The sequence below is a fragment of the Phaenicophaeus curvirostris genome, chromosome 2 (assembly GCF_032191515.1).
Source record: "Phaenicophaeus curvirostris isolate KB17595 chromosome 2, BPBGC_Pcur_1.0, whole genome shotgun sequence".
In the NCBI taxonomy this organism is placed as follows: domain Eukaryota; kingdom Metazoa; phylum Chordata; class Aves; order Cuculiformes; family Cuculidae; genus Phaenicophaeus; species Phaenicophaeus curvirostris.
Window position 1 is genome coordinate 14,818,310 of NC_091393.1, and position 144,179 is coordinate 14,962,488.

Sequence of the window (144,179 nt, forward strand, 5' to 3'; positions counted from 1 at the left end):
CAAATTTGATTCCTGCTTTGTATTTCAGGGAGGAAAGAAAGAAGGCAGTGTTATTTTTCAAAAACATCTGCAGATTTAAAAAAAAAAAAGTAGAGTAGAGTCATCCAGCAGCATAATACTTTTTTTAAAAGGTTGATTGACAACCTAGGCAAGTCTTCAAAACTGAGTGACAAAGACTAACTGTTATGTGATGTTGTTTCTTCCCTGTGTGGAGCTGCAGCAGCAGTTGTCTCTGATCCCCTGCCACATCACAGCTTTAAGTGGCAGCTTTCCACACCAACAGCACTGACATTTTGCTGGCTGCACATCTATCCCAAGCCTTTGCCCTTACAGTACCTGGCACCAGTCCCTATTTCTCCTTCTCTGGATTTTGTCCAGTAGTGCTTTTCCTGGTCATATTAGAGCTCTCTGTCAGATCCCCACTTAGGAATACTTTTTTTTTTACTTCCAGGATATTTTTTTTTTACTTGTACATTTACTGCCTCCTGTCTTGTCATTGGACTAACTGCAGACAAGACACTTTCTTTGAAGCAAAAGCACATAAAAATTAAATCCGGAATAAATAAGGTTAAAGGTTGTGGTGCAAAAAAAGACAAATAGTGTTTAATAAAAAATAAATCTTTATAAAAATTCATTAAAGAATGGTTTATTAAAAAATAATTAAAGCTTTAAACACACCATTAGACAGTTTTAGCAAGGATGAAATTTTAATGGGTAGTTCCAAGAAAAGAACAAATTTTTTTCCTAATAAACTCCCTATAACTTTCCTCTAAGTATTTTCTTAGGCACTCCTAACACAAAGCACAGATACATAGAATAGGTTCCAGACTTTCAATACCCACTGGGTTTAGGGTTCAATGGCTTTATGAAACCAATAGAAGACTGGTTCAGTATACTTGCACCACAGAAAGTTTTGTTTAATTTCCAGGTCCTGGGAATTATTGACAATTAGGTCTTTTAGCGTATTTAGAGCTATTTCCATGCCAGTATTGTATTACTGTTCTCATTTTAAATCACTTAAACATGTATGTATTTTTAAGTCCATCGGCACAGGGTTTCAAAGTTCACTACTGAGTAAGAGGGTGCCTCCTGAAGCTACCTGTGCTATGTGACAGCTTGTTCCCATTGCCAGAGAAAAGCTCTCTCAAGCTGAAATCACACTTCAACCAATGACTGTACGTTGCACTTTTACCCTGTTTTCTATACAGTAGTTTGAAATCTTATATTTGTCTTTTTGCCATTATTAAAATGGGAAAAACCACAGCTCAAGCATTAATATTCCTTCATATATAATGTGTAGTCAAAAGCGAGAGTGGTAAGTGCAGAAGTACTCCATAAACATTATCCTGGCAGCTAGAGAAAAGCCTGCAGCTGCCCACTGTCCTGAGGAATAAACCACGTACACCACCCAGACGATTCAAGGTCTTGCTTGAAGACATATGGAGACTGTAGCCTGGTTTAAGATTCCTCTTACTGCAAAAGCAACAGACCTCAATTGTTTAAAAAAAAATCAATATAAAAGAGCATCCAAAAGTCAGCAGGAAGCTTTCCAAAGGATTGCAAGGGAGTTTTTGAACAGGGCCTAGGTGTGCAGTAGGATTGGAAGCATTTTTTATCTTTTCCACTATGTATTCTCCCTGTCTTTCTCCATATTGTTTGCCTGCTAAATTCTGCTTTCTTTTGTGCAGTGCTGAGAGATGTATTTCTCACTGCCTTCATTATCTCTGATTTTCCGATGCAGAAAAGTGCTACTTCTAGTGCTTCTTTTCTGGAGAAATTCCTCCAGATACATTGCTAGTCTCGCCTACTTACAATTCAGACGAATAATCTCTCTATCGACATGCAGAATCAATTAAGAACATTATAGAAACTATCAATCATGATTTGAATGTTCAAATTAGCAATGCTCTAAAAGCTGGGTTTGACAGTGTGAAGCTAATGATAATCCCTATATTCAGTAGGATGCACTGGATAAGATGAATAAATTTCTGTAAATAAATAAATAGTTTTACCACAACTGATCTAATGACACTGGAAGTCCTAATGTTCAACACTGGAAATCATAACTAGAACTGTACCACTAGAAATTCCTTGTCCCCACTACCATTGTTTTTAGTGCCTATCTAGGCACCACTTGTGTCATTAAACTGTCAACTGAGATTCTGATGTATCTTGAAAAGGTGACCAATCATTTAATTTACACAGGGTTTATTTTTGTTCTTGAATGCACATTTAACCTATTACAGCCTGATATCAAATTTACTGCCATCTCTTAAACTAAAGTGCTTTGTAAGTACTCTGCTTTTTGCAAATTTGCTTTGAGGACTTTTAAAACTGTACAAAACCTCTTCCTTTTGCTCTGAGGAATGGAACTGGAGATGTCAGAGAAAAGTATTTCTGCTGACTATGTGGCCAATATAGTCTTTGGATGCAGTAGTAGAGACTGAAAATCTTTTTTTAATTAGGCTGAAGCGTGCACTGAGGGGTCATGAGTTCAAGATGTCAATTAACCACAAAACAGACTGAGTCCAAACTGGTTTAGTTAGCTTCTATGTGAGACACAATGACATTGCAAGATGTGCCTCTTTAATTAGGCTTTTTGCCATACAACAGTCTTTATCAGTCATCTTTTTTTTTGGCATTTGTACCATGCAAGACCAGACTCCAGCCATAATTCATCTACCACTATGTTAAGATCTTTGCAAGTGTGTAAAATATCTTATTTGTTTCTCCCAGGTAGCTCCACATTAGTTGCTCCTATGCTGGAATGATTTTCTTCTGACTATATTTCTTTCTAGCTTTTTGGTTGAAGCTACTCAGAATGCAATGAAGAAACACATTTGAGAAGTGATAGGCCTAGGTATGCAAAAATGTGTCCTAATTATGATATATATCAATTTATATATGCATATATATCCTTTTTACTCCTTTGTTGGTTTTTTTATAATGAGCAAGAAAAGAGTCAACTCTTTCTAGTCTTTACTGGATTATCACAAAACTGTTAGATGTTAAGATGTTAAGTACTGAAATCCACTAGAAAGATCCACTGAGTGTGAGGGAAACGCGTATAAGAACAAAGACCTAAAGAGCTACATGTTGTATGTTGAATCCTGTATTCATAATGTGCACTCTTTATTCCTTTAATTTACTGAGTAATGAAACAACAGCTAAAATGTCCAAACATAATTTTCTGAAGTTAGACGTCCAAAATTACTTAGTTTTCAAATATGCTTATTATCTATCATTTTAATATTTGTAAATTGAAACCAAATAGCAATATAAATATTGATGTTGTTAATTGTTCGCAAGATGTCTGCTCACTCAACAGAATATGGTATATCAATTTTAAATAAAACAAAATAAAACAAAAAAGAGGGTTTTAGAATGCCAAAATTCTCTGAATTAGCTGAAGTGTTGAACAATGCGCAGTACACATAGAAATGATAGCTGTGTTTGAGCAGATTCAGCAGATTTTAGCAATATCTGAAAAAACATGTGGAATTGTTAAAGTTTGTTTCCTCCAACATATTTTAATATTTTGCCTGAGTTTTATTTACGTATTTCTTCAAATAAAGAAAAATCCTTTCAAATAAAGCAGAACTCTGTTTTTATTAAAAAGTAAGGTAAAACATGTCTGAATGATTATTGGGTTTTCCTATTCATTCAGCATTCAGTCTTAAGCCCACACTGTTTGAGCAACCAATTGTTCCATCCAAGGCAGCTGGGATTGGCTAAGTTATCTTTACTCCCTGTCCCAAATTTCCATCTGGTCTGGGTGTTCGTGGTTCTGGGTTTCCATGTGAGGAATTCCCACCCCAAAGCAGATGCACCAGACTCATTGAAGCATCACACTTCCTTTCAAAAGCTAAGGAGCCAATTCCTGCTCCCCCCTCCTTTCAAATAATCTCACACTTGTGGGTGTTTTATTATCACAAGTAGAGTGGTTTGGCCATGCACCGGTGCAATTATTCATATATATATATGTATTTATTAGGACATCTTTCTGCAGTGTTTGGTCATACCTCTGCACACACTCATGGCTTAGCTTAATGAACTATTTTATCTCAAACTAGCAAATGCTATGAGAATACAGAGATGTTTATCTTGCATTAAAACCCTGCAAGAACATTTGAATACAGAAGTACACAGCTGCATTGTTTAGGGGATCTATCTTCATGTTGCATTTTCTGTTGTAAGCCTGCACACACCATTAGGTCTGTAAGAATCAAACACGTATGCATTCAGCAGAGCAGGGGAATGTCCAAAGCAGAAATCTGTGGAAGAGACTCTTATAACTCCACCAGTGACAACTAATCCCTTCCTCTACCCCTGCTGTTGCTGCTGTCATGAAGATCTTTCCAATAAATATTTCTTTCATCCCCACAACTGGCTCCTCCCTGGAATGCTTTTCTCCCCTCACACACTGAATTTGGACACCACATGGACCCTAAAGAAGAAAGGAATGACACTATTGTCTTTTTCTTGAATAAGCAGCTGCCAAAGTTTTGTGCAAAAAGCTATGCTGTTAGCATGTAAGCATTTAAATGGTCATCGTTTTTATATAGTTTTCGTTTCCAGCTTTTTATTTTTGTGCTTAAGATTCAGCCTCATCCATCATCATATTGTTGACAAATGATATTAACATTTTTTCTGCTACAGAAGTACAAAGTGTACAGAGCGCAATTGTTATCATTTATCCTGACCTAAACGCTGTATAGATCTTTCTGCAAAAGAAACATTCCATTCATTTCTGGGCATAGGAGAAGGGAGGTTTTAACTGAAGCTGTGAACCTATCTGCTGAAGTGATGTGTGTCTCTTGTTTTCTTTGACTGGCCACTCTCTTCTCCATTTCTTAAATAGTCTTCATTTTTGTAATGTAAAAAACAGTTTAGAGAAGTAAGAAACAGGAAAATTTAAACTCATGAAGTTGGTTTTTCTTAGTTTTAGTTATCGGTGTTGTTACAAATTCAAACAGACTTTCATTTAGCATTTACTTTTTCTCTGCCGTAAGATAGACCAGTTTTCCACATTTGATTTTTTTTAAATGCTAGCTCTTTACAGCCCATGCTATTTTTTTCTTGTTATTTCAGCTTGACTATAACTTCATCTCTAAGGCAGGGTTTGCAGTGTGCAAAATGCATTATACATTGATTGTATATGTGGTATGCAAGTCTAAGACCAAAATTACACTCAACTTCAGAACTTGGAAAACCTGCAATCCTATTCTACAATCCTATCATAAAAAGACAATATAGGATTTGAAGCCCCAGAAAGAGATTCGTAGTGCTTGCTGCACTTTCTTGAACTTAGTGACAACTCCCAATAGTAGAACCAGTGATTTTGGCTGACATTAGTGAGCAGACTCGAGGAAAGATTTTACAGCGTTTGCTGTTAACTGAGCATCCAGGCTTTTAAATCTGTGCAGTATCAAATCTTCTAGGATGTGCTGGGAAAAATCTGTGCAAGCCCCTTTCTGTGTTGCATTCTGGACCTAAAGTTAAAGTTAGTTATGCAAATACAAACCATGCCAGTGGAAGGTTTTGGCAGCACTATACAAATGAGAGATGCACATGGTTACCATGCAGCGAGCATGTGTCTTTCAATAAATGTCTAGCTCTCTGCAATGTTTGGTAAAAAATTACTGCCATCTGCTGAAGAAGAAACTTCCTCAAGCACACAGGCCAGCTGTGATTCAAATCAGGTTTTGTTCAGACAAGCATGTGCATTGCAAAGTCAGTTGTGCCTAGCAGCAAAGCTTGTATCCGCAGTTGACTGCAGGTTCTTTGTTTGTGAAATTTTCTAGGGTAGTCATTGTTCAGCTCGCAGGAAGCCACAAGACTGATTTGTGATTCTTGAAACAACTGGAACCATTTCTTGCCATTGTATCCATACCATCTGTGAGGAACTTGCATTGCAGGCCAGGCAACCTGGTCCCTACGTCCAGGGAGAGAGGGAGCACCTCCACTTGGTCCTGGCCTATAGGATATGGGATTTCAGGGAAAGGGTCATTGGGCCCTGGAACAGGCTGCCCAGGGAGGTGGTTGAGTCACCTTCCCTGGAGGTGTTTAAGGCACGGGTGGACGAGGTGCTGAGGGACATGGTTTAGTATTTGATAGGAATGGTTGGACTCGATGATCCGGTGGGTCTTTTCCAATCTGGTGACTCTATATTGTCTCCATCAGGATTTATGTCCTTTTCACCCTAAACTTACAAACTGTAGCAGCACAAATAACAGCCAGTACTAACTTGGATGTTTAGTTACTGGAATGCTTTACAATTTAGCACCTCCAAAGCACATGAAAAGAATGAGTAGATATATTGCATTACAGAGTCGGAGGATGAATCAGTACTTTGGCAGTCATTAGGAAGTTCCTCAATAACACAAACAGATACTTCAACTGAAACTATAGCTTCCAGCACATAATACACAAGCAAACACTAACATATGTGCTGTGGTGCTTACCTCACGTCTAACAGCCAGGCATTATCCTTTGTTGCCTCTGTGAACTAGGACTTGAGGCCACAAGGAGGGTAAAGACCAGCCTTGACCCACCACAAGGAAATCGACATCAATCAGAGAAGAAGACAGATGGTGAATAGCACACCAACAAGAAATGGGAAATGAGTCAATAATTTGGTATCCGATGAAATCAAGGAGCAAGTACACATCCCTTCAACTGCCTTATTATAGAAGTGACAGCCAGCTCAGTTCCCCTGTTAATCATCCCAACTCTTGCCAATAATGATGGATGCTGAAATGCATGTACAAGCTGGTAACACAGATTGTCCACATGCACTCTCTTACTCCAGCCCACTGAGCACAAGGAACTGTACTTCATAAGGCCCTGATGCACACCAAAAGAACTGCATGTTCTCTCATCAAAACACATTCAAATTATAATATATAGAACACAGGCCATTGAAGGATCAACTGGTAGCATGATATCAGTGAGAAGAGAATTTATAAGAAAAAGGATCAAAGTAGAAGTAGATCTGAAAAACAGATAAGAATTCCTTGTGACGATCATTTTGTTTTTAACCTTAGCTACAAATTTTCTTTGTGACTTACAGTCTTGCAACTATACACACCTACTGTATATTTATTTCCATTGCAAAGCCATATCACAGCTTGGTATAGTTCACTTTTCTCAGTTCGAAACGAATTCAGAAGTCAAATATTGCAGATGGGCATAAAATTAAGTGGTAAAAGTAGTAAAAACATAACTTTATTTAGATAATTTTGATTGAGTGTGTGTGTGTTTCTTACTTAGTGATGCTATAAACATCTTGATTTGTAAAATTCCCTCTAGTCTAAAGAATTCCTTTAATACAGACTATTTCAGCAAGATTTTAAACTTAAAAAACGTATTTGACATTATAAATTTGAAAAAAAACATTTCTAAGAATTATTTGTGTTTAGTCAATGTTCAGATATTTTGTTCAGCTGTTTTTAATGGATGTATGCATTCTTTGAAAATTTGTCTTTAATTGTTTCTGACTCCAGAGGAGAAAAACATTAACCCCAAGTGTTCTCCAGTTGGTCAATAGGGAGCAATGGACCTGAGCCTTGTTTGCCTCTCTTTTTACCTCTCAGTGTGATCATATGGAGAATACAGTCTAATAAAATGCAGAGGAGAGATTCAGTTCACTCCCTCACTAACACCTACCCCATGGCTGGCAGAGTAAGCTAACTTTGACAAAAATAACTGTATCAAATACCTTTTTAATCAGCCACTTCCATTAGAAATGCTCAGTGTTATTACTTCCAGCATCTGAGAAATGGTGCTCTGGGAGGGAAAATATTGTATAATTAATACCAGTATGTCTCATTTTTAACAGAAACCTGACAGTCACTGCAGACAAACCTCAGACTCAAAACAATATTTTCTGATTTAGGTACCTAAATAGCACAGCCCTAATAGCACAGAGAAGCCTCTGAGCACTAAGAAGCCTCATTTGCATTGTCTTCTAGCAACAGCTGGCCATCAGTTAATTTTATCTCAGAAAGCAGTTAATGTTATGTCTTTAGTATGTTTTACTGATACATTTTAAATACCATCACTAACTGTTCATTAGCAATGCTCTGAAACATGGAATCCTGGAATAACATTTCAGCTAAATGATTATAATTCTTTGAGAAGTAACATCTTCTCTTTGGACTACTCTCACCTGTTTTATCTGGCCATAGAAGTATAATTAGTGCAAAGAATTTCCAGGCAGCTTAAAATAAGGCAATTATAAATGAAGAATTGAAGAAGATAAACTTCAGATAATTATGTTGCAGAGCCAAAAATACTAAATGTTACTTTTTTTTTCTGTATAAGATTTGAAAGATATTTTGACCTGGGAATTTAGGAGGAAATATACTGCACTACTGAGACATACCAAAAATACTCTTGATAATTATTGCTTCATAACTCTTCAGTATTCAGCAAACAATAAATTTCATTGCTGCAAATAATTTTATTCTACTTGACCTTGCAACCTGTTTATAAATCAAAGTTCATTCATATATGAGTCCTAATCTTTTTGATTTACAGTCACTGATCCTTCCTTTATTTTCTGACTCTAATCTAAGGGTTATAAAAAATGTAGACCTATTGTACCTCTTTCTGTGGAAGTAGAAATTCATAGTTTCTATTCATTCTATTGAGACCAGGGACAAATTCAAGCTGAACTAATATAATACTTTAGAGTCGGCAGATTAAATTCAAATATGAACATTCTATTCCAGAAAATATTAATAGCTATTTTCAGATACTTGTACATGACAAGTAAAAGTAGACAAAGGCTGACATGCTAAAAGAGGTTGTATATAGTTCATTTTCAGTTTTATACAAGATTTCAAATTAGGTACGGTTTCAAGACTACCTTTGAAAGAAAATTAGTTTTTTATTCTAGAAACAACTGCATAGGGAAACCTCAGGGGAAAAGGGACTTCTAACTCTGCCCTTTCAAATTCAGAAGCATCCTGAACAAGACCATTGAGTTTAGTTGCTGTTGTACAAGAGTTTGAATATGGCAGAGACGACAAACCAGGGTTTGCAACCATCAGAGTAAAGATAAATTAAACCTGTCTTCACCATTCCTCTCAATCAAGCCATGTAACCAGATTAAAAAGAGACTCTAAGCCTGTACGCTGTCCTTCCAAGTAAACATCAGACCTTAGTGCCTTGTTTAAGCTAAAAGACCCAGGATGGTTTTCCAATCCCACATTCAGTTCTGTCTGCACCCACCACCAAACTCCCTGCCATTTGTTATATCCACCCTTCTAAGATATGCAAACCAAGGTCATGGGCCACAAGGAGCTGCAGAAAACCTTGTGATGTCCATGACTTGGATGATCAGGGGATCAGTAGTATGAGGAACGCTACAGCACACAGCTGCTATGTAGTTCAGGTTTTATGTGACAGACCAAGTACATGGAGAAAAAAAGAGACAGTAAGGAAGGAAAAAAAGGTTAAATATCCTGTATTCCATAAAGAGCTTCTCACAAACAGTTGCACAAATGCACATTTAATCAAATTCAGCAACAAATCAGAACACTTAAGTTCAGTTGGCTTAAATATTTTTACATTAAGCCTATTTACCTGCAAGTATCTGGTAAGCAAGTTGGATAAACTTTCTTAAAAGTCACTTTCATAATTCAGATGTGGTCATTTCATGTTAACGATAACTCGTGTTTACACAGCAGCAGTAGCAGGTACAGGAAAATACTAGCTAATCTTTTGTGCTACTTAATTCTAGAGATAAAGCGTCTAGTGTCTTCGTAATGCTTTATCTCAAACATCCTGCCATCTCTGACTACCCAAACATCCATGTTTACCTCAAGCCACATCATAATGGTAAACCAGAAGATATCCACAAAGCAGGAGGAAAGCAATAAGTAAATTAGGAAAGATGAAGATTAGCCCAAGAGTGACATATCACAGCATTAATAACATATATTTCCCTCCCTCTCACACTTGAGAACTCATGTTATCAATCTCCAAGTCAAATATTAGTTGGAGAACAGCACAAAGAAAAGATGGACCACAACTCCAGAAAAGTCATACACCTGCCTGAAAGATAATTTTGGCTGATTTTGATCTCCCAGCATCTGTAGAGTTCCCAGAAGGAAAAGGTCTGTGGTGTGTGGTATAGATTATATACTTAAAGATACAGAACCTTTGTCATGTAAACCTTAAAAAACCCCATTTTTCTCTTTGGATCATCTTTATATATTTGCATTTACATCATCCTTTTGTGTTTGCTGCAAGTTTACTGTGGACATCAGACATCAGTTTTCATGAAGACTGATTTCTCTTTGTCCCTACTCTATACTCATAGCGTAGGCTTCACCCAGATAGGCATTAATTTTAAAACTTGGAAAAGTACAGCTGATCTCTTTTTCTGAACAGCTAATAACAGTTTCAAGTAGCTAATCCTAGGTTAAAGCATAAGGAACAACAGCTGAGACTTCTTACTTACCTGAACGATGCTACAATGTCCTTTTCAGAGACACATCATAAAGTCAGAAGTACAAAAAATGTTTTGTCATGTCCTCTTAATCCTTCTGCAATCATTGATTTGTTTTCTACATTTAGTAACTGTTTTGTTAAGTGTACTAGACTCTCTCTCCATATGGTTTCCATACACCAATTACATCTTATTCTTGAAATAATTTTTCTCCAAATAGCCTAATTTTTCTTTCCTGTTGTTCATAGCCACACATAATTGAGGAAAATGTCCTAACTTTTCAGTTAGCATGTCTGTCTCAATTGTCTGTGTTTTAATGAATTTATGTTTCATCTAGCTATTTTAAACCTTTCTCATGAATCCAATATTATTTTTTGTGATCCTTCCCAGAACTGCATCCAGATTGCTAATATGTTTCCAGTAGAGCGATGCTGGGAGCTGCGGAGCATTCCAGATGCGCCCTAGGTACAATTCTATTTCTCAGTACAATTACTTGATTTTTTTTTTAATGTCTTAGGCCTAAATATTTTTGGCCTTTTTGCTGTCACATTCCATTGACAGGTAGCCCTTACAACCAGTCATTCATGCTGCCATTTCTTTTTGGCATCTATGCAATACAAGTCTCTGGCTATGCATATTTTGCATTAGTCTCACCAAAGATCTTATCTGTATGTTTCCAAGTGGAGTGAACTGTCTTCTGCTCATGTTTTCAACCTTTTGGTCATTATGTAGTATATTGTCTGTGTACAACTGTTTAGGGTTTCTCTCCACTTATTGCTGTCTACTAAATTTAAATAGAGACAAAGGGAATGCTACACAATTAGTCTTAAAGAGCTACAAACATGTTACTACATTCCTTTTTTCTGTCTTTGCAAGCTTTATGTCATTAGGCTCTTTTGTCTTTTTCTGACTGATATTGAATGAAGCATTATTTTCCAATTAACTTATTTCTTAATCTTTATTCTATTTTTTCCTTTTTTTTATTTACCCAGAGTTGTACATTTTTTCTGTTGAGTTCTTATTTACACATTTCTAAATGTGTACCATTAAAACATAGCCTACTTATACAGCAAAACAATCAAATCACCTGTATCATTCAATTTCCTGTGGAATTTCAAAGGTATATAAATCAGGTTATGTTTTATGTCACTTTTAAGTGTTTTCCTACCGTAGGTAATTTTTTTTCCATAACTACTCTTTCAAAGGAGGCAAGAAAAAGTATTTTCTCTGAGTTTCTATATCTTTTATTCTGGAGTAATCCTACGCCTTCCATGCAATCAACATCTGTTTCTGCTACTGTCTTTTTCAGATAACTATCACATAGAACAAGGTCTTTGAGTACTCAAGATCAAATCTTCTAAAATTATTGAAGTACACTATTAGTATTATTTCAACTTAGTTTTGAATGAAGCACCAATTTCCTTCAATGCCTGGAACTTGTTTTTTTTCTTCTTACTAAAGGTTAAATTTGAAAAATAATATATTATTCCTTTATGTAAGTCAAATTGAAGAAAAAGATTTCATCTGGGCTTGTTAACTCTTATTGCCTTTCTCCATCAGGAATGATGCGCACCATCTGGACACATTCAAAATCTACCTATCTATTCCAAACGTGTTACTTCTATGCAAAGAATTAAAGCAATATACCAGCTAATTTCTGTTTCAAAAAACCAAAATATTACACAAATAAATCATATTCTCTTCTTATAAGAATATGAAATCTGCCAACAACGTTTAGGAAAGCCATATGTCTGTGAGTATCTGGATGATAAAGTTCTAATTGAAAGGAAGAGACGTGCAAGTCTTACAACTTTGAGTAGTACATCCAGAAAAGACTAGCCTTTTTTTGGCAACTTTCATGTTTGCTTCAGCTTGAGTGGACCACTGCCTATAGATGTGTCTCTGCCTCACTTCTTTCACTCCACTGGCATTCCTCCAATTACTTCTTTAAAATTAGCATTTGGTCATTTATTTCTTTACTTCCAAAAAAACTACCATCAATTCTTCTGATTTGTTTACTATGGTGGTGCACAACAGTCATTTCAGGAAGGCAGATATTTGATTTGGATATTTAAAATGCCAAAGGTTTACATCGTCCTTGAGAGTTTTGAACCCAAATGTGTAGAATTCTTATAAAATCATAAGCATCTTATAAAACTGAAATCAAAAGAAGCAAACGTTTTTTTCCATGATAATCTCGTGAAACCATGTATGACTGTGTTTATATTTCCAGGGGGCTCCCTCCCAATTGTAACTCTGTCCCAAATCAAATGAAAAGTGTGCGTTACTTTAAATGGAGATTTTAACCTCTGCACAGCTCAGTCATTCTCATAAAGGAGAGGATTTGGAATCAAACTGTCATGTTAGGCTAATTTCTAATCAAAATTTTCCTTACACCTGGTTTACATAATCTTATCTCTCGGGACTTTAATTCTGGGTAGTAAATTATCAGGACAAAAATTTTCAGAGTGAATTTCCACCTGTTTTCTCATTTGAACCACAGACTGGGTTATGTTGACTCAGTATTATTCCTGTTTGCAAACCCTAGCAAATATGGGCCAAGTCTCCTGTTCATAGGAAAGTATGCTTACATCTGATCTTCATCTATATCCACATTTATTTGGAAACACTTCATATGGGTTTTCTCAGAGTATGTAACATAAATTTAATTTATTATTTTAAATTAATCGTTTTATTCTTATTGAATTCTGCGCAACTTTTTCACTCATGAAATCTGACCACTACAATCAGATATTTCAACTTTAAATCTGGTAAGTTACAAAACAGACACCTCACAGAATTAACTTCCATATTCCTGTTTTATACAACAGTTTATCTGTGTTGCACTGTTTTTAAAAGAGAATTGAATACTTTGAGCAGATACTAATCAGGTGTAAATTCACAGGCTGGGTGGAGCTGGACCAATTTGTGCATCTTGATTTGTATATATATGTGTCTTACTGAATGCATTTATAAATGCACTCATTATATTTCATCTTGGTTATGCATAAAGAGATGCATTTAGTAACAGAATCACAGAATCTTTTAGGTTGAAAAGGCTTTTAATATCGTCGAGTCCAACTATTAATCTCGCACTGCAAAATCCACCACTAAACTATTTCTCCAAGCATCACATCAAGACATCTTTTAAATGCTTCCAAGGCTGGTGACTTAAGCACTTCCCTGGCCAGCCTGTTTCAGTGCTTGGCAACCCATTTGGTGAAGAAATATTTCCTAAATCCAGTCTGAACCTCCCCTGGTGCAACTTGAGACCACTTTGTCTTGTTCTGTTACTAGTTCCTTGGAAGACAAGATTGACACACACCTCGCTACAGCCTCCTTTCAGGTAGTTGGAGAGAAAGACCTGTCCACTATAGGTGTCATTCATTATTCCTGCAAATAACCTATGGGCAGCTCTGAGACTGTCAAAGAGTGTCCTTTAATATTGTTATTGCACTAGGAAAAAGGTCTGGGAGCTAATGAAAAAGAAGAAACCACTGGTATGGTAATGAAGACCATATATTCATTAAAAAAAAATGAAGATACTGTAAAGATTTTCTTATTATTTTTTAAGGGTCAGCACACAAATTCAAAAATCAAGTGTGTCAGAGGGTGACCTTGAATGGTTTAAGCTTTATTACTTTGCCCCAAATACAAAACATGAAAATTTTAATGTGTGATTCTTAATGTAATATTTCCCTGTCCAATTTATCTCCTCTACAAGAATTAAACCAAAATCTTCAGGCAGCTTTAAAGAAAACATAAGCTTCTTGGGAAGAAGGTATTGATTTTAATGAAACTTGCTTGGCACTGATGGGAACTGTAACATATTGCTCCATATTATCAAGCTTATTCATAAAAATAAAGAATAGCTGGTTGGATTTTGCTTTTTATATCATCATATTGTGCTTGCCACTTCTTGTAAAACTCCCTGTAATATGCATGTATGCATGTATATAGACACGTATATATGTATATATTTTAATACATGTATATAGGCACTGCAGGTGAGAAAGGTCTTGGATTAAACATTTTTTCCAGGCAGCCATTTTCCACCTAGTCTTTAAATGATATATGACATTTGGATTTACACTGGCCTTAGATCCAATAATTGCATTTGTTTTACTTTATGTTAAAACTCTGTTTTGCTAATGTAATTACAGAAACAGGTTACTAATTACTATAACAGCCAAGAAACAAATCTGCAGAAGCACTGCAAGAATAGAAATACAAGGATCTCATGGAACCTGTTATACAGACTTCTTCATGAGTTTTCTGAAAACACTTTTTTACACTCTTCTTCTTCGCTCCTTCTATCCGATCCCCCTTATTTGCTGAAAATTTTCCTAGATGGACATTATATTCACCCTCTTTCTTTCCAAATGTACTCATTTAAAATAAAACCTCTTCTGATGGTTTAGATTTCAAGTATAATAATGATGCATTCTTTTACTTTGTGAGAGTGCCAGCACTCTAACAGAACAGCAAGTACATTAATGCATAACCACGTAAATTTTTATTTCCCTACTGACTGTGAAACTACTGAGTGAGAATGCTAACGCCATAGCAAATGTAATCCCAGGAGCTTCTGAACTTTATTTGCAAAGAAGACCTTTCAATGGAATTACAAAAACAATAAATGTAATACACGTTATAAATATTAAATAAATCCTTGCACCTACATGACCTCTGGATATTATAATCATATATCTGGTTTAGTGGAAAGGAGAGAAAAACAGGGATCAACTGAACCATATCTTTTTTATAGACTTTATTCCTTGTGAGCAGAGCTGCACACAAAAGGTACTGCCAGATCTCATTACCTCATCACAAGTCTTACATTTAAATTCCAGACTCAGCAGTGCAACATTTAAATCTAGTGATTAAACTCAGCTTTCATTAAAAGGAATTACACTAATGTTTGAAAGTGGCAGCCAAATGAACAACAAAGGCTTATCAAGAGAGACATAAACAAAACACACTGTCAATAGTTCAGTGTCTTAATTTAGTGCAACCCAGAAATTAGTTTAACATGTATATGACATCTAGTTCTGTCTCTGTATGTCTGTCCAATCACCTCTCTACCCTTCCCTTTCTATTAATTTTGGAACCCATTAGCCAATTTAACCTAGATAAAAAAAAAAAAGTTGAAATTTCAACAAATAATTCCATAAGCGTCATGAAAATCAGTTTGAATTAGAAGAAAGTTCCCAAAGCACACAGAAAAGGGAAGCAAAACTCCACACTAATACTCTGAAATTTTGCAGCTTCCTGTTGGCCAAACAGCGTGTGCTTGCTGGCCTGACAGACCAGCAGGCACACAGCTCCAAACTAGGCGTAATGCGTACCCTGGGACCACAACAGGAAAAATGGTATTACTGAAATGTGTGGGACTGCAGAGAGGGGAATAAATCTTCAAGAAATCAAACATCTTTGATTTCACTGGTCAGAAAAAATTTACCTTAAATCTCATCATTTCAAGTGATGACAGACGTGTATGACAGTTTAATTGCTTTGTTTTTAGGTCACTGCATATTGTACATTCTGCTAAAGAGGCTGGGAAAAGGACAACCATGTGCTGCTTTCTGGCTGCTGCCCTCTGGATCAACATAACTTCTCAGGAGGGAGGAGGGGTTCCTTCTCTTTCAACAGTAAAATCAACATCTGCAGCTGGAGGTCTCCAACTGCAAGGCAGGACTAGTGGAGAGTCATACACAGAGCAACCAAGGAGTCAAGAGGCACCATAGAACTCTCAGAGAAGGCTTTCCTGGACACCTCAGAGGAGATCCATGTATAGTTTCTGCAGCTCAGAACAAAAGGTTACTGGACCAGTAGGAAAGCCAAAAGGAAAGGTCCTGTCTTGCCAGGATGCAAGTGAGGAGGGGAAGATCTGTTTTTAAGAGAGATTTTTAAAGGATCTCACCCAACAATCTGGAAAGAATTGCCATGTTCCAGCATACTATTTTTAGATTTTATTGAAATATACCTCTAGAGATTGGAAGCTTTCGGTGTCTTTTGGCTTGCTCAGTTTCAGAGAACTGCTCAGTTTTAGTGGTGGAGCAATTCCAACACAAGGCTCTGGCTTGGCTGGGGATCCCATCACATAAGGCTCTTTCATGTCTTGAGGTCATGACTCACCATTTTTAAAGTATAAGGTTGGCAATATTGTTGCTGTATGTTAGCTTTCATACTATGCCACATTCCTCCAAGACCTCAAAGTCAAGTTCTCTGCATGTTGCAACAGCCAGAGCCATGTGGGCATCTAGCAGTCCTAACAGTCACTTACATAGAGACAGGCCACAAAAACATTATTGCTTGTAAATATTTTGGTGTTTGGGTGTATTTCAGTACTCCACAAGTTTATTCACACAGATTTTAGAAGCAGATGCAGTCTCCTCCTGCTCACATTCCATGCAAAGATGTCTATCTTCATTTGGTAGGTATGGGGATATATTAGTGCTGGTTTAAACTTAAGCTAAAATCTCCTGTCTCTCAAAGGCAGAGATTTTTACTTGGGTTAGGGATTTTTGGGGCATAGTACTAGCATGACCAAAGAAGTGTATTTTGCCTTGTGTTCGAGTATCAGAACTGTGAAATTCTTGTGAAAGATGATGTATACTAGTAATTAGTGAAAGGTTACAATGAAATCTTTAGAGTTAAGAAAAACATCTGTGACAAAGCTGTAAAAGTACTAGCTTGATCTAAAAGAAATATGATGCAACCAAAATAAAATTATTGCAGTTCCATGTCTTGGAAGTTATAGTTCAGCTATCCTGTGTTTCTTTTGTCTTATTAAGCTTCTATGGTGCAGCAGTTTCATTATACCAAGAGAAGAGACTTTGATGCATCTTGAGAGATGTACTTGATAGGAATGGTTGGACTTGATAATCCTGGAGGTCTTTTCCAACCTAGGGATTCTGTGATTCTGTGGTTCTGTGACAGGAAAATTGCAGCTACAGCAAAGGCTAGAGAATCATAATGATTCTACGATTTTATGATTCTATGAATCAAGAAGCGACATTTCAATATTGAACTTGTTTGTTGCCCTATGTATTTCAGGTCTTGATGTTTTTGTCGGGATTAAGGCACCTTGTTTTAAGAACAACTTGGACAGGGAACAGTCTTTAGAAATTATCAATGATCAGCAACCTAGGAAACACAGTGTAGAAGAAGAGACTGAATTAAATGAGGTTGCTTAATGTAATGAGGAAAAAACAGTCTCTAATCATGTAAGCCAGTGGAAAGAAAGGTAATTGTCCATCCTATGCAATTGACAGGACAAAAAAGAATCGACATTACCTTATGAAATGATGAAATGCTCACTAAGCAGGCAGGGTGAGCTGTCAGGGGGGAAAGAATGAGCAAGAGGAAACCATCAACACAAGCAGAGGCTGAGAAGGGAGATGATACGCAGTCAAACTTTGGAAGTATTGCAAGAAGACACCTGTCCTAGGGACCCACGGAAACTGGGAGAAGTTTGCTGCAATTCAGGAAGCTGGTAACAGTTTCTGGACTGACAATAAACCTACAAGAACTCAGTGAGGAGCATAAGACCAGGGAGAAAGTTTTTTTTTTTAAAAAAAAAACAAAATCTGTCATTTCTCACTATTTCCCTATTTTAGGAAAGTTCAATATTCATAACTGAGGGATTTCTTACATTGTATTAATGAAAATACCTTCCATTAAGGGAATTCTTTCCCGAAGTTTTGGCCAAATATTTCATATGTTCCAAAGATGAAAAGTCTCTCCATGTCACAAAAATCCTGATGTTGTAAATCCTAAACTCTTGCAGGTCTCTTCCCAGGTTCTTTGTAGTCTCCCTCACACTTTCCTTCTTCCTACAATGATAATTACTAGTTAAGCTATTCAAAATGTAGGTTACAATTTTGCTCAGAAGAAGACACAGCTCACATGTTGTCACCCTCGACCCCAGCTTGGTCTGTAGTTAAATACAGGCAGTTGTGACACCAGTTCCCTCCCACAGAGAGAAAGGAAAGGGAAATGAGAGGGAGAGGGTCTTCTGGGTTGGAAGATAAAACTAAAAGAGTTTTAATGAAACAATAATGAAAAATGATAAATTGATATCAGACATAAAGAGAGCTTGACCTTCGTGATTTCTCAGCTTTATTCTGAATGTGATGTATATGGAATGGGATGCTTTGTTGATGAGTTTTAGGTCACCTGTACTGTCCATTTCTCACTGTATATGTGATCTTTTTCTCCCATTTGGCTTAAATCACTCTACCAGCTCAAGGAATGCCTTAGTTTCTATAGGAATAGAATAACAGATTTCACAGAATCACAGAATCACAGAATAACCAGGTTGGAAGAGACCCACCGGATCATCGAGTCCAACCGTTCCCATCAAACACTAAACCATATCCCTCAGCACCTCATCCACCCGTGCCTTAAACACCTCCAGGGAAGGTGACTCAACCACCTCCCTGGCCAGCCTGTTCCAGTGCCCAATGACCCTTTCTGTAAAGAATTTTTTCCTAACGTCTAGCCTAAACCTCCCCTGGCGGAGCTTGAGGCCATTCCCTCTTGTCCTGTCCCCTGCCACTTGGGAGAAGAGGCCAGCACCCTCCTCTCTACAACCTCCTTTCAGGAGATTTTATAGGATCACACAATGTCCTGAGTTGGAAGGGACCCACAAGGATCATCAAGTCCAAATCCTGTCCCTTCATAGAACAAACCCAGCATGCATACCACGTGTCTGAGGGTGTTGTCCAAATGCTTCTCGAATATTGTCAGTATTGGTGCCATAACTGCTTCCCTGGGGAGCTGTTCCAGCGCTCTACCACCCTCTGAGTAAAAAACATTTTCCTAAAATCCAACCTAAACCTGACCTGGCACATCTTCCTGCCATTCACTCCAGTCTTATCACCAGTTGCCAGAGAGAAGACATCAGTGCCTGCTCCTCCTCCTTCCCTTGTGAGGAAGCAGTAAATTGTGACAAGGTTTCCCCTCAGTCTCCTCTTCTCCAGGCTGAACAGACCAAGTGACTTCAGTCGCTCCTTATACAGATTCCCCTCTAAGCCCTTCACCAATACTGTGGCCCTCCCCTTGTCACTCTTCAGCAGCCTGATATCCTTTTTATACTGCAGTGCCCAAAACTGCACACAGTACTCAAGGTGGGGCCACATCAGTGCAGAGAAGAGTGGAACAATCACGTCCCTTGTCCAGCTACCAGTGGAGGTCTTGATGCACCCCAGGATACAGCTGACCCTCTTGGTTGCCAGGGCACATAAATATAAACAACGAACTTTCTCCATACCAGTGTCCCATTACTTTGGTGACAGCTAGAAGTATTACGCATTATCACTTCTAGAGACAGATATTGTCTAAAAAACATTTTTTAAACTTTCAGAAAATGAAGTTACTTAGGACAGGCTTAGCTGAAATGTTAGAAATTTGGTTCTGCTTTAGCTCAAAACAAAATACATGTTTAAAAGAAGAATTGTTCAGAAGTCAATGTTAAGTTTAGCAATTATAGGTTCAGTAACGTTCATTGGTTTGATAAAGGTTATAAGAACTGATTCAGGATGCTTAGCTCTACTTTTTTTCTGTGTAACACTCGTCCTGTTTAGTTGTAATACTCTTGATAAGATTTGCTTTGAACTACTAGTGCCATCAGTTTTCTGCATAGCACTCCCTGCTGTCATTTTGTGACTTTTGAAACATGGAAAAGCAATTAAAAAAAAGATCTTTACAAAAGTAATGATATCAGTTATTGAGCTACATGTATGACGTACTTGTGTGCCTTTAATTTTTTTGTGTTTATTTTATGTAATTTACTATGTATGAATCATCACCTCTAATATATTCTTGAAAAATTTCAAAGTTTTGCCATTTTTCAAAATACAGTCAAAAAATGAAACCACATAAACAAGCATGAGACTGTGCTCTGGCCTAGCTCCTGCCCTACTTAGTCATTAGGTAGATGTGGACAATGTGGCACCAATGTGGGGCCCTGCCAGCACCCTGTGCTGACTTGAGATGGTTCTTGTGAGACGTGGACCTCTTTAGTCTAATGAAAAGAGTGGCAAAACACTTAGTTCCTGCCAGAGCCAAAGGGCAAGGAGTAGGTGGAAGGCAGTAGGTGGTCAGTGTGGCCTGAGTATACCCCAAGGTTTGATAAAGAGCAATAGCAAATAATTCTTCTTCGAGGACAAGAGGAGAAATTGTGATCAGGAGTCCAATTCTACCCAGGGATTCTCCCTAAGTAGGGCAGCTGCCTCTTCCCCAGAGGGTGTTTAGCATAATTTCAGTGCAACATTCAGATACGACTCAATGTGACTAAAGATTGAGGCATGAATCCCAGCCAAAAACATTTTTAAATAACATTCCTCCAAACTGAACCGTCTGTTCATTCTTCTAAAGAACACTTAAGACTTCGTTCTTTTAAACAAATGGATCATCCAGGGCAATTCTGCAAAAGTAATTCAGACAGAGCTGAAAATATGTACCACAGACATGGCACAAGCAATTCAACCTGAGAGACTGAGAGACTGAGCTACAAATTTTCCTCCCTGATGATGTGTAGTTTCATTTTATTTTATTTTATTTCATTTCTTTTTTCACTGTCTGCCTCAATTAGTTTGGACTTTTGGCCAGAAGCTGGCAGTACTCTACTTCTTTGCATTCCATAACTTCTGTTGTGATCAAACCACAAATGCAAACTTGCCAGGTGCTGGTTCCTTAGGGGCGTCAGGACAGAATGGGTTTTGCTGTATCTCTTTATAGCTCTTACCTTTGTTCCTCTGATATGCCCTTACTTTTAAGAGAGGAACTACTTTTTCAAAACTTTATCTACCTTTATTATTCACGAAGAATTCTGTTTGAAGTGTTTTTAAAGACCTTTAATATGGACATTTAGTTATTTCTTGTTTTCATGGCACCATGACACTGATTCCAGAGGAAAAAAAAAAACAAAAAACAGTTTCACAAATTGGCCTAATTTTATTTTTAAAAAATAATGTGTTGAATGTGTTCAGAGATTAATTATCTCAAGACTTGCAAGTGCCTTTTGACGGCTTTTTTACCTAGAAATAAATGTTAATATTACCATTTGATTTTGGGAATAGAACAAGACAGAAAGTGTCTGTTTTTCTGTTTTCTGTATCACATTACAGAAAATGTACTGTTAACACTGGAGCCTTTTTTTCCTATTCGCAAATCTCATTTCTTAGTTTCTTCTCAAAATATTTAAATTTACTTGTGTTTCCCTGCAATATACTTGCTCCCAGAGCCACATAAGTCCATCTCAGGGATATTATATCACAGAATCCAGCTATTATTAAAAAGTATTTGGTTTCCAGTAGTATTTGTCTTTTAAAATTATATGTTGTATTATAGAACCATCTTTTTATTTATTTTCATATGGGGGATGCAAGCTAACCTTGGGTTTGCATCAATTTTAATAATTCTCTTTTTCCTGACTTTTCATTCCTGTTTAATTTTTAAGAATATAAAACACACCAAGCGATATTATCCATAATTCATTTGAAGAAGAACTTGTTTAGTCTCCCTTTCTTTTGTTTTAAACAATGTTATTTTTTTTGCCAACTTGTCAATTTGTCAGCAGTCCACAAATTAGCAGTGTCCTAAATCTACTATCAGATCATCTGGGCAATCACTACCTTCTCCGTGTGCGATAAATTAAATGCAGTGACATACCTGACAGTCTCCATTTAGCATTCGGTTTCTATAAAAGAAAGCTCATATTTTCTGGAGCTGTTAGGAGGGAAGAAGAAAACACATAGCACGTTAACTGAAGTCATCAGCAGTGATGGAATCCAGAGGGAACAAAAAGAACAAAGAATAAGGACTCCTCAACAACATCTAGCTTGCTTCCTTTTGTGAGAAATAAATCTGGTTTTCTCCTAATTTTAAACCAATTCTCAATATTAGTATTAAACTAAGTTAATCATGCAGGATAGAATCATCATTTTTAATATTATTTTAATACATGCAGCTAAAGAATGAAGATTCTTTTACACTTGTGATTTTACTCAGAACACAATAATTGTACCTAATTTAATCTATCCTACTGTCCTGGTTTGATTTCACCTGGGATAATAGCTAGTATGGGGCACCCAATGCACATGGAATGTGGATCACAGCCCCCTCCATCAAGTGACCTGGAATAAGAGTGATTTCAAATGGAGCTCTGACGTATTTTCAGCCTTTGAACAAATTCAAGAAGAGGTAGTTCATGTAGCAGCCTTTGGGCAAGTCCAGGAAGGGAGGCAGGGAGAATAACAAATGGATTAATATGTATTATGTTATTATATCAATTGCTCTATAACCTTGTCACTTTTCCCATTCTCCTTCTCATCCCAGTGGGGCTGTTGGATGATCAAGCAGCTGCATGGTGCTAAGTTGTTTGGCTGGGATTAAACCATGATGCTTCTTTTCCTTTTAAATCATTATAATCTTTAAGATTTCCAATCTGATACAATAGGCTGTACAAACACTGAAGAAGACCCTATAGACCTAATAGAAGCTACTACTGTTGTAGCAGACAGTTCTGCACCTGCAACAGTTAGTTCCTCTCAGAGGCACCAGAAGAATTCAGAGATATACATTTAGTGGGAGAGGGATTTGAAAAATTATGTTGCATAATATATAACAAATATTTCAACACACATTTATTTTTAATGAGGAAACCATTTTTTGCCCAACCTAAGCACCTCTGAAAAGATCTACTTCTTTATTTAAAAGCATGTTTCCACAAGTGGCATTGAGCAATAAAATAAAACCTCTAAAAAGCATATTCAATGGAAATTTCAGTAAGAAAAAGATTATAATGGTTGATACTGAAACACATCATAAATCTGTACCTCAGGAATATCACAATTAAGCTTTTAAGGCTAAAAAATAGTCTGATGACTACCATTGAAGCATGTATGTTGTCCATACTTCAGAACAACCTACTCCAAGAGGAAGAAAAGTAACATGCAAGAGTAGAAAATCTGTGATGGGTGGAGAGGAGAGGAGGTAAGAACAGAACACAAGTGTGTGTCTTCAGCTTCTGTGCAGTAACAGGTTCAGCCTCCATTATTCAGTACATCCTTGAAATGACACTGGGTAACAAACCTCTAGAGATACTGCCAAGACAAAGTCCCTGTTGCACCTGGCACAGTACAAATGTAAATGCACCCTCAGCAGATTCTGAGGTGACAAAGAGTATAAAGGAGACCTAGGACAGTGTGCTAAACTGCCAAAACTTCAGGTCATTGACAAAACCAGGTAATAACGTGCTCATGACACCCACCCAGAACAACTGGTTTGTTGAATCAGTGTGTCACTCTGCAAGTGACTTAATGAACTTCAGTGCAATTGACGAAATATTAAGAACTCATCAGCTCCAAAGAATTCTGCAGCAACAGGATTTGTCTTCCGTACCTCTATTTTTATCTTGGTTTTCCAAGGCCTGAATGGTTATTTTTGTAGACTAAATGTATCTTTACAGAAAGAACTCAAACAAAGCAACAGAAGTGGCCTATTTTTCAATTTCTTTACCATTATTCACATATGAAGCTGTACAATTCCTGTGGGGGATGACCTCTCCCTTAGCATCTTCTTCTAACTGTGTTTAGGAGCTCCCTCTCATCACCAATGGAAGAGGCTTCTTCTTCCCTTCTATCCTGATGATTAGCAGTGACTAAGAAGTGGTAACTCTTATTCCATCTAAGTACCACTTTGTGGCTGTGGATTTTAGCATCTTCAAGGAGCTGCTGAAATATTTCCCTTTGGTTTCCACACCTTCTTACTAAAATAGTCTGTCTTTGACGGATAGTCAGTGTGCTACAGATGAGCCCTTGTCTAGCTACCACATCAAAAGGTACAAACAGGCTTAGTGAAAGCATTTTCCAGCATTGTTGATGGGATTCTAATTGTCATGCAAGTATCCTGGCAAGTGTGCAAAACGAGTATATGAATGTCCAGAATACTCTGAAGCTGGATTTACGTGGCTGCTTTTCAAGAAAATATGGGGGTTTGGGGACATAGCCTTATAAATCTAAACAGGCTGGACCGCTGGGCAGAGTCCAACGGCATGAGGTTTAACAAGGCCAGATGCTGGGTCCTGCACTTGGGGCACAACAACCCTGTGCAGTGCTACAGACTAGGAGAAGTCTGTCTAGAAAGCTGCCTGGAGGAGAGGGACCCGGGGGTGTTGGTTGACAGCGACTGAACATGAGCCAGCAGTGTGCCCAGGTGGCCAAGAAGGCCAATGGCATCTTGGCTTGTATCAGAAACGGCGTGACCAGAAGGTCCAGGGAGGTTATTCTCCCTCTGTACTTGGCACTGGTGAGACCACTCCTCGAATCCTGTGTTCAGTTCTGGGCCCCTCACCACAAGAAGGATGTTGAGGCTCTGGAACGAGTCCAGAGAAGAGCAACAAAGCTGGTGAGGGGGCTGGAGAACAAGTCTTACGAGGAGAGGCTGGGAGAGCTGGGGTTGTTTAGCCTGGAGAAGAGGAGGCTGAGGGGAGACCTCATTGCTCTCTATAACTACCTGAAAGGAGGTTGTGGAGAGGAGGGAGCTGGCCTCTTCTCCCAAGTGACAGAGGACAGGACAAGAGGGAATGGCCTCAAGCTCTGCCAGGGGAGGTTCAGGGTCAACATAAGGAAAAAATTCTTCACAGAAACGGTCATTGGGCATTGGCAGAGGCTGCCCAGGGAGGTGGTTGACTCGCCTTCCCTGGAGGCATTTAAGGTGCAGCTGGTGATTCTATGATTCTATGAAATACGAAAGCAGTAATGGTTTAAACCCAGACCTTAAGTACTATCTCTTAATAATGAAATAAACAGATTTTTCTTAATTCAGGGACAGGATTCAGTTGTATTTAGCCAGATTCCTAACATCAATTTAAAGCAACAGGAGTTGAACATGCTGGTGAGGTAGAGCTTTCAAAAGCTGTACTTACACTCTTCTTTTGCTATTTTTAAAAATTCCATCCTCTTTCCACAAAGCCTTTATTTGTAAAGATGCATACAAACTAATCTGGTAAAATCTAGCTTTTTAACCTGAGTCCACAGTTTATCCTGCTCGAGTGTATCATGTCTTTAGTCCTTTCTGTTGCCTTCCTCTGTCTGCACCTCTCTACTGCACCTCTCTTTCTGGCGTGAGTTTGAACAGGACAGGCTTTACTGTTTTCTGATCCTTGGCTACTGGACACAATGGTAATTATCATCATTATCATCATCACTGTTGTCATAATCGTCGTCATAATCGTCATCATAATCATCATGACAGCTGGGGACACCTATGACTAGCTGTTATGACACTGTGAGCTTCCTAATAGGTTTAACATAAAGGAACATATTTAATGCTATTGCTGAAGATGACTTTTTTCTTGTTTATGTAGCTATATTTGTCCAGGCCAGCTACTTACAAGATCTTCCACATCTGTTCAGCTGTCCATGTCTAAACTTTACAGATGCTTATGCTGAGTATCTGCTAGTGGAAGTGGTCTGAGTTTGCTTGGATAACACTGCCCCATGGTGGTTTGTAGGGAAAAATCCTCACAGACTCAGTCTCTTACCAAAATCAAAAAAAGGATGTATCCTGTAATTTAAACTCGTACTTTTGTTTCACTTCATTTCCTTAGGGTGCTAATCATTTTCAGTTCAAAAACTTTTCACAAATATCACAAAAAATACCCCTCTTTTCTGTTCCTCAGTACAAAACAGAGAGGGGAATATGTGACTTTCTAAAATGTACTGGAAGAGAAGGCTCATTAACATGCACTAATAACAGACAGCACCCAGGACATCATCTCTCAGAGCTCATGAGAACATGATTTCCACAGTCATTATTGGGAGCTCTAAGACATGGACAGGCTGGAAGACTCTAAGAGACCATGATATCATCGTGAGTCCCACTTAGCTCAGCAGTAAGTATACTGTTCCTCTTACTATGAGTAAATCCTCATGAATGGAGAAAGGTACAGACAGGTACTACAACCATCCTTGTTGTTGGTTGTCATAACTCCTGGTACATGAAATAAAGCAGGTTCAAGTCATTGCCTTTGTCAATCCCTTTTGCCTTTGTTTTACAGCCCAGTATATGGACATCTCTGGGTTATAAACCAGATGTACCACATGAACACTTGGTATTCTTAACACTTGCCTTAGACTGGAGAAAATACAGTGCTTCCTTTCGTCCAGGGTATTCTGTATTTCGGTAGTTTTCCATTCATGTCTTAGTCAATTAAAACTTTGGGGGTTTTAGGGTTTAAGTGCTTCCTGAGATCTTAGAATTATACAATGGTTTGGGTTGGAAGGGACCTTACAGGTCATCTAGTTCCAACCCTCCTGCCATGGGCAGATCAGGTGTGCCTGTTTTGTAGAGATGTGATGTCTGCCTCAAAAAGAAAAGCCTTTCTAATTAATTCCTATGGATTTTTCATTCTCTCTGAGGTAAGCCCTTGACTGATTCCTAACTGTCCTAATCACCTGTACTCCAAAAGAGGCTTTTCAAAAATGGACAGGACAGTTACGCTTTGGTATGCTGGAACATCTGCAAGTGGGCACTCTGGATGCTACCTGTGACCATGGATGATAGCTGTGGTCCTAATTTGACTGCAGGTTTTGACTTTTTTTTCTTTGTATGGTTTTGTTTTCTTTTTCCAAGGACAGAACTGAATTATGAGCTAAATTGTAGCAGATAATTCTTGCTGCTGTTTCTGCTCACTCATGGACAGAGTAAATGCATCTAGATATTTACAGTCATAAAATGGAGCAATGGTTTACATTTTTTCCCCATCTAACAGTTGAATACAACTACATTGGCAATCTAAAATTATCATTTTAAATCAGGCCATTTAAGTGGCAAATTAAAAACTTATTTTGTTGGTTTTTTTCATGGCAGGAGAATAATTGGCTCATAAGGAGAGAGGGCCTGGCACTGCAGACCACAAGAGCTTTACCTCATAATCTCAGGAGCATCACACCATACAATGCAGGTGCTGGCTAAATACAGTAAGTAGTAGGATAACTACCATCAAAAAGGCTGATTTATCATCTATTATTCACTAGAAACTGCAAACTAATGATTGTATGTTGGGATAAAATATAAAACCTAAGACCCATTGGCAGAGATGTGAGAGAAGGAAGTAATTAAAGGGAAATATTAAAACTTGGAGAGGAATCCACAGGGAGTTGAAGAGAGGACAATAGTCTTTATCAATAGAGATTTAAAGACATGATCAGTGACAGAAGAAAGCAAGAGACATCCAGAATGAATGACCATCGTCTGAGTAGTCCTACATCTGCATTAATGGCTTTGAGATACTTACTCAACTTCATTTGTGTTAATATTTATAAAAGTTTATAGCAATAATTCCTATGTTTTAGAAAGCTACTTTATTGAGAATATTCCTGTGAATTATTCTATCATATTTACAATGAAATGCATACTGTCTGTAGAAGTAAATATTTCTGGTAATATACGTATCTGCCATTGAGATTCAGTGAAGTTAGCACTGGGTATGGGTTGTGAGGAACATCCAAATATGAAGGAACCAGCTGTCAGCTAATATGTGAATAAATACAATTTCCATGCACTGCCTGTACTAAATAAATAAATAAAAGACAAAACCAGCTGGTACCATCAAATGAGGAAGAAAGTTATAATCCAACTGGAAGTGCATAGCCCCTCAAACACTTCTGGCTAGCCATGAAGTTGAAACACATGAACCATTGTAAAATGGTCCTTATTTTATTTATTTTTACTTATTTTATTTATTTTTACAAAAAAAAGGTAGATGTTTGTTCAGATGTAGCATGATTAACTTTACACAGGTTTTGCTCCAGAATTTTATCCCTTAGTTATCTCAGCCTCTTGGATTTTCAGTAGAAACCTCGGATTTATACGCTAACTCAACATAGACCAGAAATGTGACATGATCAGCACTCAAGATTATATGATCACAGTAGGATCCTAGACCACTAACTGCTTCTGGATGTTTAACTGTTACGCATCTGAAGTTCGGTGATATTAAACACGTATGAAGCTGTCACCTTTGAGAAATACTTTTCAAGGTGATCAGGCATCCTACTTATTTTTTTATGAAAATTTCTCTAGTTTTCTGCCAATATTTTTGAACGGGGTTTGGTTTTGGGAGGCGTGGGGGGAGGATTTTTACATTATCAGATTAAAATTTAAAGCAAAATATGGTGAAGTACTACGTAGCTATAGCAGCAAAGAGCATTTCATCTCAGATATCTCCTGGGACCTCTGTCTTCATGGTCCTTTAACTTATAAGACGGTGTATGAAAACAGTATTGTGACTACAAAATGGGCTCATTGTAGCCCTTCACCTGTGGTCCTGTCAGCGAAGGGTCAGGGTAAGAACAGATCTTGTTACAGTATTTGTTTGGAAAGAAGGTTCTCTTTCCTAACCTAAACACTTCTTATAAAGCCTTTTTTCTATAATAAAGTACAGATGTCTACCCCTCCTGTCAGGACTGAGTGCTTTTGCTTACCACTGTAAGTATATCTCCTTTCTTTTTCTAAGGAAGAACAATAACCTTTTCTTCCCTTCTTTTGACAAGTGTATCAGAATCCCCATAAGAATCATGAAATGTTATGTTTATCTGTTAGAAATAATTACATGGATAATGATTACTAATGACTGCTACATAAGAACAAATTTCTTGGGGTTCTTGATTTCAATTAGTTCATGCAAAACAGTAAAACCTCAAACATATGCCTTCCGCATACAATTTTTCCTTCTCTGACATTTTATGCATAATTTCCTACCTTGAGATTTCCCTTCTTTCAATTACAGATGCTCCTATATGCTACAGGCAAGACCAGAAAATACTTTGATATAATCTGATGAATAAGAGAAAACAGAAATGATGTCTGGTCTTAAGCATGCCATATTTCTGTTCTTCCAGTAAAGATGAAAATTTGCAATAGCATTGTTAAAAAAAGTAATATTGATATTTCGTTATAAAACTTGCAATTTCTTTTCTTCTTTCATACTCTCATTCTATAAATATGACCACATTATATTTCCTTAGGTTAAGAGAGCGTCACGCAGAAAAGCATGGAAAATCTTATTAAGCTCTGAATATATTACATTATGCATGTACCTTCCCATTATCCATTTAGCCACTTAACCATCAAAGGAGAAACATAGATTTAGTCATAAAAGAAAATTATTTGATATTACCTGCCCTTGACATATCCATACTGTTGAAAAAAGAAAAAGAAAAAGAACAAGAAAAAGAAAAAGAAAAAGAAAAAGAAAAAGAAAAAGAAAAAGAAAAAGAAAAAGAAAAAGAAAAAGAAAAAGAAAAAACAGCTAAACAAGCACGTAAGTAAACAACTTTCCACCACTTTCTCGGGCTCAGCTTAAGCTAAACATTTATCATCCCCTATCCTTACCCTTAACTCCCCTTGTTGTTGCACTTGGTCAGTCCCAATCCCTTTAGTGAATCACCAAACAGCAAAATAGGATAGGATCATATGCACAATGTTTTCTTTCAGCTTCTCCATGTTTCTTACTGTTTTTTCTCCATTTCTTCATGTATCCCAGTGCCCCTGCCATAGCAGAGGTTCCTGCACAGGTCACAGTCCCTCAGTGTCCATGACCCAGTGCGGGTTTTCTACAGCCACAGTCTCTCAAGGATGTTCTCTTTTGGCATGGAGTGCGTCCTCCAACAAGCACCACTCCAGCTACATGTCTCCTTGGTAGCTTCTCTATTCATGCGTCTCCAAAAGCTTCTCCTTCACATGTCTTCCCAAAAGCCTCTGTCCACATGTCTCCATAGAGTCACAGAGCACATAGGATGGTAGGACCTCTGGAAATCACCTAGTCCAACCTCTCTGCTAAAGCAAGTTTATCTACAGCAGATTGCACAGAAACATATCCTACTGGGTTTTTAACATGTCCAGAGAAGGAGATTCCACAACCTCTCTGGGCAGCCTGCTCCAGTCCTCTGTCACCCTCATGGTAAAATTTTCCTCATGTTCAGGTGGAATTTTCTGTGTTCCAGTTTGTACCCGGTGCCCTTTCACTGGGCACCACTGAAAAGAGTTTGGCCCCGTCCTGCTGACATTCACTCTTTAGATATTTACAAGCATTTATAACATCCCCTCTCACTCTTCTCCAGGATAAAAAGACTCAGATCTCTCAGCCTTCCTTACAAAAGAGATGTTCCAGTAATCATCTTTGTGGGCCTCTGCTGAACCCAATCCAGTAGTTCCTTGTTTTTCTTGAGCTGGAGTTCTCAATCCATTTCACCGGCCAATCATCTGACCCACACTTCCAAAGCTAACCTATAAGGATGTAATGGGATACTGTGCCAAAAGCCTTGCTGAAATCAAGGTAAAAAGCATCCACTCCTCTCCCCTCATGTACCCAGCCAGTCATGCCATCATAGAAGGCTGTTAAAAGAATCGGAGTCGTCGGCTGTTCCTCAGTAGTAGAAAAACACATGGAATTTATGCACCATCTACATAAACAAAATAACTTCTCTGTATAGGAGACGTGTGTGTGTGTGCATAGAAGTATATCAAAAGAAAGTCTGTCCTTTGGCATTGTATCAACACCTGCATGGTTATCAAAATAGCTGAGTGGTCATATTAGATCCATTCTCCAGGTGTATTAATAGAATCAATACCAACATTAATAGGCTGTCATTCTGTGCTTCAGGGACCTCAGATGAGATAAAGCATTTTGCCAATGCCTTTTAAAGCTATTTACTGGTACAGTGAAGCCTTCACATCCTCAGTCTGAAAGGTCACATATCCCTGTGGGGAATATATTCTGCCCACCCCATCTTATTTTTAGGTTCATTTTACCTGTTTCAGCACCTGTGCATTGGTGTACCATGGGACTTCCTCTGGAGTGAGACTGTATAAACACCAGTGCTAATTAAATTTTTACTGCCTGTCACAATTTTCAGTCTTACAGTCCTCCTTACCCACCCCTAATACTTTGTGTGGGTACAATTGTTTGCAGGGCTGCACCACAGAAAATAAAAAGCTGGGAATGAGTGGTCAGGAGGACAATGACTGGACAGTAACTGCTAAGAAACCACAGAATCTGACTTCAAATTCATCCCCCCAACAGACAAGGTTTCCATAGATGTCTGAATTGTATGGAACAGACCAACAGGAACTTAATGGGGCAATTTCTTGGAGAAGGAACAAACTGACAAAGAAAATGGAAACACCACAGCTGGGATTTTCTGTGAACAGTGGATACCCAAGGCCACCAGCCGAAGAGAAAATACTAAGAGAAAGTCTCCTTTAAAAGAGCATAAGTGGTTGCCAAAACAAAGTTGTGACACAGAGATCCAGCAATTATTTTGCATTTCTTCACTCAGTAAACCCATTTACTCCTCCTCACCACCTTATTTTATTTCATTCATAGTTCCAATTTACACTTTCATCCTACCCACTCCCTCCCATTTAATTTTCTATATGTATATCTTTCCATAACATGTCTCCTTGACTCCGCTTCATTCTCTAAACCAAAGTTACATCTGATCCTCCTGACAGCACCTCTTCAAATCTTTTTTCCATCTTTCTTCATGGTTTTTGGTGCCCATTTTCTATTCCAACCAGTCTCTGCACCCACATCCCCCTCACCTGTGCCTCCCCTTACATTCCTTTCAGATTCCATTTTTCTGGTATCTCTCTTCATGTGTTCTATACTCTATCCAAATTGTCTAAGCTTCTGTCAAACACTAAACCCACTGTGCTTCCTAGTTTTACCCTTAGCTTCTGCTTCTGTCTTCTCCTGGATCACCATCTCCATCTCTTCGACAAGTTAGTCCAAATCTCCCAGTCTCCCACAACTCCTGGGTATGCGCCTTCTTTTTTCCCCACTCCCAACTTTTTCTTTATTATTCAAGCCAGGACAGTTTGAATTCCTTTCAGTTTAGGTTTTCAAGGATAATAGCAACAAAATATTGCAGGGGTCTAATAAAGGAAGTAAGGGACACGTACTTGGCAGCTTTGATAGTTTGCCTATGACTGAAACAGACCTACTAACACGGATATCAAACATAACACTTGCACTGAATATCAGAGAAATAGGTCTTTGGCTATGTGGCAGGCAAACATGCGCACATATCTGTTAGACTCATGTTCCAAACAAAAAATGTTACATATAAATAAAAGCATTTCATTTCCCTGAAAATTCCATCCTCCTTTTAATGAAGGAATATTCCTTTCTAGAAGGAAAAGCTCATCAAAGAGGAATGTATCACTCTTTTGTGTATTTTTAAATTATCTATTATCTTGTTCTTGGCAACAGAGAAATACACGATAGAAATTTGGCAAATAATGGGAAAGTGGAGGAGGTTCCCATGAATAAAAGAAGCAGTTGAAGATGACTGACGTTGGATCTAACATCTCACTATCTGGAAAACATTTAATTTTGCTGTGGGATCTGCAGCTGAGAAAAACCAATATGATCTTATTTTTCATGATATAGCTAAACACTTCCTAAAGTCATTGTTTCCTATGGAAAAAAAAAATCTTTCCCTTACCTCAGACAATTTCAATTATACGTTATATTCTACAATGAATAAATGTCCTACCACTCTGTGTTTGACTTGGAAAAGAGAGCATATGTTAGTATATGCAGCTGGGGTTTTCTCCTGTGAATTTACTTTCTTACAAGTAAACACACTTTTCCATAGGCAACACAAGAAAAATGTCTTAAAATCTTCAAGGGCTCTTTTCAGAAGGTGACTGCTCAGGAGAGATGAGCCATACTGACAGGGACCTCTTTGGGGACTTAACAAACAAACTGCTCAAAGATTAGTTTCTGGGTAGAAAGCTCTTTGAGCTGATCTATGACCACACACTAGAGAAATTTTAGTTTATAACCAGCTTCCCAGTGTGTTGCATGTGTTACACTATTGGGACTGGTTACTGCAGAACAGTCATATAGAAAAATTATGTGAGTGACACTACACTCAGCTGCATTTATTTTTTTTCCCAACCTACACACTACTAAAGCTCAGCAATTTGTGTCCAACATCTTCCCAGCACCACATTTTTCCACGTGCCTGGGAAACATTAGGACTACTGGTGAAGAATTGTTTCCTTTTTTCCCCAAGCAACTAAGGCTTTGAGGGCCCAAACTAATCTTCGTAGGGTGAAAAATAATCCTCTTTGAAGTAATCCTGTTTGACAACTTTGTGTCCTAGCAGCAAACTGGGCCTTCCAAGAAGAACAGGACAGTGATTTAATGTAAAGAACATAAGAGGAAACCATTAATGGCAAAACCATCTAACCTTTACCTGAAAAAAATATGAAAATTTCTGCCATATTTAGAATTCAGCCAATATTGCTTCATAATAATTGAAACTAAGCAGGGAAAGAATTTTTTTTTCTGATGGCTATTAGACTTTTCTAAGTCTAGATTTTATATATTCCGAATTTCAATATTTTATCTTTAAAATGTTTATTTCCTTTAGCGGTGATAAGCAGACAATCCCAGTGACATTAGAACACTATCTACAAAACATCCAAGGGCTGTTCTTTAATAGTTTGATTAGCATCTAGCAGGGATTTGTGCAGTAAATTGGTCAGCTAATAAAATCTAAAGCACACTCTACTTATTTATGCAGCATTCAGGTACTGGTGATTTTCCACAGCTTGAGAGAAGGCTCACAGCCTAGCGCAGCCCTACCTGCTAGTCATGCTGCCTGTGCTGCTTGCCAACTGAAGGTTTCCTTCAACACTCTCACAGCTCTACTTCTTCACCAACAAATCTAAGAATGCTCTAAAATGACTTACTGGGTTTTGAGAACGGCTTTAAACCAAGTCCACAAAAAGTAGATGACAGATTCAGGTGCATCCCACCTGGCTAAGGGAGGGCAGATGTATTATTACAGATTGCAAACTGGATAATGACTCACAATGCCAAGCTAACTTGGAGAAAAACAATCATCGTTGCGTGGATCTGAAAAGAATAATTGGAACCTGCAGAACATATGAAGGATGACTCTGTTATATCCAGCTTCTACAGAGTCCTGGCTGGAATTCTTTGCAGAGAACGTGAAACCAAGTCTGTGAACACCACACCACAATCAAGAAATGACAATGCAGAGGAAAGCAGCAGGAATACACAGAGTTATAGTAAACATGACATTCAGAAAGATTAAAAAACCAAATGTTCAGTGTTAAAAGACAGAGAGAAAAAAATGCAGTTCAATGAAAAGTTTCTGCCAAAGAAAGTGCATTGACTCTCCTAATGTCAGTCATGAGCTCAAGGATCTAATGTGCTTAAGGTTCAAAAAACGTGTTTCAGGGTAGACATTAGAAAAAAAATCTAATGTAAGGAAAGTAGCTAAGTGGCAGCTTATCCATTTCTGAAACAACAAAGAGGTAACTTGGCCATGTTTTCAGGAAAAATGCAGAGAAAGGCAAATGAGAACCTTGACCTCTGAGGATAATATTTTTGTCCTGAATTCAGAGAGCAAAAACAATAGCATCCTATTTTTTACTTACAATCTACTTCTAAAATTGTTCACAAAGACTTTATATGAGCAGCAGGTATCATTTTTCAAACTCGAGGAGCTTTCAAGAAGGCTGCCTCTAACCTTCATGAATTGGACCGTAAAGCAAAATAGCACAAGGCCCAGAATTAACAAGTGAGGTCTGCTGATGTGAGGTAACTTAGTACATAGCAGCTGCTCAGAAGCAATACAGAGCTAAGGAATTTCTAAATCAAGTTAATTTCTGATGTAATTGCAGTGAAGACAAGTGGGTTTTATCCTCAACAATTTTATCTCTTCCTCACATTACTGAAAAAAGTTCAATTTCATCTTTCAGTATGGTTTAAATTTTGTGAGCAGAAAGTTACATTTAAAGATTCAACTGCATGAATGATTGAGAAAGTCTTGTCCACACCACCTTCTTCTGGACCTTTTGGAGGAAAAGGTGCTGGACTGCCTGCGCAGTATTCTTTGGAGGCTTTCTTAAACAACTTACTTAAGTGAACTTGGAAATGTTTTACTGTGAATAAATATAAATGTGAAACATTAAACATATTGCATTAAATTAAGCATTATTCAACTTTTTACCTGTTCACATTTTAATTTGATAAAAAATTGTGGATGGAGATTCCACCAGTATCATTTTAAATCAGTCCACAATTCATTTCTACCACAGTGTGTAATGAGTCATGTAATCAAGTTTTGTCTCAATTTATTGATCTATAAAATAAATATATTAATCTGCTTATAAGATTCCATTTGGTTAACTCATTTTCTTTTTTGAAAATGATATGAAATAATACATACAATCAAGGGTACATAGAGTTCTTTATTCCACACAGAAATGTAATTTCCTTGTGGTTTGCTTCCTCTTCCTACCCCACTCTGGAACAGATTTAAGATGTCAAGGAATCTGGCACTGGAATAAGCCACCTTTATGCACAGCAGTCAGATTTGTCTATAGCCATAAAGTTTGCTTTTGCATTCACATTTCTAAGGTCAGAATTCTAATGCTGTCAGCACCTTTTTTAAAACAATGTTAACCACAGTTTTTCCCAAGACATTTTCCTGCAAGGTCTGGTATTATATCACCTATCACAGTATAAGGGCACTGTTTTGTGGCTGATGCAGGACCCTGTTATTCTTGACATTCACATACAAAACATTTTAATTCAGTAAGTATCTTGCAGAAGAAAAAGAGTTCGGTTCAGCATTCTTGCTTTCTCAAACTATTTATTATATTCTGCTAGTATTAAAAATTGCAATAATAAATGTACTTCTTGGTTGCATGTGAAAATATAGTTTACTGTGTCAGTAAATGAGCCAGGAGGTCTCCATGTAGAGAAGTATGTAAGAAGATAAATTCTTATCTTTCTTTTGAAAAAAAAAATGGAAACTATTATTATAGACTCAGCTCACATGATGAAATTCAGAAAACTCTCCTTCAGTTTTATTTGATCTGTGATATAAGGATCAGTGTTTTCAAAAAAAAATGCAGATTGCATTGGTTTTATCTAGTTCCAGCTCTCAGGAACTGTTCTACCTCAAGTATAAAAGGTACATAACTTTTCCCTAGTTATAAATGTGCTGGTAGTGATTGTCTAATAATGACCATGTGCTGAAACATATTTAGGCTGCAGTAATTCTATACCATAATTCAACCATATGCTGTGTGGCTAGATCTGACTGAACCAAACGCAGCAATGGCTTTGCCTGAGACAAGTATCTGAAATATCATCATCCCATGCAGCTCTGGGTTTTGTTATTCTTCATTTGAGGGTCTCTTGAAATGATCACCTGCCCCTATAGCCTGTGCTTATGGCTAGTTTTTAACATGCTTTGTCCAAATATTATCTTTTGTTACTGGTAGGATGAAATTTACTCTATTCCTATAAACTTAAATCCTAGAAAAATCTATAATTAAAAATAATTCAGCACAGCCCAACTTACAATTTAAAGAAACAACACTTTAAAAATAAAACTATGAGAGGATGTGGCAATTATCCAGGAAAATAGTATACGCTGCCTTGGCTAGAAGCTAACAGTAGTTACTTCAAATGCTTGAGCCAGCTAATTCTCTATTTTTCTATAAACTCATTCATAAGATGTGAAAGTATTATAGCCAGTGCTCACTTTTTCACTTTTTATATTTTCACATTTAATACCATCTTTATATGACATTTCAGAATCCTTTATGCCATACTTTGTGCCCCACTGAGTTCTACCAAACATCTGCAGTCAAGCAACCAAGATTTGTTGTAAACTTTATACCTTTTGCCTTTTAGCATGTCTTGACCAAGTTATATTGTACTGGCATTTACTGATGAGAAGCAGTCATGAAGTTATTTGATCTGACTCTGCCTCCCCTTTCCACACGATAAGGCAAATCATCAAGTGGTTTATTTCAATGTAGCTTCTCTGAAGGCAGCTCACAGCAGCTGAACACCGAATCCAGTGACCTGTGTGTGATTCAGAAATACAGGATGTACAGACCCTGCGACAAATGCTCTGAAAAGGCTAATGAATATGTCACACGCAATGTGTAGCAATTCAGGTTTTAAAATCCATGGAGTAATGTTGGAATGAAGGGTCACAGGCAATAATCTTGAAGACTGGAAACCGTATAAGCAAGCCAAAATATAAATCTGAAATTTAACAAATCATGGAATTAATTATGTTATACACCTCTCTCTAGGGAAGAAAACAAAATGTAGCAACTCCTTTTTTAGCAATGGTAAGAAAGAATATGAGAAATGTACAGAAAATCAAAATCTTTTCTTGGTCTGAGCTAGTTCTGGGAGAGTTTCTTCTTCTAGATTCTAAATTGCTTCCAAATATTAAAAATTTACACAAACTCTGAGGATGAATTTCAATCTGATTTACTGGATTGCAGTCACTAAGTCTTCTGTATGGCTGATATTTCGTGGTGTTTGATGAACACTGACATACCAGACATAACCCAACTCTAAATCCACTATTCTTTCCTAAGAATTATGCACTCAGAAACTCTGACTGTTCATGATACGAAAAGACTCATGCTCTTAGCTTATACATCCTGTCCAGGCTGATGGGTAGATCATGGAAGAAATAGTCAGGAGAGAGATGTACTAAGGGGATAGAGAGTTTTGGGCTGGGTTATTGGCCTAGCAAACAGGTATATGTGCAGACTGAGTTGGGAGATCTGTGGGTTAAGTATGGGAGCCAGAAAAGGGAAGCTGGGAGTTGAGTGTGTGTGACAAAAGACAAAAGCATTCAGATTCTCAATGGAAGCACAATGCGTGCAGGACTGAAGGTGGTCATCTCCTAAAACACTGCAATCTGTGCCCTCACTAGGGTGCAGATTGACCTCAGTGGCAGAGCCCATAGCCTGTATTGAATCCACCTCCCTTCCCACCATCTGAGGCCACCTGCCCCATTTTGTTAGTGTCCAGCACAGCTCATTTCAACTGCACGTTTAAGAGACCAGGCATGTTTTGTACTGAGCACATGAAGGCACCCATTTTGATCACTTTATATCCCAGCAGTCTATACCTCATCAGTTGTGCCACATGCGGTTCTCATAGCTGCCTATCTTCCTGCCCATCGTCCAGTCTAATATCTCTGTACTCTAGCACTTCTCGACTTTCCCATCATCCCACCCATTGCTACTCTATGCTCATACAGCACTAAAATTTATCTCCATAGCTTGCTTTCCTTTTGATCCATTCCTTACAGGAAGACCACCAGCTTTCTTACTTCAGTGGTCAGAGAGCTTTCCAGTTCATGCACATCTTCCAGACCCCTTGAGAAGTTAAGTACCTTATGGTTTAGTCTGAAAATTAAACCTGCCTGTGTAGGAAACTACCACTTGCCTGCTAAAGGCTTAGCAGTGCAACAAGATGTGTATAACATAACAAGCAAGACCACCAATCCAGAAGCTCTTATGTAATTTCTGAATAACTACAAGAGCCACAGATGCTTTAGGAAACCCAAGCCAGCACAGAATATGACTAGTCATCTGATAAAATACAGAATGGGACTGAATTATGGTGTCTGAATTCAACCTAACTGTTTGTCTGTTCAGTGATGGATTGCTCAGCAGTTGCTTAGAAACACTTGTTCTCTGTAAGGAATGTGCTAGCAGATTGTCTTCATAATTTTTATAGCTCAAGTACTCTTCAAAAGACAGGGCTTTCAATAAAGTTGCACATTAAATACAATATATTCCAGTAACACTCTACAATAAGAAACACTACCTATTTGATTTTTAGGGTTTTTCTCTTGCTCAGAACTCCCAGTGGTTTTACATTTCAAGTTGTTTCCCATGAGCAGCTTTCTACACACATTTCTTGAAGTGTTGCCATATATAAAAAATGAAAATGGTTTAATTCTCCATTACAACGAGTCAGAAGGAATGAATGTGCTTCACTGTTCCAGAGCAACATCCTGCTGCCTGCTGTGGTGCAAGCTAGGGGGAATATCTATGAAACCTTGGGCTTCTCAGGTGTCTGGAATCCGTGTTACAGGACTGCGGGAAAACTGGAAAGAAAAGAGAATTGCTCTCAGCACTTCTCTCCAAATGCTACCACTCAAGGATACTGCTAGCTACAGCTTTCATTTTGAAAGCACTGTAGCAGAAAATAAAATTTAAGGATTTAAGAAGAGAAGTTAATATTGTGACAGGAAGACAACAAATTCCCTCAGCTCCAACCAGGACAGTTATTGCAAGCGCTGTTTGGGCAAAGAACAAGATAAATTGTATGAACACAGAAGTTCACGAACAGTAAAAAGTATAAGAGCTAATATCTCACCACAACTATTCTCCCTTAGAAGTGATAAGCTTATAAGCCTTTAAGAAAAATCCTACATGAATCCTTCCACAGGGCATCAGAGTAAAGGAAGACTGGCAGTGTTGACCTACTGTTGATCACAAGGAGTTGGCAAAAGTGGCATTAGAGGTCACATTGATAAAAAGTCTTAAGGGGAAAAGCGGTATTAGAAGTTGCAGGGGTAAAAAAATCTCAAGGGCAAAAGTGATAGAGGACAAAAGTGTAAAAACAGGAGAGGTGTACATTGGCCTACTAATTTCTAATGTTATGTTACTAATGAAAGATACTAGTTTTCATGATTAGAAAAAGAATTGTTAGGGTTACACTCTCCAAAAGGTACAATTTCCATAAAAGAGGCACTATTTCCATAACGGTAGGTTTTTACCATTACACAGAGTAATGCAGACCAGTCTGTTTAGCAGTAAGCAATTACATTTTTTTTAATGAAGATGACATTACTGCCAGAAAATCATGGCATTGCAAGAATTTGAATTAAGATCCAGACATAAGTTAATGTGCAACCTTATCACTCTAGGACAATCAACCCTTCTGTGAAAAGTCTTTAGGTTTCTGAAGAGTATAGTTCAATGTTGTTGGGTTTTTTTGTTTCCAAGTTCCTCATATTGTAGCTCGTGATAGATATTAATGAAATCAATTCTGGATATACAAATAAATTAGTCATTTAATATATGTGCTCAAAAGCAGGAGATGGACAAGGATTGCTGGGAAGAAACTCTGCCTCATTAATGAGGTCCAGGTAAAAAGCGATCACTGCAGTCAGTAGGCTCCACTGATGCTTGCCAGAACTTGTTTTAGCCACCAACCATACACCTTAATAAAAGAAGTTTACATTCATACAAATATACATATGTGTGTCTATATATATATGCGCAAGACCTTATTTAGCATTGTTATCAGGTGTTCTTTAGAAAACAGGTTATGGAGAAATAAATTTTCACTATATGCGTTACAGATAGTTTTCTGGGAGAAAAACAAATCTTAATATTCCTGGTTCAGCTGTGTTTCAAGAAAGGTTAATCTCCAGCATTAAATCCTGCTCTAATTTCCAAGACACAGGCCTGATTTTACATCAGACATTAACTGATGTGTAAGAAGACAATGTGAGAAAGAATGCGTCCTGTTCTTTTGAATACAGCGGTGTAACATATTAAATGATGAGCTCTGTTTTAGGTGCTAAACTGAGTACTTAAACATTCATGTCTTACTGAACTCCAAGAAGAAATGAAAATATTAGAGTAAATGTCTTCTTAAAATACAGATTTCCAGGATTCCAAAAGTAAGAAACTCCTAAGCAGGCTATAGATCTGATACTGTCTCTTCTAGTTGAAGTCATTGAAAGAACTTCATAGAGCAGATATTAGGTCAAATTTCACTTTAAAAACAGAAAAGAAAAATTGTATCAGAAACTGACCTGTCTTTGATATAGTATGTTAACATTTGAAAGAATAAAGGATTAAAAAGCGCTCTTGCAATTATGGAGTACAATAGGCTTTGAAATCATCCTAACTGTGCTTTAAAATTAAAGAAAACATTGCAAAGTAACTTCATCATCCCAAGTCACAACCAGCACAGGATATCTTACAGTGTCTTCTTCGCTGGTAAGAGAGTTGACATGAAAAATTAGAAGGCAGTCACAAAAGTTTTTTCATTTTTGTTTTGCTTCTCTTCATGTACCTGCACTATGACTGGTGTATGTTTGTATTCTGATTAAACTGCAAGAACACTAATGTGAGGTCATCAGTGTGTGAGAACAGTTATTTGATTCAGTATCTTTATCCTAGCAGTGGTCTTGTCTCATGAGGGAAATGAGTTTCTATATCCGAGAGGGATAGCCCCATTCTCTATAGCAGTATTTCTCCAGGCACGGAGATAGACTTTGGGCTTTGACACACCGTATTTCTTTCAGCCTTCTTACTGAAATATCTGAAGTTCAAATAAGGTCTTGTGCTTAAGGCACTAGACTGAGAGCCAGAAGATTTGGACAGTCTGACCTACACTTAATCTTTGACAAATAACCCTATTACCTCACTCGTTATCTGCAAGATCAGGATAATCTTTGCTTCACTATACTTTACTTGTCTTCTTTTGAAAATTAATTCAGAGAATCTAAGTTAATAAAACATATTCACTGGTAATATTCTAATATTCTCATCTGCAAAAGTGAGGTCATTTACTAAGGGAACTCAGAATTATACCATGTCGTCAGCTGTGTTAAAATATCTGGACAACCGTTTCAAAAAGAAATTGAGGGATTATTTAAATTTTTGTTTCTGAGACCACAAAATATCAGCTCATGAGGTCAAGATACCTTCCACACTCATGACAGGTAGGAGCATTTTGTGAGTAGAAGCTGATTTTTTCCACATAGTGGTTTATTTCTGTAACAGAGGTTCTTACAAAAACAAATATTTCAAGACTTTAGATAAAACCATGACCACTGAAAGTGTGAAATATGAATAAATTACTTGCATCCAAATACATGGGGTTATTTTCTTATAACCTAGAGCCTTAAAAGTGGCCATAAGAATCATAAGATAATTAATGTGTTAATTTCTGTGTGCATTGGGAAGTTGTTTTTTTTCCTAGCGAACCTATAGCATTCCAATCCTTTTTACAGGGAAAAATAGGAGAACTCAGGAATAATATTCACATTTGGGAAGAGCAATATTAAATCAAAAATACCATCAACTGGTCAGTGAGAGTAGAAAAGTGAAGAATTTAACTAACAACTTCACATGTCTACATGCAAGAAAATGGAGAAATGGAGAATCACTTTTATTTTTATATTAAGGTGTAACTATTTGGATTGAAATAAATTCTTTCCTCTGAGAACCTGCTTCTCTATACTTATAATTATATTTCGATATATGAATTTATATTCACACTAATGTCGGTTTACATAACACACAATCCTAATGACCTCTACTTTGGCACTAATTGTACTTTTCCACATCTGAATGAAAACAAATTAAATGCTGGAAATATGCAATCTAATTTCTACCCAGAACATCTACTTACACAGATGCATATAAGGGTTTTGCCACTGGAACTTCACATAATTATGGTACTACTCTAATCTCCTTAATCTGTAATTAATAACTTTGCCATTTTCTTCCGTTTGCTTCAGTTCTTGGACCTTTTTTTCATAATGAGACATTTCTTTGATGTATGGACAGAACTCAACAGCTGAGATCCTGTCCCAGTCTCTTTACTACACAAAAGGAATGTTTCCATTGACTTCACTGGATTTTGGATCAACTACATTTTCTGTTTCAAACAAAACCTGGGGTGTGATGTGTCATATATAATAACCAAGCTGGTGTCTTAGTCCCATTACAGCTAATTTTCCAACCAATTTGTTACTTCCTTTAGTACTGCTTTTGCTGCTTTTTCTTGAGCAGTTTTGTTAATATTTTAGTTTGTTATTTCCATTCCCTTCACCTCGCTCAGTCTGCATTGGATTCATTCATTATTTTCTAAGTTAGTTTTTTTCAAATTAGGTTTTGACTTGTGGCACTAAATCCAGTTATTACTCTATTGCTCCCACCTCCCTCTCTTGGTCAAATCCTTTTTCTTCAATTCCTTTTTATTCTGTGGTATAATAATTGCAGTTCTTGGTATCATCAATCCATTTAATGCTATACCATTTTTTCCAGCTATGAAGTAATTTAGAAAAACTTTTAGTAAACCTCACACCGAGTCCACCCTCTCACCACTTAATTCCAGGCCAGGTTTGTTTGGTTCTTTTTCATTGCCATCCCTTGGCACCACCACTTTCTAACCATGTTATTATGCAGAGAAATAGTCTAAAATACAGATTTGTCAGTTCGGATATCAGCTTTGTTGAGCTGAGTAAAAAGCCTATCTAAAAGGTAGATTAATTCGACGATTAACTAGTTTTTGTTAAACGTCTTCATCAACCTCTGAAAGATTTCTTCCACACTTGCACCTATTAGCAGTTTAGGTTTTTATTAACCACAAAGTTTTTACTCTGACATACCTTGACTAATTTTTTGTCACCTTCTGAAAAGAAAATTCTGTGCAAGCTTCCACTTTGCATATGAGAACAAGGAGACTCCTGAAGCATATCCTCCAATCCAAGAATAATTTTGAAGAAAGATAAGTTTTTTAAGTGTTTTTTGTAGACTGTCTTAATATTTGGCCATGTCTATCAATAGCCTTACAAGACGTACCAAACAACGAGCCAGGAGCAGGATCTGTCCAAATGGACCCATCAAACACAAAAGAAGCTGGAGCCGGAGGCAGAGCTGGACACCAATTACAGCATACACTGGAGTGGGGCAGAGTGTCCATCCAGGAGATCAACTACCAACAGGAATGGGGATGAAACTGGAGACAGACATTGCTGTGATGTTACTGAGACAGGTGCTGACAGCTCTGGGCTGGACTGAAAGAGGGTCCTGGGCCATGGGCAGGGATGGAGCTTAGCCCTAGTGGAGACCTTCTGGTGCCCTTAGGACCCTGATAGTCTATTTGTCTGCCTTTATGCTACCTTTTTGCCCTTGATTCGGCAGTTGTAATCAACCAGTACTCTAAGGTCTCTATTTTCTGTTAGTCCTTAAGGAGGACTCAAATATATTCTTGAACAATAACTTGAGCAAATTCTTTATGTGAAAGACCAATAATGAAATTGCTTCAGATTTTGATGTGGCAGCACCTGGCATTCAGTGCAACTCCCCAAGGCAAGGCTCTTCTATTGGAAGATAAATTAAGTTGTTGATGCATTATCTGATTTCCTGTGCAAATATTTTGCTCCTGGCTCTGGAAGTAGACAAGTCCTCACAGTCAGCTCTTAACTCCTTGAGGAATCTTGGCAGTGAATCACAGGGGCTTTTCTGTGCATTTCTCTTGTACAGAGCATTTCTAGGTCATAAGTAAATGTTTTATGAGGATTTGAGGACTAGAGAGTTGGCTAGACTGTCAGAAAGGGTCAAAGAAGAGCACATCCCAATTCTACAGCCTGAAAGTTGGAGCAAATCTTCAACAGACGAGAGTTTGCAGTTAGGCTCCTTCTGCCCACAGCATGGTGAATGTTGCTTATTTCTGAACTGCACTGGGTAATTCACCAGGACACCGATAAATAACACAACATTTATGTTATTTAGTGGCAATTCTGGAGCGGTGCTTATAAAAGCGTTGGTATTATTTGGGCAAAAATATTATCCTGCTTGGCAAAACTGTCTGAAGTAGTAATGATGGATTCTCTACCGTTCCAAAGAATATTCTTCTTGCCTTTAGACTAACACACTTCTAAAAAACATTCCTGTTTCTATTTGAGTGAATGGGCCATATGTTTGCAAGTTGCTACACTTCATGAATCGGACTTTGTGCAGAAGATATGACAGTGTCAAAAAAAAACCCCCAAAACAAACAAAAAAAACCACAAAAGAAAATATGTCACATAACTTGGTTTCATTTCCTGACTGCATAAGGTATGTTTTGTGCAACAAATTCTAACCAAAGTGTTTTCTGTTATACAGCTGATCCAGGAACTGTGTAGATATCTTTCCGTATGTTAAGAGTTTCTTAAGCAAATCTCACTCACAAAATTGGTGAAATTGTTCCTTCTTATCATTTCACAGTCTTATTTAAAACCCGGCCCCAAAATTATTATGATATTTCTGGTATTCTGTTTAACATATTATTTGAGGGGGATTTTAATTCAGGCAAATTGGGCAACTCTGACTTTAAACTCACCACAGAGTAACTAAATAACTTCCTTCTAACTGGCAACTATTCTACAGACAAACCTTGCAAATACTTTTACTGGATAAGAAGTTTTAAATGTAATTCTTATTTCACTGCAGTGTCTTTAACACCCTGTTTGATATTACTCTTTTAAAGTGAAGTAGTTTTTTGAAATTACTCTGCAGTTTAGACTGAGTATTACATTTCCATATCCAGACACTCTGTAGGTGTGATCCAATTCAAGACACTTAAACCCCCGACATTATATGAAGACAGACAAGAGAAATATGAACAACTACAGACACAGAAAAAGAGCAGTAGAACATAAGAAAGTTTATTCAACGCCACTAGGAAGTCATGTCAAAGTCAAGCCTGAAAAGTAAAACTTCGGTGTTCCCAGTCTAAAACAGAATATAGTTCCCTCTTTTTTTAGGATCCCTTCTTCTTCCATCCCTTCTTATTGAAAAACAACAATTAAGGCAAGGTGAAGCACATCTTTTGCTATTTCTGATTTGTCCTTTTTCAGATTTTAAGCTGACACAAAAGCCTCTGTCACCTCATTGGACCACAAGTGGACCACAAAGTATTTGACTTTTGGAATAATGAAATCTAGGCACTAAGAAGCAACAAAAACTGGATACACATCAGAGGAAAATTCCTAACAGTATGCCACTTGCAGTCTAGTTTGTTGTAGTTCATCTAGATATAACTTTCTCTCTGCATTGTTTGGCCTCTGTTTCACAAAGAAAAGTAAATTGTAGTCTAGAGTTTCAGATTCCACTGGTAAGAACAAGAGCTGCCAACTTTACTAAGGTGACAAGAGAGAAAATTTAATGCATGGTACCACTAAAATATCCTCTTCTCAGTGTTTGGCTTTTTAACAATAAGATTATTAGCATTTGAGCAACACTGTAGGAACTATAAAACTGCAATACTTTCCTAATATGGAAAATAAAATTGTGCATCTGGTTTCTTTAATTCTCTTCTTTGTTTATATTTTATTAACTTAGGAACCACTGACTCATACTCCTCTTGCTTTTTTTTTTATGTCATTGCTATGACTCAGATAGGATTCCTGAATGCTAGTTTGTTGAGTTTGAAGTTTGGTTTTGAATTTATTTTTATTCTGTCATCTTAATAATGTGTGTGCTGTTTTAATACATGATGCCATCAGTTAAAAAAAAACATTCTTGAAATATGTGTAGCATCTTGCAAGAGTACTTAAGGATTCATACTTCTCTTGTTCAAACGATATATAAAAAAGGGGGAAAATGAGCTTAGGAAAGGGAACTTCAGGCAGACACTGTAAAATTTTCAAATGCATCTGAGAAACCTAGGTGAAGGTGGCCACACTGATCAGTGACAAAGAGCTGTGCAACCAGACTTGTGGAATGTTTTAACAAGAGACATCATGCTGCCTACATCATTACATGACTTTTGTTAAATCATCTCTACCTGTGTGTGATTCAGCTTGAAACTCATATCTGAATTTCAAAAAATTGTTTGGTAAATTTGTAGTCAAAACATGAGCTAGAGATGTTATCTAATGCAAGTGGCAGTCTGTGGGAACTTCCGTGTATTTTTACTGACAGGCAATTATGGTTGTGGTTTTGCATGTTCTACATATAGTATGTCATAATTATTTTATTTTTATACTTCCTAACTATTACATTTTTATAAAATATTTCCTGATTCCCAAATATTATATTATTGTAATATATAAAAATTATATCCTTTCCATTGTCCAAAGTTTGCTTGATCTAAATCAAAAAGGAAATCACTGTGTGGCATATAAGGTGAAGATGCTCCTGCAGCATCTGTGGCAGGACAACTCACTAACCACAGAAAACAAATATTCTGTGCTCAGTAATTTCTGTTAACAAGCCTCATGACATCAGAATCTTCAAATCTGGCTTCTCAAAACTCAAAGGACCCTACGATCTTTATTTTTTTTTTATTTGCAATTCCTGGGTATATATTTATCTAAACCAAAGATGGCAGTCTAGTAGCTTATCACAATACTGAAAAAAAAAATCCCAAAACAAACCGAAATTCATGAAATCAAGTCTATAACAAATATAATGGGGTGTTTTGTCAGGCAACTTTAAGTCAAGTTATCTAAGTGTTATCTTTTGTTCCACAATGTATCGTTATTACATTTTTTTTAAAGGTTTATCCAATGCCAGAAAATGTTGTGGCTTTTCTTTTCAAAGTAACATTTCTTAAAACAGAAGTCTCATGGTCTAAGACAGATTCAGCAAAATAGGAAGCACATTTTTAACTTCGAAAAGTTGGGAGTGGAGGCAATAATGAAACTCTATTGGGTAGCAAATATCTGCGTCAGTTTATTGCTGTTTGTAGTCCCAAAGGTTGGATGCAAAATTCAGTGACACAATGGAAGTCTCTCTTTCACTCCTGAATATCTGTAAAAGATTTTTTTTTGTTTTCAAACTATTTTAACTTCAGAAGTTTAGCACATGTAGAAGAATACTGTACAATGCCTACTTTTAAGGCAGAAGAGGTTGATTTATGTTTCATAAGCTGGCCAAGTTTCTTGGAAAGGACATTCAGGAAACTGAGTAAAATCCAACAGGTGTGTTTTATGCATAAAAATTAAAAATAATTAAAAATATCCCTATTGCAGGTAGCTCCTCTCAAAGAGGGCTGTAAATATACATTGTATGATTCCTATCATCACCTTTCCCATGCCAGTAACTGATATTTTTATCAAATAAAATCAAAATAAAAAAAGCCATATCAGCCCCATACTGACAATACTTAGGAATTCTGGATCCATTAATACACTATCTATTTTGTTCTTCATTCTTCTGAAGCAGGTAAACATAGTCTTTGCTGAACAGCATTGTTCGGCAAAGACAGAAATCCCGGTCCTTATTTGTAGCTGAGAACTAAGCCAGCACATTTCTGGAAAGCCTTGAGTTTCTTTGGGCATAAACACTGGTTGTGTGGCTGTCCTGCAGACACAGGTGGATGTGGCTCAGTAATGGTTGTGTTTGGTTTTGTGCACAAAAATATGCAAATATAATACATAATTTAAAGCAAAGGACACTATACAAGATAGAGTGCACTGGTTATGGCAAAATGTTTTCATAATGAGGCACAAGAAAAACTACAAGATATGCAGGTCTGAAACATTCATCAACTAGCCTAAATAATGAGTTCATAAAATCCAGCAGTAAAGGGAATTCTTTAACACAAGGGTATTACCTTATTTAATCCTTGAGCTGAAAGCAATATTCTTCCAAAATTTATACTAAACTTCAGTACATTTGCATTTGCACTTTTTTGCATGTATGGTGTAGCAGTAAAATGTCATCCTAAAGCAATTGTAGAGTAGCATATGAAAATAATTCAAAATAATTTCTGACCAATCATATCTACTTGCACTGTATTTTACTACTGTTTTCATGTCCTGCAAGGAGATGATGTAACTTTGTGATGATCTAAATTTAAGTATCCGTAGAAGTAGAACTGAAAAAAACATTAAAGAAATGACAGTAGGACTGAAATGTCTCCTGGGAGTCTGGTTCTCAAGGCTGAGATCTGAATGCAGACTGTATGATCTCAACAACATCATTGTCCCTGTGTGAGCAGTTACCATAAATTAGCCTGATACAGAGTGAATTGCGCTTGCAAAGTGGCACATCAATGCTTAATTGCCCAGTGATCAGGAACTAGAGAAAAGTGAAAGAAATTTAAAAAGAAAGTAAAAGATTTCTGGAAAAGTATGTTAACAGGTATTAATGTTAGAGCTTGAGTTTGCTCTAATTAATGACAAAAATACTAAAATTTCTAAAATAGAGGATTTCTCAGATTGTTTTAAAGGTCATTTGATTATTTTCTCAGATTAATAGGACGTTCTCACTAAAGAATTCCCAGACTAGAGAATCTTAGATTTCAAAATTATATATTCTTCTTGTAAAGCCTCTCCCATTCTCTCTTTTTTTATGTTACAAGAGTTCCAGGCACAGACATATTAACTGGCATAGCAATCTGATGCAAACACTTACACTGATTAATAAATTCTATGTTTTCTCACAACCTGTGCCCATTTGTTTTATCTTCTTCAGTTGTTTTTAATGAGGCAGCTTGAAATCTGTTTCTTTTCGGAAAGTCACCTTATAAAGAAAATTATTAATGTACGCACATAAGAATGTAAACTGGTGACTTCATTAGCAGGAAAAACATGCATCATTCATCTGACAGTACTTGTCTGCAGTTTGCAAGGAAAAGACATAGAGCCAATGTGTTTAAAACCTCAAACTTACAAATTCATATTATTTTGCATTGAATTCTGTTTTCCAGTTTGGATGTCTCCTACTTTCCTGTATAGAAAATTATGTGTTCTGCAATGAGTGCAATTACAAATATTTTATATTTAGCTGGGTTGCATTTTATTATCCTCCAAAATGACAATAGGCTGTATTCTATATTCATTCTATATTTGCAGCTTTTGCTGATATCAATAGAACAGTTGAGCAAAATTAGAGAGGAGAATCTAAGGTCTAGGTAAGTAATTAGGGTTTTTTCAGTTGAAAGAGCATCAAGCCGACTTTATTTTTTCTGTCCTGATTCCCTTTATCCTGTCCCTAACTCTGCATGTATACGCACACTGCACTATCTGACTAGCATGAAATTACAACTATTATAATAAGTGGGGGAAAAAAATCCATAACAAATAGGGTGCCTCTCTGTAGCAGATTATCCTTAGGAAATGAACTACTCAGAATCTCTGAGAACTCATTGGATGACTGATATTTGTAAATTATGATATTGTTTACACCTAATATTCTCTTTCAGAGTCTTTAAATCCCCATAATCAACATATTACATCAGACATATAAAAAAAATTATATGCAATAAAGTAAATAGAGTAAAGCACAATGCTTATCCTTGGCACTCTTAGTTAAATTCCAAATTAACAGTCTATTTATAACTCAGCAGCTATCTGGAGAAAAAAAAATATGTTGTTTTTTACACTTTTTTCCCTCTCACACTACAGCTTTTTCCTGCTTTTACTATAAAACTTCTTGGAAGATTAATGCTTTAAAAAAAATCATGACCTTTTTGGTTCTTTTTTTTTTTATTTTATGGGCAGAGGGAGACTGATCCTCAGAATAGTCTCATTTCTGTTGTTAATTTTATCATTTTTAGGGCTAGAAAAATGTGTAAATTCATTGGGATTTACAATGTCATAACAACTTAACAACTTACTCCAAAAAGTGTGTTCAGAATTATAAAATTTATCTCCTAGTTTGGTGGTGGGTGTTGCCATGGACACACTGAGCTGCGTAAGAAAAACAATACTTGCCTTTTTGGCCATTGTTTTCCTTCAGATGTTTCATACCTCAATTCAACTGAGCATGTTCCCCCAACTGTATTTTCTCTGCTGTCGATCCCATCTTATGTTGCTGTTTTCTCACTTGATCATTTGTGCCGGTTTATGCCTCATGGTTTCCTCTTCTTTCTTACTGAGCACCCTCACACACTGCAAGTATTATTATTACTCCTTTTTATCTCTTCTCCACCATGCTTACTTTCGTGGTTTCTTTCCTTCTCTCTTTCTTGTCTTCATTCTAGTTGAGATCTGAAATGGCACCACAGTTCTGGAAAGCCTGGGCATGACTTTGGGCGTAGGCATTTTCAGTCATGCAAGTGCATCCTTAAAACAGAGGTGGATGTGATTCTGCAAAATTGTTTATGTGTGTTTTCTATACAGAAATGCTCATATGAAATACATAATTTAAAGCAAAGGTCACCATACACAGTATAGGTGTGTGTGAGCTTTGGAGCCCTAATGAGCTCTTCAAAAGTGTTCTAATGTCTTTAAACCAAGTAATGTTTGCAATAACATTTGGAGGTGATGACAGCTCATTCTGGCCAGTGGTAAGGTACAACTTCTTGTACAGCAAGTTTTGCATTTTGGTTCTTGAAGTTGCACCTTTGGCATCATGTTCATCCTTATCTTCTTTGCATAAATCAAAAAGGAGATAGCAAAATATCCCCGATTCACTGAAAAGCATCTGCATAGTCTTTACTGTAGGCACAGTCATCCTGTTTAGAGAAGGTTTATGATATATCTTTTTTAGGGTGTTTTGGACATCTCACAAGGAAATTTTTTGTTGAGGCAGGAAAGGAATTACATTAACAAATCTATTCATAAAAGTGCTTTCTTGTCAGTCTGGAGGACAGCTCCAAGACAAACATAAGTCTTGTTCTTCAGTAAATTGAGGATAACCAAGGGAAAAAGTATTGATGTAGCTTTAGTTGAGCAGCCCTATAGCTCGTTTGCCAACTGAGAACTAGTGCATGATCATGATATTATTTATGATCATGATACTATTTACATCATTTATACTCGGGAACACAAACAAAGGAAATCACAATCGAAATGAGATAATACCTTAGTGTGGGACTTAGCATAGTGATAGCATTTCCAAATATTTTTGTTATTTTAGATGCTCAAGGGTACAAAGAAATAGTTTTTGTCATTCTTTATGTTTGCAAAATTCCTGTATAGTTTATGCATTGAGTTATAATTAAAAAACAATGAAGAAAAAAAGAAAATTGACCACAGGGATTTTTATTTGTTCCTGAATGATAAATAGCTTTCATAAAAATGATGAAAGCATTCTGTGCCAAGGCTCTGAAGAGCATAATGACAATGAAAACAGTGTCTGCATGTTAGCATTTACCTTGGTGTGCATTTGCTTTAACAAACTCATTTTACATCTGCAGTTACACATATCTCTTGATTCTTCAGTGCAATAGTGCAAAGCATTCTTGTGGTACTCACAGCTCTTTTTCTACCTGGAATAGGAAGATAATACACTTGATATATAACAACGCTATTTAGCAGAACAAAGCCAATGAAAATGACAAAATTTTCACTGACCTCCACCAAATTTTGGTTCGCTCACAGGTGGTCTGTCCAAGCTGATGAAAAGAGATGTAGTCACCCACATGATCTGCTACATATCTGGCTAAAGAGAACATAATATTTTTTTTCTCTTCCTTCTATTTGCTCTTTCTTTGCATAACTGAAATTGTTTCAAGAGGACATCTCAAACCTTCCATGGGAGAACTAGGAAATTTCTGATCAGTTTTAGGAAAGTTCCCATCAATTCTTTGTTGTTACTGTCTTCATTTCTTTATTCCTCTTCCTTCTTTCTTTTTGCTGTCCCAATTGTATTATTATTTATGCATGTGGTCCTGACTAGTGAACAAACTATTGAACTCCTAAATTAGTAGGGCTTGCATAATGCATTAGATTTATATCAATGGGTTTGCTTGCAGATAGCAATCTTCAAAGCTTCCACAGGTGACTTGACTTACCTTTGCTGACAGTGTGATTTTCACACTGACATGAAAAAGTGAAACTTACAGCTGAACGTTCTTTTGATCCATGTGAAAGAGAAAAATAGAATTGCTTTTTCAGATAACTGGTTCATCATCCTTCTCAACCATGACTGGAGTTCCCTGTTGATTCACTAACTAGAAACTTAAATGGAAAAAAAACATTTGGGTGGAGGAATCAGAATTATTTTAGTAAGCTGCAAGACCTTGTTCAAATGTTGACAAAAGGAGTGCATGGAACTCCAGTGCACTACAAAGCAACAAATTCATTACAGAGCTTCTTTGAATTGCCTGGAGTCAGATTAATTCAGCCATTTCACACTGAATTCAATACAGCTCCTAAAATGAATAGTTCTTTTGAACCTGAAATATGCCTATATCTAGACCTATTTACCTGTCTTTTTAGCTGTTGTAATCCCTTGAATTCCTTCCCAGTTGGACCATAAAATGCTTAAGTCTAGAGAAAACAATAAGATGAACAGATTTTTGGTGGTATATCCTCCTTTCCTCTTCAGATGTATTCGTCTACAATATCAGTAACCCTTGCATATGAAAGCTGGCTTTGATTCCCAGCTGCAGTTCTCTGTTTTGCTAGCTCAGCTGATCTTAGGCAGCAGCAGAATAAGAAGGTGTTATAAACCTCATGACTATTTCCCTCAAAAGCTGTTCTCATCAGCACATTCTTTAGCTTTTTTTATTGCATTACTCTCAAACTGAATCGGTACAGTAGGTCAGCTGCGGTTCACAGGAGGGATTGCTTTTACTGGATCATGTACAGAAGAACGAAATAAGTATGAGTTAAAGAGGAGATTTACAGAGTTCCCTAGGACAAGCCTTAGTTAGTTATGTAGGGAGATTCCACCTAAATATTTAGAAAGCCATTTCTGGTTTTACGGTGGGTTTTTTTCCAGAGACTATATTCAAGGGGCAGAATTTTGGAGGTTCTACCTAACCACTTTTTAAAATTATTCTGCCTGAAGTGGATCTAGGAATTGCACCTCTGTATCAGACATATATAGAGTCATAATCTCGTCTTTATTAGGAATGAAAGCTGCACAAATTGCAAGCTGCTTCAGTTCTGCTCTGAGGACTAGTTGCTGACCTCAGAAGGACTAGCTGCTTACTTCAGAAGGACTAGCAAAGCATGCTTAGTTGTCCAATTTTGCACTGTATTTGCATTAACATGTCAGCTGCTCTGCTTCCACGACAGAAAATTCTGAAACTTGCTTCCTTCCTAGATTAGTATCCAGGCCTACTTCTCACATGGCCGGTATGACTAGAAAAGTGGAGAAAGAACACTAAAATACTGACATACTTCACTAAATAGGAATGGACTTAGAAGTCTGGGTAAATACTCTGATGAATTAAAGCCTTTAAATATTTCTTTGATTTTATCAACTGTTTCTAGTGGTAGTGAATAATAGGAATTTTTCAGCAAACTCAGAAAGTATTTTCCATCACTAAATTTAGCCACTATGCCTCTTAACATCCTCTGTTCAAAAGAAAGCCACGACTGAACTCAGTTAGCTGTGCCTGATCAGTCTGGTCCATCATATAGATCCTCCAGGGTGCAATCCTCACTTATTCCCTAACATCGTGCTTTGCAGTAAGCAACAGTACCACATTTCTGGCATGATTCCTGTTTTCTCATGCTTTGCAGAAGGAACAGTGTTCTAGTAGAATTTAAGCTTTGGGATTACAAAAACTATTATGTGTTTATGTTAGAGAAGGCAAAGTGCAAGAGGAGCTGAGAAAGTGAAATTAGTCATGTTCTTTTGTCCCTGCAGGAATTCCAGGACTCAGTTTGAACCATAAGAAAGCTCTGAGAGATAAGCTTTACCCATTTACAATGCACTGTCCATAGCAAAAGAGCAGATCCCCTAATCACAATCTTCAGCAGAGAGTTAGAATCTGGATCTTTGCTAGTAGAAATGGAATTTGAACCTGAGCTGAAATAGGAAATCTCTGTAGGGAGGCTTGGTAGACTGATGGTAGCCAGTGTGCCTGCAGAGATGTGTTCCAGCCTTCTTTATTAGCTGGAGTTTCCTAAGAGCTGTAGGCATCATGCCAAGGTTCATGACAGAACTGTACTTTAGCCAAGAGGTGATGATGACATGAATAATACAGGCTGGGTCATCACCCACCAGAATGGGATACGTTCTCTTGGCCAAATGGAGATGGTGTGAAACATTGCTCATAAATGCTGTAATGTGAAAATTTAGCAAGGAATCCAAGAGTATGAAGCAGATCAGATCAGTCTAACCAATATGAAGAGTTTCACTGTCCTTCTCCTCTGAGCTCCCCATAGATCCAGCGACTCAGGTGCAGTGATAAGTATAGGAAACATTCACAGAGAGTTTAAAATAGACGTAATGTCAGAGACCACTGGAGCGAAAATTCAAATTCAGCAGTTTCCAAAAGTAGTTTCTAATTGAACTTAGATAACTTGCCCACAGTTTTGATTCACATCCCAGTGTCTGTTTATTACAAGTCATTTAAATGGTGACCCTTATTTGCACAACTTAAAGAATTTCTTCTGTTCCTACCCCAAATATTTTTGGGGTTTTTTGAGGTTTTTTCATGGTGAATGTAAGTATTTAAGTCTTATCTCCTAATAAGTAAACATATTCAGCTTTCATCAAACAAGGTGCAAGATATTATGTCTTTGGGAAGATGCTCCTATCTAATTTTCAGAGTTATTACTTCGTGGGCAAGTAATTAGAAACCATAGCAGATCTAACAATAACTTGAATATCTTTATGATTCATAAAAGATCTGACTGCCAAAAAATACATTGCTATACCAACAGTTACATTTTAAAAGGTCACTAATTTTTACCAGTTTTGTCCAATGTGCTAATTCAAAACCTAAATAAGTATTTTGATTATTCACACAATATTTAATAAACTGTCATAATGTCATGCTTGGAAATTTTCAACACATGATTGGTCGTGGCACCCTGCTCTGAGTTTGAGATAATCATGCTATGACCAAAGGCTGGCATTGAATTACTTCCATCCCATCATCATTTTTTTCTCCCCTTCTTTACCTGAAAGGATTTCCCCTTCCTGCAGTTTTTGGCCTCTGACTGTTATCTCTCCACTGTGCATGTCTGGAGACAATCTGGTCCTGTCTTCCCTATGACCTCCTCTAGGCAGTGGAGGCTTTCAGGCCCATTAACCTTCTTTCCTACAGGCTGAACGAGTTGGTAGTCCTCTCATACAATGTTTACTAGCACCCTAACCATTTAGGTTTCCCTCTTGAGTTTGTTCCAGCTTCCCAATGGCTCTCTTGTACCGGGGGAACAACTATGGCTGCAGTTGTCATTTTTTTAAAACATCCCAAGAATATTTCTTCTGCCTTTCAAGATTATATTGCAACCTCTTCGCCTGTGATATTTTGTACCATGTTTCAGGAATGAAAGGGAAGGAAAAAAGCTTAAATGCTTTAAAAAAAAAACATATATATGTGGTTGTTTTTTTTCCAAAGGACAAGTTTTAATGAGTTTAGTTAAAAAGTATAATTCACTAATTATCCTGTCAGTACATAGACATGCATATCACCACAGTTGTTACAGTTTGCTTTATTTTGCCTTTGGTATGTCTAATGTTAATAATGAACCTAATGAAATAGTAGGAAAATCAGCACGCGTTGACAGAGCTGGTTCTGAAGACCCATAGAATTTATTACAGAATAGTTGGTCTTCTTAAAGAAATGTGAATTTCACAGAAGTCAATAGAATTTAAATGTTCTCAGTGTACAGTGAAATCAAGTGGTTAAAATTTCACCCAAACCTGGATTTCCCATGGTCTACCACAGCTAAGATAACATTTCTGTAATGTTTCTCCTCATGACTGTTTTTTTTTTTACAATCCATTTGTAATAACAAATGCACCAGGAACTCATCAATGCATTCAGGGTCAAGATGAATCTTATTTCCACAGGGCTGAAACAATCTAAGCCAGCTGGAAAAGCAAGTTAAAAAAATATTTTTAACAGCAATTTGAGATGATCCACTGATTACATTGTTGTACTGTGAAATTATTAGACCTACTTCTAACCATGCCTTTTCTCTGAGAATATCTCTAATCCATCACCTGGAGACACAAGTGTCCTACATTTTCTGTTTGCATGCAGGGGGGACTAACAGGAAGAACAAGAATCTTGTAGTGAAATTGCCATGTGGCCATAAAGAAGAAATGCTGTGACATCACAGATAGCATTAAGATAAGTATTAAGATAGCATTAAGGGTAGATTCTGCGGTTTTTAGGATTCTTTCTGGAAGTTTTGTAGTAAGTTTACCTTCACAGGAACCAGCCCTGACCAAATAACTAAAAGAGAAGATATTTGGAGGTTAGTTTTTAATTTCAACCTGGAAGATTTATTAGGAATTCCAAAAGAGAAAGGGAATACCCATGGCAAGATTATTTTAGAGATGTACAAAACAATTTTTTTTCCATTTTCTTCATATCATTTTTCTGTACAGGCCTTTTAAAGGGTAGAAAGAGTCTAACATATATTTTTTGCCTTCCTTTCAGTTCTAGAAAGATCTTCTAAGGAAAGTTACAATACAGGTGATTTATGTATATCCACCAATATATACATCAACAATTGCTCATCTGTTAGTGGGTGTTTTAATATCTGCATAGAATGATGCACCTGGTGGAAATTTTACTATAAAATTACACTGTGAATCTTTTGCTCTGAGAGAGAAAAAATATTTGTATCATTATGAAACTTCTTTTCCTCTAACCTCATCCACATCAAGGCCTGGTCTCTGTATATCAAATGTATCAGAACTGCATCTAGATGAACCTTGAAACATTTGGTCTTCTTTTTCAGGAGATAGCACAAAAGGAAGGAACTTAAGACATGAAGAATGAGAGCTTCATTCCATTCAGCAGTAAGTTTTAAACACCTTACAAAACAATTTTCATCCCTCAGAGAAAAAAAGCCCACTAGTTCTCCTTGCAAGCAAGCATGTCTTGTCTTGTGTCTTCTGCACACAAAGCCTGCACTTCTTCCTTAACTCTCTGGAAGCTTTATGGTAGCTGGAGAAAATTAGCTGTTCTCCTACTGCAATCACTCTACCACTTCGGTCACTTCCTTACTGCTGATATCTTTACATCAACAGTTTTCCAGCAGCATGCTCAAATGGAAGAACATTTTGTTTTCACTGACAAAGTGTCTTCATTCTCTGCTGTACATCTTGTACTCACTCATTCTGTAAGATTTCTATTGGCATTCGTGCCACTGGTAAATTAACTTCATATTTCTGTAGATATAGTTAAGTATCAGTAAGTCTGGCTCTTTCAGCTGTGAGGAAAATTATGTCCAAAATAAAGTTCATATGATATGTTCCTGTTTATAGTTCTAGAACTGCAGATGGGCCATGTGCTTCAGCGTATCTGTTCAGGGTGATATAAATAGCTGGTTTCACAAATATACTCATCTCTGATAGAGAGGTACTAGCTTTACTGGAAGAAAGCAGCTTATTTTACCCAACTAATCAAGTCAACTTCAGCTGAATTAATTGAAGCAGCACCAGATACAGAACTGAAACTAGATTGAAATCACCAATAGATGTCACACAGGTTACCAGTTGATATCAAATAGAAATATACTGCCAACACAGAAAGGATGAAATGCCAAATTTATGACAAGTAATTCCCGATAAAATCTCATCTCTCCTGATCAGCCTTGTTGAGAAATATATTGATAATTCATATAGTATCTATTGTTGTTCTTTTTTCACTATACAATGGTAACATCACAAACCTCTGGAGCACTGAGTTATTAAATGTCTGGTTTTGTCTATCAATAAAAAAATACTTGATGGAAAAGAAACATACGAACAGGAGAATACCAACACAACACTATTATTTCAGCTGCTGCTGGAGACCCTGAGATATTCTTCATCAGGCTCATTATGAAACCTTAAAAATGGACTCACAAAATTTTTTGGTATCCAGAATACTTACAAATGCCCCTATATAATCTGCCACAGAACACATTAAAAAAATGAAAAATTATGAGATCTTAGCAACTCCCATAGTTCAACAATTATGAATTAGTTCTGTAAAGTCCTGAAATTGGATCCAAAGGCTGTTTTTTTCCCCAGCTGGAGAACGTCACTTGATTTTTTACATCCTCAGAAAAATTCTTTTTTTTAATTTCCAGAGTGATAGAAGAGTTTTACCATACAGTGATGTCAATGATAAAATAGTCATAAAATACTCATTTCATAGTGCCTTCCATTGTGGAGGCATCCCCTAAATGGTCATTTGTAATTAAATGAAAGTTAGCTCTGTGAAGACTAAGCTCCGGATTCACCTTATTCAAGTGAAGTGTTCATCAGGGAAATGAACACTTACGTCTCTTTGTTAGAGGTTTCTCCTGGAATCATCTCCTCTATCCTCTTGCAGCAACCCAAGGCTTTACAGATCCCTCCAGAGTCCCTTTCCAAAGTCATAAATATGAAATGGCAGTAGATTCAGCCCTCAGAGTAAGATCAATGCTGCTGAATTTCCACCTTAATTTATAAGCTGGTTTCTCAATTCTCTATATAGTTAATAGCAAGAGCTGATTCTTCTTATTCTGAGTCAACTGTTTAAAGTATTATATTTCAGAGGACTTAAATCTTCAAAGGGGCTTTTTCTATTCATTGACTACAAAGGATACATAGAGTGAGTATCTACATTCTACATATGAACGGATTAGTTCATTAATATTCCACAGAATCACAAGGTTGGAAAAGACCCACAGGATCATCGAGTCCAACCATTCCCACCATCCACTAAACCATGCCCCTCAGCACCTCTTCCACCCTTCTTTTAAATACCTCCAGGGAATGTGACTCAATCACCTCCCTGGGCAGCTTCTGCCAGTGCCCAACAACCCTTTCTGTGCATTTTTTTTTTCTGATGTCCAGCCTGAACCTTCCCTGGCAGAGCTTGAGGCCATTCCCTCTTGTCCTGTCCCCTGTCACTTGGTAGAAGAGCCCAGCTCCCTCATCTCTACAACCTCCTTTCAGGTAGTTGTAGAGAGCAATGAGGTCTCCCCTCAGCCTCCTGTTCTCCAGGCTGAACAACCCTAGTTCCCTCAGTCGCTCCTTGCTAAGACTTGTTCTCCAGCTTCGTCACTCTTCTCTGGACTCGCTCCAGAGCCTTCTTGTGGTGGGGGGCCCAGAACTGAACAACAGTATTTGAGGCTGTGATGCTAAGCAAAATGAATTCTGTTATACCACCTTCATTTAGACAACTTGAAATGCAGCAATAATGTATAGGCATATTTCTGCTAAAACAGCAATGTAGTGAAGTCCAAAATCTAGCATCTGAAAGGCCAAAACAACAGGCCTTGCTCATTTCTGAGAACTGACCATTATCCTCTACTTTATTAGTGATTATAACCTTCCATCATGCACAGATGACAGTCATTCTCTACAGGTTGTTTAAACCTGTTTAGAGTTGTGCTGATGAGAGAGAGTAAGACCACATTCTGCTTTCTTTCACTAAGTAGTAGAAACAATTAGGACCACTACTTTTCTGTTTTACAAAGCTGCTGGGGTTTTCATGTATGAAGAGCTGTTGTATTGATGAGTAACTTAAGTGAGTTTTTTCTTGTTGTCTGAAGGTTTGAATCACTAGTTATAAATATTCTTAAAAAATAATAACTCACTGTATCTTCTAATTTGATCAATTCCACTGACATATGTATTTATGAGACATCTACTGCTGCCACACCTAAGCAGTAAACTTTAAAAGATTTATGATACAGTTTTTAATGATGTCAGAGAGACATGGAAGCTGACATCACATTTTCAATATATAGTCAAGAATCAGGCATTTAACTCTACCAAGTGCCACTTACACATTGAAGCTTCTGTTCATTTCCTAATTGGACTTAAGGCACCCTCATTCTCATGGCATCTCAGTTGGTTAAAAATGTACTGTTTGCCGAGATATATCTGACTCATACATTTAAACTGCATTTTTCATAAGAAAAATGTTGGAAAAATTGTCCTTTTTAATGAAACTATTATTCTAGAACAATGCTTATTAGATTAAGAAGATGGCTAAAATAATTACACAAGATGGGCCTTGTGAAATCTCTAGTTTTCATATCATAAAAAATACCAGCCTACAGCTTTATTTTCATTTGGGTTAATGTAAAATGGTTAGCAGCAATTTAATAAGTCTGACATTAGAGCAGAATGTTTGGAGAGAACTAGTTTCACAAGTATGGAAAAGGATCAGCATGCATTTAGGAACAACAGGTGTGCAGAAGAACACACAGATGCATCATATTTGAACTTTTTTCTCTTTTGGAGTTATCTGATTATTATCTGCTAACTCAAGGGAAAGACAAAGTAAATAATTCCATTTTCTTTTCCCTTCAGTTTTCTGATTTTTTTTTCTTAGCCTCTACATTTTCATGGGTTTGTCTCATATGGAGAAAAGGTGGCTGAGGGGCAACCTCATTGTTTGCTGCAGCTTCCTGAGGAGGGGAAGTATAGAGGGAGATGCTGATCTCTTCTCACTGGTATCCAGTGACAGAATGTGTGGAAAGCATTCAAAGCTGCATCAAGGAAGATTTAGATGGATATTAGGAAGCACTTCTTTAGCAAGAGGGTGTTCAAGTACTGGAGTGGGCTTTCTAGAGAGGTGGTTGATGCCCCAGGTCTTTCAATGTTTAAGAGGCATTTGGACAATGCCCTTAATAACATGATTTGACTTGATCAACCCTGAATTGGTCAGGCAGTTGGACTAGATGATCACTGTAGCTACCTTCCAAATGAAACTAAACTATTCCACTCTGATCTTTTCTATCCCATTCTATTCTATATTCCATTCTACCATCTGCGCATAAAGACATTTCACAGCAAATGGTCACTAGCAGTATACTAGAACACTGACATCCAGTTCGTACTGCTTAATAAATATTAATGAAATAAAGAGATAACTGCTTTCTTTTCTTTTCAAAAAAATGACAGGTTTTCCCCGTTTATTACTCCTCTTATAACCAATCAAGCACTTTTCTCATATGTCACCTTCATTATCATGCAAGACTGCAATAACTTTATAAAAATCTAATTGAAAATTAATTTTGAAGAATGTTTTCTCAAATGTAAGCATTGAGTTAACAGTAGAAAGCATCTCTTACCAGTGTTAATCTTTTATGTACCATTAAATGTCATGCATTTACAAGTAACTGTGGATATTATGCTTGTACAGACTTTTTAAAAAAATAATTTTAAAAATGCCTTGAATTTCAGAATTATCTTTTTTCTAGACCAAAATATTAATTTAAACTGTTCCTTTCTGAGAAACAATCTGTTTTCAATTAAATGATATTTTCTGACCAAAAACTTTTCATTTTTAATACTTCTGGGTTGTTGTAACTGAGAAATCTCTTACTTCAAGACACTCAGATGCATATCAACAAAGTATTTATGACAGAAGAGATCTCAATGTTTTCAGGATGTTTCAGGCAAAAGTGAGTATTTATCATGGGAAGAATAGAACTGTTTGGTTTTCATCTAATTGAATTCTTTGTTTTGGGTAGGGAAGTCTGAGACACTGTTCAGAGGATGAGCTGTTTCAGATCAAACTTCAAACACAGTTTTGGAAATAATAGTGAAAGATTAAGCTGAGGTGTTTTTTAGCTGGCAGAGTAGGCAGACAGCCTAACTGTTTACATGTGTGCACCACGTTCTCAATGGTAAGAGATGTTGTTTTATCACTGTAATCTTATTTTCTTTAGAATTTATTATAACAAAATCACAGCAAGAATTAGGCTTGAGTCATGAATTAAAGTAAATGTATTTACTGAAATGTATTAATCTGATTTTTTTTACTATGTTTCTCAGCTATGTTACAACATTCTTGTTTGTATTCTTCTCTATAAATAAATAAATCCCATATTAATATAAAAGTTATGAGGTAACTTAATAACATAATCTGTTTGTATTTAAGGAAACAAGCGATACCTAAGTCACCATCTTTTTCAAGACTTGAGGGGTAAAATCCTCACATTGAGGTCAAAGAGAGTTGGGCCAGGTTCTCATCCAGTACTTAAATAACTCATTAAATAATTTCTTACCTCATAGCAGTCTGGTTGATGTAGATCGTTCAGAAACAGGTTAAGGGTCATGAAAAGTGACTGTGGCATGGAAATCGTAAGATAATTATGACAAGAAAGTCAGATAGTTACTGCTGCACTATTGTCCTGTCCAGCATCTGTTCAGCAGTTCTCCAATCTGATATCGTGCAGCCTCACTTTTCTGCTCTTTTTAATTTATGAGACCAGGTCAAGAGGTACCCAAAGTAGAACTGTAGCCCATGCAGCCCATAATTTTGTTTGGAAGTCACTTTTTCTATGTGTTGCTCCAATCTTTCTGCCAGCTCCTTTGTAAAGAAGACTATGAAGGTACAGGGGGACTAAACGGTTTCGCATTTGTAAGCATAGAAGAATTTTAAAATTTTATGCTTTTAATTGATTATTCATCTCCCCAGCTTTTGCTGCTTCTGTTGATAAATTGAACTGTGAGAGGCAAAGCTCAAGTTCTGGACCACCAACAAGGTGCTTGAGATAATTTTCCACTACCTTGTTTCCTGATTTGCTTTTGTAGAAGCAATTAAATTTGTTTGGTGGGTAGACTAAGAGCATTGCTCTTCAAAAATCCTGTTGTACTTATGGATATTCCATTATTTGAGCTGAAATCAGGCAACATGTGATCTTCTTTCCAAATATTGACCAGGCTCTGACTGTACTTCGGCCAGCTGTCTGCACATAGGATCACGTGGCTGGACTGGCAGTTTGGAGCAATCCGCAAGGAAAATGTGGGGAGCTAAATGCTGGAGAGGAATTTAAATAGTTCTGCTGTAATCTGGCCTGTACCTTGGAACAGCTCAGCTTTGGCTGCTCACACAGAGGAGACAGTGTGTGAGGGGAATCTGATACCACCACCAGGAACAGATACGAGACTGACTTCAACTGGTCATGCGTTTACTAAAAACCCAGATGAGCACCAGTGCACCACATGTCATCTTTTGGGCCACACTTGTCCCAGACAAGAACTGTTTACCAAAAGTGAGTAAAAAATTGACATAGTAGGAGAGCATGCATATGAACTCCTCAGCATATTCAACATTATTGGCAACCTCATGGAAAAACTGGCTCGGAGCTGTTATGAAAACAAAACAAATATTAGCAGTAATTAGGGGACTTAGAGAGAGAATTATTCACACCAACAAAGCTGTCTCTCAGGGCTTGTGTAACAGTCATAAACCCTGCTGACTGCATCCAAACCAAGAGAAAGGCAACTGAAACTGGGAGCATAACCACAGGCAAGGGACCAAGCTGGAAAAAGCAGGCACAGCAGGAGGCAGGGTTGGAGAACACAGACCAGAATGTCCCACGCTGCACCATGGGCAGCAACGGAGTGGTGAACACACACTCATCTTTGACATTCAGCAGTGAGTCTCACACTGATGTAAGAGTTTGTCCCATTCAGTAACCCTTGCAAGTCCCCCTCATGGCTCTCGGAAAGTTATGGTAGAGACTCTGGCTGCTTTGTGCAATGAATGGGCTGTAGCTAACACCACCACATCGTTTATCCTGGATGACACATTGGGTAGTTTTACTTGCTAGTTACCATTGTCTGAAAATGGCATGACTTGTCACAAGTGAGTACAATAGTTGCAAAATCAATGAGGCATTCAGAAACTTGAAAGAGAAGGAATGGCAGAAGGAATGCAATTTGCAGAAAAGATTGAGAAAATTGATACAGCTTACACACAATCTGTCTGCATTATATAATAACTTCTATTGGTGTATTCAATTTTAAATGCAAGACTAGTTATAGCATTTTGAAATTGATCTACTCTATGTACGTCTTCAAGAGTCAGGTGTTAGAAACCAGATCAGACCATGAAGAAACTGGGGGCTTTTTGGCTCTATATAGAAATACCGCTGAAGATTTGAAGCTGTAGCATAGGTCAGGTATTTGTAACATACCTTGAGAGTTGTGAAATTTACCTACTGATTCTAATGAAAGCCACTTAGAAATGTTTGTTTAGTCATGTAAGGAAGAGGTGGGAAAATTTCCCCTTTCACTTCATTAACTGCAGTAAGTTTGGAACCAAGAATATACAGTGCACATGCTCTGCCAGCACACCATTCTGGATCACACTCAGCACTTGTTATTTTGGGATTGATGGCAGTCATTTCCAAAGGCCTTCTCCAGCACTGCATGTTGTACAAACTTGGGAAGGAGAGAGCTCCTGCTGTGAAGGATTTACCAAGCAAAAATACAAATAAATGAGGTTAAAAGTCCAATTAGACTTCTTAGTTATGCGTCACAAGATTTGTTCCTTTTCTTTGTTTTGTTTCAAATGTTTGGGAGACAGAAGAAAAGAATGAGTCAAAGGGATTACGCATGTACCAGTGAAGAAAAGAAGAAGAAAAGAAGAAGAAGAAAAGCCTACCAGCCTGGTCATGACTGTCAGCCTAGGCTTTGCTGATGTAACACCAGAAATGTGCCTGAAAGACTTGTTTGAAAGACAAAGATTCAATCACAGCTTTTTCCATGCTCCCAGGGCATTCAAAGCATTGCATGTCAAACCATGGATTTCAACACCCCGACTGATGCCAGCTGTGTAGTGTGAAAAGATAACAAATTTGGACTTTCATGCTAAGAATGTTTTTCAGCAATGACATATTAAAGCGCTCCTGCTGTGTCAGTGGTTGAGTTGCCATAAAGACTCTACCAACTCAGAAGTGGTATAACTTTTTCTATAGCAATAGATCTGCACTTTAAGATTTTTTAATTGCCTGACCATTTATAGAATCCTGTAGATTCAGATTTTTGTATGTCTCTCTAGAAAATTTAAAACCTTGAGAAATCAACAGTAATATTAACTGAGGGTACTTAATTACTTATGATGTTTAGTCCTTTTAATGTTACTGTAGTTTAAATACAGAGTTTCCACAAACTCTTATACTTACACTACTACAAATCTTTTAAAATTAAAAGTAGTTGGCCAGGTAGTCTTTTAAGGAAGGAGCTTCACCATATTTAAACTTAGTTTTCCCTTCTTGCATGTCATTTTCTAAACAGAAGGACTTGGTATGGTTTGTATTTTTCTCCTAAATATTGGCTTACCAATAGTTTCTTGTACCAGTGGAACCTCTGACAAGGAAATAAGGTATTAATCTTTTCCATACTGTATCTTATTTTGTGCTTTCATAATATGGAGTGAAAGCTGGTATCTTATTTTAATGTGAACTCTGTCAGGCTAATGAGACAAAGCTTTAACTAAGGAAGAATTTTGGAGAAGACCCATTAGTTTTATATGTTAAGAAGGAGTATTTTAAGTGCAAATAGAATACATACCCATTTTTTTCTGATGCTGTGTTCCTCTGACTGACTGGTGAATGATCAGCTATCACGATGATATTCACTGACAATTATATTCTGATTCCATTAGTCTTTGACTGAATATAGGCATATTGAAACTTTTATTGCAAGGCCCAACCAACTGCTGTCCCATGCAATGTTTAGTATCTATATTAACAGGAAAAGCATTGACTAAATACTTATCCAATAAGCAAATAAGCAATAGTACTACCTGAGGCACAGCTTAAGCTGATAGAACAAAATCTGTGTTTGAAGGTTACAGAGAAAAAGTGAATTACAGTTTTCCCTTGTAGACCTAAGACTCTCTCGTCACTGGAGCATCTCAGATTTCTTAGCATGCGACCATACAGTTGTCAATCAACATAGCAGTGATAAAAACTTTCAGTCCTATGTCATTATTACAGAAGGATCCAGAAAAGTTAACAATAGGTTTGCTAACTCCTAGTAATATTTCTGCCTTACCGCTGAACATAGCAACCACTGGTAAAAATACTTAATGTTCAAAAAAATCCATTTAGATCATGAAAACAAAATAGTAGTGTCTGGGTAATACTTGGATATACTCGATGGATATTTTCTATGAACAGAGAAGATGAATACAAAAAAATCAGATGGGCATGTTCAGCTAATTTGTATTTATGGTTTCACCTGTGTCACACTTTGGTTGCCAAGGAAGTTGTATGCATTTTACTGGAATTGTGCAGTGCTGGTGACTCTGTAGACATTAAGTATCTCCAACAATGCTGTGTGGGAAAGTCTCAACAAATACAAACAGAATCCAGAATAGTAATGGACTTTCATATAAATAGCTCTCAAGAAATATCATATAAAACAGATGTGCCATCTGTGTGACTGAACATCCTCTTCACTAGAAAATAGACATCACTAAATATATCATCTTTAATGACATCAATAAAAGCTCTAACACCTCTTTTACAGCACTGAGACATCACTTTCTGCCTCAAAAGAAGCTAGTGAAGTAAGTCTGCTGGTTTATGCCAATTTCTCATGTACTGAGAGAATAATGGAAATTGAAGGTTGAAAGAAGTACCAAACAATAACAAATTTTATGATCTATTTGTTGAAACAGAGTTAACTAGGATAGAATGCATCTGAAAGCATTATATCGTTATTTTAACTTCATAAGTTGTTTAATTGTTTTCATAAAGCCATTCATGTCCCTCAACAATTACGAAAACAGTAAGTGTTTCACTGGACCGGAACATCACTTGGTTTCAAAAGTTAAGTATTCAGAAATGGGAGAAAAGCCAGAGACACTTTGTTTTATGAAAGTTCCAGACCAAAAGTGTTTGCATTTTCTAGTATCATCTCTTTAAACTCTGAAGAGCATAATCTCATTGACTTTAAAGGATTGTGTGACTAAGGCATTACATTTTAAGTATGTTGGCAGCAGTTTCCAGCTAAGAACGGGCCCAGACCATCAAAGTGAATCAAGAGCAAAATATGCTGCTTGATGACACTTCTATTGATACTTGTCTATGTCTAGGAAAAATCAAAGCACATGTACATATTTGCCCAATTAAAGCAAGTGGCAGAAGCACAGCATGACCTCAAATCATACTCTATTTAGTGTATGACTGTAGCTTCATTTAAAAAAAAATGTTTAGAGGTATGGGTTAGCTGGGGTTTTGGTTTTTTCCAGCTCTCATGATGGGACTTCTAATGCAGCCTGAGGCAGTTGGACACTCAAGTGACAATGAATGTCCATTGGATTGAAAACACCTTTGAAAATCTTCAGTAACTTTCATTTCCATCTTCCCATTTGGTTTTAATGCTCTGTGACTTAGATTTCAATTAGGCAGGTCACAGATGGATCCACTCCCTCTCAGCCATTACTAAACAATAGGGAAAGCAACACAAATCCAAGGGCTTTGATGCCTGTTAGAAACTTTCCCATCTGAGTATCATTTTAAAGAACTTTATCTGTGAATATATCATGCCAAGAAGAATGTCTTAGGCAATCTTTGCACTATAGCAAGTAAACAACTGGAAAGACATAGCAGGATACGGAATACTATCTGAAAGAAAACCAATAATTTAACTTTGAAAGTTAGAACTGGTTCTACATTTATGCATGTAAGATTTTCCATGCACATTCTCACCAAAGAAAAGATCTTGTCAAAACAGCACATGAGGTTTACACAGCTTTACTGTGCAGCATTTTCATCTGCAAACCAGTTACTTACAATAAGACAACTTGGGCTAGGAAGAATAACACTGCGTCTCAAAAGCTGGTAACACAAGTGTCTATAATGATCTAGTCTGTAGCTGACATTTCTATTAAGGCATTACAACAAAAAACTATTTGAGTTTCTTCCATTCTTCCAACTCTATATAGCTTTTTTCTGAACAATGACTGCATAAACTATTTTTGTGTGCTATACCCATGAAAATCAATCAATAAAAAAAAAAAACCAAACCATGACAACGTTTTCTGAAGCTCCTCTCATGAGGCAAGAGAGACCTATACAGGAAAGCATTATGAGCAGAGCAAGTATTAGATTGCTACTCTTCCTACTTGTCCTTTTTACCACGCTGCTCAAAGGAATACTTGTGTAAGTTAGATGTTGTTCCACAGTCTTAAATCCTGCATCTAAAAGTGAAATGTAGAACCAGTACGAGAATACTCCTGTGATCACTTGCAGGTCTGTATTAGGATTTTATTTTTCACTACCACCAGAAGGGTAAGATATGGAGCCAAGTTCTATTCTCAGTGACTGGTGTAAATCCAAAGTATCCTCATCAAAACCAGTGAACTTATTCCAGATTTACACTCCTGGGCCTAAAGCAGAGTTCAAGCTGTCTTGCTTTAATATTCTTCAGTTAAGAAGAATGTCTGGCTTTCCAGAACCCGGAAACTCTGAGTCTCTGTACTGCCAGCTTAACAATAAAAAATCAGATTCTTTTGTGTTCTTTTCCTGAACACAGATGCAGTGAAATGACATTGTCCCCAGCCCCCACAAGCCTGTTGCCAGACAATAGGAGTGTGTTAACAACTGTCTTTCTGTCCAAATACCTCCTTTACTGTTATTTTATCAACTCCCCAAGCAATTCATGTTCTTTTTTGTACTTTGAAATTGACTCTCATGGAGAAGTTAAAGGGTGGTTCCTCTAACGCTTTCAGCCCTGTTCTACCAAAATAATGAGCTTTGTGTGTCTTAAATCCAGTAGCATAACACTGTTCTTCCCGATTCTATGTGTGTAGTAGGTCCATAGATAGCTCCAAAAGACCAGGAGGTATTTCATTCCCTTCTCTTCATCAAAATTTCCAGGGAAAATGCTCAAATTAGGAAGTAACCTTAGCAAGAATAATCAGTAGGTGATTCTTACTAGACAGAAGAATTGGGCAATAGAGAAGCTAGAATTTCCTGCTGTTTTTTTTTTCTTGTATCAAAATACCTTATAGAAATGAGAAATCGGAAAATCTTGCAGAGATTTAGAAAATCATATCAGGCATCCAGCCATAAAAAAAAATCAGTGAGGGTGGAACGTGACAGTACAGTCTAGCCTAGAACAAAACTACCTCACTGCTAAAGCAGGTCAAAGAGTTACTGGAATACAATAGTGAATCACAAGCTTGTAACATTCAGCAAAGCAATCAGACCAGGCAGCAGAGGTATGTTGAACTGCAGCATAGAAAAGTGTATGACATCAGCACAGGGGAACCTGGATCACCCAGAGCACCACTTGTAATCATAAGGGTAGCAAGACAAAGTAATAATCTATGCAAGTCAATGAAAATAAAGAGAAGAGAATCAGTTTCCTTGTCTATAATGCAGAGGATTTTGTGGTGCATGATAAAAAGAAAGACTGGGCATTTTTAAATGGTATTTTCCACTACTGTTGGAAAGATCAGAGCAGGAATAGGGCTATAAACCACTTACCAGCAAATTCTAAGCCTCCATTGTCCTTGAATACTCTTTCTCTATAAAATAGTACCTGTCTGTCTGTTAAGACTGAGGGCTATAGGATGAGGTCTCAGTTAGTTTTCAAGAAGACATTTTCATCTTACCTGAACAGCTGGAATAAATCCTCCCTTCTCGAGGGCATCTGCAGGAAACAGTGTCCTGCGAGGGCTACTGAAGAGCATTAATTGAAAATGGATAACTATTGTATAACTGAAAATAATAAATAAGCAAAGGATCTTGGTGTGGGAGGGGGAGGGAGGGTCAGTGGCTTAAGAGTGCTATTTCGATCTGATCTTCTGAGGAAACATAAAGGCATTCTTCATATAGGAAGGAAACCTAATGTGTTTTAATTGGAAAATGCCACTGTTTTCTAAAAGGTAGACCCCTGTTAAAGTAAGATCATTCTAGTGGAGAATGAAGCCCATGGGGCAGAGGCTGTTGTTTCAACCCAGGTAGTAGGAATAGCAAATCATAAATGTCTAAAAAGCACTGTGGAATTGAATGAGGCAATGAGAAGGAGTGGACCAGGAAATCATGCCTTGCGATGCCATGCATATCATTCTCTGGATAATTCAAATAAGGGAGCAACACTGATCCAAGTAACTAGCTTAGCAATTGCACCTAATGTTCCAAACTAGCTCAGTAATTTTAGGGCAATTTTTTCATTATTCTAAAAGGTAGATTATATTCTCCATCTTAGATTGTAAGGCAAGACTGCACTGCCACCAGATTCGAGGTTTGGTCTAGCCCACAAGGCAGCCTCTGCTGCTCATTTTGAGTTGTCACCTTCTGCAATAAAAATTCATTTAAGAGAAAAAGGTGAAAAACATTTCCTGTGTTACTATGATTCTTTCATCTCTGTTACATGCCCAGTTTGGTCTGAGGGAGACGTACAGTGTTGCAGGGTAGTCAGATCGCAGAATCGTAGAATGGTTTGGGCTGGAAAGGACCTTTAAAGGTCGTAGAGTCCAAGCCCCCTGCAGTGAGCAGGGACATGTTCAGTTTGATCAAGTTGCTCAGAACCCTGTCCAGCTTGAGCATTTCCAGGGATGGGACATCTCCTACCTCTCTGGGCAAACTGTTCCAATGTTTCACCACACTCTTTGTAAAAAATCTTTTCCCTATATCTGGTCTAATTCTACCCCCTTTTACTTTAAACACATTACCCCTGGTCCTATCACAACAGGCTAAAAAATTTGTCCCCATCATTCTTATAGGCCCCCCTTTAAGTATTGAAAGGCAGCAATCAGGTCTCCCTGGAGCCTTCTCTTCTCCAGGCTGAACAAACCCAGCTCTCTTAGAGTTTCCTCATAGGAGAAGTGTTCCATCCCTCTGATCATCTTGGTGGCCCTTCTCTGGACCAGCTCCAACAGGTCATTCTTGTGCTGAGGGCTCCAGAGCTCAATGCTGTACTCCAGGTGAGGTCTCACCAGAGCAGCAATAACACCATCAGCATGAACAGGAGCTCTTCAGAACAGCACACAGGCTGTCAGGGGCACAGAGAAATACTGAAAAAAAAAAAGCAAAGAAAGGAAAATGTTTTAACCAGTTCTTTTTCAGACATATGAAAGACGTTAATATTGAGTAATTCCAAAGAGAGACATCAAATATCTTAAAGTAACAATGCTGTCTGGTTCCAGGTGAGGCAAGTGGAAGCAGGATAATGGAAAAACCTGAAACATGGGTAAGTATTTGCTTTTCCACTTTAGAAGAAGAAAGTGAGGCTAACATCCCCACCCCAGCAGGAGGGGAAGTTGAACCAGTTCTTACAGGAGCAGCAAGTGTGTCAAGTGAGGAGTTCAAACTATACCTGAAGGGACTTACGAAGAGTAAATTTAGAAGACAGACCCAGCTCCCTAACTGGCAAAGCCCTCTTGGGTTTGTTGATTTGCAGGTGGATTTTTTTCTTCCTTGTTTTACAACACCGTGTTATTTGTTGCATAAGTACAGAGATGCATTTTTTTAACAGATAAGGGAACGAAAGCATGACCATCCCAGTTGAGGGTTCAAAGCAGGTCCCTTCTAATGGAGAGATTACCAGAAGAAAGCTGAAATCCTCATGCTAGGACCAAGGTGAGTCTCTGAGTTGTCAGAGGCTGGCACTGACCCACCTAATGGACCCTGAATACTTCAGTGCATGATTCATTTTATGCTTTACATGAGAAGCTTCAGCAAACTCTCCTTTGTGAACACTGTCAGGACTGGGTAATAGTTCATCATAGTCACAGCAGCTGGGAGAACTAAAGGAGCAGGCATCTGGTTTCATATACAGCCTCATGGGGTATGGAGCAGAAGAGAGGGGGAACAGGGAGGTTTTTAGGTGTTGGAGAGAAGTTGGTTCTTATTATGGTCTTCCCAACTATCACGTAGCTCTCCAGAAAAGAAAAAAAACAACCTTCGGAAATATCTATTATAATATGTTTTGCTCCTTCCAGAGCAAAACATTCACCACTTCAGGAAGCAACCTTCAGGGGGGTGATTTCCACTAGAGGAGAGAGAATTGGAGCCAGCAGTGGGCGAGGAGCTGCCTCTGTGCCTCTGCCTGAAGTACGGACATGTTTCCAAACTCGTGCTCACATCTCAGTGCCAGGGACTCTGCTGGCTGAGGCTGATGTATCTAGAAGGAGAGGTCGCAGTACAGCCTGCTGCCAGATAGCCAAATGTATTTCGCAGTGTTTAAGCCCAGCCATTATTTAATATCTGCTGCCAGGAGCCACCTTGTCTGTGCTGACATCATCTGGTCAGGTTTTTTATACTTTCTAATAGAAACTATGACACACTCCAGCAAGAATAGATATTTGATGCCAAAAAGCCTAACAGTGTAACTCCAGCTTCCAGACAGGTTTTGAATAATTTATTTCTAATTCAAGCTCATTTTTGCAGCTTTTGGAAGCATGTTTTTGAGACCAGAACTTCAATATACAGATTTTCTCTTCACAGATTACTGAAATCTTTGAAAACCTGTTCAAAAATTTCAAGATGAAAAATCACATATTTCAGAATATATGTCTCTGTTGATAAAATCTATGCATTCACTTGGTTATGACAGACTTTCCTTTGCAAATATCCTATTTAAACATTATCTTGAGTCATATTTTTATGACGTTGCCTTTGATACAAACTAAGAACCACATTAAAACGTTTGCTAACATCTGAAATCAATGCCACACATGCACAGTAAAGAAGAATATGAAATTAATTTTATTTCAGCAATTTACTATGACATTGCTGAGTACTAAATCAAGGAAAACAGCTCAATAGCAGAAGCCAATCTATATATCATTTTACCAATATCTCAGAGCCATCTGGAAACTGGAAAAAAGAGCATAAAAATATTATGGCTGATCTGACAATTTTCATTTTCCAAAGAAGACAGCAAAGGTCCACTGCTGCTTGGTATGATTTCACCTACTTCCTCAGAATAAATGCAGAGATGCACATCAATTAAACAGTGCAAAAATGCTAGTTACGTGCTGTGTCTGAATTTTATTGAATTCTTCCATTTGAGTTAATGGGAGAAAGATTCATCACTGGAGACCATAGACACAGGAGCTCAAGATGAAGGCATATTTTCATTTTATGGCAGAAATGGATAGAAGGCTAGTTTTTCTGATTGTATCTAGAACCTCTTCTGAAGCCAGAGATGCCCAAGGAAAGGTTCACGTGCAACATGCAAGATTTCAGATTCCCGTCTCAGTAAGTTTACTAGGATGACAACTTTTTCTGTTTTCAGTAAAGAGAGATAGGAGTAGGAATAAAGCTTATGACCACCCTCCAAGACATCAGCATAGAAAATGAAGACCTAGCATTATCTTTACAAAGTAACAGACTACTATGGCCTGCCACAACAATGTTCATAGTGTCTTTTCCTGCCATTTTCTGGACACCTTATCTCAAGAATTGCTTCCCACATGATTTTCTGAGTAAGCCTAGCACCTTAAAGGAGGGAAAGTGTTGGAAAAGTACTGCTTTCCAGCAAGAGGGTAATAGTCTTTTAAAAAATGTGAATTTGTTTACAGAACAACAAATAATTGTTGCCAAAAAGACCATATTGTCTTCAATGTAGCAGAATATATTACTTGGTACAGTAAGAATACTTTTTATAGAAGCTTATAACACATCTGTTTCCTATGCTAACTCTGTAGATCTTTGGTTCAAAATAATGGCAGTTCAAAATTATTGAAAGTGTGAATTAATCAAATAAAAATACCACAATATATTGTTCTTTTTCTAAAAAAGAAGACACTATTTAGCCATAGCAGAAATAATAATGTAGGGAGAGGATGGACTGTTCCAGCCTCCTTCACAATCATTAAACTCAAGAAAGTTGCATTTTCTTTCATTATGCTCAAAACTGGACATGAAACTCTAATAATTCAAAATCAGACCGTCTCTTTAAAACTCAAGTCTCATTTTTTTCCTTAAATCATTTATTGTAATAGTTTTACACATACTGGTTCTCCTCCTGTTCTGGACAAAGACTAGACAACTTTGCCAAACATTTTCAGTTAACTATTTTTTTATGTTGAACACATTAGAAACTGGGTGCTAGCAGCACTATTTCACTCTTCATATGTGATTGGATGTGTGAGTAAAATAATGTTTTTTCCTATGTTATGACTCTATTTTTCATAAAAGGAAATACTCACTTTTTCCTGCCTATAAAATTTCCACATCTGGATCAAGATTTTCATGAATTTTAACAATCGTTACAAATATTTTGCAATTTTTATAAAAATAACTTTTCAAAATGGTCATAAGACCATTTTCAATTGCAAGTACAGAAAGTTATTTTTCACTAATAGTTAAGATGACTTGATTTCTTAGGCATGTTACTGTAAATAACTCTCATCAGGAAAAAGAGGGAGAATTAAGAGGCATCAAGTATGGCAGAAATCTAATTACAAGACTGTTCATGTGTTTATCAGGGCTTTTTGCTCGAAGACCTAATGACCTGGATTTATTCTCATGAGGTCAGTGTCTATACCTATATTTTATTTTACAGTTCCATATGTAGTCTGTTCTAGTACAAGGTAACTATTTTTGCTAAAACAGGTGGCCTTTCTCTTCCTGTCCTCTGATAACCATTCATCCCTGTCATTCTTTTATGTAAACAAAACACTGAGAAGGAGAAAAGAACATGGGATAGATCACAACAGATTCAGTTGAACACACTAGCTCCAGTTCTTTGCTATAAACCCATCTCTCTGCATTGCAATTGTACTGTGCAATATTGGTGCATGTGTTTACATGCACTTCGTAGTGGAAATTATAAACTCAGGAAAGGTATAGTGGGAGAGCAAAGCAGCACTTGTAAGAGTGGTGGTAACCTGTGGAATTCATTGCCTAAAGTTGTTAGAGATTCTGAATCTGTTTCTTGTTTGAAGTGTTATTTGAAGTTTAATGTTTTGAATGTCTTTTTCTAACTGTATGAGTGTTTGTACTTGCTTCCAAGGTTACCTGTGTTTTATTTTTGAAAATAGATTAACAGTAAATACTTGCAGACTGATCTAAAAGTCATTGAAATTAATGGAAAACTTCCCAATGACTTCATAGGTCTTTGGTTCACATCTTTAGGGAACTCTCTTCGAACAAAATGAGATTATCAAACCTTCATAAAGTATAAATCAAGTATTGACATTAGTGCAGTCAGAATGCTTTATAATAGCTGAATATCTGATTCTACCTTCAGTGAGTCCAGTTTTCCAAAACCTGAATCATTGTAATTGCCTTGTGAGTATTTCAGTCATACTTCATTTTGCTATGAGCTACAAGCATGCTTTGAGCAAGAACTACAGATTTTGTTAAGACCTGTCAAATTCTACTTTAAGTAGCCTCATGGATACCCTGCTGTGCTTCAATGTCTGACTACTGTAGCTTAGCGGGTTTACCTTCTCACTCGTGGAATTGCTTAGGGAATAAACTAAGCACTTTGTCCCCATCACCAGTATAGATAAAACTTACATTCCTGTAGCTTTGATTTATCCAGAAATGTTATCTTGGAATGATTCTCACAGTGCATACATCTGTGCAGTAGAAAGCAAAAGCAAAGTATTTACATTTTATATCTTGTTTTAACATTTTGGAATCTACATTAAAATTTCATCTCTTTTAAAATGTGATGTTATTACTGGGTGTGTGGGGATTTTAGACACCAACCTATCACTTTGCAGTGCAGTTTATCTGTTTATACAACTGAAAAAAATTACAAAAAGCAAGATTACAAGCATTATTTAATTTCAAAAATAAAAACATTCCAGATGAATTTACATTGATTTGGACCTTTTTGGTGTTTTAAGAAGAACTTAAAATAAGAATAAATAAATTAAATGTGTGGCAATAACACTGTCTGTTTCTGTGCTTATAAAATAAGCAAAAATTTTGAATAATAATAAAAATTGTTGCAGTAATACAAAAGAAAGATCCATCTATCCAGTAACATTTTACAGTGTACCACACATAGATTAGCTCTTTTCTTGGCAAAAGAGTTTTGAGTGTATGGACTGTCCATCCAAACCTAAACCAGTAAAAACTGAATCATTGAGCCAAAGAAATGCTACTACGTATTTTATGTGATATTCTTTAAAATAGTTGTACTTCTGCTCTGCCCCAAAAAAACCAAAAATATTTGAACACTGTTCAAGCTTTGAGTTATGTCAAAATATGGCTAAAAATGGAGCTGCTTTAGTCTAGTTAATGTGGAAAATGTCTCATTTTTAGAACCAATATATTAAACCTTTGACAGTTATATAAGTGAAGTAATTTTCCTGAAAAGAAGAAAAACTATGGACTGTGCAAAATGATAACCTTGTAAAGGGCAGACCTTCAATTCCTCAGCAGAACATTTGATTCACACCACTGTAACAGGTGACAGTTTATCATCACTGTGTCTACTCTACACCAGCCCTGCAAAAATCAATCGTTCTTAGAAATTGGAACAGTCTTCAAATTAACAAATCATTTATTTGCTTCAAAGCCTTTTCTAAAATCAATTAAGGCCAAAAGAAAGACTTCCATTTGACCAGTATCAGAAGGGGTTGAAGTTTCGGTGACATATTTCACAGACTTCACTTATTTACTTCTGGATGAAAGCAGACTGAGGGAAACAGAAAAATTATGGTCTTGATTGCAAGAGGCTCTTTGGGTTTCACACTGAAAGTCTCACCTCCATGGTCAGTGCTTGATCAGCAGTAAAAGTAGAATGCTCTGTTGCAGATGTCTCCATTTTTCTGATCTGTCAGGTATATGGTAAAGAATTCAATTATTATGAAGATAAAGTTGGCAGGAGGGATGTGCTTCTTCAGTGGTGACTAATTCCACAAAAACTTTTAGCTTTCAGCAGTGACAGGTAAATGGGAGTGGAGGCAGGTGCAAAATCAGGCCCACTAATACTTTATAGTCCAAGCAATTTGCCAGGTTTGACCTCTGTAAATGGCTCACAGAGGATGTTCCTTGAATACTTGCCTTGGATTCATGCAGCTCATTCCAGTCAGAGGTCGTCACTGGACAGCAATAAAAGGAAATGCTCTGTTTCAGATAGCAACTAAAATATATCCTATATTTTGTATTACATAGAAATTCACATTCATTTCCCAAAAAGAAAAGTAGTAAGACTCCAGATATATAACATCACTTCTGGAACACAGGAACTGGGGAAAAATAAAATAGTAAAACCTTATTATTGGAAAAAATCTATACAGCAAGCAATTCTCATTTACCACTAAAATTAAGAAACATGAACCTATATTCACTTTCAGTATTCCCTCTTTCTTCAAAGAAAATGAGTACTTAAAGAAAACTGTTCTCTCAGTCACACTAAGATTTTCATTACAACAGGAAAAAGTTGATTTCACAGCCCATCCTGATTAAGCCAAGATGCAAAACAAATTTTAAATAAACGTGGGGCCTGTCTTTAAAAAATATCTATATACATTTCTCTTACAATGTAGAACACAGCATTTAAAGAAAAAAAAGACAGAGAGGATCTAGAAACAAATTGTTTGATTCTAGTTTTGAACTTCACATGAGTAACAGTATCAGAAAAAGTCACTCTATTTGAGCTATATTAAAAACCCTCTGTATTAGCTAATGAGCTATGAAAACAAGATTTTGTTCAGTATACACAAATAATATTACCCTGAGCCTACCTACCAGTTTTGAAACTAATGTTTTAGGTAACACCAGTTTACCTTCTTGTGCACAGAAGCCCTGAGAACAGGCTAAACTGCGCTGTATATACTGCTACTTTTCCTCAGCTCCAGATGATGTGCCAGGTCTGCAGTACTCACTGTGATGGCACAAAATGTTACACATGTAGAGTAAAACTGCACATTTTTTTCAACTTCTGTTCCTTAGGGATGGTAATATCCAAGACTTTTAAAGTGAGGGATTTATAAGCGTTTCTGACTTGAGATATAATAGTTCCCATTTAGAAAACATCCACTTTCTTTCAAAAAATAACGTTTGCTCAATTCTCACAGATTCATTCACATAAAACTTACACTTATAAGTTGTTTACAACTCCATAAATATCTTAAGAATGAATAGCTGATGCCTAGTTTCTTCCCATGCAAGACATGTCTTTTAATAACAGGAGAAGCATTTACCTATAGAAAAAGAAGATGAAGAATTGATCTGTTCCTTTCTGCTATTACTCACACAGATACACAAATCAGATCTGATTCTTGGCTTCTTCTGAAGTCCCTTTGTGATAAGAACGCTTACATGAGTCATTAGCAGGCATAAATCCAGAATTATTTAGTGCATCCCCAAGGCTGTTCGAAGACACGTCAGGAGTAGGTTTGGCTTTCAGCTCTGGAAGCAGTACACTAACTTCAAGCTATGTTTCTCATCCTCCTCCCCTCATCATGTCTGGTAAAGGACTTGTCCTTCACTGCAGCTTCTTGCTCTTCCAGATGGTAACTTCTAAACTACACAACAAGAAAGTGAGAACATAATTCTCACATCTTCACTGATGTTGTAAGATTAAAAATCTTCACACAAAACCGCTGGCTCAAGGACAGCAGTATGCTTTGAAATGGATGATATTTTAAAATGCTACAAATTTCCTAGGGGTCTAAAATAGAATTATAACACAACTCTAAAGCTGTAAAATGGCTCAGACCCAGATTCTCATCCAAAGTCAAACAGCACAAACTAAGTCTCAAGAGCATATATAACTTGCTTTAGATTTCTTGTATGCTTTTCAGAACTTTTCCTTTTCTAGTCAACAGGGAGTGTCAGTCAGGATTACAGTACAGAATCAACCACAGTGCAGCCTAAGAGTCTACAAAAAAAAACCCAAAGAATGATTGCTTTTAGAATAAATGTTCAAAACTATTGGACTATCTAAAAATTGAGATGAATTAAGCAAATACTGTGCCAGCACCTCACTTTCATCTTTACAAAAATACAATCATTTTATCTTTATTTTAAAGTTTTTCTTTCTTTGTCTCACATCAGACATGTTATTTTCCTTACACGTTTCTCTAATATTTACCCTTTCAGATGGATATATATCTACATACATAAATTATGAAAAATTAATATCAGAGTGATTAAGTTTAAGATACTCTTTCCCATAGATGGAATTTCAGAAACCCCATTGTATTTATAATAAATCAGAACATGTTTAATGCCTTACAGCAGACTTGTAAATACCTACTCTTTACTTTTTTCTGCTGCAACACGCCTTCACTGTCCTCCAGGACTAAGGGAAATCCACCTTTTCTATGGAACCAGAACACAGCTACCACTTGCCATACTCCTACAGTGATCTTGGGTATGAAGAAAAACTTTTTGCATTAGCCAAGATGTGCCAAGACTGTGTTTTTCATATATGGAGGAATATTTTGTGCTGCTTCTAAAAGATATACCACAAAGATCCACAATGATTTAATCATGTATTGCAGATATTACAAGAAATGTTTTCAGAGTGCTGTCTGCTTTACTACCAGGGATCATTTGATTTTTATCTGTTTTAAAAGCTCAAAATAAATATGTTATTCCATTTAATTTCAACACAGCCTAATTTTCTTCAGAAATCTAAAGTATCTTGAAACACTTTGGAAATAAAAAAAGGTTGTGTGGCAACCAAGTTTTTGCTACAATTCCTGTATGATTCAACTCTTCACATTCATTTGGAATCATAGAATCATAGAATCACCAGGTTGGAAGAGACCCGCCGGATCACCAAGTCCAACCATGTCCCTCTGCACCTCATCCACCCGTCCCTTAAACACCTCCAGGGAAGGTGACCCAACCCCCTCCCTGGGCAGCCTCTGCCAGTGTCCAATGACCATTTCCGTGAAAAATTTTTTCCTGATGTCCAGTCTGATCCTCCCCCCGCAGAGCTTGAAGCCATTCCCTCTCATCCTGTCACTTGGGAAAAGAGGCCAGAGATATTTTGGTAAACATTATAGTGGATCATTTATTCCTTTATTTTTCCTAAATTCCCATTCAAATCAACAGAAAGGAAGGTTGCACTGAAATACAGGGAACCTACTTTCAAGAAAATGTTATTCCACTGTCTCTGCATGTGCCAAGTACAATGCATCTTTGCCTTCACAGATTTAAAATTAAGTCCTTTAAAAATAAGGGCCTGGAGGGGCTAACGCAGTGGTCTAATTTTTTATAGATTTCCATTGGTCTTTTGACAGGAGGAAAAGAGAGAGAAATTGATTTTCTAAATTGCTCCATAATTCAGATGGATTTGGGAGTGCCACAAAAAATGAAATAGAGGAATATGTGTGAGGAAACTATCTCCCCTCTGCAGGGAGAACACTACTTTTTAGTAAAAAGGACTCAAAAAACAAAGTGCTTCCAGAGACAAATTTCACAGACATACTTAAGTACAATCTGATGAAGACCTCTATAGTAACATGATCTTTAAAAGGTCATACAGAGATCACTTTAAGTAGCATTATTCATTGTCATTTTAACAGATTGTCTTCATGCATCACTTGTATGAATAACATGGCTTTTTTTGAAGAATTTTGAAAAATTCAGATCAACTAAAACATTTCTCTAATGACACTTGGGATAAGAGAATACATATATAACATATATCTCAGCTTTAGTAAGAATTTTGACGTTGCTTTCCTGAAGTGAAATAGGAGAATAGTCTTGGAAATGAAACAGGGGAATGTGGCCTAGATGAAACCATTATAGGGTAGTGTAAAACTTGTTTGGAAGCAAGCCTCTAGTCTGATTCTCACCATCTGTATTTGTCCTTTAACGTCCTAAGGGCTATAGGGTCAAGACTAATGAAATGCAGATGTATATAGTTGCAGGGCTAGCTGCATTAACAAGCCTGTTAAGTCTACAATCATGAAGAATCCACTTTAAAAACCCAAGGAGAACCCTAAAATATTTTCACTTATCTACCAGAATTAAACTCCTTTTCCCTAGAGTACTCTCCAAGTGATTTATTTCAATGCGCTCATTGCAACATATAGCCAGGTTGGCCATAAGGACTCTTGTCCTAAGGATCTCCAGGTCATCTTCTGCTTTATGTCAGTTCTCTGACTGTAGGATGCACAGATAACCCCATTGAGGTGGATAGCTGCACATCTATGTCAGGCCTTCAAATTCATTAGATGTAACAATGAAATCGTGTTCTACATGGAAAGTGTGGAAGCTGGTGATCCCATAAGGTGTGAAAAAATCAGGCCATACTTGGAAGTCTGGACTTACAGGACTCTTCCAATAATTCTTTCTTATGAATACATTACTCAATAAATAGGCCTTTTCATACGTGAAACCAATCTTTAAGGCTTTTTATCATTTAACCAGTCTGTAGTAGCAGATATTTTATACTCATACCATACTTAGTCTCTTTTTTAGCATGTTAACCTTAAGTTAGTCTATGCCTTCTGCTGGGTTCACAAGTATCATCTAATCTCAGTTAAGACTGCTGGAATGTGTGGGGATGTCCAACACATCAGAAGACTTGACTGGATATTGGCAAATTATTTTTCACTTATCTCGTGCACGTTTCTCTTCCTCAAGTGGTCAAGCAAAATTATCAGATCAGAAAAGTACTTTCTCCCTCCTGTTATATTCTAGGAGAATAATATTTAAATGGCATAGCTTAACAGCCATGTGCAAAACACTATAAACAGAGGCTTGTACGACGTACAGTGCTATGCATTTGAATGACTAGTCATTTGGGAGTGTTGAAAGTTGCTGTTATCACTTCATAAACCTTTTTCTTAGTTTGCTTGACAGATCTCATTAAAGATCCCACTCATAGGGACATAGACTGGATGAAAACCTGTGAAAAAACTTTAAATATCCTTAAAGAATGTTGTTCAAAAAGATTATCTTACCAATGGTCATGGTGAAGGTGGAATTCAGAGACATGCTATCAGAGCAGGGAAGAAAACCTTGTTTTGAAGTAGCAAAATTTACAAGGACGAAAGCATATTCCATTATTAAAATTTTAAAAAATAAAAAAAAATTTAAAAGGCACCCAGCCCTTAAATAGGAAATAACATTACTGGGAAAGTCTTTGCATGAGAAGTTGTAAAAAAACCACACCTATCCTGCAAGGCATAATAAGTACAGTGGAAAACACCAGCAATTTAATTGCAGTGTTGCAGTTGGCGCTGCTGCCAGCTACATTCTTAGTGCAGCACAGAGGGGTAACATAGACTTTTCCTCTACTGAAATAACCTATGAGACTTTCAGAGTGGAGACCTGGGGAGGGAAGGGAAGGTGTGGCAGCTTTAAATCCAAGAGAGATTCCATAAACTCCCATTGCTATCGTTATGCAAATGCAGACAGAGCAGCCCTGCAGCCCACCAGTTCTGCAGCTCCAGCACCTTCCTCCCTCCCAGATTCTGCCATAGCTTCACGGAGACACAAGCTTCTCCCAGTCCTAGCAGGAAATTGTGTCTTAGCAGAAATCTGTCGGCAGCAGCAAGGCATCAAAAGATTGACTCAATCTTCAGCGTATGAGCACAGGTTTGTTTTTCCACCATTCCCTTAAAAGTGGAGATCCTATCACAACTGTAATGCGGATACATATGTACAAAACCAATTCTGTACTCTCCTGATTCAAGTGGCTCTTGACAGTGTCCCTGACACTGGGGCTACGCTTGCAATATCAAATGGTTGAAAATACAAGCTGGAGAACTTCAGATGGAAAATCAAATGAGACAAAGATGAACTATGAAATTAGCATGGAAAAAAAAGAAAAAGAGACGCAGTCACAAAGAAATCCAACAGTCAGAATCTGAAGAGATGTCAGTAGTCTAGAATGGCTTCTGTGACTTAGCTGGAGAGTAGCCTGATCATGTAGTGATTATTATTAGAGGAGGGTCAAAAGGTCCGCCTGATTATCGTTGTTAAAGGAGGCCCAAAAGGGCTGTCCAAACTGTCATCCAGAGGTCAGGCATGAGAATGCTCCTCCTAAAGAACTGGGCAGCAAAATATAAATACAAGTAACATGACCATCGCATTCATTGTGTAACTATGGCATCTGCTGATGAATGTAAACAAGAATGTGCTCAACATCTCACCCTTAAGAAAGGGTATGGCAAAAAGACATATTGCCCTGTTACATGGCAGAACCAACAGGAAATGTGATTAAGTCAGAAGCAGGAGAAGTTATGACCTCAGGAACTGGTCCAACATCCTGTAGGCAGGAGTCTGGATAGTTTGATTGGTCTGATCTGTCACCCACTGAAAATATTTGGATTCCAAGAAGACCAGATCAGTCCTGACTCCCACTCAGTGCACAACTTGTATGTATAGTAGGAGTAAGGGTGAGCTAAGGACACAGCAGATGATACTTGTTTGTGCCCTCATTTTGTATCTTCTTCACAGATCAGTGTAGCAAAAGTACAGCTGGGATTTCCGTTGCAACTGGCTTCCCCCAGTGCTGTTTCCTCTTCTCATCTATAGCAGGATCCATAGAATATAGATAGCATTGCAAATCTCATTTTGTGTAGATGGCTTCCAGACTCCCTTTTTTTTGCTGCATTGTCTGACATCACCTTCCATTCTGTGGTCCTCCCCAGCCTTCCTTCTCACTCCTAAGGGGTGTCCTTTCAATGTCTTTCCCCTATGCGGAGGGATCCCCTCACGCCCTTAATTCCTCTTTTCTCTGTGTATCATAGTAAACTTTCATTTTTATCTCCAGTTACTCTAACATCAGCATTTCTGAAAACCTTTTCAGGACTTAATTCACCCTGTAATATCAGAAAAATCATTAAGGATGTTAAATTCATCCCAGTCTTGTATCTGGATTCGAGGGATGGCTGGATGGAGGGTAGGCATTTAGACATTAGATTAAATGCTGGGAGTTTTCAGGGTGAAAAGAGCGTTCTTACTGACTTTTAAAAACCTCAGGAGGAGAAAACTATTAGGTAAGATGAAGTCAAACTGCACCTTTGAACAAAGCAACAGAAGTGTACATACATCTTCTGTTCAGGCCTGTACATATCTTTTTATTCAGGCCTGTAGTCTTTTTTTCGATCTGGCTCCTACTCTTATCCTATGTCACAATATGGGCCATAATTATCTGGAATCGAATCCAGAAATATTAGCAATGACATTGTTTTAAAATCACCCTGAAACTGCAACTTTCTTTTTAAGTCATATATTGAATTGATATTGACATATTTTAATATCCTAACGCTATCAAGCTATCTTGTACTTAAACTAGCCTTTTTTTTGTCATCGTTGTGACAATGTCATAAAAACTTATCCAGAGTCTTGAATTCATATTAAGTTTGTAATAAATGTTAGACACCTTCATACTGCAGGTGGAAAAAATTATTAGGTCATCCCATCGAAGCGCCTGCCAATGAAGGAATATTTTCTGCAGTGTCGTCCCTACTGATTTATAGCCAGATTGGACGAATGACTTAAATGATGGTTTCCCTCCTGACAGCTACTTCAGGAGAACAGCAATACAAAATATATCATGGAAACTAACCAGTGTACTTTTTCCAGAAGTTATTTCATATCAGAAACATCTAGTCACTCATAAATGTAATATATTGAGCAAATGTATTGCTCAACATACTGAAAGTACAAAAAGTGGACACTTACAAGGATGAATAAAAAAATGACTACAACTTTGATTGAACCTGATGTAACGCTTTTCCACTTGGTATATTGTGGAACAGAGCTGTAAATCAATTCTATCTCCTGATCATCTGGAATCAATCTAATACTTTCTAGAAGTTTTGAAATGAAAGAGGGGAGATGGAAATTGCAATACTTACACAAAACATTCATGGTCTGAAAATGACGTTGTGTCTGCATTACCAGTAATCAGCTCTGCCATGGGCTTTTAAAGGCTAGATCCCTATTCATTTTAAAGTCACATGCACCCTCTCTCCTACACGCCATAGTTCCTCCAGGGCCTGGTTTCAAAGTTGGTTTAAGATCTATTATCATGCTGCCACTGGAAGGTGTGGTGCACTCTCCTCCTTCAACCATCCCAGGAACACATTCCTGAATGTCACTTTTTAGCAGTCATGCCAGCTTAGACTAGTGTAACCTGATCACTAAACCACAGCCTCAAAGTGAAGAGAGAAGCTGTAAAGAGTATGGGAGATCATCTTCTGTTTATCTCAGTTCCCCATACATTTACCGTTAACCAACTTGAAAGGTATTATGACCATGCAGCAGCCAATTGAACAACTCTGTGTATATATGTATTTCATACCTGAATTGTCTGCTTGAAGCAGTTTGCAAAGACAGTCTGGAAAAGCATCTACTCTGTCATTAAGTTTGGACAATGCAAAGTGTCTTAGCGTTTATGGACATGTTTTGGATGTCTGTTGGGGTAAAACACAGCTGAGTCAAGAAAATGCTAAATACTTTCAGATGAAGTGGTGTTGGTGATTTGCCCTGAGGGTTGTATAAATTTCTCAAATGCGCCTGTTTATTATTGTCTGTGATTCAGAGTTTCAGTATATGAAGCGATGGATCTTAAGGACCTTAGGAAAAAAAACCAAAAAACTTTACCAATACAAGACTTGCATTCACTGATAGAAAATACCTTATTTATTATAGAATCATAGACTCACTAGGTTGGAAAAGACCTCCTGGATCATTGAGTCCAACCATTCCTACCAACCACTAAACCATGTCCATGAGCACCTCATCTACCCATCTTTTAAACACCTCCAGGGATGGTGACTCAACCATCTCCCTGGGCATCGTCTGCCAGTGACTGATGATCCTTTCTGTGAAATTTTTTTTCCTGATATCCAGTGTGAACCTCCCTTAGTGCAGTTTGAGTCCACTCCCCCTTGTCCCGTCACCTGTCACTTGAGAGAAGAGGCCAGCACCTTCCTCTTCTTAAGGCTAAACAACTCCAGTTCCCTCAGCCGTTCCTCATAAGTCTTGTTCTCCAGCCCCTTCACCAGCTTTGTTGCTTTTCTCTGAACTCGCTCCAGAGCCTCCACATCCTTCCTGTGGTGAGGGGCCCAGAACTGAACACAGGATTTGAGGAGCGGTCTCACCAGTGCTGAGTACAGAGGGAGAAGAACCTCCCTGGACCTGCTGGTCACGCCGTTTCTGATCCAAGCCAAGATGCCATTGGCCTTCTTGGCCACCTGGGCACACTGCTGGCTCATGTTCAGTCACTGTCAACCAACACCCCCAGGTCCTTCTCCTCCAGGCAGCTTTCCAGCCAGACTTCTCCTAGTCTGTAGCACTGCACAGGGTTGTTGTGCCCCAAGTGCAGGACCCGGCATTTGGCCTTGTTAAACCTCATGCCATTGGACTCTGCCCAGCGGTCCAGCCTGTTCAGATCCCTTTGCAGCCTCCCTACCCTCCAGCAGATCGACACTTCCACCCAGCTTAGTGTCATCTGCAAACCTGCTAAGGGTACATTCAATGTACCCATTCAATTCAGATCATTGATAAAGATTTGATGTGGGTTTTTCCAGTTCAGATAGGTTAACATGAACTGGATCTTACTGAAAAATGCACAAAATCAGACAGAATTCTAAGCATAAAATTATGTGCAAACCTATTGTAACTGGCAAAACATATCCCGATTTTACAAAGTCAGGCAGCCTATTTCCAAATCCTTCACTGTAGATAGAGGACAAAACCTTTATGGTCTAGGGCATCAGGATGTTTTTAAAAATATGTCAAGCAGAAAATAAGTCAAAGTGCAATTCTGAAGGAAACTGCTGATAGGATGGCTCCTATCCCATTTGCAGTTCCATAATGGGGTCAGTGGTCTATTAGGAGAGGAGGCACTGGGATGTGTGTCCACAAATCCTCCAAGCCAGTAGTGGCTGCACACCATAGCAGCGCTGGAAAGAAGATGCAGGAGACTCATCTACCAAACTTGACCCATCATCTAGGGACGTGGTCTTGCTGCTTGCAAGTGGAGAGGCTGCTAAGGCTTGTCTGACCCTAAGACTGCCATCCCACACTGCTCTTCTGCAGAGGCACCAACAATGCTGCCAAGGTGACCTGGATCACATCAAGCTTGACTGCATAACTCTGCGTTCAACGATCCGCATGCACACACAATATAGCAGAGCACAAACAACAAAGAATTTTCTGGAGTGCATTGATGGCAGCAGTGTGTTATTGATGGTTGAGGAGTTGATGAAGGGAGACAGTCTTCTGGACCTCATATAACAAACAAATGAAAGAGGAGGTCTTAACTAAGGTCTAGTCTTAAAAATAAGCCCATAGGAGGGACAGGTGACCCGGAGAAATATAGACATTCTGAGTCTGTGAGGATGGGTTTTGAAAAGACAAAGCCCACCTAGACTTGAACCTGGTGACAGACAAGGACGGAGATGAGAAGAGCTTCTACAAATGTGTCAGTTACAAAAGGAACACTAAGAAAAATAGGTCAGGCTAGTCAATGCCTCCTTGGCTTCAATTCTTACTGGTGTTACAGCCATTTGTGGTGGTTTTACAACTTGCCAGTGGTGGGTTCTGTTATCTTTTACTTCAGATGTTGACAAACCCTAAAGCTACCTATTTGCATAAGCTATTTAAAAGTAACAAATTAACAGTAAAAAGCACATTATCTCTTCTTAAACATCAGATCTTGTCACAGCAATGAAACAGTAATCGAACCAAAACTGTCAGACTTTGGAGCATTTCTATTATCCTTTTCCCAACTACAAACACATTTCTTCCTTCCTACCATAAGTCAGAGAACTCCATCTATCCATTTGGATGCTCCTACTGCAGCTGTTATTAGATCTTTATACCTCTTCTCTTGTATCCCCTTACACAAACATTAGTGATTCTTCATTGTCAAGACGAACCTTAAATTCTAAAAACAAGCAGGCACCTTGCTTGGGAAGGGGCAGTGAACTCACTTCATTTTTTATTTTCATCTCTTCAATCCTGATTTTGCCAAATAACTCAAGGTATGAAACACAGAACAAGGTTAAATTTTAATAGCTCTCCTGAATGCAATAACACAATTCTTAAACTGCTTGAGGGTCTAGAGCTATTTGTGGAGAAGATCTGCAGCTATGGACATTTATAGAGTGTGGTAGAAAAAAACAGCAAAATACTTTTCTCCAGGTATTTCTTTCATGTTCAACAAAGCACCCAGCAAGCTGTTGTTATTTCTTTTAAAATGTTATTTTTAATCTATTTTCTTCTGCAAAATACTATAAATTTCCTATCCAATGGCTGATATATAGCATGTGGTTTTTTGGTTCCACAGAGAAAAAATAGAACAAAGAAAAATAAAAATAAATGCTCCCTAAAAACTAGTAAATTTGCCAGATGAGTTCTGCCTAATGCAGTCTATAGTGGAACCCATGCATTTCCAGGATTTTCTTCATATCTATTAATCACAGTCTTTTTGGCACAACTTTATATACTTCTGCTTACAATGCTTTGGAAAACTTAAATTACAGCTAATTCTAGTTTATTAAAATGAAAACCAATAGATGTTATCATCATTTGTTTTTAGAAAAGAGCAGAGGGGCTAAATACACAGTAAATCATAAGAATCAAGTTCAGGACCACAAGTTTCACATTCAGCTCTGAGACAAGCACTCTGTGGATGCCATTTTTATATGAAGATATAAACAGAAGGGTACAAAAATGCAGAATAAACCTTTATATTTAGTTATAATGAATCTTTAAGCACAATTAGCTGGAATAGAGAGTCAGATCCATTAAATTAAACTTTGGGTATCAACTGTATGAAAAGGAAGCTGATTCAAGTGAAAACTAATACGCGATTTTCACAAAGATTGTGGGATATGTGACCTGACTGCTATGGACAGTATTATTTTATTCCTCCAGATCAAAACCAAGTTCCCAGAAATCAGGGCCTTCTGGACATTTTTTGAAAACTTTAACTAACAAAGTCCATGCTCACCATGATAGTATTTTTTTCCTAATTGTTCAAAAGTGGGGGTAACATGCTTTATTTATTTTTTAGTAGGATTCTGCTGAGCTGCTGTTTATCTTACTGCTCCCAGACCATGAACTTTCAAAACAGGCCCAGCTGCTCAGTGTCAGCCGTGACCTTCCACTGCTCATGAATGTGTTCCTGAGACCAAAACCATAGAGGTCCTGGAAACCCATCTTTTTCAGGCTTAAGAAACATCAGCTGCATGCATTAAACTTTCACTTCTCGCTCATTTGTTGAAGGAAAGTGAAAAATTATGTGAAATCTAATGGAATTCCTGTTATTTTCATGTCTCCAAACAAGTCCAAGCCCAAGTTCACAAAGCCTTATGTGGGGAACCAGTGGAAAAACAATGCCAAGCATTATCTAAGCATTCACCCTGCTGGAAAAGCATTCAGGCAGCCCCTATTCTGTATGAACATGACTATTTCATTAGAGACCACACCCTACATTATTACTACTGTTCTTGTTATTAATAATAATCATCATCATCCATACTTAACATTCGGAATAGGAAACAGGGAGGCATAAAGGCCAAATCTGCGGATATAATTTTGCCAAATTTCTTTTTTTTTTTCAAGAATGTCTGCACAAAAGCTTTCAATTTATTCCATTTTATGAAATTTTTCTGCTCTGTATTTTGAATTCTGAAGCTCCTTTTTATAAGAAACATTGTGAAGCAAGATGACAAATGGACATTCAGAACTCACATCATTTCTCTGCTAAAAATTAAAGGAAGCAAAAGACTTGTAAAGGCAAAAACAGGTACAGTTTATTGGGTGTTCTTATTTCATTCTGTAGAGGGTACATTAGCTTGTAGCTTGCATTCTAGCTGTTAAAGTTTAATATTTGCTGCAGGTTGCTTAGAAGTATGCTATAGCAAGGGCTGATTTCTGTTGACTTCTTCAGATGCCTGTTCACTCCACTGGTATCCACTATTTCAATGTAGATAATTTTTAATACCCATACAGTATGTATGCACATATTTCCCAAAACAGACCTTCTTCCTGATCGGCCAGAGAAGAGAAAAGAATGATGACACTAATGATTTTGTGTTGGTGGGAGTGCTGAGTGTGTCTGTCTGTGTTTACCTGTGTGATAGACTGTACTGCATTGTGTGTTCACCTGTGTGCTTGCTGGGAATACGTGCTCAGCCTCAGCCTCATTACTGGCTGGACCCAACATATGGAGCAGCAGCAGCCACACCTCTGTCAGGCTACCAGATTTAGCATCTACCTTATGTGCTGTATATGGATCTATCTCTTTCCAGCAAAGAAAACAATCAGGTACACCCTCATTTAAAAGTCCACTTTCATGGGCTGTACAGTCAAATGTCCCAGTTTGGCTGCCACACATATAATTATGTACATCATTTCTAAAAAAAGTGCCGAAGTATCCAAATACAAAGCACATGCAGTATCACAGTCTTTATGTTCATAGAATGTTCTATGAATCTTATGTTTTATGAATCATAGAATCATAGAATAACCAGGTTGGAAGAGACCCACCAGATCATCGAGTCCAACGATTCCTATCAAACACTAAACCATGCCCCTCAGAGCCTCATCCACCCATCCCTTAAACACCTCCAGGGAAGGTGACTCAACAATCTCCCTGGGCAGCCTGTTCCAGTGCCCAATGACCCTTTCTGTGAAAAATTTTTTCCTAATGCCCAGTCTGAACCTCCCCTGGTGGAGCTTGAGGCCATTCCTTCTCGTCCTGTCTCCTGTCACCTGGGAGAAAAGACCAGCACCCTCCTCTCCACAACCTCCTTTCAGGCAGTTATAGAGAGCAATGAGGTCTCCCCTCAGCCTCCTCTTCTCCAGGCTAAACAACCCCAGCTCTGTCAGCCGCTCCTCATAAGACCTGCTCTCCAGCCCCCTCACCAGCTTCGTTGCTCTTCTCTGGACTCACTCTTGTTTTAAAATTGTGTGTATAATATCTAGAGGTTGGTTTACAGAGTACATGATGTACATATAAGTTACTGGAACCCAAAAAAATGTTTGTACCTGAGCAAACTTTCTGCCCAGATGAGACAATACTTAAACAAGGTTATCAGTTTAAAGCCCAGTTCATTAGTTTCTTTCATACTTCTAAACTTTGTAGCAGCATCAGTGTATATCACTTACTAGAAGAGCTTTCCTTCATGGAGAGGATGCCATTGCAGAATGTTTGATTTTTTCCAAGCTATAGAATTCTTATAATTGCTAGGGAATAATAAAACTCTATCGAATCTGAGTTTATGCAATACATTTGAGAGGGCCTGTGAGAAATAAAAGCAGCAAGCATCTGGAGGAGACCAAAGACCAAAACTGTTTGTTTTGGAGAGGCATTACATCAGACTGAGAAATGCATGGATGAAAATTTTTTCCGGACATCAGAAAAACATTTTTCACAGAAAGGGTCATTGGACATTGGAACAGGCTGCCCAGGGAGATGATTGAGTCACCATCCCTGGAGGTGTTTAAAAGACAGGTGGATGAGGTGCTGAGGGGCATGGTTTAGTGGTTGATAAGAATGATTGGAATCAATGATCCTGGGTGTCTTTTCCAACGTAGTGATTCTGTGATTCTGTGAACTCTAACCTGATTGGGCTACACACCATCCCCACTTACAGCTTGTAGAGCTCAGCTACGAAAACCTCAACTTCAGTGGTACTGCAGCAGGACGTTGTTTCACAGTTTTCTTAATGACAGTGGGGCATTAAGGATGCAAGTATTTTTTAGCAATGTTCTTTAACAATGGTTGTCTTTCAAAGGCTTATTGACCTCATAGTTTTCATTCTTCATAGATCATCTCTGCTGTCTCTCTATAGAATCATTCCAGGCTCAGCATAAAACACTGAATATTGATACAGGTTTTGTCTGCCAGTCCCCATCACAGCCTTCTGTGAGGTATTCCTCCATATGGATAAAAATTGTTTGAGGGATACTGAAATAAATAATTGGACAGAGGCAGTCACTAGACCTTCCCTCAAAAAGCTACCCATCCTCATGAATGCCCTTCAGGAGTTAAAATAGATCACATCTTTAAAATCAAAGCAACCAAATAATATATGGTTTTCACTCTGCTTCTCAAGTCAACAAGCTATTCAAGGTAATAAATACTTTACTTTTAAATGTACCAAAAATTTAATAATAAGAGTTGCAGGATTATCAAACTACACAAAAATGTCTAATCAGATCATCTTGTTTCCCTAGAGCCATTTTTGTTGTAGTGCTCTTAAGATCTTTTCTCTAATATATTACTTTGGATGAATTCTTGAAGAAAATGGAATTTTAAAGTGTCTGAAGACCCAGAACAGGTTATGATGTTTGTTTGGAAAAGGAAATGATCCCCAGATGTGTCTGCTATTTCAAATGCTTTGAGGTAAACTATCTCCAGCCCATAGCACAGGTTTATACTGGCTGTCCTGCATGTCATCTGACCTCTGAATTGAGGATGACCATGTGTCACGGCTCCTCAGAGCAGTTCACAGGAACCACACAGATATTGGCTTCAGCCCCTGTGTCACAAATGTGCATTGGAAACTGTATTTTCCTTAGAAATGGGTACAAAATGCAAAAGCTGAGCCCTGGATTCAAACATGTTCAGGTTTGAGTATTCTCACATTTGGCCAAAGGGGATATTCATTTGTGTGCTGACTTCAAAGTATACATAAACAGACATTGTGGAATTTTGGAAAATTCAGTACATTTCTATTAATCTTCCACTTCCAAAGGAGAAATTTACCGATGTAGAATAAGAAGGCAATAAAGAAACGGATTCACATTTCACAGCAGGTTCTCAAAGGTTACTTGGATTTGTTCTGTTTCTTTTCTTCCCATGTTTCCCAGAGATTTTTAGGATTCCTGTTACTTGAGCATCCTTAGGTCATGTCTGTCTTGTGAAGCTACAGCTCATACCTGCCAAACATTATGATGTCTGAAACTCAGCTGTATCTTGGCTCCAGCATCAGAAACATCTATCAAGTGCATAGGAAGAGTCACGTACAGGACACCTGCTGACAGACTGTGCTGCAGTAATCTTGCTTTGCATCCAGTGCACCCAGACCACCCGAGTGCTTGGGCTTGCAATATGTTACCATGCATGCTGACTTCTCCTCCTCAAGCTGTCAAGTGCTTGCACTAAGCTGTTTTAGTGTTTGTGTTCAAATGTTTACACTGGGAATGGCAGATAAATCTGATCTTGAAAGTACTTGATAGTTCAGTTTTCCATCAGATATTGATCTGCACTGGGAGCTAACAGTTGGCTTTAACTACCCAATTCCTTCTGCCTGAAGGCCTCCCTTATCCTTAGCATAATCACAGGTGTGAACTTTGTAAGGACAGTGAAATGAATGGTTTATTGACACCACCTTTTGTAAGCACACACGGGCTGGACATTTTTGTGCTCAGAGACAAGCAGATGAAAAAGCCAGCTCACTTTTGCTAGGACTGTACCAGAGCTGGAGTCTTCTCGTCTGTAAGAGTAGCCTGAGAAGGGCTGGGCTGCTGACACCCCACCCACACCAGAACAGCCAACATCATCAGGCCAGTTTCTATCTCCACTGAGGTGTCAGACACCAAACATTCCATTGCCTCCATGCATTTTTTTAAGGATGCGTTGACTGTCCGTGCAAATCAGTAACCCTTGAGTCTCTGCTGGCTGTTGGAGAGCAGATGCTTCTGGTTGCGAACATCTCGCTATCCTTTTAGTTACTTGGGCCGTGGAAAATACGCACTAGCAGAAAAATAGGGATCTCTTGAAGAATCAAAGTCATAATATTGAATACATCAAGCTGTTTATAATCAGCACATGGATTGTGGTCACAGAAGAACTTGCATGTGGCAGAGATCACCTTTCTTCACTAGGAACAATAATTGAAATTTAATTTCTGCTGGAACTCTTTTGCATTACTGATACAAGCCCGAAATATTATTGGACAGATTTTAATCCAAGAATTATGCATCCTTACAAGGAAATTTTGGGGAAACAATTCAAGAGTGATTTATGAACTAGAATGTAAATGTGCAGGATTATTTTTAAAATATTATAATATCATATCATAGTGAAAACAGCAAGAAAATTGAAATATAGTGCTGACAGCCTTTTGCTGCAGAAAACTATACATGTGTTTCTCTTGTGGGTTTAGCACAGGGGAAATTTATTTTCTTCCAGAAATAGCCACATACGAGTAACCTGTAGCTATACACATACACTCATTAACATGGATAAATAAGTTACACACCAGATTTGCTGTGGGATTACCCTGTACACAAGACAAACTAAAAACATGCTAACAACAGCAACAGGTGCAAGTTAGCAAATCTATTCTCATGAGTCTCAGGTCCTGATGTATGCAGATCATTTGTTGAGCAATTCATCAGCACATTTCTTGGGTTAAATGAAGATATTTTAAAAAAAATTCTATATAATTGTGCTGATCTGTTTACCCTCACCGAAAATAAAGATCTTTCATGTCTGTCATAAACACACTACAGAAAGTTCACAGTGTTATATCAACCTGACTCTATAATTTACTCAGTACAGTCAGAAATATGGTCATTAAAATTCTAAAACCACCAGAAACATAAAAATGAGTGGGCAGAAAAAGAGAAAAATCAGAAAATCTTAACTATCAGTCCTAACATAGCAAAATTATTCACTTATTTTCTAGAGTCTGTCCTGGTTTAATTTATCAATAAAATAATTCTGCTGAGACAGTTTTGTCTCTAAATATAGTTCTCATACCATAACCAATTTTATTGTATAGCTCATAGTGTTTCTTTTTTTCCAGACGTGATAGAAATAAGTCTCAGGCAGAATATCAGTGTTTGAGCGGAGATGCACTAGCCAGGTCCTTCAGTCTGCCATCTCAGTGGAGGTAGGGCATAGAGATCCACATGGCAGCAAAGAAACAAAGTTTATTGCTGTGTTAAAGACCAGGAAAGAGCTGAGGGATAGCATTCAGCTAGCCAGGTTGCCCAGACTAATGAGGCCCATAGTGATGCAGCTCCATAGTATGTACAACCCATCCATTGTTTGTTCTTCAGGTGTTTTGATTCACGATTAATCCTGAATGTGTACACACTCCTGTCCTCTGGCTCCAACACTGGCTCAGCCACCAAATTCATCCAAAAGGTTCCCCATAAAAATGGTTTGAAATTTTCCAGTAACTGCACTATTTTATTGTTTGTTTTCTCTTGCAGGTCACATTCTCTCATCAGCTCCAATTTGTTCTGAGTTTATCACTGCAGCAGAATGAGAGCTCAATGAGTGAAAAGTCAAATAAGCAGAAATACTCCCAGACCCAAACTACATTGTTTCACAAACATTCTTCAGCCCAACAGAGGCAACTATGGCACTAATTAAGCGAACAAACCAACTGTACTACCACCAGTATGAAATTCTGTTTGAACCTTGAAAATGCCACCTCTAAGCATTTATTCTGGAATATATGCTCATTTCAGACAATGATGACTTCATGGGAGGCAGGCAGCTGCTCTTTAAGATGACTGGAGTGAAACTTGGTGCTGCTTTTTGCTTTACCTGACTTTAAGAGTGCAAACCTCTCTTTCTGACTTGTACAGATTGAATCTTCTCCCAAATCATAACAGGCTGGAAAAGTCACTGCATGTGGATATGAACTTGCAAAACAGCAAAGCCTGAAGAATTCAACACTGCGTCACTTGATGCATAAAACTTACCAGAAGGCTTGCATGATCAAGACCTGTTCTTAGAGAGGAAAAAAATGTAATGGCACAGAGAGGTGCAGAGTTCTATGAGAAAGGAGTGGAGTTGTCCTGGACCTGGGAGCATAGAATCATAGAATGGCCTCGTCCAACCTGGCCTTGAACACCTCCAGGGATGGGGCAGCCACAGCTTCCCTGGGCAACCTTTGCCAGAGCCTCACCACTCTCATGGTGAGGAAATTCCTCCTTATGTTTAGTCTAAATCTGTCCCTCTCCAATTTATAGCCATTCCCCCTCACCCTATCACTACACACTTTTATAAATAGTCCCTCCCCAGCTTTCTTGTACATCTTCTTCAGGTACTAAGCATGCTCTGTCATAAAAATATACTAACTCATCTGGCAATGACAAAAGTTGTTCCACAGATGGAAGATGTGATCACAAGGTTTCTTTTAAGAAAATAAAAACTGTGAGGAGCATTCCTTATACATGCAACATACACTGATCAGTCTAACTTTCTTCACAGCATTCCCAATGCAAACATGATAAAGCCTCGGTCAGCTTAGTCACACTGTAAACAACACTAAGCAAATAAATCATGAAGTACAATAAAGTGTGTTGGAATTCAGTTCATTTGCTAAGTAAACAACCACCAGAACAGTAATAGCAGTCATTTATTTAATGTAAGGGCAAAATCAAAATAGGCTACAGATCTGCTGTTACCATAATTCCTGATCTCAGCAGAAACCCTTAATGAAGTAATTCTTCTCGTGACATCTAGCTGATGATGTTTTTAAGAACTGGGCAATTCCAAGCAGAAATATAGGGGTGCTGTTTGATGAGAAGCTCAACTGTGGCTGGCAACGTGAGCTTGAGGCCCAGAAAGCCAATTGTATCCTGGGCTGCATCAAAAGAAGCATGGCCAGCAGGTCGAGGGAGGTGATTCTCCCCTCTACTAACATCCCAGGAGACCCCACCTGGAGAACTGAATCCAGCTTTGGAGTCCTCAACACAAGAAAGATGTGGATTTGTTCAAGCTGGTCCAGAGGAGGAACACAAAGATGATCAGAGGGATGAAACACCTCTCCTATGAAGAAAGGCTGAGAGAGTTGGGGTTGTTCAGCCTAGAGAAGAAAAGGCTCCAGGGAGAACTTATTGTGGCCTTTCAGTACTTAAAAGGGGCCTATTTTACAAGGACATGTAGTGATAGGACAATGAATAATGGCACACAGCTGAAAGAGGTGAGATTTAAATTAGATATAAGGAAGAAATTCTACATCATAAGTATGCTGAGGCATTGAAACAAGTCGTCCAAAGAAGTTCTAGATGGGAGTGTTCAAGACCACACTGGATGGGGCTTTGAGCAACCTGGTCTAGTGGAAGGTGTCCCTGTCCATGCTAGGGGGTTGGAACTAGATGATCTTTAGGGTCCCTTCCAACCCAAACCATTCTATGTTTCTGTGATCCATAAAAGCTGAAAGGAACACTATTTGTCCAAGAACTGTTTAGAAATTTGTAGGTACTCCTCAACAGAGTAGCTAGAATACCTAAACTTATTATTACATGTATTTTTCTCTGAACTCTGTGGACTTCAAATTATTTCCTCAGGAATAAGTAACAATAAAAAGTTAATTACATGACTTAACCTGCATTCTCTGTAACAATTGAATATGGAGTAACTGGGAATTTATAGTTCTACAGTGATCATTTTATCATCTAATGATTTACAAAGACTTTTCTGTATTATGTTTTCTGGAAAACATCATAAAAAATATCTATGGCATAACTATGGATTATTCTAGTGAAAGAAAGTTAACATGAACTCCATTACTAGGGTTTTCATCTATGTTTACCCATACTTGGATGTCCTCTTTTATCTGTTTGGCCATTTCACGCAGTTAAAATAGTCCTTTATCATATTGCCAGATTGTCTTCAGCTTGTTTATCTTATTGCTGACACCATACATTTTATTTTATGGTTACTCAAGTACAGCCTCCAAGATCCAAACTCATTTTATTGCCTGGAAGGTAAAATGTAATATGAAACAGAGTGAGAGAGAGAATCTTGTTTTAACCATATTTTAAGGAAACCCTTACAGAAAACACAAAAAAGTGGTTTTTTTCTCACTTCTGTGGCTAGATAAAATTAATTATACCTGAATATCTTTTGTTCTAGCCACAATACAGTGCAATTCAGGGAATTTCATTCAAGCATAATTTGAGGGTTTCATAACTAAGTTTGCAGACAATATGAAATTGGCAGGAGTTGTTGACAATGTGGAGGGCAAAGAGGACCTGCAGAGGGATCTGGAAAAATTGGAGAGCTGGGCCAGATTTTGCACCTGGAATATGGCAACCCTGGATGTCCTTACAGACTTGTGAATGAAAGGCTGGAGAGCAGCCTTGTGGAAAGGGATCTGGGGGTTCTTGTTGACATCAAGCTGAATATAAGCCAACAGTGTGCCCCTGTAGCCAAGAGGGCCAACTGTATCCTGAGATGCATCATGCAGGGCATGGCTGGTCGAGGGACATAATTGTCCTGCTCTGCATTTGTGCATCCCTACCTTGAGTTTTGGGCACTGCAGTATAAAAAGGAGAGTGTCCAGGGGAGGATCACAACATTGGTGAAGAGTTTGGAGGGGAAGCCATATGGAGACCAGCTAAAGTCATTTGATCTGTTCAGCCTGGAGAAGAGGAGACTGAATGGAAATCTCATTGCAGTTTACTGCTTCCTGAAAAGAGAAGAATGCCAAGCAGGTACTGATCTCTTCTTTTTGGTGACCAATAATAGGACCCAAGGAAATGGCAGGAAGATGTGCCAGGGAAGGTTTAGGTTGGATAATAGGCAAAAGTCCTTCAATCAGAGAGTGATGGATCACTGGAACAGGCTACCCAGAGAAGCAGCATTGGCACCAAGCCTAACAATATTCAAGAAGCATTTAAACAACACCCTCAGACACATGGTGTGGATGCTGGGGTTGGGTTTGTCCTATGGAGGGACAGGATTTGGACTTGATGATTCTTGTTGGTCCCTTGTAACTCAGGACTTTCTATGATTCAATGATTCAAATGCAGATATTTCAGAGAATAAAAATTAAAAAGAATAACAAAAAAAACCAAAAGAGGATTATTTGGATTATTTTCAGAAAACACGGATAAAGACATGGTAACAGTCTTCATACACATAAGTCTACTGCAGAGAAGAAAGAAATAAATTGTTCTCTATCATGACCAGGACAATACGTCATTGATTTGAAACCACAGAAAAGGAGAGAGAAATTGATCTATGAGTAAAAAAATGCTGAACTGGAGTATCTTGACGGTCAAAGAATCTCTGTCTCTGAAGAGGTAAAAACATGTGAAAAACCTGAGTCAAAGCTGATAGTGAACCACGTGAGCCTGTGGTTAGCCAAGCAGATGGATTAAATAAAGGCTCAAAGTGTCTTTTTAGAATCTTCTGATACATTCAAAAATCAATGACTTGCTGAGATAAAATCATGCCTCTGGTCCAACATCTTCTCACATGCTAGTGGATGAAATATTTTCTTTCAAACCTCCTGTTCTTTACAAAGCAAGTCTAGGACACATGGCATAAGCAGAGTACAGCTGAAGTGACTTTTCTACAGTCAAAACATATTAGAGAAATTCCTTTTCTTATTTGTTCAGGAAGAGAAATAACCACACTTTTTCTATAAATTATAATAGCAATTTCCCAACGGTTTAAACTTTCATTTATGACATCTCTTTCTTTAAGACCATATTGTGAACTTTATTTTGGTTGTAATTTTGTTCCTCACTAAGCTATGGTATTTGTGATGCTTAAATACAGCAAACCATTGAGGGTTGTTGGTTGGGGTTTTTTTAATATAATTGTGATAGGGTGTAAAAATTAATAAGTTTTCACCTCACCACTTAACTGGAGGTAAGACGGGTATGTGAACAGCTACAAAAATTAGTATCTAGACCTCTGTCTAAAAGCTGTAGAAGGTTCGTTTTTTCTGTGAAACAAGTGCATATGTGGTTTTCTCTTCTTCCTTTTCATTAAACGTGAAAGAAAAAATCGTATGAGTATTGTTCTAATTATCATTTCTTCCTGTGGCTAGAAATCCTACCTATGAGAAAACTGAATGTTTTTTTAATTAATATCAGAATATTTCCATTCATAAGACAGAAACAATGTCTCTTATTGCTACATTCATAGACACTGAAGACAAAGTTCCTGGATTTGGGCCTACTCTTAATTTATATGTATATAAGAGGGTGAAATGCAGTCCTTCAATTACAGACCAATTTTTAAGTCTATTGGTGTTTCCCAATTTAGTTTGTGGTTAGTTTGTAAAACAAAAAATCTAATAGAAATTTTGTGTATTGTAGGTATTCTGTTTAACACAGTAACAATTTTTACGGTCCTGGTGAAATGCACTAGTAATCTTGAAAATTAGGAAATGCATATCTGTTTTTTGTGCAGACTTTACTGTACCAAAGTGCATCCTACTGGGAGACAACTAATAGCTACACAGTATAACTACAGTGTAATCAATGTGATAGCTACATCACATAATTTAGAAATCTAAATTACAGTCCATGAGTTAATGTCAGCATACACAGATTATTTTTTTTCCCTGTGAGTAATAATTTCTTTACCAACAGAGGCAGGCACTGCAGGTCTAGAAGATCCCCAAAAGGGAACTCATGGGCCAACCCTTAGGAGAGCTAAAGTGATGACCAGAAACAAGTGAGCCCCCTCCAGTTCTCATGTCTAGGGGAGAACTGGTCATCATAGCCTGGATCTCAAAAGGCAAAGGATATTTATTTAGTAGCAAGAAAAATACTGGAAGCCCTTGTCCCTCTGAGCCAGGGGTCCAGGTGTCCTAGGGGAGACTTTATTGCTCTCTACAACTACCTGAAAGGAGGTTGTAGCGAGGAGGGAGATGGCCTCTTCTCCCGAGTAACAGGGGACAGGACAAGAGGGAATGGCCTTAAGCTCTGCCAGGGGAGGTTCAGGCTGGACATCAGAAAAAAATTTTCACAAAAAGGGTCATTGGGCACTGGAACAGGCTGCCCAGGGAGGCACCTTAAACACCTTCCCTGGAGGTGTTTAAGGCACGGGTGGACAAGGTGCTGAGGGGCATGGTTTAGTGTTTGATAGGAATGGTTGGACTCGATGATCCAGTGGGTCTTTTCCAACCTGGTGATTCTGTGATTCTATCACCAGAATGGTGGCATCTTTACATTCCAATGCAGCCATTAGTGATGTTTTAAACACAACCTAGCAGGAGGCATGCTCCTCATAGTTGAGCTCTTGCTGATAATCCAAGGCTTCAACTCTCTTAACTCTCTTCTCTGTCCTTCAGAATTTAGACCTCGACTCACCTTGGAGTTCAACCAGGAGAACTGCTGTGAGCCTCCCTAATAAAGACTTCAGATAACCCCCAAAAGACCTCAATTCAATTTGTAAATGAGTAAATTGGGTGGTGAAATATCTCATTTTATATGACCCACCACTTTCCCACCTTTTACCGGTGAGAGAGATCACTTTGACAGTTGCCAAGTCTGTAAGGGGCCAGAATTACAGGTTCCTGAGCAAGCCTTTAGGATCTTAGGTGGAAGAGATCTCTGGTCTATCTTTACTTGGCATCAGCTCAGTGATTCGTAATAAAACCATTCATAGATTTTCTTTATAGTTGTAGCAGGCTGGGAGAGATGCTGAAAAGCAGAAGGTGCTGCTTGTGCTGCCCCTGGAAGCTGTCAACTTTATGAGCTGACCAAAACTGCTGAAACGATGCCAGTTTGTGGGGTTACAAGCAGTAACCAGTAATTCTTCAATGCCTTCTGTTAAGAAACAGGATATTGTTTACAAAAGATCAAGTAATTACTCCATTACACAGTCCAGCCTCTACCAGTTATCATCTATAAATAAATCATGTAGGGAAATGCTTTTACTTCTCACATAGAATGAACCCATTGAGATACACTGTGTACCCTTTGCTAGTCAGCGTGCTGCACAGCAGGAGATGGAGGAAAATCCTGGTTGTGCTGATGGAGACAACCCATGAATCAAAATATTGCACTGAAACTGAACTAAATAACAGGACTGAAAGCACATCCACAGAGTGAAATAAAACACCATGGTTAATGCAGAAGAAAACAGCAATTACGAGACTTTTGTTTTGCTGAGAAAAAGAAAGGAGAACACACGTTCTTTGGTAGCACGAGTCATATGAACCCAACAGAGTATACTAGAACTGTAATCATCACTTTCCCACGTTGTTTTTACACATCTTGTGGTCTAGCAGTACAATGTCTTACAATTTAATGGTGCTTTTTAAATTAAACTTGTACATATTTTCATTTGATCATAACTGTGGAATGGAAACTGTGTCCAAACTAACACAGACATGCCTATTGTCCCCTGGCTGTCCCATGTACACATTCCAAACTCGCACACATACATGCATAACAACATGATGCAAACAATTTTAAAGTACAAGGATGAAGCTTAGTGCATTTTAATCACACCGGAATCACCATTAAATCCACAGACAACTATTTACATCCCTCTACTTTCCAAGGACAAGTTTAAAAATCTTCTAACACTTAAACAATAATGGTTCTATGAAAAAGATTTTAAAATACTTTTATACCAGGAACCTTACAGATCTTCTGTAGAAATGCAACATGAAATTTAAATTTGGATTTCATGTTCATCAGAAATAAGACACTAGCTTCCTTCTGAAACCGTACTTATTAACTGCTGATTCTCCCATAAATACCACCTAGATTCCAGTACTTCCTAGCTTGTGATAATGAAAGAATTTTCATTAACTCTTTATTTACATGTGGCCATATATCTGATTAGTAAACCCACCCGTTTATCAAAGAACCTGAAGGAGGGAAAGACTAATAAATACTAGGATACTTCTATGTTTTGCTAAATATGCTGTATTGCCTCCTAGTCTGAATCTTGGCACATTTGCCATTCTTCACAGTGGAAATGTGGCTGGGTCAACACTAAATATTCTTCAAGATCCTATCTCCGTTTAGAACATGTTACTCTCATACTGATCAAGTTCTGTCTTCAGCTGTTAATAACTTGCTAGGGTACTGCCAGACTGCTGCCAGAATATCAGTTTGACTAGGAATATCAGCTAAGAAAACTGACACTAGTAGTCAGCATGAAAAGTCACTTTCTGTCATGAAGGTATGACCTTGGACATGTGCATGAAAAAAAATCCAATTGGATTTTATCTGTCAATGAAGACAGAAGGATGTTTTCAGGAAGAAATCATACAATCATAGAATGGTTTGTGGTGGAAAGGACCTTAAAGATCGTCTTGCTAACAACCCCCTGCCATGTTCCACTAGATAAGGTTGCTCATAGCCTCATCAAACCTGGTCTTGAACACCTCCAGGGATGGGGCATCTACAACTTCTTTGGACAACTTGTTCCAGTGCTTCACCACCCTCACAGTCAAAAATTTCTTCCTAATATCTAATCTAAATCTCTTTCAACTTAAAACTGTTAACCCTCGTCCTGTCACTGCATTCTCTCATAAAGAGCCCCTCCTCAGCTTTCCTGTGGGCCCCTTTAAGTACTGGATGGCTGCTATAAGGTCTCCCTGGAGTCTTCTCTTCTCTAGGCTGAACAAGCCCAGCTCCTTCAGTCTGTCCTGCCAAGGTCATCCTAGTCAAATTTCACTGATGTGACATGACACAATGTGTCAGGACAATCACCCTGAGCAAGATTTTGTGAATTTTTCACAGAGCACCACAGGAATATTTGTGATGAAGCTAAAATTTTGCCACTAACTGCATTATAAGAAAGGCTTTGTCCAAGAAGAAAAAAAAAGTTTCACAATACAGCCCATAGAGAACCTTGAAAACTACATTATGCAAACAGGAGATCTTACAGTTTGATGACTCTGTGCTACAGATATCCTAGTCTCTCAACAGTGTGGCTTTTGCAAGGTTATCTGTGGTACTGAAGCAGAAGTACATGAAAATATTAGGGATATACCTGTAACCAAAGACAGCTTGAAAGTGACAGCAAGATGTAACATAGAGGAATATCTGGGGGGAAAAGCCTCTGACTACTACGACACAATAAAACAAATTGCTTACATGGTAAATTTGAAAGAATTAAGTAGAGACATGGAAATCAAGTGAAGAACAGCTGAAGAGACAAGACAGAAAAACCTGTCATATAAAACTGGGAAGTGTAAATGAATAGAACTCTGTGTTCCTTTTGGATACTATCAACTTGAATTTTCGTACTTTTTTATTAAAATGCAGGTGGTATTAACAACCTGGCAAGAATTTCAGATGTCAGTAATGTGGTAGGAGAGTTACTTGCTTGAGAAAATTATGTGCTTCTTCTCCAAACCCTGATGAGCTCTTGCACAAGATGAGATGTCATATATTTAGACTTAAGCTAGTAAAAACACACTTTTCCAGGCAAATATTCTAGAAGGAATTAATTGTGTTTTGCAGTGGAGCTCTATCATTCTTGAGCCAGCCCAGAGAGACAGACACTTCCTGCATGACGTTCCACCCTCTCCAGGAAGAACTCAAACCTATTGCCACCAATTCCACCTGAAGGTGCCCAGTGCTATTAGAAACACATACTTTGTCTTGCAGACAACTTTGTTTCAGCTAGATCCCATCTTATTCCTAAAACAGCCCTAACTCACAAACTCATCAATTTAATTGCATGCTAGGTGTTAAGATGAATAAATAGTCCCCTCCAGAGGTAAAGGAGTAAAACCTCATGCTGAAACTGAGCACTGGTGCCATAATGAATGTCAGGCAGGGGCTTCCTCAGAGTAAAACCTTGACTTATGTACTGTGCTGCCTTACCTGCTTACAACAAGCAGAATGCCTGTTAGCAGTTTCCTGTCTTGGAAACACTGGATTCTGTTGTGGCTGATGTTATCAAGCATCTCTCTGTTTTTTGAAAGAGTTTCCAATTTCCATTTTACTAAAATGTGGCAGATCTCGAAAGCTGTTTAAATGAAGTCTGTGTCAGAAAACAAGCTCAGCATTAGTGAAAATTTTTACTTTCTTCAGTCCAGCTATGTGTCATGACATCAGCTGAAAGCCTCAAACAGGATTACTAGTCTGTAACTAATAACAAACTAGATGGGATTTGTAATCAGTTTAGCATACAGATTTATTGCAATGTTGAATAAACAATACAGAAATATCTAATGTGTGTGCATGTCACAGTGTAAAGAGCCCCTACACTGAGCTTTCTTCCGAGGTTTCCTTTGATGTTGTCCCGCCACTGACGAAAGGGTTGTCTCAGGCTTCATGTTTTTAAGTCTTTAGCTCATTCCAGAGAACTTCTGCTCAACCAGAAAAGCAAGCAGAGAAGGACCTGTCACCATTCTGTGGTGACGTTCCAGCACAGGTAAGGTCATCTACTTTCCATTACTGCGAGTAACAGGGGACCTGCCACTGGAAATTGAAGGCTGTTCCTGCAGACATTCTAGCAGTTACATTCCCACACAAAAGGAGAAATGTTCACCCATAATGCAGTTAAAAGATATTTTTTTACTGATTACTCATATAAATTGCCTTGAGAGAGTTGAGAATTAGGCCCTAACCTTTTAAAGAGTATGTGACTGGCAAAAATATATGATTCAGTATTTCCCTTGCACGAGGCTCATTTCGTATCTTTCCCATGACACGCAAAGGAACAGCATTATTCTCATACTTGAGAAGTCACGGGTGTTCAGTGAAGTTTCCACTGACTGGAAAAGGATAAGCATAAACTCCTATTTTTAAAAAAAGGAAAAAAAAGAAGACATAGGGATGTGCAAGGCTGGTCAGTCTCACCTCTGTGTCCTGAAAGATCATGGAGCAGATCCTCCTGGAAATTCTGCTGAGGCACATGGAATATAAGGAGGTGATTGGTGACAGCCAACATGGCTTCACTAACGACAAATCATGCCTGACAATTTGGTGATCTCCTACAATGGGGCTACAGCACTGGGGATAAGGGAAGAGTAACTGCCGTCATCTACCTGGGCTTGTGCAAAGCATTCAACATTGTATTGCACAATGTTCTTGTCTCTAAAGACATCTCAAGGGTACGTCTTAAGTACCTAAAGCGATTTTACGCTCAATTTTACCTATTCATCTTAACCACAGATTTGACAGATATGTGCAAGCCCAAATGCTACCTGCAGCATAACATTAATTTACAGAAGTCTAGAGGTGGCTCTGGTAGATAAGAGAGTATGTTTACAGCCATTGGAGAAAATATGAATGGTATAGAAGATGTAAAATAATGAATTAAAAAAATCTTTTCCTAACAGTGTTCCATGATCTTCACAGAAATTACTTTTTCCTGAACATGGAATTGTTTCTCTTTTTTCCATATACAAGGATTTTATATGCAAAATATTCCAAGTTCTTTGCAAGCTCTCAGTTCTTCCACCACGTTGGAACTTGGCTTCAGATTCAAATACCTAAATTCAGATGTCTACATGTCTGCATGTAGGCATCTACGTGTGAACCAGCTATGTAAGCTTTTGATGGAGAGCAGCATTCTGGTCAATGCAGTCACAGAATCACAGAATAACCAGGTTGGAAGAGACCCATCAGATCATGTGTGTGATTCTGTGATAGGGGTGTTGTCCCATGCATGTCTCGTACATAGTGATGCACCTCAAGTAATGGTAGACGCCTTAAGTTAAGGTGGTCAACTTAAGACGTAAACTACTAGTCTCCAAGCATCAATGTCATAACAGGAACTCCCAAGCATGTATATTTATGATCTAAGTTTAGGTGTCTCAGTCTCAAATAAATCCTACCCTCAGTGATTGATCAGTCTCTTAAATACCACTGACCAACATTTTGATAAAATCTTATACCAATTTTATCATATGTTAATAATAGAAGACAGTAAATTGCTAAAACAATACTGGTAGAACGGAAGAATCAGTATCACCACAGCATATTCTAAGTATTCAACGTCTAAAAGAACTCCTGCGTTTTGCTAGAAAATGTGGTAGTTATTTTTTTGTAACAGTATTCTAATTCTACAAAGAAATATGGTATTGCAGAATATTAGGTCTGAAAACTGAGAAAATGTCAGATTATAATTAAATATATTCTACAGATGAGAACAGATGATAAATACATTATGTCTCAGTGGGCAGACTGTGCCAGCCACAGAGATAAAATTTTGTACTGATTCTGCCAGTATGCATGTTATTAAGAATGCTCCTAATTACAGTCCATGTGAAAAAAAGAGTTTTGGAAATGGAAATTAAATTGGTGCAGAAGAGATTAGATGGCTTTTCCACTTCCATTAAGACTGAGAAGCAGAGTCACATTCCTACCACAAATAAACATGAAATAAATGAAATTTCTAAATTGATGCAAAACAGATTAATATGTCTAATCCAGAATGAAAAAAAAAAAAAGTATTAGTTAAATTATAAGTTCTCAGAAGTGAATGCAGCTTGGTGGGGGTCAGCATGTAATACACACTGGGACTGATATAATGGAACAATAATCGCTGGATCTCCTGACTGTCCGAAAGAATGCAGAAAAGGCCTTGAGAGTACAGCTTTATTACATCAAACCTCTTGGTCCAAGCACTTAGCCAACATGTTCCCTGCCAATTCCATTACTGAGTTAGTCACTCATATCACTCCCCAAAAGAGAAAGTCTGCATAACACTGTCTCAAATGGTTCAGCACAGGTTTGACAAATGATAAAGTGATTTTCTGTGTGCTTTGCCATGTGTGCATGCACAAGCCATTCTTTCCCAAGTTAAACAGTGTAACAACTACCAAAGGTAAAAGAATCACTGAGGTAAACAGATTAGTCTTTAAGCTTTTGACACAACTCATTCCCAACTTTTCTCAGAAGTCTCATACAAATATATTTAACAACTGAAAAAATGCAGGTTTTATTCTGGGGTCACAAACCCTTGAATGACTTATTGTCCTAAAATGCAATGGAATATTAAAATTCATTTAAAATTATACCTCATCTCAAGGTAATATCTGAAGACCCTTCAAAGAATGGTTTCCTGCTTGGTGGAAAAATAAAGCTTACAACAACACTTAAAAGTTTAAAGGAGGTAATGATATTACTGCAAAGAGAACAAAAATCCAGTCTAGAGCAGGGAAACAGCAAATGAAAAAGCAGGGATAAAAGCTGATTTGATTAAATTTACTCTAATGTAATTTCAAAATCATCATCTTGGAGAATACATAGAGAATAGTTGAGGCTCCAGAAGGCTGTCTTACATCACATTTTCAGGCATAACTTAGAAAATCATAAATAATGTACAAATTGCAAATAAATATTGCCACTACTATCAAAAAACTATATCCAGACTACACAAATATACAAGTAAATTAAATGTGCTTAGACCCATTTCCTGGCACAGAACTTCCTAAGGCCACATTGTTTAATTTCCCTTCCAGAAGATGGTGACCACATATAAGGTGCCTGTTGTTCAGCTTAAGCAATCCATGTCCTCTAGTCCATATCAACCACATCATGCTCAAATATTGCTTGAGACAGTAGTGGCTGGCTTGGACTAAAATCACAATTGTAACTGTTTTAGTAGTTAATAAATAGCACAAACGATGGAGTCCCAGGATCATTCCTTGACATGCTTAATTATTTTGTGTAAATGTGCCTGGAGACTAATTATTAGCAAATTAATTGCCAAACAGGAAATCTCAAGGACTGTTCCAGAGGAATCTGCAGGATCTACAGCTGTTGCCCCTATGATCTCAATGACAGTGAGAGCACTGCCACTGAAACTGTAGGTGATGCTGGAGTGGGAAAGAGCTGGAAAGGCATAAAAATGCCAGAGTCTAGTTTGGAGTGGGTAGAATGGGAATTCTGACTCATCTTCACAAAATTGAGAACTGATCTTAAGAAAATAAGGTGCACCTCAGTAGGCAAAATGTTATGCACTTGCTTGGTCTCAATCAGCTGCACAAAAGCTCCGCTAGGCAGTGGTTCTACAGAAAATAAAGTGATGGTTAAAATGACCCACTAATTATTGAAAATTTGTATTAAGCATCATAAAACCAGTAATTTTAAAAGACAAGGTCAGACTTGTGGAAATGTATCTGAGTACTCATCACTGCAGCTACTGTGTCTTGATGCTCCAGTACAAGGGGTCTGTGCTTTTGAGCCAGTACATCACAAACCTTTCCAGGCCATCCTCAATGTGCAGCAGCTTTGTGGTTCTGCTAGACCCAGATGGTTCTAAGACACCACAGATATATATAAAAGAGATAGAAAGTGAAGCATAGGTAACTACAGACTGTATTTGATCTTCTGCACCAATATCTACTGGCAGAGGCACCATTAGACCCTGCCTTGCCACAAAATTACACGTTTCAATGATTACACAGTATATTCCAAGCTATTTAGCAGATTTGTCATTAACAATTATTAAATAGCAGCTCAAAGAATACAGTTTATTGATTCATTTGAGTAAAGAATTGAGTTGTCTGGGGTCTGGTCCTAACATATTTAGCATACCTCAATACCTTACAGTCCTGTTTCCCAGTCACCCATAGCTCCTACCAAGCTACCAGTTCCAATGAAAAGCAAGGAGAATTTGCAGACATTGAATCAGCACCAGTTTTCCTTAAATTCTGGTTGTGTTTATGTGTCACTTGTCCACCTCTTTGTATGACAACTGTATTTTACATCAAATAGGAAACATATGTTCTTCCTTGTTTAATAAATATAATATTTTTGTATGACTAATAATTTATATAATTCATGCAACTTCCAGTAAACATACAACTTTAGACTGTTTCCTGTGGTCATTCAGAAAATGTAGGAGAACACTTTACGTCTGGCTGTACATCAGGATGACAACTACTGAGAATGTTTTCTTTTATTGAAAGAAATATATAGAAATAATAAAACAGATTAACACAAAATAGGAATAAGCATTTCTTCCACTCTTCAACACAGATGTCTCATTCAACCTATCAGACTCTTTTACAGTGCTTGAGAAATCTGCTAGAGAGGAATTTACTGATTCAGCAGTTAATTATTTCTTTCCATAGATGGAGCACACGGGCTGAGGACTCTGACCTATATGCATTTTGTTTATGAAAGCTTAGGAACATTCCTCCTTGGATCCTTCATTTTGTTCCTAGAGTGAGGGATAAAATTGCCACAGCCCCTGCACTGCAGTGACAGGACAATCTGTTCTACACGAGCAGAGCAGGGCCTCCAGGCACTGGGTTTGGAAAATACCTCAGTGGCAAACCTGCCAGCAACAACGATCAACGCACTGCAGACTGTAAAGAAAAAGAAGTCCAAGTTAAGGTCAGCCTCACTGACAGCTCAGACAACGATGCCCTAAGCCACAGGAGGCTGCACTTTCTTGCCAAGATGCCATTAATGCACCTTTTTGCTAAAATCCTTTGGATACTGGTAGAGGAATATCAGTAATTATTCAGTAGCTTTTTCGACTTTGTTACTGCACCCTATTTCCATCACATCCCCATACAATTGACCAGGTTTAAGCAACAATCCGGATGTAGCAGTGTGATATATTCTTGATATTTCCACTATTCGCAGCAGATAATAAAACTTTCTAAGATCTTTACTTGAGATCTCACAGCCATATAAATGCAGCATTCAGTCCAGATGGGGTCTGCTACATCACATTCAAATTGGTGTTGATCCAGAACAAACTCTGAGAAATCATACCTACACAAATGGCACATAAACGTACTCATAATTTAAGGAAAACTGGTGCTGATTCAACATCCACAAATTCTCAGGCTGCCTGATTATAGATTCAGAGAATCACAGAAATGTTTTGGTTTTGATCATCAAGTCCAACCATAAACCTAGCACTGCCAATTCCACCACTGAACCATGTCCCTCAGTGCCACACCTACACATCTTTTAAGTACCTACAGCAAGGATAACTCAACCACTTCCCCAGGCAGCCTGTCCCAATGCTTGACAACCCTTTCTGTGAAGAAATATTTCCTGATATTTAGTTTAAACCTCCCCTGGCGCTACTCAAGGCTATCTCCTCTTGTTCTGTTGTGTGTTACTTGGGAGAAGAGATCAACACGCACCTTGCTACAATCTTCTTTCAGGTAATTGTTGTGAGTGATAAGGTCTCCTCTGAGCCTCCTTTGTTCCAGGCTAAACAATCCCAGTTCCCTCAGCTGCTTCTCATAAGGCTTGTGCTCTAGATCCCTCACCAGCCTCATTGCCTTTATCTGGACATACTGCAGAACCTCAATGTCTTTCTCATAGGCAGGGACCCCAAAATGAACACATTGTTCAAGATGCAGCCTCACTAGTGCCACGTACATGGGGACGATCACTTCCTGATGGCTACATTATTTCCCATACAACCATCATGAGGTCAGACCATGAGGCCAAAGAAGCCAGTTACATCTAGCTCACTGCTTTGCAAAGAAACAGTATTGCCAATAAAAAGACCTCCATATCTGAGTTTGGTTTAAAAGTTGCCCATTTCCCATAGAATCATAGAATCATAGAATCATCAGGTTGGAAAGGACCCACCGGATCATCAAGTCCAACCGTTCCCATCAATCACTAACCCATGTCCCTCAGCACCTCGGCCACCCGGCCCTTAAACCCCTCCAGGGAAGGGGACTCAAACCCCTCCCTGGGCAGCCTCGGACACTGCCCAATCATCCTTGCTGTGAAAAATTTTTTCCTAATGTCCAGCCTGACCCTCCCCTGGTGGAGCTTGAGGCCATTCCCTCTCGTCCTGTCCCCTGTCACTTGGGAGAAGAGCCCAGCTCCCTCCTCTCCACAACCTCCTCTCAGGGAGTTGCAGAGAGCAATGAGGTCTCCCCTCAGCCTCCTCTTCTCCAGGCTAAACCCCCCCAGCTCTCTCAGCCGCTCCTCTTCTTCTCCAGCCCCCTCCCCAGCTTCGTTGCTCTTCTCTGCACTCGCTCCAGAGCCTCAACATCCTTCTTGTGGGGAGTTGCTATGAATACAAAATCATTAGTTGTGTAACTTGCAGCTATTTTCTCTTAAACACCAGATTTTTAAGGCATATATTCTGGCATCATAAAGGTAGCTTCCTCTGTTACAATACTATTAAAACACAAAACATAAAGCACATATAAGTATTCATGCTTTACAATGATTTTTCATCCAAGGAGTTAACATATTAAACATCATACCCACCTGAGGCAAAAGGTGGTACAGAAAGATACATGTGCTCAAAAATAAAATGTGGCTGGATTCTCTGGCCTTATACACAAGTCAGAATTGACTAGTTTTTTTTTTTTTTATCACTCTAATAACCCTTTTTAAGTGTTTCAGATGAGCAGCACTGTGTTGGAATAGTCCTGGAACCAGATCTTCAGCAGATACAATTTTGGAAGACAGTGCATCCACGGGAGGCTGGCATGAACAGGAGTCTTGGAAATAACATGACAGAGCTGATGCAGCTATTTTTAGCACTGTTCAAAGATATGATTAGATTCCTTAGATTCCTGTTACAGCTGAAATACTGAAGAAATATCTGCACATTTAGGGGGACAGGACAAAAGGTAATGGCCTCAAGCTCCACCAGGGGAGGTTCAGGCTGGAAGTCAGAAAAAAATTTTTCACGGTAAGGGTCATTGGGCACTGGAACAGGCTGCCCAGGGAGGCGGTGGAATCACCATCCCTGGAGGGGTTTAAAAGATGGGTGGATGAGGTGCTGAGGGGCATGGTTTAGTGGTTGATAGGAATGGTTGGACTTGATGATCCAGTGGATCTTTTCCAACCTAGTGATTCTGTGATTCCGTGATATGTGTTAAGCTGGTTCTTGTTGCGTGACATGCTCTCTGCTGTATCTCAGCTACATTCTGGCTGTGCTGTAATGTGAATGCAGCATGGAACTGGGTTAGCCCGTGGAGCAAAAAGAGAGAAAGGGAATCTAAGAAGGGGCACTTAAAAAAAAAAATCAGTATATGATACTCATGTATACTTCTTCTGTTATCAAAGGAGAGCTGGCTAGCTGACTTATGGTGAGTTGAGATGAAGTACTCTCTGGAAGGCCTTCTGTCTCTCTAGCAACAATGCAGAGTCTGAACAACTAATTTTCAGCAGTTATTTTTAGACAGCTGGAAATAGTGAGATGAATCCCACCTCCTAGGCTAATCATTTCTGGCACTGAAGAGTTCACAATAAGCCTAACTTTGTTCATTGAGTCTATGCAGAAGAGATCTAGGAAGGGGCCAGGAATGTATGATGAGACCCTGTCCTAAACTCAGGGTACAACTGAGAGAGAGGAGTGAAAAAGGCATAACAATTAAGCAATATATTCCCTTCTGCAATATATTCCAAAGCTGAAACACAACTCAAGAGCATCACCAAGTGACGGCAGATTAAAAGTGTATTTTAAACATAACCATGGTGTATATTTAAGGATTTCTCTTTGGGAAATTCAGACATACCACTCATTCTCACTCTTTTGTTGGTGTTTTGTATTCATACCAGTAGCAACCACTCTCTAAACTGATCCTGCTCCAACTTCATTCCTCTAGCAATATTTAAAATATAGATTTAAGACAGCAAGAGAGAACACCAAAAGCTTTCAGCACATCACAAAAACATTTCTCCTGGTACTGCAAGGCATTACAGCACCACATGTAGCACAGAGACAGGTATCAGTTTATTTTGTGGTTGGCTGGGAAAATGGAAAAAAATCAAGGAGAAACTCCCAAATCTGGAGGAAACTCCCAGAGTGTTATTCCCTCACCTCTGACTAATTCTTCTTTACTGTGACATTAGTTTGGCTGCTTTGAACAAGTGAGGAAAACTTCAGCAAGCACAGAACATTCAATGGAAAATCCATGGAAAATTGTCTTATGCATGTGGGCAGCCACATTTCCTCTCCATTAATGCTACCTGAGGGAATCGGTTAGCTGCTTACTATGTTTTGACCTCATTGGTTTCTCATGCAGTCATACTATGAGTGCCTAAAACTTTAACATTGTGATTCTAGTGGGAATGGCTTGTACTATATTTTTGCTGACGAATAACAACATACAAAAGCTAATGAGATCACAGCGCTTTAAAATAACTTCAGTATTTCTCTCATGGTAAGAAAAAGAAATTTCAGTTTTGTCACATTGTACATTTCACCAGCTCAGTTAAAAGCCTGAAGCATTTTTCATTCCTTATACAATAATATTCACTAAATAATCTCACTTTGACATGACAAAAAAGCTGTTAACAAAAACAAACAAACAAACAAAAAAAGATAGAGCAAATTTACATTTGTAGGGTTCAAATCCTGCTACCCCTGTACAAAGCAAATTCAGCCTTTCTTGGTGCTGCTAACAGCCTTCGTGAAACACATCAACATTTGCGCAGTTATTTACCAGCTGACACCAGTCCTCACATAATCAAATCTGAAATTTGAGTAAGCAAGTTTATACTCAGGTGTGTGAGAGGAAAGCAGCACAACAAGTGGAAAGGGAAAGGCCATTAAGCTCTCTGGGCAAGATCAAAACATGCTGATGATGAAGCTTGCCCTACAATTTAGTCTTGAACAATAGAGGGTATATTCACAACCACTGCATAGCCATGCCGCGTGTATAGCCCTGATGCAAAATACCCATATTCTTTGTATTTTAGCTCTGCCAGCAAAATAAGTACAAGAGAGAACTCCTAATCTGGATGCTGCAGATCTCTTAGTCTGCAATGAAAGAGGTTTGAATCTTTACTACAGTAACAGGTTTGCCACATGGTTACAGCACATCCACAGGATCACTGTGGCTCAGCTGACTTGTAATAACTTATCAAACTCCATCCGTTTGGTTGCTTGTCTGAACCCTAGGGCTGCTCTGCTGTGACTTATCTAGTCAGGCACAGAGCTGGTGAGGAGCTGCCACATCTCTTCTGACAAAGATGGCACAGTCAGAAGGGAATGGTTTGATAGGAATGGTTGGACTCGATGATCCGCTGGGTCTCTTCCAACCTGGTTATTCTATGATTCTGTGATTCTATGAATTACTCAACACACACACAAAGAACTGGAGGGGAGGAACAACAATGCTGTGATTTTTCTTCCATGTTCCATGCAGAGCATATTGAGAAAATTCCCTGCACAAAACCCACAACTGACATACTCTATGAAATCATTTGGTATCTGCTTACTTCTAATTTAATTAATTCAACTGTATTTTGCCACCCAAATATGAAAAATATTTGCTTTAGTGTACTGGAAAGTGAGAAATGAATAAGCCACGATAAGAACTCAGCAAAGTGCAGGCAGATATTGTCCAAACTTCCCTACAACACTGACTTGCAGCGGTGTCCCAGAGGCTGCCAATAGCAATGAATTTTAACATTCCTCTGTTATTTTCGGACAGGCAAAACAATCCCATTCATTTCTTTTTATGACCTTCTTAGTGCTTGTGTCACAATCTCCAATTCTGAAATATCTCAGAAGGAACAGTTGATGGCTGGAGTACTGTTTGGAAGAGACAATCTTGCTAAATGTTGCCTCAGCAGTGAAAAACTCAACCTAAAACTCTTTATTACCCTGGACTACTATTATTAAATGAAATTATACTCTTATTAAAGATAATTAATATGGAGAATCAGTAATATGGTTACTACACATTTTATTTCCTATATCTTGGATCTGAATGCTAACTTAAATTCACACATTGAAGAAGAATCATATTTAGTGTGCTAAAATTTTTGCTTAGGGCAAAACCGGCATTTTAAGAAGTCTGTCAGCTTTGTCTTACATCTCTTAGGCATCTTCGATGCTCAGATGCAAGAGCCTTCCCTCTCAGCCTGACTTCAGCAGGTTACTGCTAGTCAGCCCCTCTCATGTTTCTTTCCAGTTGTCTAAAGGCACATTGTCCTGGCAGAGAAACTTGCTTCATTCTTAAACATCTATCCAGATATTTCCACCTCTTATTCTCAGTAAGTTGATTCAAATGAGGTTTTTTGTTATCTTAGCAGTGTATTGCATCTTTTGCATAATATGTTCCGCTCCCCCACCTCTCCTTTATGTCTCTGCAGTCTGCTGTACCACAGTGCCTGCCTGCAGGTGTGTGGCATTTCCCTAATCTCAGGCAGCTGCAATTTGTAGTATTAGTCTGTACAGCACCTCTGGATACTGCTCTGCCAACACGCTACCCCATCTTCCATGTTTTCCACACTTTTCTTCTGATACCATGAACAAGCAGAGCAGTGTAAGCACAACACAGATTCTGCTTGTGCAGATGAAGTATTTTACTATCTCTCTTTCAGCAGCTGCGTCATCTCTCCACTGATACCCACCCTGTGTTTCCACCTATCTTTCACCTTTTTACTTCTTCTTTTGTTTTCACAGACTCACTAGGTTGGAAAAGACCCACTGGATCATCGAGTCCAACCATTCCTATCAATCACTAAACCATGCCCCTTAGCACCTCATCCACCCGTGCCTTAAACACCTCCAGGGAAGGTGAATCAACCACCTCCCTGGGAAGCCTCTGCCACTGCCCAATGACCCTTTCTGTGAAAAATTTTTTCCTAATGTCCAGCCTAAATCTCCCCTGGCAGAGCTTGAGGCCATTCCCTCTTGTCCTGTCCCCTGTCACTTGGGAGAAGAGCCCAGCTCCCTCCTCTCTACAACCTCCTTTCAGGTAGTTGTAGAGAACATGAGGTCTCCCCTCAGCCTCCTCTTCTCCAGGCTAAACAACCCCAGCTCTCTCAGCCGCTCCTCATAAGGCCTGTTCTCCAGCCCCCTCCCCAGCTTCGTTGCTCTTCTCTGGACACACTCCAGAGCCTCAACATCCTTCTTGTGGTGAGGGGCCCAGAACTGAACACAGGATTCGAGGAGCGGTCTCACCAGTGCCGAGTACAGAGGGAGAATAACCTCCCTGGACCTGCTGGTCACACCATTTCTGATCCAAGCCAAGATGCCATTGGCCTTCTTGGACACCTGGGCACACTGCTGGCTCATGTTCAGTCACTGTCAACCAACACCCCCAGGTCCTTCTCCACTGGGTAGCTCTCCAGCCAGACTTCTGGTCTGTAGCACTGCACAGGGTTGTTGTGCAGGACCTTTCTGCAGTTGATCTCAGGTTCTACTGCTCGTTATGGCCACTTTTCTTTCTCACACACCTAAGCACTAGTTGTTTATTCACGCTCTAGATTTGATCATCTGGGGACTGGCAGTATTTACTGCAGCAGTATAGCAACATCCATCCAGTCCTTAGGGCTCTGTCCAACTTACTTCCTATCCTGAGATGACCTATCATGACATTTCAGAGAGCCTGAGGTGTGGTCTGGATCTGCTAGAGTGCCCAAACAAGTTTCACAGTTTCTCAAAAATACATAATGCAGCAAAGTGAAGATTACATTTCCCAGTTCAGGATAGGACCCAGTCATCTGTGTGTATTTCAGGGATAGCTCTGACTCAGGCTTTACTGGCCTCAAAAACACAGCCTGATGGCCAGCAGCTTCTGTAACATCTAGACTCCTCTTGGTCTCCATTTTCATCACGCCAGGTCAAGATGGTCCATCTCAGGGCAGTGGAGTTCCTCCCCATCTTCTCTTATGGCCAGATCCTGTTCTTGGGGCTTTGTAAATCAGTATTTTAACTGCTGATCAAGTCACTTAATGCACATTGTCTACATTTGCATAACGTTTCCTAACTCATTTTCAAGAATGGTTTCAAGACAAGAGAGAAAAAGGATGGAGAGCTGCTAATTGGCTTCCTTTATGAATGGGGAACTTCTTTTTGAGGAGATGCAATTAATGTTCCTCTTCATGGATGACTCCCTAGAAGGTTCTTCCTTTTCTTTTGGTCATTTTTTGATCGCCTTCCAACCAGCCACTTTTCCGCAGTGCAAGGGAAGTACAATATCTCAGTTTTGATTTCTGGACCACTTTGTCATTGCAGACTTTATGCTGACACTTTGGAGACCAGTTCTTATAATTTACAATAGTTTGCTTCATCTTAAAATTTTCAGTCTTTTCTTTACTTCCCAGTGCCTGTCCCAAAGAATCCCTCCACAACGAAGTAAGCTTTAAATAAATATCTAGCTGGGGAGACCACATCCCTGGGCTGAAACACTACGTGGGTTTCTGTACAAGAACACTACTCCAGTTCATCTTTCTATTTGCAGTTTGAAGGACCACTGAAACCTCCAAAGAGGGATGTTTGCCTGACCCTCACTCTTTCAGTGACCTTACAGCATAAGTCAAAATCCGCACTACAAATTTTCTAGGACTGTGGGAAAATGTGAATCTTCCCACTATTCCAAGCGCACTCTTCAGAGGAAGGGATACAGGAATAAATCCTAAAGATGACTTACGTGGAAAGATTATTAGCAAGACATTTTCTAGCAGATTCTTTCCATGTGATTGGTCAAAAAAATATCTAAAAAAGCCTTGGCATTTTTTCTGTTGTTACCATTAAGGACTGTTTTCAGAATAAAGTAAATTTGGTACTTCCTAGCCCCAGAACCAAATCTTAAAAAAAATATGTAAAAGGAAGCTATAGATTTTTGGCGAAAGGAAGAGTCCAGAGTCTTTGTCTTGAGAAAGCCTGCTACCAGATGCTTTTATATGCAAACTCATAAAAAGTAAATGTCACTTTGCAGTGTGTCGAAAAAACTTTGAAGCCACAAGCACTATTATGTCCCATCTGCTATAGAGATCTGGACTGTTATGTGAGATCTAAAGACTCACTATAGTGAAACTGCACAGGGATAGAGTGGGTTGGATTGTCTTCTTTGTTATTTTAACTGCTTGATACTGTGTGTTCTCAAAGTCATGGGAGAAATAATTGTCACCTACAGACAGTTTAATGATCCTGGACCAGCTGAAAAACAAAGGAGACCCACCTGAGAGGTCACAGTTCATATAAACTGTTGTTACAGGGAAAATCCCACTGATGGTTTGAAGATAAGTGTTAGGCTAGAACAAATTAAACAAGGGGTTTCCAGTGTACCTCTTTAAATATGAGTATGTTCCAGCTTATGAATAACTACAAAGGACCAAAGGTGTTGAATCATATCTTCCAGCATACATCATGTGTTAAGTCTCAATAGGCAGATTTATCCAATTTCCTTAGATCTCTGCCGTCTGGAACACAGTACACCTGTGAGACAGACCCCATGTGCAAAGCAAGACTTGTAAATGAAAGCCAAATGTGGATGGAAATAGTGCTTGCTAGTCATAACATATATTTAGCTAGTCCTTTCTCACAGGCTTTTGCTGCTGATTTCTTTAGGTTCCTTTTGAGCAAGTTATATGTGTATGGCTTCTTAGGTTTCATTATTGATAATTTTCTTGTCACTGAACTCTAGACAACACCAAGACACTCAGTTTATTAACCACATATTTTTACCTCCCTATTATGCCAGCCATTTCTCTTATAAATAAAAAAAAACCACTCAAATTTAATTTGTACAACTCAGTCACAGCAACTTCTTAGAGGCAGTTGAGGCTTTAGTATTTGTAATCTAATGGGTACCTCTCATTACCAGCATAAGGCCAGCAGTCAGCTGAAAGTGTCTCTTAGTTTCTACCAAGACCTCTACTATGAAGCATGGCTTGATGCCCACCACCTACCCAAAGAGGAGGGTGTTTAATATCAGGAGGCACATTTCTCAGCTGATGTATTCTGAAAGCAAGGTGAGGCTTTGGAGTTTTATGACTGACTGGGATCTTTTTCCTATTTCATCCAGTCTGCAAACACAAATCTGATGCATGCATTACTACTTTTGCCAACTGATTATCTATCTCTCAATAATCCCATATTAAAAAGTGCAAGAGCAAGTCCAAGAAATTCAGCTGCAAGATGTGGATGTAATTTAATTGTACCACTTGCCTCTGTGTGCAATTTAGGAAAGCTAGTTTATCATATACAAAACCCTCCAAATCAGAATTGCCCTTGTTGTTATAGTTGAATGTGAAAGGGAGTCTCAGTCTTCTGAAAATTCAGGTTCTAATTCAGCAGGGGAAGTATGTGAAAAAGCCTCATAAAATTACAGTTTTGCAGGTAGGAAAGAAAATACCATTCTGGTCTGGGTTCTAATTTCTCCTATTGTATTCCATGCCAGATCTAGATCCCATGTATTTTACTTGGAGCAGGATCAATACTGAAGAAGGTGCAAACAATACTGATGAAGTCACAAGCAGCAGAATATACTGAAACAGCCTACCACCCAGACCACAACTTTTAGGAACGGATGGCCACAATTTCTTGTGATACAACTGCCATAAATTCCACAGAAATCAATACAGGAATGTGGGAACAATTTACAATATCACAGCATTTGTCACGTGTAGTGGAAAGAATACCCTTTTCTGTAGTCATTACCTTCAATGGTTCTTTTTGCTTTTATTTGGAACAGCTGCAGCCCAAAATGAAAGACTGCTGAGATAAGGACAATCACAAAAAAAAAATTAAACACTATATTTCAAGTAATACACCTGATTTTTCTTCATGCATTGGTATCAGGAAGTAAGATGTGTACTTCAGAGATGTAAAATATTGCAGAAATAATTTTTTTGCTGTGTACACATACCTCAGCTAAATAAGGTGCTTGTTCCTCTGTCTCTAGAAAATCAGTAACACCATGAACTAGGGGGAGGTGTGAGGGGCGGGGGAATTAGGGGAGATTAAACTCTTTTTATATGTTATTCAGATGTTACTTAGAAGTTTTCAAAGATCTAGTGAATCAAAGGTCGGTCGGGGGTTAGATGTGGTAGTGGAAAAATATCTGGTTGGCACAGTTCATGGAATGTGTTGCAATCACTTTGAAAACCTCTGGAAATCCAAAGCTGAGGAATTTTATGGAAATTAAGGAGTTATTGGCAACATTTTTGACAGAAGACAGTTCAATGGAAATATACTCATCCTGAAAAACTTCTGATGATATTTCTGGCTCATTGCTTTTATTGCATGGCAATAGACTGACATCTAGTGGATATGGTCCTCTCAGGAATGCTGGGCTTAACCAGGACTGGGGAGAAATTGTATGATCTAATCTTTTTTTATATTTTAATGGAAAAGTACATTTTTGACTAGGCAAAAACTTTCCTGGAAGTTTTTCTCTTGCTTTTTCATAGGAAACCACAATTCTTTCACCATTTGCTTTTTGAAGCAATTCCCACCAACATTTGACATTTTTGGCTGAAACTTAACCTGAAATTTTCTTCTTTTTTGGATGAAATTTTATGGTTTTTTCAGTTTCACATTGAAATTTTCCAAGCAGCTACGTCCCTGTGAGATAACCATTGCTGCTTCACCATGTAAATCCTCCTTACCACTTTGATGGTTCAGGGAAACAGAGCAAAGTTCTATCTCCACATAGAGGAGTCACAGTTGTACAACTGATCATTTGCCTTTGCCTGCACCAACAAGCAATCTTGGTTAACAGCATTTCAGTTTGGACCAAGGGCATAATTCCCAGTAAAGGTGCCTGTGAAAAACGTGAGGATTTATCCCCCAGGGAGAGGTTCATGGATAAATCTCATTTTTTAGCACATGGTGCATGAAAGTATGGTGATGGGGCACAACATCCCCTGCTTGATCTCTGCTTTGTGGCCCAAGAAAAAGACATAAAATTAAAGCATCTGTTGCTTTCCCCCTCCCAGTGATATGACCCTTCCCCAGATGATGGGTTTCTCTCCAGCTGATGGCTTTATGAATCCCCTATATAATGAAAGCCCAATGCATCCATGAGGGTGACGCCTGGCTTCCCTGGCATCTGTGAACAGGAATGGCTTGAGTTTTCCTGTTTTCCAGCAAGCACTTAGCTGCATTAAACCACAAAAGAGGCAAGATAAGGGAAAGCGAGAGGACTCAGCAGGGCTGCCAGGTAAGGTTCTGGGAGGCAGGTCAGTAACTGGCCATAGAGGGTATTCGTAGACTCATAGAATCATAGAATAACCAGGTTGGAAGAGACCCACCGGATCATCGAGTCCAACCATTCCTATCAAACACTAAACCATGCCCCTTAGCACCTCATCCACCCGTGCCTTAAACACCTCCAGGGAAGGTGAATCAACCACCTCCCTGGGAAGCCTCTGCCACTGCCCAATGACCCTTTCTGTGAAAAAGTTATTCCTAATGTCCAGCCTAAATCTCCCCTGGTGCAGCTTGAGGCCATTCCCTCTTGTCCTGTCCCCTGTCACTTGGGAGAAGAGCCCAGCTCCCTCCTCTCTACAACCTCTTTTCAGGTAGTTGTAGAGAGCAATGAGGTCTCCCCTCAGCCTCCTCTTCTCCAGGCTAAACACCCCCAGCTCTCTCAGCCGTTCCTCATAAGGCCTGTTCTCCAGCCCCCTCACCAGCTTTGTATTCAGTATGGGGTGGCAGAAAAGTCCGACTTGTCAGTTCTAAAATGGGGACTATAACTGGCTGCCAGCTGTCTACTGGCTTGATCTGCTGCTCTAGTGAGACATCTTTGTGCCTGATTGATAGAAGAACAGACTAGTAATGGTCGTACCTGAAAGACTGAAAAGTCAGCAAGTGCCCCTCTGTACAGGGCAGTTACACCAGCGGTGACATTCAGCTGTGGTTGTGGCTCAGCAACTGAGTTTCCAGCAGTACAGGCCATGAACTAAAAGAGCCAAGGGCCTGGGTATAAAATTGGAGGAAGGCTGAGGGCTGCCTGCCATCCCTTGCTTCAGAGGAGCAGGCAGTGAATCCCGGGCACAGCTGCTGCAAGGGCTGCACTGCTCGTTGAGACAAAAACTCATGGGATGGCTCTTACCAGCTGCTGTTTTCCCTCTACAAATGCCAGCAATCCAGTATTCAATTGCCTTTACTTCATCAGGGTCTCTGTTAGAAAGAAGTAATATATTTAATGCTGCTATTGTAAAATTTATACTCTATGGACTCAGCTGTTCACAAAATCTGAGCAACAGAGCTTTGCTCAGATAGGAGACTGTGAAATATTGGTGAGAAGTTTCACTGAGTTTCTTTCACTACTTGGATTTATTCAACTAATAATTTTATCCAGCAGACTGATTTAACTATAAGCCTGTGTTGTTTAAGAGCAGCTGGGACAATAAATCACATCATCTATAAGAGTTCGTGTTCTCTGCTTTACAGGAGAGTACAAACAAGACCTGTCTTAGAGAAAAAGCACACAGACATTCTATAAAATGACGTCATATTTCAACTGTTCAGAAAAATGAGTCTGGAAGAATAATATATACATTGCAAATCAAATTTTACTTGATTTGAGTACATATGTACAAAAATTGCTGTGGTTCAGTCTTCTTATGTCCTGCTTTCTGTACTACAGCAAATATTTTTCCAGGCTTGTTTTGATGCATTTTTTATAGTGTTATTTCATTCCTGGAACTAGAGGAAAAATGAATGAGGAGTAAATTTCCAGCACTGTTGCAGCTGGGAATTTCACCTTAATGGTGGAAAGCAGTTGGATCCAAGCTTGGACAGAGACTGGAAAGAGGTCTAGCAGGTACTCAGCCACAGTATTTGTAAACCTTCTTTTCTTCAGCCTGAAAAAGAAACTGAGTCTGTCCTGAATGTATTTTAAACCATAAACAAACATGATAATATTGGAACACTGCCATTTTTTGCGTTACTCTTTGTTCCTGATAATTCAAGGTTTTCATTAGAATTTGTATACATTGTAGTCATCTTCACCATAAGCAGTGATAACAGTTCAGGTGTCCTTTAAATACTGGAAGGCCAAATGTCTTGGCTGACAAACCCACTTAAAATGTGCCAGCATTTGCTCGAACGGAGGCAGGTGGTGGTGGCCGAGTGACTCGGCACAGGCTGGCGCGCTGCCTGGCCCTGGGGCCAGACGTCCTGCTAGCTCCCAAATTGTCCTTCTGGTATTTCCCTCCCCCAGCCTTCGTAGCAGAAACTCTTGTTTGATTGCATTCAAAGGCAGATTGTCTTTGCTGCTTGGCCCCAGTCCCTGCAGCAGCAGAATATCCTAATTATTTTTGCAGACTCAGAGCAGCGCTGTGTTGCCATTGCAACAGACCTGATGTCAGGCTGTCTGAAGGGCAGCACACAGGTTAAATAAGGCTACTGTTCATGCCGTCTTCCTTTCTAATCCAGGAATAAGATTGAACGTTTGCAGTCTCATCTTCCCTGAAAGCTCAGTGGCCCTTTCACTGGTGGCAAATTCCTCAACACCAGTCTCATCAGGATCAAACAGAAACAGAGATTTTTGGACTCAGAAAAAAAAAATGAAGACCAAAGCCCTGCCAAATGCTGTGTCTGGTGCAGTTCCTCCCTAAATCCCCATAGGAACAGGATGCAAAAAAAAGTGGAATGTAATGCCAGCTTTTGCAATGTTACTCCGTCCTCCATTACTGTAAAATGCTACAGATAGAATCTCCATTTAGAAGATATGTAAGAAGCAAAATAAAAAAAAAAGAGGAAAAACAAATTTACTTTTCTTTGTTAAAAGGACTATAAACAGGATTTATCCCCCCTTTTTGCCTTCAGTGCATTTAACCACCGATATTAAAAAAAAACACCCCATCCAACCTGGGTTTACAAGAGGCACCTATTTCTGGCAACCAAGTCTGACGTCTCCTTTGCCTGTGCACACATGTCCCTCCATGATCTCCTTGTGATTAAATATTGAGGTTAAGCAGGTGAGTCTCATTTTCTCCATAGCTCTTCCCTGGGCTACACTTCCAGTAGGATGCAGCTCCAGAGGGCAGACCCCTCAGCCAAGGACAGCACTAGCCCTTCATGTGCAGCTCTGAGATCTGCCCAGACCCTGCACCAGGGGGGCTTGGCAGAGCTCTGCTATCGTCTTGAGCTGCACTCTGCATTGCAAAGAAAGCCAAGGAGACCCCAGAGTTCCCACCTGCCAGACATGCTTAAAAGGCATACTCGTTATTCAGAAGACTTTGAAACAGGTTGGGTTGCTGTTATCCTTGACTGGAGCCAGCCTAGCATTGGTTTCTTATTGATGGCATGTTCCACAAAAGACATTTGCTCTCAGGCAAGCCAGTTCATCCACCTCTCATCAGATATAAACTGGATACACATTAGGACCAAGTCCAGAGAGGATCTAGGGTGTTCTGAGACTCACAAGATCTAAGTTTTAGGTGTCTCACTTCAATTCAAATGCAGTGCACAAGATTAGTTTGCAGGACCTTCAAAAAAATTCTATTTTCCTCTCTCTCTCTGTGTCCTTATCCTCTCCTCCAATCTACCTCATCTTTGTCAACACTATTGGGTGAATATGATATTGTTTATATAGTTACAATGAGTTCTTGTTCTGTGTATAGTTATGAACTAACACTGTTTGCTAAAGCCAACGTTTTGCCAAGTTCTCGATGTTGTGATTGTAATTTGCACTGGGTCCAAAAGCAAAAAGTTGTATTTTTGCTAAACCTCTGGAGTGATTGTCATCACTCTCTTTGCTACCACACAGACACTCAAGGATCACCTATCCATCCTGCCCCTTGCCATGCAGGGCTGAGATCTGCATTGGGAAACCAACAAATCTTACCACTGCTTCAAGGTCAGAGCCTTCTGCTATTCTGTTCTACAAGCCTTGTTTCTTCTGGTACTGCACCTCAATTTTTAGGATTTCCCCCCATTCGTTCAGGAGTCGTAACACAGATCCCTAAAGGCAGGAGCCTAAATATTTCTTTTTTTTAAAAGGAGCAACAGGTTACTTTCTTGCTCCCTTTATCTCTGCTACTCATCTCTACCCTTCTGCAGAGGTGGCAGAAATGAAACCCAGTTGCCTCCTCCACTCCCTTCTCACCACACTGGTTTCTCACTGAGGGTAAGATGCTCGTAAAAGCGGGACAGATATACTGCCTTGTCAGCATTATTCTCACATATGCAGAGCATCCACAACTCTGAAAGCCTCCAGACTGCATTAATGAGCAATCGTGTCATGTGTCAAGGGCAATATACCAGTGACAGTCTGTTTCAAAATCACTGTCTCCCCTGACCAGAGATGTCAGTTGCATTATGTAGCATTTTGGGACACCACGGGGTTGGATCTGGGTAGGTGATACTGGCTGCTTGTACTGAGCATTCAGAAAAGCTGCATTTGTGCTCATTTCCTGACAGGTGTGTTCTTGCTTTCTGATGTTTGGGTTTGCAACCACAGTGTCTGGTCAGCATCCCAGCCGCCAGGCAAAGATTAGCAACCGCTGTAGCAAAGTTTCCTCTTTTCCACTTACCAGATAGCTGAAGGATGACACCTTTTTATTTTTATTTTTTTTTAATGGATATGAACTTTGCAACTGTCTTTTGAGCCTGTGTCAGTGGGAGATGAGATGATGGTGCTGTGCTCTGCACAATGCAATGGTTTGGCTCTGTTTGGAGCCCAGCAGGAAATTCTCTATTATGGCTCAATGTCTTGGAAGTTATTTCCCCCTTGAGCCACGTGTAGTCATTAGGCTCTGAGAGAGAATCATATTCCTCGCCTATGAGGAGCTGGTTGAGGAACGAAGAGCAGAGGGATGAACTCATTGCCCTCCTTCTGATCTTGATGTTTCCTGGGGCTATGTTCAAAGAAATGCAAAGTGATCATTTTAATACACTTCATAATCTGCCAAAGGTGCAAGAACATTGGAAGCCCTTTCTCTTATGAGTATCTATATAAATAAAAAGTCCTACATGAAAAGAAATGAGAAGCGGGTTCTCAAGACTTACGAAAAGTAGGTTTCTACCCTTGCTACTACTGCAACTGGAAAAAACAGCATGCTTCTAAACGCCCAGGTGATAGATTGCAGCTTTCATATGTGCCGGTGGGATTTATGGAATGAAACTCTAGGGAGATATTTTTTTACCCAGGAACAGTTAAACATATTAGCAGTTTGAATTGTCATCCCAACACCAGTTTCATTAGGGACACAGGACAGCAATTTTGGGGAGTAAGAGCTCCTGTTGTTAGGGAGCAGGAGTGGTAGGAGTTTAGTTATTGAACACAGTGTTGGTTTAGCTGTGAGACCAAAGCCGTGTGATAGCTGACACGAAACATTTAAAAACAGGTTAGACAAATATCTCTCAAGCATGATAAATGGTCATGGAAGCAATGGAAATAATTATCAGCTAAAGTTCCTAGTAGGCATATAGCATACTTTTTAATTATGACTGTGGCAAATCTAGACACAACCAATAAAACAGGATTGAAATATTAGAGCTGTTTGTGTAGCAGTTGGCTAGAGTGGAGCTGGCAAGATATGTGTGTAAGGGAAATATGTGATATGCTGGGTGGTCTTTGCTCATTCTCCAAAAATGCCTTATGTTCCTAATTTGTTGACTGTCTCGCTATTAATTATCATATTTATTTGAAACAGTTTTAAAAGCGTAAAGCATTATATCAGTGGTAAAAGCTATGAGAGGTCTATTGGAATCTTTCAATTTATGCCTCATATGTAAAATCTACATCACACCTAGGAAAGAGAAAATGAGCCACACAGAAAGGCGTGCAGAACAGGTGAAGAACAAACAGCACAGTACAGTACTGGTCCCCTCTATCAATTACACGGCAGTGTGCCCTGAAGGTTTATCTTTGCTGATCTTGGACCACGAAGAACTGCACTGTCAAAAGATGCCTTTCCTTTTTATTTCCATAGAGCTCCTATCCACCTGCCTTTGTTGTTTAAGTTCAAACAGCATTGCAATCAATGGGGCAATGGTATTTTAGGTGGGATCACTGACTGGCTACAAGCTACCTGGGCTTTTCTGGAGCTCATTTACTACCCCAATGTTATGTCTAAAGTGCAGTAATGGAATATGTGTCTCTGCCTGTGAGCCACATTCTATTGCATGCACACTTTCATGTTCCCAGAGGCAGCTGTCCCACAGGGAGCATGCAGCACTGCACACTCTTGATGGCATTGAGGTGGTCATCCTAAGAGACGATTTGCTTTTGATGGAAATCAAAAGAAAATATGTGATCATGAAAGATGGCATTGCCTAATTGTTTAGGAAAAAACTAAGTGTCCGGACCTATAAAAAAAAACAGTAAAACACACCGTTGTTAAATCACCTCTTCTTGGAGTTCTCTCTTCTGGCTACTTTCTGCAGCCCAGCCCATAAATACAAATGAAAAAATTAGGCTGTGTATTAGAAGGGTTCTAACAAGCAGAACAATGCAGATGTAAATGAGAATCCTAACACTAGAACTAAATGGAGTGGGGGACAGCAAATGAAGTAGGCTTCCATAGTGTTCTTGGAGGAGTCCAGTCAGCTACTAGAAGGGATTATCAAATGAAGCTGGCCTCAGAGCAATGATCTGGAGTGCCTCCTACGGGCCTCAGTCCCCAGCATTCTCTTGGTCTCGATAGGCTCACAAGAAGTCCTCCTGCTGCGGCAGGACTCCGCATGCCCCTCCCGAAGCAAACACGGATTGAGCCATAGCCTCTTCCCACCCCAAAAAAAGGCAGCAGGAGCTACAGCAGTTCAGTGCACCTGGAAACCTGTCCTTGAAGTCACCTTTGTGTCTTTAAGTGCTGTGGAAGGCAGCAGGTTCAATGGCTTTCACTCCTTTCTCCTTCAGAAATTAATTGTTCTGATTATGTCTTCCTTGAAAAGGGACTAATGCTTATCCGTATGGGGTCTTCAGACTGATTCGTATTAAAAAAAAATTTTAAAAAAGGCATTGCATAGCTGACAAGTACTAGAATAAATGGTGTGAACAGTAGAACATTGTGTGCTGGGAAAGAGAAGAATCCAGGAAGAAGAATCCAATTTTAAAGTTGGCAGTTATGCAGCTTAGCAGAGGATGCTGGTGATAGCACAGTAATCATCCAGTCCTCTTCATAAAAACAAGGAAAAACCTCACAATTTCAGCTGGATGAGAGAAAAGCAACAGAGATTTACATTTGAAATCTGAAGAGAACAGACTGAGACCAATTGCTGTAGATAAAAGAAGCGGCGAATTATTACACGTCTATTCCAAAGTGCTAAGGTTTGCATTGTCTTCTTCACAAATGGCAAAAAAAAAAAATGAGGAAAACAAAAATTATATCTGAAAGAACCTAGAGATAATAATGACACTGGTTGTCAAAGAACTTGTTTGCCACTGTTATTTGTTCAGAATCCTTCATATTTCCAGAGCAGCAAAATGGGGAGTGGCATTCCTGAGGATCAGTATTGGGACTGGCATCACTTAACATCTTTGTTGGCAACATGGACAGTGAGACTGAGTGCACTCCCAGCAAGTTTGCCAATGACACCAAGCAGAGTGGTGCGGTCAACACACAGGAGGGAAGTGATGCCATCCAGAGGGACCTTGACAGGCTTGAGAGATGGGCCTGTGCGAACCTCATAAAGTTCTACAAGACCCAGTGCAAGGTCCTGCACAAGGGTTGGGGCAATTCCAAGCACAAATACAGGCTTGGCAGAGAATGGATTGAGAGCAGCCCTGAAGAGAAAGACTTGAGGATGTTTGATGAGAAGCTCAACATGAGCTGGCAATGCGCAATTGCAGCTCAGAAAGCCAACCACATCCTGGGATGCATCAAAAGCATCACGACCAGCAGGTCGAGGGAGGTGATTCCCCCTCCTCTACTTCTCTTGGGAGACCCCACCTATCCAGCTCTGGGGTCCCCAAGATAAGAAGGACATAGACCTGTTGGAAATGGTCCAGAGGATGTGAAATGATCAGAGAGCTGGAGAATCTCTTCTTTGAAGACAGTCTGAGAGAACGGTGGTTGTTCAGCCTGGGGAAGAGAAGGCTCCAGGGAGACCTTATAACAGCCTTCCAGAACCTAGAAAGAGCCTGCAAGAAAGCTGAAGAAAGACTTTTCACCAGGGCATGAAGTGGTGAGACAACAAGTAATGGCTTTAAACTGAAAGAGGTTAGATTTAGATTAGATATAAAGAAAAAATGTTCACTATGAGGGTAATGAGTAACCGTAACAGTTTGCCCAGTGAAGTTGTGGATGACCCATCCCTGGAACTGTTCAAAGCCAGGCTGGATGGGGCTTTGAGCAACCGGGCGTAGTGGAAAGCATCGCTGCCCATGGCAGGTGACTTGGAGCTAGACGTTCAAGGTCCCTTCCAACCTAAACTATTCTATAATTCTATGAGCTACAGAGGGAAACAAAAAAAAAAAGGAGTGCTATGGAAGAGATAAACAAAGATATGGTTTCCAATTATGTTCTAGAGGGAGCTGGAAAATCCACACAATGGAACTGAGAGGAAAGAGAGAGAAGAGAAGGAGAGAATATGAACAGCTGAAAGTACGCCAAAATATTAGTCATTCATGAGTCTACCCTGAAAGGTTATTGCTATTTTTAAGAACACACTCCTTTAGGAAAAGAATAATTTCCTAGCAGAGGTAATTTCTAGATGATCATAAACCTTCTCAAGGAAAGCAGAAGCCCAACAATGAGGTCAACAATCTAGGCAGAGGAGGAGGAGGAGGAAATGTGCACAGGAGTACTCAGAGAGTGAGCTGCTACTGGAAGGGAAGAGGTACATAAAAGCCTGGCAGAGACCAGCTGTTGTGTAGGTAAAGATCTGCAAAAAAAAGGGAGTCAAAACCAGATATGTACTTCCTAGAGAACATCTCAGATTAGATGACAGTAGTGTTGTCATGGTGACAAGAAGAAAAGGCTAACATGGTACTGTTTAGTTTAAATTTGTTTTATTTAAACAATATGAGATTTTCATCAGGGTGAATGCATGCCAAAATGTTGTAAACTACCGTGTGGCCCACAATAAAAAACCTGTGAATTTTCAGTTTTGAAAAATGTTCAGGGTATCTCCAGCAGCATTTAATGAACTAAGGGCTGCTACAGAGACAAAAGATTCACTCGCTCTTGTTCTGTTCCAGACTTCCAGGCCAACTTCTCCAGGCAGCCTCAAGTTGTGCTAGAACCTGACCAGTACATTGAGGAAAGCATCACTCACTTTGCTAGGTGAAAACACAATTTCTCTGTATTTTAATTTACTAAAAAATTATGTGTAACATTGCTCTGGAGTTATAAGCAACAGCATGTTGCCCAAGAGAAAAAGGAAAGCTTGCTTCATGAGCTAGGTGGCAGGTCTTATCTGTCCCTGAAAGGAAATGAGCCTGCGAATAGAACGTACCAGTCTGAATAAGCACTGTGCCACTATCTCATCTAGCAGCCCCCAAAGTCAGCAATTTCTGAGAGCTCCTAAGCCTCTCTGACGTGCCTGGGAGTTAAGGCTGCCCAGCATTGTTGAATGAATCTCTAAGTACCACACTTTAACCCCAGCCAACAGCTACACCCGACACAGCCACTCACTCACACTCCCCCAGTGGTATGGAGGAGAGAATCAGAAGGGTAAAAGCGAAGAAACTCGTGAGCTGAGAGAAAGACAGCTTAATGGGTAAAGCAAAAGCCCCATGCACAACAAAACAAAACAAGAAATTCATTCACGGCTTCCTATTGGCAGACAGGTGTTCAGCCATGTCCAGGAAAGCAAGGCTCCATCACATGTAATGGTTACCTGGGAAGAGATCATAGAATCATAGAATCATAGAATAACCAGGTTGGAAGAGACCCACCGGATCATCGAGTCCAACCATTCCTATCAAACGCTAAACCATGCCCCTTAGCACCTCATCTACCCATAGCTTAAACACCTCTAGGGAAGGTGAATCAACCACCTCCCTGGGCAGCCTCTGCCACTGCCCAGTGACCCTTTCTGTGAAAAATTTTTTCCTAATGTCCAGTCTGAACCTCCCCTGGTGCAGCTTGAGGCCATTCCCTCTTGTCCTGTCCCCTGTCACTTGGGAGAAGAGGCCAGCACCCTCCTCTCCACAACCTCCTTTCAGGTAGTTGTAGAGAGCAATGAGGTCTCTCCTCAGCCTCCTCTTCTCCAGACTATACAACCCCAGCTCTCTCAGCCATTCCTCATAAGACCTGTTTTCCAGCTGCTTCACCAGCTTCGTTGCTCTTCTCTGGACTCGCTCCAGAGCCTCAACATCCTTCTTGTGGTGAGGGGCCCAGAACTGAACACAGGATTCGAGGATGGGTCTCACCAGTGCCGAGTCCAGAGGGAGAATAACCTCCCTGGACCTGCTGGTCACGCCGTTTCTGATACGAGCCAAGATGCCATTGGCCTTCTTGGCCACCTGGGCCACTGCTGGCTCATGTTCAGTCACTGTCAACCAACACCCCCATAACCCCAAACGCCACCCCCTTCCTTTCTTCTTCCCTCAGCTTTATATGCTGAGCATGATGTCATATGGTATGGAGTATCCCTTTGGTCAGTTTGGGACACCTGTCCTGGCTGTGTTCCTTCCCAGCTTCTTGTGCACTTTCGTTCTGCAGGCAGGGCACGAGGAGCTGAAAAGTCCCTAGCTTAATGTAAGCACTACTTAGCAACATCTAAAACATCAATGTTTTATCAACATTGTTCTTATACTGAATCAAAAACACAGAACTATACCAACTACTAAAAAGATAATTGACTCCAACCCAACCAAAATCAGCACACAATGACAACTTGATCCATTGACATCTGGAGAACACACCACTTTTCTTATTGAATGACAAAGGCTCATACTTGGCTCACTGGGACCTGTTAGTATATTAAGTAAGTTTTATTGCTAGGCATTCTTTGTAATCATAAAAAAACAAGTCATTATTTTTAAAATTAGTCATTTGATATGCTATGACATAAAGACACTGTTTTTCAAAATAAGTGATGATACTTCATATGAGCTCAGGAAGGAAGAAAGAACCCCTGTAATGTTAGTCTATAAATTCAGATTATCAGTTCTCAGCGATGGGTCATTGGTATAACCAATAGACATAGAGACTCCTGGAACAGAGTAGTTGTCATTCATCGCAAGACTTGTAGCTAAATTTTTCTAATGTGTTCAAGTTTCCTTTGCCGTCTGCCTTCTCAACAGTTAGCCTTCTCTCAATCCCTTTTTCAGTCTATAGACAGTTGAAGGAAGGGGCTGTTTTACCAGTGTGCATAGTGCCAAGCCCATTTTCAGTGCATTTTAAGAATATTCGTATTGAGGGATTTGGTGAGAAAATCTTTTTGCAAAGAAATATATTTCGGGGATCCATTCCTTTGGATTAATTCATAGGATCAGTCCTGAAATGTAATCCCAGGTAGAAATTAATCTGGCTACTGCATAAAAAGCAACAAAAAGTGTTTCTATAAATACATTAGTGACACAATGCAGGGTGAGGAAAAGGCTGAGGTGCTTAATGCCTTCTTTTTCTCATTCTTTAATAGGAAGATCAGTTGTTCTCTGGGTTTCCAGCCCCCTGAGCTGGAAGACAGGGGCAGGGAGCAGAATAGACACCCCATAATCCAAGAGGGGTTAGCAATCTGCTACACCACCTAGACACACACAGGTCTATGAAGGTGGATGGGATCCACCCAGGGTTACTGAGGGAGCTGGCAGAAGTGCTCTCCAAGCCACTTTCCATCATTTATCAACAGTTCTGGCAAACCAGGGAGCTTCCAGTTGACTGAAAGTTACGAAATGTGATGCTCATCTGCAAGAAAGTCTGGAAGGAGGATCTAGGGAACTACAGGCATGTTGGCGTGACCTCAGTACCAGGGAAGGTTATGGAGCAGATCTTCTTGAAGGTCATCACATGGCAAGTAGAGGATAACCAGGTGATCAGGTCCAGTCAGCATGGATTTAGGAAAGGCAGGTCCTTCTTGACTAACCTGATCTCTTTCTATGACAAGGTGACCAACTTAGAGGATGAGGGAAAGGCTGTGGATGTTGTCTACCCAGACTTTAGTAAAGCCTTTGACACCGTTTCCTGCAGAATCTACAGGTAGAGTAGTGAAACAATTGTCCCCCTGTAATCAGCACTGGTGAGGCTGCACCTCAAATACTGTGTTCCCTTTTGAGCTCCTCACTACAAGAAAGGCATTGAGCTGTTGGAGTGTGTCCAGAGAAGGGCAGCGAAGCTGGTGAAGGCTCTAGAGCACAAGTCATGAGGAGTGGCTGGGGGAACTGGAGTTGTTTAGTCTGAAGAAAAGGAGGCCAAGGGGAGACCTTATAACTGTCTGCAACTGCCTGAAAGGAGGTTGTAGTGAGGCGGGTGTTAGCCTCTTCTCTCAAGTAACAAGCAGTAGGACAAGAGAAAATGGCACCAAGTTGCACCAGGGGTGGTTTAGATTGGATATTAGGAAATATTTCATCTCTGAAAAGTTGTTAAGCACTGGAACAGGGTGGCCAGGGAAGTGGTTGAGTCACCACCACTGGAGGTATTTAAAAGATGTGTAGATGTGATACTTAGGGACATGGTTTAGTGGTGGTTTGGCAGTGCTTGGTTAAGGGTTGGACTTGATCTTAGAGGTCTTTTGCAACCTAAACTATTCCATGATTATGCGATTCAACAGTCTGACTGGAGCTGCCTATTGATTGCAATGTATTCATCTGCTAATATTAAAGATGTTTTTCATTGTTTTATGTGTTTGGAGCCATGAAGCTGGAATTTTAAGAACTGATAAACACATACAAGGCCAAAACCAGCTGTTTCTCCTTGTGAGGTTTTGGACTTGCGGTTTTGGTTTTCAGTAGCTGTTTTTTCTGAAGCAACTATCTTAATATTGCCTCTTCACCATATTCCAAAGCTTTTTTCTGATATTTCCAAATTTCAGGAAAGAAACTCAAAAACTTTAATGAAATTTAGGTTTGATTCAATATTCCAATGTTATTAAATCTGGAATCCTCCCTCATTCCTCACCACCCCTATTGTTCTTCTGGACCTCCTCCATTTCTGAATCACCTTCTGTATGGGCAAAGCAGTTCCAGAATACTGCGGTCATCCTTTGTATTTACTGAACAGGAGACAGAGCCAGCAGGTTTAAGATGTTTATAATTTCTTTCATTTCTCAGTTTCTTGTGTGATTTTTCCACTCACCAGTTTTGCATACAGAGGTGAAGCAGCAGTCATTCAAAGGGGAAAAAAGCTAATCAGAGTAGTATCACTTTTATTTAATTAACTTTTTCTTTCAAAAAGTGCAACAGTTACATCTGCAGAGCTTTGACATTCAATTACATTAAAAACTTACTGTTTTCCATGGAGAAAATTGAATGCAGTAATGAAACTGCTCTTATGGGTTACATTTCTTTTTAATCCATTTTGATATTTCCCCAATAACTATTTAGTTACATAGAGGAGTACAAAGGAAGGCTTGTTTGGCTTTCTTTTCAATATTTAAACCAAGCCATCTGTCACCCCCAAATCTGCAATCACTTCAAAAGTTATAGTTGAACTCAAATCCCACCATGGTTCCTCCCCTGACCCTTAAAGCTGGTCACGATGCCACTAAGGGTCCTACTCAAAGCAGTCTTAATGATCTTGACATACCCTTAAAGTACCAGTCATGCAAAGCACCATTAGCCCCAGTTAATTACACAGTTTATAGTTGTTGATGCTTCGTAGCTTTAATGAGATTCAAAGAGAAGGTTAGAGGATCTGGTCCAGAGATCCTACACCGGGGCTTTTCCAGACACATAGTATGAATCAAGTTTGCCCTACCTGCTGCTTCCTACTCGCCTCACTATTTCCTCGTGTTCCATATGTTTGCTCCATGATTGTACCATGCCTGGCACAGGTGGGTCACAGCCATGGAGAAGAACCAAAAACAGTGGCAGCTGCATGGGCATCAAGTCCTGATCTGCCCGAGCATGCTGAAGTGACAACCACTACTCTACTGTATATTTTAAAACTGGATATCATGTGCGCATGCCTGAAGTGTCACATACCTCAGGAAAAAGAACATGAAGCAGCTGTTTAATGATCTGAGTACAACATTTTTGATTGACATATTTTCACCTAGGTTATGCTCAGCTGACTCTGGACACCATATTCCATTAGTTTAGCGCTTGGAAGGCTGTCCAGATGGTTGACCTGAAGTAAACCTGGTTTCAGAAAATCTGTTTTGGAAATCAGTGCATCATTTGCAATCAGTTACAGAGAGGTTGTCAAAATGAGAATTGGCTGCACATAGCAGCTGGGGGCTAACTGGGTCCTTGATCATTTTAAAAAAATCTCTTCTTTTGCAAAATCTCTTACTGAATGTATCTGAAATAATTTATTTGATATTCTTTTATAAAACCAGCTATAAATTCTTGCTGTAATTACATTTAAAAGAAAATCCTGTTTAAATAATCCTTGGGTACTGAACTGCACATTTTTCCTTTAATTAAGAAATCTAATTTTGTATCAGAAATCTATACAAAACTTAGTGAAATACTTGTGGATCATCCAGAAGCTTGAAAGGAAACTTCGTAAGTTCCTGTGTCTTTGGGACTCTGTAATAGAGTGGTTTGGGTGTAGGATCCAGTGAAAACAGACTGGCTGAATGTGCATTTTTGCCAAACTAGTGGCATTTCCCAAGTAAGCTAAGAAAAATGGGATTTTTCAATCACAAATTACATATACGAACCTAATCTTCTTGAATGTCACCTTCCTTCATAAACCATGATGATACATAAGGTTTGTATGCTCTGCTGAATGTAATAAAAGGGGGAAATAAGGAACAGCACAATCATTTGATCTTTCTGCTTCCTTTATTTCCTCTGCTTAACTTTTTGTATGGAAAGACTTGCACACAAACTGACTGTTCTCCTAAAACCAGATAAAATCCAATGCCGCGTGCTGAGGAGTAGAACTAGAGTTGCACTGGGCTGTTTGTTCACACCAGGAGAAAGAGTATTAAAACTTTTGTCACCTGATTCTCAGACCCAGAGAGACTCAATCACTAAGCGTTACCCTAGTTACACTGATACTGTATGTGTAGGTTTTTTTATTTTGACTATTGGCAATGTTTTCCCATTGTGAACCTACCAGTTAGCTCTTACAATCACAGTTTGGTCACCGTACAGCAGTGAGTGCATTTTCAGAGCAGCAGATCACTTACAGCTCCCTCGGACTTTGGGATTATCAGAAGCCAAGAACTGAATTTCATCTCCATTTCTGATTCTGAAATATTCAATGTAAGTACTTGAAGATGGCCTAAAAATTCAAAATACATGCAGATGGTGGCTGAGTATTGCATTCACACTTTAAGAGAGTGCCTCAGCTGAGATTCATTGATGGCCCCCAAAGAAAATTCCTCTCCTGGCTCTGTCTGTGCTTAAGTGCTCCAAGGCACGCACAGATTTATGCTGATGTTTAGATTACTGCACTCATCAAGAAATAATAATTTTTTGAAATTTAATGACGGAGCAGTTAATTTTTAAAATAGATGCAATCAATTGTTTCCCAGATGGTAAATCTACAATAGCTCAATGGCAGAAATTCTGGTATTTGCTCTGGCCGAGCATTGTGGCTTCTTTCACGGGCATCTGCACACCAGAAGAATGGAAATGCAGAAAGTATCTGATAAGTGTACATAATTCATCAACGCTAGTTTGGAAATATTGAGTTGAACTCTTGCCAGGATATAAGACTTAAATTATTGGAGATTTCACAGGTTTGGGAGGTTTTCAAATGTAAAGTGTTTATACATGCAACTGCAAGGTGTGGAACAGAAAATAACAAACTGCTGTTCTTCTATTCAAGCCATACACTTGTGCATATGCAAAACTATGTTAAAAATGTTAAAACTATGTTAAATATGTTAAAAATGTGTCCCTACGTTCATCACTGCTCCCATGCAATCCTACAGGCTGGATTGACTGACTTATACTCGACCAGTGTGTGCTACCAGCTACATTCTCTGTCATTCTCTCAGCCACTTGAAATGGTGACGAGCAGCTCTGACAAGCAGTATTGCTAAACAATCAGATTAGACTTCCTTCTGTAAATGCTATGGGATATTTGGAAAGATGCAGTGCAATGCCAAAGAATTTTTCAAGAGCCGAAAGTATAAAGATGTCGGGACACCTCTATTTCCTTGCTTATTTTTCCTCCAAGTTCCCTTTATGGAAGTAGTGAGTATTCTCACCTGGCAAAGAGAAAATCCCGATATGTTTTTTTACTCATGTTGTCCACCTCCATCCTGCAACTCTGTTGGCCTCCCAAGAAACAAGAGTTTTTTCTGTTTTGGACTATCAGGCCAACAGATGTCAACTGTCATTGCCAACAGCCGTGTCCAGCAACCAGTGTCTCCTTCATAGATGGATGCCCTACAGTAGTCTGTTGCATAGTTGACTTCTTCAAGGTTCAATTTCCAATGCAATCTTTCCTAGGGAGGCAGGTTGTTGCTAAATAAGAAACAATCACTCATCACACCCTGCTTTCCAGCACCAGTGAATATATTACATGCGATAGATATTTAGTCACTTAAATAACAGGCCATTTTTCCCCACCAACTCGGGGCCAGGGAACAGCAAAAGCAGAGCTACTCATTAAGAAAGGACTCCAAAGACACCCTAGAAGGGCCCTGACTCTTGAATGTTGTGTACTTCTGGACTCCTAAGACCCTTGCACAGCCAGCTGTAGCACATACAGTGTGGGAAAACTATAACTAGAAATTTGCTCCACAGAGAGGCCTGCTGCTTACCGGGGGCATCAGTGAAGGAGGTAGCTAGAAAACTTCTTTCCCCCGGTCCACAAGATGGACTACTATCCTCTGATAGTAGTCCAAACTGGTAATGATTATTTAGTAAACAGAAAGACCAAAGCCATCAAGAAAGACTTCAGGGCCATTGGGAAAATGATGGAGGGCTCTGGGGCACAAATAGTATTCTGCTCCATCCCAAGGCTAAATAGAGAGGAGCAAGAAGTCAGGAAGAAGAATTCGATTAATGCCTGGCTCCGTGTCTGGTGTGAGGAGAGGGGCTTCGGCTTCTTTGATCATGGGGTGGCTCACACACCCCCAGGCTTTGTTACTAAGGATGGGACACAAGTGTCTCCTACGGGGGCTAAAGCCCTTGCTAAAAACCTAGCTAAACTCATAAATTGAGCTTTAAACTAGATGGAAGGGGGAGGGGGTTGAGATCAGGCTAGACAGGAGCGAACCTGGATGTGGGGCAATGGTGATTCAGAAAGGGTGTGCTGGTGAGGACCACCAGTACCTCACTACATAGAAAGTGGGGGAGAACACACCCAGGGGTGGTAAGGGAGATACGGGCACTCTGGCACTAGCTACTCCAGTTACCAGGCAATTGGGAACAAACTCTGTTCCCTCTAAGAGGGCTGAAGGCTCGGCAGCTCAGCTGAAGGGCATTTGCACCAATGCACGCAGCATGGGGAATAAGAAGGAAGACCTGGAAGCTGTCGTAGGGCAAGGAGCCTATGATGTCATTGCCATCACAGAAACATGGTGGGATGACTCATATAACTGGAGTACAGCTATGGTGGGGTACAAGCTCTTCAGGCGGGATAAGAAAGGTAGGAGAGGAGGCGGTGTAGCCCTCTTTGTAAGGAAGGACTTGGACACCATTGAGATGGATTGTGGCGATAAGGAGATTGAGTGCCCGTGGGTTAAAATCAGAGGAGCCCACCAGAAGGTAGATTTTGTGATGGGAGTCTGTTACAGACCACCCAGCCAAGGAGAAGCAGCTGATGAGCTCTTCTATAAACAGCTGGGGTTAATCTCTAGATCAATGCCTCTCGTTCTTGTGGGAGACTTCAATCTGCCTGATATCTGCTGGAAGTACAATAGAGCAGAAAGGAAGCAGTCTAGGAGGTTCCTGGAGTGCGTGGAAGACAACTTCCTTGCACAGCTGGTGAATGAACCAACAAGGGAGGGTGCCCTCCTGGACCTGCTGTCTGTGAACAGAGAAGGCCTTGTGGGGGATGTGGTGGTAGGAGGACGTCTAGGACTAAGTGACCATGAGATGACAGGGTTTTCTGTTCTAGGTGAAGTGAAGAGGGTGGTTAGCAGGACAGTAGCATTAAATTTCCAGAGGGCAGACTTTGAGCTCTTCAGAAGGCTGGTTGGCAAAGTCTCATGGGAGACAGTCCTTAAGGGCAAGGGAGCCCACGAGGGCTGGGAGCTCTTCAAAAAGGAAATCCTAGCAGCCCAGGAGAAAGCCATCCCCATGTTCCGGAAAAAAAGCCAGCAGGGGAAAAAAACCAGCTTGGTTGAACAGAGAGATCTTGAGTGATATCAAGAAGAAAAGAAACGTTTATGGGCTCTGGAAGAGGGGACAGGCCTCTCGGGTGGACTACAGGAGGGAAGTGAGACTGTGTAGAGAAAAAATCAGAAAGGGTAAGGCTCAGCTAGAAATCGGATTGGCAAAGCCTGTGAAAGATAACAAAAAATATTTCTATAAATAATAAAAGGAGGACTAGAGAGACCATACAGTCCCTATTGGATGCAGAAGGAACAACAGTGACAGGGGACGAGGAAAAGGCTGAGGTACTTAATGCCTTCTTTGCCTCAGTCTTTAATTGTAAAGAAAGTTGTTCCATCTGTGTACAAACCCAGGAGCTAGAGGAGCATAATGAGGCTCCCATGATCCAAGAGGAGGTGGTCAGAGCCTTGCTAGCCCAACTAGACAGTCACAAGTCTATGGAGCTGGACGGGATTCATCCAAGGGTATTGAAGGAGCTGGCGGATGTGCTGGCCAAACCCCTTTCCATCATCTTCCAACAGTCCTGGAAGACTGGGGAAGTCCCACTGGACTGGAGGCTGGCTGATGTTGTGCCCATCTACAAGAAGGGTCGCAAGGAAGATCCAGGGAACTACAGGCCTGTCAGTCTGACCTCAGTGCCAGGGAAAGTCATGGAGCAGGTGATCTTGAGTGCTATCATGAAGCACATGCAAGAGAACCGGGTGATCAGGCCCAGTCAACATGGGTTCACAAAAGGCAGGTCTTGCCAGACTAACCTGATCGCCTTCTATGACAAAGTGACCCAGCTGCTGGATGAGGGAAAGGCTGTGGATGTGGTCTTCCTGGACTTCAGTAAAGCCTTTGACACAGTTTCTCACAGCATTCTGCTTGAGAAACTGTCAGCCTCTGGGCTGGACAGGCGCACACTCTCCTGGGTGGAAAACTGGTTGGATGGCCGGGCCCAGAGAGTGGTGGGAAATGGTGTGAAATCCAGCTGGAGGCCAGTGACAAGTGGGGTTCCCCAGGGCTCAGTGCTGGGTCCAGCCCTGTTCAATGTCTTCATCAATGACCTGGATGAAGGCATCGAGTGCACCCTTAGCAAGTTTGCGGACGACACTAAGCTGGGTGGAAGTGTGGATCTGCTGGAGGGTCGGGAGGCTCTGCAAAGGGATCTGAACAGGCTGGACCGCTGGGCTGAGTCCAATGGCATGAGGTTTAACAAGGCCAAATGCTGGGTCCTGCATTTGAAGCACAACAACCCTGTGCAGCTACAGACTAGGAGAAGTCTGGCTGGAAAGCTGCCTGGAGGAGAGGGACCTGGGGGTGTTGTTTGACAGGGACTGAATATGAGCCAGCAGTGTGCCCAGGTGGCCAAGAAGGCCAATGGCATCTTGGCTTGGATCAGAAACGGCGTGACCAGCAGGTCCAGGGAGGTTCTTCTCCCTCTGTACTCAGCACTGGTGAGACCGCTCCTCGAATCCTGTGTTCAGTTCTGGGCCCCTCACCACAAGAAGGATGTTGAGGCTCTGGAGCGAGTCCAGAGAAGAGCAACAAAGCTGGTGAAGGGGCTGGAGAACAGGCCTTATGAGGAGCGGCTGAGAGAGCTGGGGTTGTTTAGCCTGGAGAAGAGGAGGCTGAGGGGAGACCTCATTGCTCTCTACAGCTACCTGAAAGGAGGTTGTGGAGAGGAGGGTGCTGGCCTCTTCTCCCAAGTGACAGGGGACAGGACAAGAGGGAATGGCCTCAAGCTCCGCCAGGGGAGGTTTAGGCTGGACATTAGGAAGAAATTTTCACGGAAAGGGTCATTGGGCACTGGCACAGGCTGCCCAGGGAGGTGGTTGATTCACCTTCCCTGGAGGTGTTTAAGGCACGGGTGGACAAGGTGCTAAGGGGCATGGTTTAGTGTTTGATAGGAATGGTTGGACTCGATGATCCAGTGGGTCTCTTCCAACCTGGTTATTCTGTGATTCTATGATTCCATGAAATATGATAATAGGAACATTGGGACCATGCCAGCCTCATCTTTAGATGTATTTTAAAGGGACTGGTTACAGAGCTGCACTTCTACCTAACAGCCTGCCTTCAGCTCACACTTAATTCAGTGACAGTTTATTTGTTCAACATTTGTTTGGACAAGCAAACAGGAGCTCAAGTTTCATGGAAAAGCGTAACTAAAAATCAGAAGTGTTCTTTGTTATCTTGGTTGTCATAATATTGCTTTCTGTGAGTGTTATTATGTGCACAAGGTATTTTTAGTATCATTTTTCTGGTTTTGTAGCCACTAGCATTTTAATTTTATCCTTGGGGAAGAAAATGGTGAAGAGGCAGGAAAGTTCAGCAGAAATGTGGTATGAAGGACAAAGCTTGGCACAGAGTCATAGCCACTAATCAAAACACTCTCCTGGTAGCTTGCTCATACACTATAAAACTGTATCTGCACACTGTGATCTGATGTAAAGCTGTAACCACCACAGTTAAAAGGATGTCATTTCGATGTCTTATAATAATGAGGAGCTGGGCTTTGAAATCTATAAAACCTATGATAAAATTTGTCCTCACCTTAGGAACAGCCTGGGAAAAAGGTACCTGGTATATGTTTATATAACTTGGATCTGTAGTTAGGTTGCCTGTTCAGATTTATTAGACATAGACAATCCCTGCAAGACTCAGAAATGCAGATCACTGTATCTGATGCCTCTTTTTTATAAGATTCCTCATGCTATACTTTCCAATGAGGTGGTTTCAAGAGTGATTTTCATCCTGCAAATACTGTGAAGCCTGTTATAAATCAGAAGTCTGATGTCCTGGCAGTCCCACTGTGCTTTTAAGAATCCCACTTGTGGAGGGAACTGTGGGCTAGGTTTTCATTTACATCGTGTACTCCTAGTGTCCTCCAATGAATTTAAAGCTGTTTTTCAGTGCTTCCCTTAGAATCAGCAGAAACTTACACCTTGCACATCTCAGTATGTTTCTTATAAAAGAGATCCAATTCTGTGCCATCACAGCAGAGCTAACAGATATCAGCTTATAACAAGACAGCACTGTAAAGGACATCAAGAGGTTACATATTCCATCTCCACCACCTAGACCTAGACAGACTCATACAAATCCAGGTCATTATCAGCAGATGTTTGTTGAATTTGCTGTTAAAGAGTGTCTTGCTGGAGCAGGCTGTCTCCCACAACAGCCTATCCCGCAGCATGTTTATGCTATTTGGATGTTTTTCCCTGATGGTTAAACTGAAACATTCTTTCTGCAGTTTAATCACTTGTTTCTAATCTTACCTCTCATAGTCATAGCATACAAATTATTCTCCTCAACTTTTCAAGAGTTTTTGTCACAGCTGGACATAGTTGACGGAGAAACAACCCCTACCTCCAAGGGCTTCAAACAACCTTAATCCATTTAATCCATCTTCCCTGTGCTTTCTAGACAACCCTTGTTGTCTGTCCGAGGAGGTCCACAAGCAGACCACTGGTTTCCTGTTGCAGACCTCAACAAAACACAGCCACGGTATTCCCAGTAGCTCAGAAGTGGAAGGACATCATGCGTCCCTCAATGTACTTTTGTTTGTACACTGGATTCCGTTGTTTGCCTTTTTCCACTGCAGTTTGATATTGTTGACTCTTGCTGGGCTTGTTTACGCTAGCATGTTCCTTGACGTCCTTCACAGAGTGATCTATATTACACGTGGCATAGAGCAAGAGATTCATATTCAGGCCAAGAAAATGCATCATGAATACATGTAGGAGTGTGGTTTATGACCTGGGAAAAAAGATATTTTTGGCCAGTGAGCAGGCACAGAGTCTGGCCACTGCCCCAGGTGGGTAACAGCCACTCTCATACCTGGGCATTGTGGCAAAACTGTGCTAAGAGCAAGCACTCTCATGCCTGCCAGGCTGTTCTTGCTCCATGCAGCCACCTTTGCTCACTGCCTCTCTCCTCCTAACCCTGTGTCTACAGCTACTCAGACTTGCAGAGCACTAGGTGACACTTGACATTGCTTGCAGTTCACATCACTTG